A 144179-nucleotide genomic window follows, 5' to 3' on the forward strand; every position below is an offset into this window, starting at 1 on the left:
TAGAATTATACACATAGTTGTGTTTTTCTGCTCATCCACCACTTTTGTTTGAGATAAACATAAATACATCATTACCCCGGTGTAAGGACACTCACTTTAAGTACACCTGCGAGTAAGGACATTTCGTCCAATAGGCAAACGGCAGCTCGCGCATGCGCCTGTCAGCACGTCCTGAACAGCAATACTGGCTCCCTACCTGTACCGAAGCTGTATGCAAGCGGGGAAACTATAGACCCTGTTACAAATGCGTTATTTACATCAGTTATGCACGTATATGACGATTGCAGTACAGTACATGCACCAATAAGTGGAAAAAGGTAGTGCTTCACTTTAAGTACATTTTCACTTTGCATACATGCTCCGGTCCCATTGTGTACGTTAATGCGGGGTATGCCTGTAGCTGATATACATTTTTAACAAGATACAAATAAGTAATTCAGGTATTTACTCAATTCTCCCAGATACAAAACACGGGCAAAACTAGTGGTACACAAAATTGTACAAGAGGCCTTGATATTTCTAGTGCTATTTTTTGCACTTGAGACTTTAGACAGATCCTTTTACTTTAAAGGTGATTAATCTCACTATGTAAAGCAATTGACCTGATAACTTTTTTTTTAAAGAGCAATCCATGCCACATCCAACATGTTTTTGTTTTTAATAAATCATTTCTGTAGTATTAGATAATACTTACTCCATTTTTTATATGTAACTCTTAATGCTATGTTTAATTAGTTTAAATACACTGACCATCCCTTGATTGCTATAGCAGGTTTTAGCACACTTCCCCAGCAGTGCAAGATCTTTGTAACACTTTCCTGTTTGTGGCAATTTATTGCCAATATTCCCAGCAGTTTGAGCTGCAAACTGTAACAATATATAATGTTAGCTTAGTAATATAAGAATACATTGTAGCTGCTGAGTTACAGTACATTGACTGAAGGATTGATTGAAATTGAATGGCTGCCATTTAGTGAAGTGAATATGATGCTGTCTTGCCTTTATTCAAGGTACCCACACTCTCTCTCTCATAGCGTGCTTCCTGGATTTCAAAAGATAATAGTGGAAAAATAGTGGAAAAGGGGAAAAGGCATCCAAGCGCGCTGTGTGCAGCACCCAAGTGTCACCAGAATTCTGGGATCACAGTCATGTGGTTGCTTCGAAAGTGATCACATGGTCAGCCCCCTAGTGCACAAAGTTTAACTTTTTTTTAAAACATTCTGTTGCAGTAGCTCCTATTATATTCTTCCTATTTTGTACAAATTGTGTTTTGGCGGGGAGGGGGGCGCAGTACTTTATTATTTGTCAGAAATGGGAAAAAAATATTTTGTGGGAACCAAATAAATCACTATAAAAATGTTCTAAAAATAACAGCTGTGCTACTCGTGGCCCATACAAGTGGATTGCAAAGAACCGCTTTGAAAATATGGGTGGAAGTATTTTTAATCCTTTATTGCAGTCAACTGGGGTTATTTCTTAAACTGCAATAGTGCCGATCAGTGAATTAGCGCATGGAAACTTCCATCAAAGTAAATTGTAATAACCTGCAATGTCCTCTGTGATGTTATGAAACAAAAAATAAACAGAACAATAACTCACTGGGACTGCTTGATATACACAGATACAAATAGCAGTTGTGACTCACACTGAATGGGAAATCATTTCAGAGAAATGTAATCCACAAGCCTCCCCATCTAATGAATATTCCATCGTATTGTTGGCGTTGGTGAATTTTTCCTTTTTTCCCATTGTCATGTCACCATTTTGCTATCCAAAGGGCCTGTCATGCATTGCGCTGTAACTTTTTGTATCCGCCCTGACAGTGAAAGGGTAAACACACACATTCCCAGCTAGCTCCTCCAGCTAACTCCTTCACTCACCACATCATGAATATATATTTATGTCAAAAAGAGTGCTACTGTGCGTGGCAAATGTATACAACAAAGGACAGGGGTGCCCAATGCTACATCCAATTGACTAAACATATATGGTAATAAGTATAAAGTTTAAATACTTCAATAATAATAAAAATTACTTGGTTATTTAGTTAAACCCTTGGCCAAAGCGTCATGGTTGTATGGAGGTAGGTGGCACCTCCCCCTAGAGCTCCCCCCTCCTCACCTTTTTAACTTGGGAGGTCTTTTCACTTTGCTGCAAGAACAGGATCTACTATGGTTCTTTCCCCTCATACAGAGGTAAAAGGAAGGGTTCACAGTGTAGTGTAGGACCTGCATTCATTTGGTTATACCTTGACGTTGGCATGCAGGCTTATGACACTTTGGCCAACTAAATAACCAATTGATTATTACTATTATTGAAGTATTTAAATGTTATACTTATTACCATATATGTACAGGCATACCCCGCATTAACGTACGCAATGGGACCAGAGCATGTATGTAAAGCGAAAATGTACTTAAAGTGAAGCACTACCTTTTTTCCACTTATCGATACATGTACTATACTGCAATCGTCATATATGTGCATAACTGATGTAAATAACGCATGTGTAACAGGCTCTATAGTCTCCCCGCTTGCGCACAGCTTCGGTACAGGTATGGAGTTGGTATTGCTGTTCAGGATGTGCTAACAGGCGCATGCGTGAGCTGACATTTGCCTATTGGGCAATATGTCCTTACTCGCGAGTGTACTTAAAGTGAGTGTCCTTAAACCGGGGTATGCCTGTATTGTCAATTGGATGTAGCATTGGCACCCCTGTCTTTAAGTGAAAGGGTAAAGACAATATTAATTGTATAATACAATTCTTTTTGTTTTTGTTTCTCTTCAGTAATGTCACACAGTCTGAAAGAACTAACTTAATTTAAAAAAAAGAGTAACACATGACTTTCTCTTTGGATTTTTTTCAAAGATTTACATATATCTTCATAGCTACACAAATGTCATCTAATATTAGAAATTAACAGTAATGTTTCTATTACAATTGGATGCCCCAAACAGAATATGTGATATTTAATGTGCTTAGGCTACTTGACCCTAATTTGCAAGACTATATGTCATAAATGTAGTTCTGTAACGTCATTGCAGTGCTTGATTAAGCAGGAATATGACTAGGGAATCTGTAATACTCATTAACCAAGGAAAATGCATGTTGCATCTAGAGGTGAAAACAGTAACCGTTCTACTTAAGCAAATATATAAATAAACATTGGTAAGTGAACTGTACCTGTAACTTAGCTTTTCCAGTGTGGTATCTGCGATGGAAAGGAGATATCTCAGGGAGAAGGAGTTGCTCAGTGAGTAAAAGACACTGACTGGCACTGAGTTTGAAGCAGGGGAACCTGGTTCAATTTCTGGTGTCAGCTCCCAGTGACTTTGGGCAAGTCAACTTATCTCCCTGTGCCTCAGGCACCAAAAAATAGATTGTAAGCTCCACGGGGCAGGGACCTGTGACTGCAAAATGTCTCTGTAAAGCGTTATGTAAAACTAGCAGCGCTATACAAGAACATATTATTATATTATTTTGGCAAAGGAAAAACTTTACTAGAAAAGTTACTTATGACCTTGAATGCTAATTTAGGGCAGCTCTGATAAGAGACTTGAATGACCTTTCCCATTTCGATTAGATTCAATTGAAAGCTCAGTCTTTATATTTGCAGTTGCAAATCTACCTTAATAATGTAATGATTTACTAAAGCCCGTGCAAGTTTTCCGTTACCAAGCAATTGCATTACATTAGTCTGTTAAGCTCATGCCTTATTGGCAGGATTTACACATGATCTACGATTATGCCTGTGCTTTCATTTTTTAAATGAGATGTCACATAATGCATTTTTAGTGAATGCACCCTGCGAAGTTAATAGACCATAAGACTTTATCTCCTATTGTCTAATATCATTTTTACATTTACTGTACTGACGAGGTGCATCCGGAAAGATATTTATTTAGACCTTTGACAATTAGTGGGGCAGAAATTAGTAGGTATGCGGCGATATAGAGTAGGGGGATACCTTTTTTGTTTGAACTAATAGAATGTATTTCTAAGACAAGCTTTCGAGCGCAATGCTCTCTTCTGCAGATCAAGGAGTTATGGAAGGAAAATAATGCTAATAACATGCTTTAAATATCATTTGTATAACTAACACCTTTGGTTTGGTTACTAAGGGGCTTAACAACATTGTTATGTGAGTGCATCATCTTTTTGGCCCCTTTCACTACCCTTAAGCCTTTGACATCACTGGGAGTAAGGGGTCTGCAGTATGCAATTACTATCCCACCCCTGTCAGTTGTTAAATTCATTGTTCTGAATTACAGTATTAGATTCCACATTCCATGGATTTATGGCTTAAACAGATTTTATTTTCCGGAGCTCAGAGTTATTTTACTTGTCCCTGATTTGCTTTCATGCTATCCTTGGCTGTTACATCTGAAGAAGGGAGAGTCTCAAGAAAATGGAACCCCAGCACCTAGCGAAATGAGCTGCAGAAGCTCAAACATATTCAGGAGCAGGTAAAGTGACTGTGAAGGCCAGCACCTAGTTACAGATGCCAAATCCCTGACTAGACAGTCCAGTTCAGTCTCCATTTCAAAACTGAGGTGAGCTGTGAAGCTGTCGCCCAGACATACAGTATAAGTACACATAGAAAACCCTGGGATTATTTGTAAAGCCGCATCAACAAACAAACTACAATGGGATTGTTTAAGAAAGTAGATCAAAAAGATAAAGAAAAGCTCCCTATACGCCGCACAAGAGATCACCTATACCTGTGTTAAAACTTACTATTTATTAATAAACAATTAAAATGTGTTTATTGCAGCAATAATGTGAACCAAAGTAATTAAAATTATTAAATTAAAAACGGAGAGGTTAACTGTGTACCCAATAGAAACTGACAGTGTAGGTCAAAACCACTATTATCAATTAGAGTGTCCCACAACTATATAATTATACTAGAGGTGGTAGTGATTTTGCTACAATTTAATGTCGTTTGAAAGCTACTCCTAGATGGTGGTGAAGGGTGTAGCCTGAATTGATGTGTACGTTCGAATTGCCAAGTGGATACAGTAATAGATCAGGTATACATACACATTTGTGCCAGATCGTCAGGTTCAAAATTTAGTGAGCCTGTGGGTCTGTCATGGTGAGCAATAGCAGTTGTCGCAAGATCACAAAGTATGTGTCTTGTACTATGTACCATGAACCATGCAAAGATTGAGGAGTAGTCAGAGTGTTGTGCTTCCTAATGAAGTCTCCGAAACACTCTGAAAGGAATTAGGCAACAGACCTCTCCGATATAGCCAGCGTACTAGGTGGTAACGCTTAGCTTGCCCTACATATGTTTCACCTGTAGTGGCTTCATCGGGGGCCTCCGATGAAGCCACTACAGGTGAAACATATGTAGGGCAAGCTAAGCGTTACCACCTAGTACGCTGGCTATATCGGAGAGGTCTGTTGCCTAATTCCTTTCAGAGTGTTTCGGAGACTTCATTAGGAAGCACAACACTCTGACTACTCCTCAATCTTTGCATGGTTCATGGTTCATAGTACAAGACACATACTTTGTGATCTTGCGACAACTGCTATTGCTCACCATGACAGACCCACAGGCTCACTAAATTTTGAACCTGACGGTCTGGCACAAATGTGTATGTATACCTGATCTATTACTGTATCCACTTGGCAATTCGAGCGTACACATCAATTCAGGCTACACCCTTCACCACCATCTAGGAGTAGCTTTCAAACGACATTAAATTGTAGCAAAATCACTACCACCTCTAGTATAATTATATAGTTGTGGGACACTCTAATTGATAATAGTGGTTTTGACCTACACTGTCAGTTTCTATTGGGTACACAGTTAACCTCTCCGTTTTTAATTTAATAATTTTAATTACTTTGGTTCACATTATTGCTGCAATAAACACATTTTAATTGTTTATTAATAAATAGTAAGTTTTAACACAGGTATAGGTGATCTCTTGTGTGGCATATAGGGAGCTTTTCTTTATCTTTTTGATCAACATTAACCTCTTCCTTGCCAGCACCACCTACGTACTTTATTGCAGTTTTTGTTCTTATATCACACAGGTTATAATATTTAGGTCTTCCCTCCTTTCACATTAGTATAGTGCAAGGTGCACACATTATGACCTTTTGGTCATTCCACCCCCCTTTTGTTTAAGAAAGTAACTTAAAGTTTACTCTATTATTTTATTTATGTTTAGTTGTTAAAAAAAATACCAGTTGATTATTATTGTCCTTACAATGCCCAGCTCTTGGACGAACCCTTATACACAATAGGAAGTGAGAATCTGGAGATGTAATTCCTTGAGTATATCCCCCATGGGGCTACATTATTACACCCAATGTGGGGTCTGGCAGGAAAAAGAAGAGAAAAAAAAGAAGGTCTGTTTGAAGCAATTTTATTGTGTTGACATTTTTCCTGGCTTTTGGAAATTTATCCTGCTGAAAGACTCTTTGGATGTTTTCTGCAAGCGCAATGCAAGTATGAACTGGTGTTCTGCACACAGGGTGCACACAGGCCCCGTCTGCAATGCAACAACGTTGTAGAGGACATTCAGATCCACTTCTGATGACTACTCCAGCATTGAAGAGGATACCAACCTACTGTCTCGAAGTGGACAGGACGTGTAAATTATGCCCATGGATAGAAGGGAGACCTTGGATCAGTGGATGGAGACCATGGCTGTCCTCATGAAAGTGGAAGCTGCAGGGGAAGTAGCAGCAGTGCACATGCCAGTCTTTTAGTAGATGTTGCTGACTCTGGGCTAGTATACTCTTGCATCGTTTGACCCTAACCTTCCAAAGCTGATAGGGCATACACATAACCTGGGCTCTGAATAGTGATGACCAAACTATTACACTTCCAGGACAAATCGAACCTTCTGAGATTAAATCAAAAGTTTGCGGGGAAGGGCAAGAAGAGTTTGCGTTTTCTGCATTAATCTGAGAAATGGACTTCAGCATAAACTCGTTATCTCTATTTGCTGGCAAACATAAAGATAATTGTAAAGTTGAAAAGTTTCAAAACTCTTTCCTCAAAGTAAGCTTCTGGCAGCTAACGAACCTGGGAGCATAATCTTGGGTTCCCTGATGAAGTAGTGTAATGCTACAAAACGCGTAGGATTATTCAATTGCCCATGCTCAATAGTGTGTTTTAATATCCTTGCTGTATTTAGCTCTTTATGAGCTGTCTTTAGCTCCATATTTTGGGCTGCTAACTTTGCCCCTGTGACGTCACAGCGCGACGCCCTGCGAAGGAGCGACCGCACTGCCAGCTGAGACACCGCTGTAGAAGTGATTGCTCCCGGCTGCTACTGTGCCGGTTACAGAGCACACTTGAAGTGTTGTGTTGTTCCCTTCTTTACAAACACTCAGGACTAGTGCTGTGCATGCCTTAAGTTACGGACTCTCGATCCTTTGGAGACCATCGGACTGAGGGAGGCTCTCTGCCGAGACGGCTCACCACGACTTGCTGAACTTTCCATAATCTACAGAGAAGGAACCCTAAAGACGTCATATAAATCCCTTACCAGAGGGACCTGTTCCTGGATCCAGCTTTGAATTTGCTGACTGGTAACCTGTGTGCTTTGCACAATCAATGCTCATGTTTTAATCTCTTGATGTACGCAGAATATTTATCCCTAATTTTATGTAATAACACATTGATATACTTCACCATGTGCGTCTTGCGCTGTTTTTTTGTCTCCATTTCTCCAGTGCTTTGGGGTGCGGAGCCACCCCCGCTTTAAAGGCTGCAGACGCTATCACTAGAATTGTGTCACGGTTATGTATGATTCTAATTGTTTTGTCACACTGTGGTAATATGTTGCTCTAATTATTTGGTATAAGTTTCAGAGTTTGTGCAATATGCACTTTATCACTTGATATTTATCACTTGTGGTTGTTTAGTTGCGCACTTTAATCTTTTTTTATCACAGGAATATCAAATACCTGCTGGAATTCTTGGCGGAAAAGCTGGTAATCCGACGTGGTCTCCAGACGCAGCTCCCAGATGGGAGAAGCCCAGGCCAAGGCATCCCCTGTTAAGAGAGAGTAAACATAGGCTACCTTGGTGCATCCATTTGGAAAGAGGCTTGGAGATATTTCAAACGGAATTTCACACTGGTTCAAAAATCCTCGACAGGCCAGAGGGTCACCCGCATATGCTTTAGGCATAGGGATTCTAAAAGGTGCGGCTGCTGCTGGTGGCGGAGTGGGCTGTAGTGAGAGAGTGGATAGCTGTTGAATCAAACAGGTAATCTGCTCTCCACAAGTTTGGATGCATTGTGCAAGGGACGTAATTAGCTCCCCCACCTCAGCCAGGTCTGCATTTGGGCTCTGCATAATGTCACGCTGTGCAGCCCGCAGACCAGACCAGCCCCCTGTACTGAGGTGGGATATAGAGTATACGCACCGACAGCAGAGGGGGCGTGTCCGGGATTTGGCGTAGTAGCATAGCCAGGCCTGGATGTAGATAAAGAATGGTCAAGTACTTGCCGAGTCCGAGGATATAGAAAGTTCCGTAGTCAAAATCCGTAGCAGAGTCCGAGGGTCTTAGAGGTTAGAGTAGTCTGTAGGAAAGCCGAGTTCAGGAGCCAGAGGGGGTATTCAGACGAGCCGGGTCAGTAGCTGTAAGGAATAAACACAAGAGAGCACGACACAGGTTCCAGGCAACACAGGTAGCAAGGAGCTATGCAGAGCAAGGAAGTGAAGGCAAAGCAGGATATTTAAAGCGACAGTGACCAATCCGGACGAGGGGCATGGCGGGGGCGTGTCAAGGAGCTGCTCGTGAGTGGCATAGAGACCAGGAAGTAGTAGAGCACAGCTGAGAGTCTGTAACACCAGTGCCAGAATCCAAGATGGCGACGGAAGAGTTCAAGGTATGCACTGGGCGGTGGCATGGGTAGCGACGGGGGGCAGGGGCAGCAGCCACTGCAGTACTGGTAGTGGGTAAGGAGGGGTCACGCCGCAAGTGACGTGGCCCCTGATTTCTTACAAACAATTAGAGGAGGAGGTGGAGTGCAGGATGGGGAGGGCCAATAAGAGGAGGATTAGGGCAGAATAGAAGAGAGGACAAGAGCAAAGATAGTTTGACTGCAGGTATGGAGAGGTAGACTGATTGAGGCAAGAGGGGCACAGAGGGGGAGAGCAACTGAGACAAGACCAGCACAAAGAGTAAAAGACAACCAGAGATGTGGGCTGAGAGAGTTAGAGACAGACTAAATGCAGCAGTGCCATAGATAGACAACAAAACAGAAGCAAATAAGGAAACAATATACCAATCACAAAAAATTTACTAATGATGCAGATTGCAAAATGTTAATTTTGATCTAGGATGGACTGCCCCATTGAACATACACCTGACGCTAGTTCACTTTGGTCCTAGGAGGGACAACCTTATTAAACACATCTCTGCTACTAATTCATTATCTTCCCCAGTGTGACTGTCCTTTAAAATAGTTTTTAATTACCCAATGTTAGCAGCGGCACAACAGTGCAGTCACTATGAAAGTCCAGTAAATGGTGCTACAGTACCTACTGTCATGTGAAAAAGAAAGTACACTGTGACAGGGTAAATAAAAGTCACCAGCTATATGCCTGGAAAACCCATGTCTAGTCTGCAGTGCAGCACTGACTAGGTTAACTTCAGATGGGAACTTCAGGACAATTAGTTGGATCCCAGCTGCCTAATCAAGGTGTGTTAAAAACCCAGGCTGTAGACACATGGTGCTGGCTGTTGAGGAGAGAGGAGTAAGCTACTGAAAATATTACTGAAACAAGGTCTGTTATCAAAGTACATGAATTATGAACTGTCTGTCTCCTGCATAGAAAAGGGTAGCTGCCTGATTTTAACACTGTCTGCTAGAGAGAAACTGTTTTGTTTTGTCTGCTGAAGAAAAAGCAATTTTTCTTTTTGTTTGCTGATGAAAAGCTATTTTTGTTTTGTGTGCTGTATATCTTTTAAGGCTAAATAAATAAGCCTTGTCAAGAAACCCGCGTGTGTAGTTGCATGTACCCTGCAACATATGGTGTCAAAAATTGGGAAGGATTTTTTTTTCAAAAGGCTCCTGCAGTTAAAGGGCCACACATACACACACAAGAATGGAAGAACTTTTGAAAGACTTTCTGTGCGAGCAGACCAGACAGCAGGGACAGTTAATGCAGGAGCAGACCAAACAGCAGGGACTGTTAATGCAGGAGCAGGCCAGGCTGCAAGCGGAGAGAGATGAAAGTCTACAAACAGCACAGGATGAGCGGATTGCCAAGCTGCTGACCCAATTCCAAGGGTCTGCCAGTGCAGAACTGGCAAGCAGACCCCCAATACTCCTGAGGAAAATAGCTCCGAACAAGGATCCAGAGGCTTTTTTACTGACATTTGAAAGAGTCGCCGAAGCTCAGGGCTGGGCTGCAGATCACTGGGCAACTGCTTTGGCCCCGCTCCTCATAGGAGAAGCCCAGGCCTCATATCAGGGCGTCCCTACAGACCAGGCAATGCACTACCGACAAGTAAAAGCCGCCATACTGGATCGCTTAGGTCTGACCCCAGAGACCTACCGGCAGCAGTTCCAGAACATGAAGTACACCGCTAAGATGAGACCCCGGGTCCTCGCTCAGCGATTATTGGACTTGTGTACACGCTGGATACAACCCGAAGAGTGCACTAAGGAGGCAATTCTTGAGCAGGTGGTTTTGGAACAATTTCTACAAATAATACCTCCTTCCACACGCTCATGGTTAAAACGCCACGCTGCTGAAACCCTACCTTTGGCGGTCCGACTTGTGGAGAACTTCCTTGGGGCTGAGCAGCAGGCGAGTATTGGGCGCACTTGCGGACGCCCAAAGAGGGAGATCGGATCAACGGGGAACCTACGGCCCGTCCATACGCAACCGCCAAATCCAACGGAAGGAGCAGTTGTTCTAGCAAAGACGGAGTCCAAATGCTGGTCCCCGCCAAGACTCTCATCTCCTTCCTGATGTCGGCTCATCGCAAAATGAGAGGAACTTCCGAGGACGTCACCCACAGGACCCACCAGATGCCTGGTCTCCAGTATCCGGTCCAGCGGAGCGCTATCCACAGCCCCCTCCTGTGAGGGAACCCTCTCCATGTTCCGCCTGCGGAGAACAAGGCCACCGGTATGTGGACTGTCCACTGATGGATTGTTCATTCAGCAGGACCGTCGCCTCGGCCTTCACTGGAGAAAATTACAAGCCCTGGCTACTTCCAGCCCTGATTGGGGGAAAAACCATCCAGGCCCTTGTAGATTCGGGCTCTGGGAAAACTCTGGTCCTCCAGGAACTGTTACCGCCTAACGTGTGTTCTTTTGACTCCCCATGGAGTATAGAATGTATACACGGCGATGTAAAACGCTATCCGACGGCCAAAATCCGGCTACAGGTAAAAGGGTAGGAGGCTTACCTCGAAGTAGGAGTCGCTCCTTGGCTCACTGCCCCCTTTGTGCTCGGCCGGGACTGGCCTTTCTTTTCGGACCTAATGGCTCCAGTCTCTCACGAGGAGCCCCCTTCTATGGCTCAGGAGAACCCTGGCAAACTGTTCCCCTTCTTGGCGGACCTTTTTCCCAGTAGACACCGGGTTCAAAAGACTCGGAAGCAAAGACGCTCTGACAAACAGGACTGGTTGCAAAAATCTGGGTCTCAATGTGACCATTCTAGTAGTCAGAGGTCACAAGTGATGGCTGGAGATGGCCAAAGGGAGGGGGATATGGGCCCTGGAGATTTACCAGACCTGTACATCCCTGACTTTCGCCAGAAGCAAAGGGAAGACCCAATCCTTGCTAGACAGTATGACAAGGTGGTGAAAATTGATGAGCAGATTTTAGATGCACCGGGGGTGATAGTATTCCCAAAATTTTGAGCTATCAAATGATATCCTATATAGGGTGAATAGGCAGACACAAACAGGGGAGGTCACCAGACAGATATTGGTTCCCAAGGCGTTTGTTAAATCTGTGTTCACTCTAGCCCATACTGTCCCTTGGGGTGGTCACCTGAGCAGGGATAAAACATTGGACCGTATTTCGTCCCGATTCTATTGGCCAGGGATGCATAGCGATATTGCTAAGTTATGTGCGGCATGTCCGGAGTGCCAGCTAACTAGTCCAAAGGGACAAAAACCAGCCCCTTTGGTTCCTCTACCCTTGGTGTCAGTTCCCTTTGAGAGGATTGGGGTAGACTTGGTAGGACCTCTAGAACCTTCTTCGAAAGGGCACAGGTTTATTTTTGTAATTGTTGATTATGCAACAAGATATCCTGAGGCGTTTCCCCTGAGAACAGCAACGGCGAAGCAAGTAGCCAACAAGTTGTTGGAGCTGTTCTCACGGGTTGGACTTCCCCAGGTTATGTTGACAGACCAAGGTACAAATTTCATGGCTAAACTGATGCAGGATGTCTTAAAGTTACTAGAGGTCAAGTCTGTTCGGACATCGGTCAACCATTCACAGACTGACGGATTGGTGGAAAGATTTAACTGAACTCTAAAAGGGATGCTGAGGAAATTTGTAGATTCAGAGAAGAGAGCCTGGGATGAACTTCTCCCTTTTCTGCTGTTTGCAGTGCGGGAAGTTCCCCAGGCCTCCACGGGATTCTCTCCATTTGAATTGCTCTATGGCCACCAACCCCGGGGTATCCTAGACCTCCTAAAGGAGTCCTGGGAGGAACAGCGGTCCCCTTCTAAGAATACCCTGCAATATGTACTAGACCTTAGGAAGTGCCTAGATGTGGTCGGCCATTTTGCCAGGGAGAATCTTAGATCAGCCCAGGACAGTCAGGAGAGACATTACAATCAGAATGCTTGCATGAGAGTGTTTCACCCAGGTGACCAGGTGATGTTATTGTTACCCAGTTGCGAGAGTAAACTCCTGGCCAAATGGCAGGGCCCATTCGAAGTACTCTGCCGTACGGGTGATGTGGATTACGAGATCGCTCAACCAGGGTCCAGGAAGGGTAAACAAATTTACCATGTGAACTTGCTGAAACCCTGGAAGATGCAGCGGTCTCTATTCATCCACCCGGTGGAGGAGGAAACGGACTTGGGTCCTCAGCCTCCACGGGAGAACATCGTGAGTGATGATAAAATCCCAATAGGTAAACAGTTGTCCTCTGAACATAAAGGGGACTTGTTACCAATAATTACACAATTCCATGAGGTTTTTTCTGACTTACCAGGACAAACTAACTTAATTTCCCATGCAATCGATACAGCACCTGGGGTAAAAGTACGTTCCTGTCCTTATAGGTTGCCTGGAAGTCGCAGGGCTCTGGTAGAGAAGGAGGTAAAGAAATGTTACACTTAGGAGTGATTGAGGAATCATGCAGTGATTGGTGTAGTCCACTAATTATGGTCCCTAAACCCGATGGGAAGGTAAGATTTTGTGTGGAAATCCGAAAGGTCAATGCGGTATCCAAGTTTGACGCTTATCCGATGCCAAGGGTGGACGAATTAATTGACGCCCTTGGTAAGCGGGATATATATCCACGCTGGACTTGACAAAAGGATACTGGCAAATACCCTTAGAGGAAAAGTCCAAATGCAAAACAGCCTTTGCCACTCCCATGGGTTTATGCCAGTTTGTGACAATGCCATTTGGACTGCATGGAGCCCCAGCCACATTTCAGAGACTCATGGATAAGGTACTGAGGCCCCATAGGAATTATGCCGTAGCCTACCTAGATAGGCTGAAAGCAGTCCTCAAATCTCTAAGAGAGGCAGAGCTCACAGCCAACCCTAAGAAATGTGCCCTGGGTAAGGCGGAAACTAAATACTTAGTGTATGCAGTGGGAGGTGGAAAAGTAAGGTCACTAGCCGACAAGGTAGTTGCCCTGAAAGAAGTTCCAACCCCCAAACAAAAACGCAGGTACGCTCTCTGCTGGGTTTAGCAGGGTAATACCGGCGGTTCATCCCCAACTATTCGGAAGTGGCAGCCCCTTTAATGGACCTCACAAAAAAGTGTGCCCCTACAAAAGTGGTATGGTCAAGGGATTGTCAGAGAGCCTTTGAGGACATAAAAAGGTGTCTATCAGATGGTCCCATCCTTAGAAGCCCAGACTTCAACAGCCCTTTTTTAGTGCAAACAGATGCATCAGAGATAGGGCTAGGGGCAGTGTTGTCACAACAGTTTGAGGGAGTTGAACACCCTATCCTTTTCCTGAGTAGGAAATTGTTCCCGAGGGAAAAAAACTACTCAGTGATTGAGAAAGAGTGCCTCACAGTAAAGTGGGCAATCGAGGCTTTGAGGCATTACCTGGCAGAAGTCCATTTTACTTTGGTGACGGATCATGCTCCACTGAAGTGGTTAAATAGTATGAAGGATTCCAATGCTAGGTTGACCAGGTGGTATATTGCCCTCCAACCCTTCTCATTTGAGATTCAGCACAGGCCGGGAAAAGAGAACGCAAATGCTGATTTCTTTTCTAGAGAAGGGGTGGATGGTCGGGCTTCAGCCGTGTGTAGCCCCAGCCACACACTAACAGGGGAGGAATGTGACAGGGTAAATAAAAGTCACCAGCTATATGCCTGGAAAACCTATGTCTAGTCTGCAGTGCAGCACTGACTAGGTTAACTTCAGCTGGGAACCTCAGGACAATTAGTTGGATCCCAGCTGCCTAATCAAGGTGTGTTAAAAACCCAGGTAGAAAAAGGGGGGTCCTCCGGCGCGTTGTTCTGCTTGTGGCTCCACGGCGTTTTAGATATATAGGTAAAGGAGAGAAGAGAGGGGACCACAGTAAGGGACCAACACAGTGATTATACACAACTCTTCGTTTGATTTGTGAGGGGGGGGGGGGATTGGGGGTGGTAGGAGATCAATGGAGAGATGAAAAATACTGCTGAATGAAAGGAGACACACTTACATCAGAGTGTCTAGTATCTTGAATTCTTGTACTCTTTTCTTTATGTAGCTGTATTTGGTTGAGGGTGAGGAAAAGCCTCCTGGTATCCTCCTTAGCAAAAAATATAAAGGGAAAAAATAGTGCAATAAAATTTATTAACAATAGAAAAAAAGAGATTGAACACTTACAAGCGGCCGATAATTTCAGGCATAGAGAGGAGATGCTGCCAGACTCCACAACGGATCCCTTCCTGGGTTGGAGTGGTTTGTCCTGGCTGTTTCCCTGTTGGCAGATGATTGCTGCGTTGATCTTCACTTCGGGTGGCTGGGATTGAAGGTTTCCAAGAGCCCGTGCACAGGCTATGTCCTCCTCAAAAACGGCTTGTCCCTCAGCATACACAGCATACAGATTTCAGCTCCCTGCTCCGGTGTGCGTGCGCATGCGCAGACGGCGGGATCGCCGAGCCAGATAGTACAGGGAAAACAAGTCCTCACTACGGTGGCTTGTAATGGCCAAAAAACGTCAAACGCGTTTCGCCAATGCTTCCTCAGTGACGTCACTGAGGAAGCATTGGCGAAACGCGTTTGACTTTTTTTGGCCATTACAAGCCACCGTAGTGAGGACTTGTTTTCCCTGTACTATCTGGCTCGGCGATCCCGCCGTCTGCGCATGCGCACGCGCACCGGAGCAGGGAGCTGAAATCTGTATGCTGTGTATGCTGAGGGACAGGCTGTTTTTGAGGAGGACATAGCCTGTGCACGGGCTCTTGGAAACCTTCAATCCCAGCCACCCGAAGTGAAGATCAACGCAGCAATCATCTGCCAACAGGGAAACAGCCAGGACAAACCACTCCAACCCAGGAAGGGATCCGTTGTGGAGTCTGGCAGCATCTCCTCTCTATGCCTGAAATTATCGGCCGCTTGTAAGTGTTCAATCTCTTTTTTTCTATTGTTAATAAATTTTATTGCACTATTTTTTCCCTTTATATTTTTTGCTAAGGAGGATACCAGGAGGCTTTTCCTCACCCTCAACCAAATACAGCTACATAAAGAAAAGAGTACAAGAATTCAAGATACTAGACACTCTGATGTAAGTGTGTCTCCTTTCATTCAGCAGTATTTTTCATCTCTCCATTGATCTCCTACCACCCCCAATCCCCCCCCCCCCTCACAAATCAAACGAAGAGTTGTGTATAATCACTGTGTTGGTCCCTTACTGTGGTCCCCTCTCTTCTCTCCTTTACCTATATATCTAAAACGCCGTGGAGCCACAAGCAGAACAACGCGCCGGAGGACCCCCCTTTTTCTACCAGTATTCACACAGAGGTTGGTGAATCACCTCTGAGAGACTCAGGCTGCGGAACTGCATTGTGTCAAGGACAGGAGTCATATACTGAACAGTAGGATAACTCTCTTTTGGCGCAACTTTCCTCTTTTTTTATATTGTGTTAAAAACCCAGGCTGTAGACACATGGTGCTGGCTGTTGAGGAGAGAGGAGTAAGCTACTGAAAAGATTACTGAAACAAGGTCTGTTATCAAAGTACATGAATTATGAACTGTCTGTCTCCTGCATAGAAAAGGGTAGCTGCCTGATTTTAACACTGTCTGCTAGAGAGAAACTGTTTTGTTTTGTCTGCTGAAGAAAAAGCAATTTTTCTTTTTGTTTGCTGATGAAAAGCTATTTTTGTTTTGTGTGCTGTATATCTTTTAAGGCTAAATAAATAAGCCTTGTCAAGAAACCCGCGTGTGTAGTTGCATGTACCCTGCAACATACACCTCTTTGAATTCCATGGTTTTACATATCAGGACATAATAACAATCATCTGTTCCTTAGCAGGTCTTAAAATTAGGTAAATACAACCTCAGATGAACAACAACACATGACATATTACACCGTGTCATGATTTATTTAACAAAAATAAAGCCAAAATGGAGAAGCCATTTGTGAAAAAGTACACCTTATAATTCAATAGTTTGTAGAACCACCTTTTGCAGCAATAACGAAGCAATCATTTTCTGTATGACTTTATCAGTTTCTCACATTGTTGGAGAGGAATTTTGGCCCACTCTTCTTTACAACGTTGCTTCAGTTCATTGAGGTTTGTGGTGATGATGGGCGTAGATAGAGCACAGCCGATGATCTCCTGCTTCTGGTATCCAGAGAAGGAAAAATAGCCAGGCAACTCCAAGCTAACAAAATGATGAATTTATTGCAAGCTAAACATACAGTAAAAATGGACTACATGAACGCACAGGTGCGTTCATATAGTCCGTTTTTACTGTATGTTTAGCTTGCAATAAATTCATCATTTTGTTAGTTTGGAGTTGCCTGGCTATTTTTCCTTCTCTGGATACCAGAAGCAGGAGATCTTCGGCTGTGCTCTATCTACGCCCATCATCACCTTGAATTTACACCGGATGGATTGCACGCCACGGATGATGAGAGTGTCCCATGGAATGTACAGGTAAAGAGACACAGTGCCTTATTATATCCTGTACACAACGGACATTATCCATATATACCTATTATCTGGTTGGGTGTTTATTGAAGTGTACACAGTTGTGGATGTCATGCAGGCTCCACTAGACACTTATCCCTTCCAGCTTCTTTATCTCACTATAAAAGGGGCAATCTATCTTCATCTGGACATTTATTCATGATATAATTATCTTCAATCGAGGGAACTAGTTTCAATTGTTGAGCACCACATTCACCATACTCTCCATTGAGGTTTGTGGGCATTTGTTTATGCACAGCTCTCTTAAGGTCCAGCCACAGTCTGGACTTTGACTGTGCCATTGCAACACTTGATTCTTTTCTTTTTCAGCCATTCTGTTGTAGATTTGCTGGTGTGCTTGGGATCATTGTCCTGGTGCATGACCCAATTTCGGCCAAGCTTTAGCTGTCAGACAGATGGCCTCACATTTGACTCTAGAATACTAGGTACGGATGAGGCGTGGATTCCAGTAACCCACATGTTATAGTTAATAACAAAGAATAAATTGACAGGACTGTAGGCTGATGCACAGACATGAAGCAGAGCTAGAGGTGTAAGGAGACTGATGATTGGTACTGGGGGCCTGTTAAATGAATGGTGTGAACATAAAACCTTCATTAAGACGGCCCGGTGACAGGGTTTTCAATGTGTAGATCCACCTGGCTTCTTTCTTCAAAAGGTCCTCGTCCCAGTTTCCCTTCCTGATGCCCATGGAATTTTGGTCAATCCCTATGAACTTTATGGCATTAGTATCCCCCTCATGGTACGAGTTGATATGTCGGGCCACGTGTGTATCAATCTTGTTTCGAATACTGCCAATGTGTTCCAGAACACAATGTTTAAAAGGCCTTCTTGTCTTCCCGACATATTTTAACCCACAGTTGCAGACTCCTAGAGAGATGACCCCAGCGGTGAGATAGTTGATAAACTTTCGTATCTGATACTCTTTTTAATCATAAAAAGTTGTTAAACTTCTTGGTGACTTTGATATGCCTGCACGCTTTGCACGTGAATGTACCTTTGGGTTTAGGGGTCAGCCAGTTACTGGTTGCAGCCTCTGTGTTGAGGCTATGAACAAGAGTATCCCGTAAGCTCCTTGCTCTCCTACTCACCATAGATGGGTAAGTATGGAGTGCCTGTGTGATGTCATCTGCTTTTAGGATGTACCAATGGCGTTAGAGGATGTCCCGTGCTAGACGCCATTGGCAGTTGAAAGTACCAATAAAACGAATCACACTACTCTCTTGACTCTTTCTTTTTTCTTTCAACAGGTCAAGGCGTGGCATGTGCTTTGCTCATTTGTAGACTGTCTTAATGACTTTGTTGCTGTAGCCCCTGTCACGGAATCGCTGTGACATTATGGCCGCTTGTTGTTCAAATTCCACGTTGTTGCTGCAATTTACGTTTCAAGCGGAGGAATTGACCAACTGGTATGTCCTGTACCAATGGCTTGGGATGATGACTTGTTGCTTGAAGTAAACTGTTCGGGGCTGTGGGCTTCCTATAGATAGTAGTTCCTAAAGAGCCATCAGTGTAACGTGATATTTTAAGATCTAGGAAGCAGATGGTTTGTGCATCAAATTCCAAAGTGAGTTTCAAATTATTCGTGTTTGTATTTAAAATGTTGATAAATTCTTTCAATTTTTCAACTGTCCCTTGACATAGTAGTAGCACATCATCAATGAATCGAACCCACATCTGTCCAGTATGTGGCTGGTGAAGCTCTCAAGATGTTCAGTGAATACCACTTCCGACTCCCACCAGCCTAGATAGAGGTTTGCATATGAGGGCGCGCATTTGGTCTCCATAGCCGTCTCTTGTGTTTGATTGTACTATTTGTTATTGAACAAATTTTTTTTTTTTGTTAGTACAAATTTAAGTAGTTCAAGTACAAAGATGTTGTGCTTAGTATGCCACTGTGCTCTGGTAGACAGGAAGTGCTTCACAGCTTTGAGACCAGACCTATGGTGTATGCTGGTGTAAAGACCTGTCCACACCATACCTCTGTCAACAAAGAGGACACTATGTCTATCCGGCTTACCTCCTGCCTTTCCACACTTGACTCTATATTCACCTTAGTTAACTTTTAGTTATAGAGTATGCTTAGCATCACTTCGTATGCTTCAAGTGTTTAATTATAAGGCATGTCATTTACTTATACTATTTGTGGACATGACTGTATTCAGTGGCATACATAGCCTCCCCTCCCCCCCGCACCTCCCTCCCCCTATTGACACATACCACTGTGCTTTAGAGGGGAAACGTCATAGGCCAATTAATATGCGTTTGTACGCGAAACACGCGCGTCGACTACGGGAGCACGCGCAGGGTCCAATGCTTATAGCACGGAACAGGCTTGCAACATAGTTGCCGGCACCAGCGAACGTGCTACCTAGCTGCCCCTCTATACTAGATTGTCGGTTTAAGGGCACATTCAGGGTTCACTTTATCTGTGCTGACTTATTTTAGCTTTCTTCACTCATTGCATTCGGTTCATTATTTTGACTGGACACACTCTGGTTTGTGGGCACCAGGAAATCCCAGCCATTAAACAACGCTCAGTACCTTTACAGCGGCGATGATATTATCTATCATAGCAGGTTATTTCAGGTCAAGAGGTGTTTACCACAACCATGCCAGCAGTACACTTATCTGACACTATACATTGCTGATTTCTCTGTCAGACATGTACACATCCACCAGAGCAGCTCATCTACATTGTCGATAGTGAGGGACTCGATATATTTGTCAACCTCAGGAGCGGAGGTTTTCTAGTGTGATTACGACAGGCTATCTCTGGCTGACAGAGCTCTTCAGAGCCTGTGTTGCGAGTAAACTTACCTGCTAGTATCACACCATTTACTTCTGTGGTAGACGTGTGTGATATTCACCAGCACAGCTGCAGCTCACATCCATAGTGTTTACATGTGAGTGACTCGAGATACATGTAGACCATCAGAAGTTTGAAATCCTGTGCTGCTGGTAGACTCACCAGACAGCATTCATTGCTAGTTTATGTGACAATAATTGTGCAAAGTATACTAGCACGGTGTTCAGCTACTATCCACAGTGTTCTTTGTTAATGACTCTACATATGGGTCATATAGATATATGCTACGGAGTATCCCGTTACTCAGCTTCATCTCACATATCTATGCCGGCTGCTTTAACTCCGCTGGATGCCACACAGTGCCTCACTTTAATACACAGGGTCTCACCAAGTATTTATCACCTGTGGACTCTATGGCTTCACTGTGTATGTTATAGCTAAGCACCCACATACATTCTGGGGATCTAATTATTAAGACTGCCAGTGGAGTGCACGTAACGTCTCTAGTATTATAGCAAGGCCTTTGTTTACATAAGGACACCAGTTGTCTGGCCCCGAAGCGATCAGATACACACTGCATTACTATGCTATCATTAGGCATATTCAGGGTCTAGATTCTATATGGACAAGGTTATTAGTCCCATGTATGAACACTATCAGCACGATTTACGAACCCTTCGGTCTTGATCTTATTCAAGGAAAGTGGATATTTAGTTCCACACTGCCAAACTGGATTATTCGTTCTACAGCCGGGCAGGTGATAGATTCTGCATTGATCTATCATTTCCTGTTTGGATCCTGGACACACTACTAGTGTTTATACAACAGGATCAACACTTTGTTTAATAATCATTTTAGCCACCAATATTTTAATTGGATATCATTAAAGTTATTATTTTAATTGACTCATCAATCATCCAGGTGATGGAAGGGTGCCCAGACTAGGTTACATTTTCTCTTTACTGTACTTGTTCATTCATTTACCTAGGGAGCACCACCATCACACTAGCTGCTGCAGGGGTTACCTTTCCAGTTTCCATGGTTGCTATATCCTTGTAACAGGGACTTATCACTGTTGGAGAGAAAGTGCCTCTAAATCCAGCAGTGTGCAGGTTAATTGCACAGGCAATCAACCAGACTCCGCCTGGCTGACTAGGACTGTTAGAAAAAGGCTGATCTGAGAAACAGGAAGGAGATTTTCTTAGCCCACAACTGGACTGACCAGAGGAAAGATGTCTTGATGCACACAGAAGGACCGTATGCTGATAGCAAGACAACGGGACAAGACCTCTATACCTGGACACAGACATTTCCATAGCTCACAATGGTGCAGACCCAGGAGCAGAGAGGCCTTCCCCTACCGCTACAAGAACAGATAATAGACTTTCTTGTTGGTCTGTTGTATGTATATATATATATGTATCTGCCCGATCCTAGTGTAATATGAAAATACACATTTAATAACCAGTACTAAGTCCAATAAATTTAAACTAACAAACATATGTGAAAAATAAGCATTTTCGTTTTGTAGATTCACTGGGAGGTTGTTGGTTCCTTGCAGAGAGCAGCCGGTATCCCGATTAGTGGGCCATCATCTATTTTCCTAATATTTACAGGACTATTTCTTTTATATAGTTTTTTATTGATTTTATCATTTTTTATTGATTTTTGTTTGTTTGCAAATTTTAATATGCATACTTTTGGACACTAGGTCATTAGCTCACACTAATTTAGTTATACATTGATTTTATATTATTGTGTGAATTTATATTATTTAGATATTGCCGCTGACATCAAATTGGTCACTTATATATATATATATACGTATATATGTATTAAATTCATTTATTTTACATACCATCTAAGTGTTGGGAGAGACAGTTACCTGAGGGGCGCAGTCTTTTTGTCTGTTTAATTATATATATACATATATTTATATTATATTTATATTATAAATATTATATTATATTATAATTATAAATATACAGTGTTCGACAAATCCATTAAAATACAGGCACGTGGCGACTGGATTTGACCCCGTGCCGACCTCCTCATGGCCGACACCAAGCAGGGCGGGATTGGGAGCGGGACTAGGTGGCAAGTAGATTTTTTGGTTTGGCGAGTCGATTTTTGGGGGATTTGTCAACTAAAATTTATTTATTTATTTAAATAGCACACTGATTATAATGCCATCCAGCCTGCAGCTGTGCAAAGGTGAAAGAGTGCCTTAGTGGAAGGGACCTGTGTAAAGATACACACACTTTTTTTCCTTTTTTTTCTCAACTCTGTCTTATACATGCGGGCTTAGTATGTCCGGGATGTTTTGCTCTTTTCACCTGGTCCCTTAGGGGAAATAACTAATGACTAGGCAGAACTCATTCTGGTGTGCTTTTTGAGCCATGCAGGCACTCTTCCACCTTTGCACAGCTGCAGGCTGGATGGCATTATAATCAGTGTGCTATTTAAATCCTTGGTAGCATGCATTATTTTAAGCACCCTGATGAAGCAAGGGTGAAACACGTGTTGGGGCATTTGTTTTTCCCTGACTCCCCTGCGGATGGACCCCTCATTTGGAAGATCTTTACCCTTTGGATATTTTACTATCACAGTGTGGCATGGATTGTCTCATGGACTATGGTAACTGATGTGAACTGTTAACCATTGTTGATCCCATACTAACAGTCTCTTTTTGGTACTGTGCCTGGTTTGCCTTGATTATACCAACTGCATTTACGGTGTATGTATATAATATATGTATTTGACATCAGCATGTATTAGGCAATTTGGTGCATGTGTTATCTATGCTTGCTATGTGGTTTTATATTTACTAGGGGTGAGGCCGGCCTTGTAGGTACAAGGGGTTATTGTTAACCCCGTGTTCTACATATATTTAGTGCTTATAGGCTTTTTCCCCTTGCCTTGGGTGTTAGGGGTCATCAGTATCTTCATAGGGGATTTCCCCTGTCTGATACATATTCTATCACAGGAGGATTTCAGGGTTTGTTTTAATATTTTTTGTATTTTATGTTTTATTATTTGTGCTGTTAAATAAATCATAATTTTCTTTGATATTTGTTCTGAGTATACTTGAGTGCCGAGTTGGGACGCTTTTAATTTTCTTTTCATTGTTATATATATATATACAGTGTTCGACAAACATATACATTTGCACGCCTCGGGAGAGTGGATTTAACATTGTGGCGATCTCCTATTGGCCCAAGCAGCCCACGTGTGGTACTTGGTGGCGAGTAGATTTTTTTGTTCGGTGAGTAGATTTTTTTGGTGATTTGTCGACCACTGTATGTGTATATATATATATAATTTGGTTATACCTTGACGTTGGTATGCAGGCTTATGACGCCTTTGGCCAAAGGGTTAACTAAATAACCAAGTATTTAATATTATTATTATTGAAGTACTTTACTTTATACTTTTCATCATATATGTTTTGTCAATTGGATGTAGCATTGGGCACCCCCTGTCTCTTGTTGTATACCATTGCCACGCTCAGTAGCTCTCTGGTTGACATAAATATATATTCATCATGTGGTAGGTGTGGGAGTTTGAGCTAGCTGGGAATGTGTGTTAATCAATGTCTGACTGGTAGCAGTCAATTGGAGGCTGCGGCACCTCCCCCCAGAGCTCACTCCTCCTTCTTCACCTTTTTAACTTGGGAGGTCATTTCATTTGCTGCAGAAACAAGATCTATAATGGTTCTTCCCCTCTTACAGAGGTAAAAGGAAGTGTTCACAGTGTAGTGTAGTGTAGGACCTGCATTAATTTGGTTATACCTTGACGTTGGTATGCAGGCTTATGACGCCTTTGGCCAAAGGGTTAACTAAATAACCAAGTATTTAATATTATTATTATTGAAGTATTTTACTTTATACTTTTCATCATATATGTTTTGTCAATTGGATGTAGCATTGGGCACCCCCTGTCTCTTGTTGTATACATTTGTTATGTGTATGGATTGGTTTATCTCCAATGACAAGTATATTCCCTATGAAGTTCTTATTGTCCCAATTGAATTCTCAAGCACTATAGTATAAACCTGGGTGCTTCTTAAAGCTGATAAAGGTTATAGTTTATGTCTCCTACGGTTCTTACTATCTGTGAATACATTTGAATATATGCTCCCAATATGGCCAGGTCTCTTAGGAATATGACGACTAGAATGTATTATATAGGTTATGATTAAATCGATTCTCTTATTATTGGATTGTTGTATAAATAGCGCTTAAATTGGTAAACACTTCTAACTTCTGATGTATATACTGTAGCCCTGTTTCCTTCTGAATACAGTATGCTACCAATGCTGTCTCACCTGTTGGCTCGCAGGGCCTAAGACTCCGCCACGGAGAGCCTGGGGCAATACGTATGTATACCAATAATCTCTTACCACGTGCAGCGCCTCACCCTGTGATGGCTCCCAGCAGAGCAGGAGTGGTCCCTCACAGGACAATAATGCAATACTACGCACACAGCATATAAAAGAAACAGTGACTTTATTAACGGTAATCATAACCATGCATGTCATTCATAAAGTGTCCCTCTTCTAGGAGCCACAATAGCTAAAGTGTCTCGCAGGACGCGACACCTCACCGTGTACCCACACCGTGTCCAATTCCCCCACACCATGACCCCACCCCCAAAGTAAGGAATGTGTGCATGTGTGTGACTGCGCAGCCACTTATGTACTGATTTATAGTTGGTGCACTTATGGATGTTACCTGCCGAGCGCCCTGGTGCTCGGACCTGCAAACAGACTTCGCAAAGGATCCGACGATGAAGATGCGTATGGGGTACCTTCCAGAGCAATCCCACCCAGTTGGCTGCTGCTGTGCTTGAAGAGGTCTGATCCCAAACCTCTGCGATGGTGCCGCAACAGTCTCTGGGTCTTGACACTTCTCTCTTTCTCTAATGTGACAGGTTCCTGTACTAGGGCCTGTCCCTGCATTAACCTCAACTGACTGTGACAGGGTATAACTGGGCCTAGGGTATGAGGCCTAGTGTAGAGGCTACTTGCCTCTCTACACGCAGAGCTCCTTCTCCTTCTCATTCCTGGTCTTTTCCGCCTAACGTGCTCCCCTGCACAACCTCCTTTATCTTCCTACCGCCAAAACCTGTCGCCCTATTGGCTCCCTGGTGTCACTTGGTCTCGCTGAGGCTCCTGGGGCTTGTAGTCCCCTGCCCTACGCCTCCTCTGATTGGCCCATGCTTCGCGGGCTACCGCAAACCCTTCTGCGCATGCGCAACTCCTCTCTGTCTCCGTCGCCCACGGCGCTCACGACGCATGCGCGAATACCAAAATGGCGGCACCCTGAAAACTCAGGCCGCCGCAGAGCCTCTGGTGTACCGGAGTACGCTCTGCAACCTTCCCTTATTCTCCCATTGTAGCAGAGATAATGGTGAGCCTGGGGGACCTGACTACAGCCTCCCCCCCCGTGGAATCCAACGTCCCCGCTTGGAATAACATAACAATAACTGATCATAACTTTGCACACAGGTTATATAATAAAAATGCATGAATTACGTACAACGATACATATCATACTCTATATAAGATTGTACATCTCACTGAACATAACGATAACAGATTTCACTCTATTGCGAGCCCACTGCTGAGCCTCATAATGGGGTGCCCTGAACTGGTCATAGGTCATCCTCATTGGAGGCTGTCCGACTCTCTGACTCCTTCGGGGCTGTTCTTCGGTCACTCCCTCGGGAGAATGACGGCTATAGTCCTGAGGCTCAGCCTCTTCCCTTGAGGGGATTATAGTCTCTGCATAGTCATTGGATGGCACAAAACATGGACTCTGTGGGTCCAAAGATGAATTCTCAGGAGCCAGCATATTAGGCGTTTGGTTACCGAGCCCTTTACCCGTAGCTCCTCCGGGAGATGCTCGTCGAGTTCGAGGGCCCCTTTGAGAGGGTCCCTCTTGGGAATCTTCAGAGGTGGTATCATTATCAGTCTCTAGACCAACCTCACACGGGTTTGGTTCCCCGTCCAATGGAGTAGCTGATATCTCTGGTTCCTCCTCTTCCACTTGTGGGATAGGAAGCAAATGGTTCCTGTGCCATACCTTTACCCGGCCTTCGGAGTCCTTGATACGGTAGACTGGGAGGCCAGGCATCTGAAACTCTACTTCATAGACACCTTCTCGCCACCCATCAGCTAGCTTATGTTTTCCCGGTACTCCCAAGTTGCGGAGTAGTACAGCATCACCAGGCCGAATGTCCCGGTGTTTGACCTTGTGGTCATAGCGTTTTTTATTTCCAGCATTCTGTAGATTTTTCGGCTTGCTGATAGGCCTGTTGCAAATTCTCTTGCAGCCGCTTCACATACTTGAAATGATTGGCGTTGTGAACTCCATCCGTGGAGACCCTCAACCGTATATCCACCGGTAGTCGGGCTTCTCTCCCGAACATCAGGAAGTAGGGAGCGAATCCAGTAGATTCATGTCTAGTGCAATTGTAAGCGTGTACTAACATTTCTACATGTCGGCTCCACTCTGTCATTTGCACACCAGTTAGGGTCCCCAACATGTCTAGTAAAGTACGATTGAACCGTTCGGGCAGGGCATCTCCTTCAGGGTGGTACGGAGTGGTTCGTGACTTAGTGATAATCAAAATCTTTAACAATTCCCGAATTAATTTGCTCTCAAAGTCTCTGCCTTGATCAGAATGTAGTCTGTTGGAAAGGCCGTAGTGTATGAAGTATTTCTCCCAAAGGACCTTGGTTACCGTGATGGCTTTCTGGTTCTTTGTCGCGAAGGCTTGGGCGTATCGGGTGTAATGATCTGTGATGACCAGTACGTTACATATTCCCCGGCTATCCGGCTCAATACACAGGAAGTCCATACACACTAAGTCCATGAGGCCCGAGCTTTTCAGATGTCCCATTGGGGCTGCTCTTGTGGGAAGCGTTTTGCATTGAATACACCGGCTGCATCGTCGACAATGACGTTCCACCGCCTCTCTCATTTTGGGCCAGAAGAATCTATCTCTCATAAGTCCAAAGGTTTTATCGATGCCGAGATGACCATGTTCATCATGTAATGACCTTAGTACCAAGTGTTGTAGCATCATAGGGAGGACCAGTTGTCGCCTACTTGGGTGATTATGATAATCCACGACTCTATACAGTAGATTATCCCGCATCTCGAACTTGTCCGCTTCCCTCATAAGGATGCCCACCACATCACTAGGGGCGTGCTTTAGCAGGTCTGTACGATTTTTCTGGATAGCGTAGCGTATAGTACCAGCTATCGAGTCACGAACCTGGTATCGCACCATATCACTCCAGGATATAATTTTGTCAGGCGTAATGTGCATTTCGCTGGGGTCACAGTATGCAGCCGGGATGGCTTTGGATGCACACCCTAGAGAGTCCGCCACTCTTAGTTCGGAGAACGTCACTTGATCATCAACGATGGCCGCAGTACAGCACATGGCCCGCATCTAGGGTCCGGGAATCTCTTCCCATTGGTCATCGTCGGGAGTGGCGTCCAGCCCCGGTCTTCTGGATAGGGCATCGGCTCCCACATTCAGAGGGCCAGGTTTGTATTTCAGGGTGAAACTATAGCTGAAGAGCGCTGCCAACAAACGATGGCCAGCCACGTCCAGTTTAGCTGAAGTCATACTGTACGTAAACGGATTATTGTCCATCCGCACTTCGCAAAGTAACTCCATAGAGGTAGTCGTGGAGCTTGTCCACTGTAGCCCATTTTAAGGCGAGAAATTCTAACTTATGCACGGATAATTTTGATCACTGGGCGTCTGACTGCGACTGATGTAAGCTACCGGTCGAAGCCCCGCTGGGTGCTTCTGTTGTAACACAGCACCTAGTCCGTTGAGACTAGCGTCCACATGTAGAATATAGGGTTGCTCTGGATCAGCATAGGCTAACACCGGGGCAGCCGTCAAACTCTGTTTTAGGCCCAGGAAGGCCTACTCACACACAGGAGTCCACTTGTCACCGAATGATTTCCGGGCAGAGGTCGCCTTTTATCCAGTGTCCTTCGGATATATTTTAAGGAGACTGTTGAGTGATTTGGCACGACGGGAATACCCCTCCACGAACCTACGATAGTACCCGCAGAACCCCAGGAAAGAGCGCAGTTCTACAACATTATCGGGTCGCGGCCAGTTTACTACAGCTTCTATTTTAGCTGGGTCAGTGGCTATTCCGTCGGCCGACACGATATGCCCCACATGGCTCACTGAGGTTCTACAGAATCGGCATTTGTCTAAGGATAACTTGAGTCCTTCTTTGGCGAGGCGGTCGAGTAGCTGCAGGAGTCTGGTCTCATGTTCCTCCAAAGTTCTTCCAAACATGATGATGTCGTCCAGATACACTAAACATTCTCTTGGATTCATATCTCCCAATGTTTTTTCCATTAGTCTTTGGAAGGTGACTGGTGCCCCACAAATGCCCTGCGGCATGCAGGTGAATTGATAGAAACCCAACTGACAGATGAAGGCATTCTTCTCTTGAGCCTCGGAGCTCATGGGCACTTGATAGTATCCGGATCTTAAATCCAACACACTGAACCATTGACTTCCATTGAGAGCATTCAGGATCTCTTCTATGCGGGAAGGTTATACTGATCAGGGATCGTGCGATTATTCAAAGTCCTATAATCCACACACAGTCTCACAGTCCCATTCTTCTTCCTCACCGCCACAATGGGGGACGCGTAGGGGCTCCGTGACTCCGTGACAATCCCAGCCTCTTCCATCTCATGGATCACAGCCCGCACATCATCAACTTCCCTAGGGGCGATGCACCGGGAGCACTCACGGAAGAGGGTCGTATCATTCAGGCGAATAGTATGCTGGGCACTGTGACTGCACCCCACATCCCTGCACGCTCTGCAACCTTCCCTTATTCTCCCATTGCAGCGGAGATAAGGGTGAGCCTGGGGGACCTGGCTACATGTATAAAAGGCTTTTTCCCTATATCCATTCAACTCCTGGAATGTAGACAATACAATGAATGTATAAGTGGTTGAATTATATGGACCAATAGGACATCCTGGTAACTGACCAATAAAGTTTAACCCCTGAAGAAGCCGTTAAGGTGAAACGCGTAGGGCGACTGCGCAGGAGAAACAGAATACCCGTTATGCAGGAGAAGCTGGTGTTTCCAGCTGAGGGATCCAAATCACGTGACAGGAGAACATCAAAACATGTGAAGTGGAAGGTGACTCTTACTGTGAGCCGTGCATGGTATGCACGCTGGAGCAGCGGGACAGATGCAGAGATGAGTGTGAGAGACTCACCTCTGCAAGCCGGACAAACACTCAGAACCACTCATAATCACCTTTTAATCCATGAGTGTGATGTGTATTTGTTTTATAGAGTTGTTAATTAAAATGGAGTTACACTATGTCTGTTTCCTATAACCTTCCTCCTTATATGAAATCCTAACATTGCGGGAGATGGGGTCCAATACAGAAAAAGTGGAGGTGATCCCTATCCTGTGGCTGATAGTCTCCGGTTTATTCCATGCTACAAAGACAATCAACATTACCTGCAACAGCGACATCAGGAGTAAGTGATCGATTGTGTTATCCTGAGATATCGGTTCCAGTGGTATCAAAGGACCCAGTACTGTTCCTGATCCAATAATTTGGAAAAATGCCTGCTAACGCCATCCAAATGTGAGTGCAATACTTACCTCAATTATTTGTATTATCAGGCATTCTACCCCATGTCCCCCTTTCTCTACTTTTTGCACCTAGGTCAATCTGTTTGTGTGTTTATATCTCTATTTCTATCGCACACTCCTAGTGTGATAACATAAATACCATTTATTAAAAAAGCAAACAGTGAGTCTGCAATGGTAAAACTCACAAATGCTGACAGGTCTCAAGTATGTTTGAGTCAAAAGCTCAAACTCTGTCTCTGCTGTCCAGATGATAGATATCTTTGGTGCTCCAACATCAGCCATAGTCAGACAGCAGAGACGGAGCTCATACATGCTTGAGACCTGTCGGCGTTTGGGAGTTTAACCATTGCAGACTCATTGCTTGTTTTTTAATAACTTGTCTTTATGTTATCACACTACGTGCGTGCGTTTCTCTTTTTTTCCCCTTAAGATTTCATCGTGGTTCACCCCGCAAAGGATGCTGCGGGAAAACTACAAAAGACACGATTCGGTTTTTATATCTTTCACTTTCAACTTTAATTTTATCTCATATATGGACATTTGATTTTCATTTTTTATAGTTGGTATCTGTCCAATACATTTTATCTGCATGGTGTATTAGTGGATATTTAGATATTTAGGTGTGGCGCTCAACACTAATGCAGTGAATAATTTAAATAAATCTTTTAAAGTGATTAAAAATGCATTAATTATAAAACATAAATATATCATGTCTAAAATATAACAAACGTGATAATTGTGACAAATCACTAGAAAATATGTGAATGTATGAACCCCAATGTCAGTAATAGTTAGGTTCAGAAAAAATTATGGTAAATATACTCCTCCACTCAGAACCCTGGAACAGGATACATTTCAAATATCCTCCACAATCAGCATCCAAAAAAATCAGGGGAGCGGGGGACGTATCACCAACAGAGAAAGAGAAAAAAACGCTTGAGTTCTGCTGTACCGCACCACCCACATTTGCCACAGTTTGTAATATGCCCTTGATTTTCCTGCCATTCGTGAGTATAACCATTGGAGGTCATTATTTGACTGAAGGCTTACTGTGTTCTGCAATACTGCTCTGTTTTTTTTTTCTCTTTCCCCATTGTTGCATTTGGGTAGTCACTTAATATTGATATTAATAGACTCTTTTAGAGTCATTGTTAGTGCCCTAGCGCTGTCCTTCTTTTTCTGTTGATATATATATATATATATATATATATATATATATATATATATATATATATATATATATATTCTATCCATAATTCTTTCCCTTGATGTGCCACTCTTGCCTTTTCCCCCTCTTCCCCACCCACATGTTTATTTCCCATCCCTTTTCCCCTCCTCCATTTTCTTTTTCCCTTTTTCCTTATTCTTCCCCTTTTCTCTGCCCTATCTTAGTCTAATTACTCCTATACACATACATATTCACATTCTATATTAGTTAAATATATATTTTTCTCTACGTGGTTTATTTTTATCTGTATAAATGATATATTATATTAACATTTCTAATTTCTGTATATTTCTATATTTATGGTTTATTTAATTTTTATTTCTAGTCTTTATGGTTGCCTAATTATGTTTAATTATCTTGTTTTATTATTTTTAATGCATTTCTGTCCTTTTTCTGTTGACCAACCAGCTCGTTAGGATTTTCTTACATATGTTTCTTCAAAGTGACGGGACAGTGGCAAGAGGTATTCAAAAAGATGTATAATGGCACTTGTGCTAGCAGTTCAACCACGCAATGAAAGCTTAACCAATATACCCAACTAAAGTGGGCCTAAAGGGACTAAAGAGACTAAAAAGACCAGGATTGGGTGTACTAGTGAATTAACTTTCATTTAAAGATCATTCATAAACCAATAATCCTGCACCATTAACCATTTCACTGAGGAACATTAAACATGTTTTCCTTGTGAATACAGACAATATTTGGCTGAAAACTGGCTTACTGACCTATAAGTCCTGGTCCAATATTTTAATAACAATGGGTAGAGGAAACCTTTGGTATGCTGGTGCATAGAGTCAGCAAAGAAAGTGGAAATGAATTTATTTATTTATTAAATGTTTTAGCAGGAAGTAATACATTAACAGTTACCTCTCGTTTTCAAGTATGTCCTGGGCACAGAGTTATGATGACAAATACATGGTTACATTAAGTCAACAGGGTTGTACATTATATATAAAGACTTTGCATGAACAGTTAAAGATAATATATATTGTAGGCGTATGTAACAGTTACAGACCAAATTAAAATGTGAGACCGCTTTAGTTTTGAATGAGACTGCTGCTGTAACATTTCCTCCCAGCACCCCATACCATGCGCAAGGTACAGGGGAGTAGGAGACGTGCAGTTTCCCCCCTCAAGGAAATTGGAGGTGACGGGCGCAGCGGACACACAGCGGATGGGGACCATGGACTCTACAATATGTGAGCAAAATTACCATCAAAGCAAAGAGTTACTACCACACGCTGGGAAGCTATCCAAAAATGCTGTTTTTGATGATACTGGCTGTAAGTGCAATATTGTTCATAATCTAGTCTTTTGTAATAAATTTATTGTGCCATGATCTTTTCTCTCTTCTATTTCCATTGCAGCTCTATATGTATTGGAGACCTAGCCTGTCTAGATTAACCTCTGACAGTCCGGATAGGAAAAGAATTACAACACAAGTTATGCAAAATTGTAAGTGCATGAATTCTAATGTATGAACTTTAAGGGTTAATTAACCTGTATTGACACATTTCTATCTTCTCTTATTTTATTTCGGACTAAAACTAAGATACTTGAGATAACGCGCCGGAGAACATCTTTTCTTCTTTGCTCACATTTGGAGGGACTTGGAACTCTCTCCTGGACTCTGGCTGCTAAATCTAAGTATATCTATATTGGACTCATTACCTTCCTCCGTTAGCACTATTACGTTTGTTATCACTGTATATTTGTAATTAACTCATTTATATTAGATTAGTGTTTAGCGCTGCTTGTTTTCTTTTTGATAACACACAATGAGAATAATACAAAAAGAAAGGATATACTGTAGGGCATATGTATCAAGGTGAAAGTGGAGCAATTATGGGGCACAAACATTGCTCCAGGTTTATCAAAGAAAAAATCCTATTGACAATGAATAGGATTTTTTTATTTGGTACATCTAGTGCAGTTATTTTGCCTACAAATGACATCACTATTGCCTTGATACACATGCAACACAGAATGTAGAATGTTCATCATTCCACCTCAAAGAAAAGTGAAAGGTAAGAATAACGTTAGAGGAATTTACGATGACTTAGAGATATGAAAGTGGCAACTTTAGATTCACACTTTTTGCAGGTAGCTTCCAATCTGCTGCACAGATAATCCACGTAAAGTAGCAACAACATTCTTATTCATTTGCAATATGATCTATCTAAAAAAAATCCAATCCATTTATTGATTGATGTATTAATTATTCTCCACATAAATATACTCATCCTTCGTAAATTGTTTTTACTTGTCTACTATGTCTGAATGTGATCTAGGTATTTATTTAGCAATTTATATATATATAATATATATATATACACATGTATATATATATATATATATATATATATATATATATATATGTATATACATACATATATAAATATATATATATATATATATGATTCTGATTTAGCTGTGGGGCAACCCCATAGCATTACATTACGTTAACTCGAGTGCATTTTAGAGTATTTGTACCTAATCATTTCATCTTTGTTTTCCTTGATACACATCTCTGACCAGTGCATTTGTACCATTTTATATTAACATGCACATTGTTTGAAGGAGTAATGGGGCAGCCCTGCCTGGGAGGAAACGTAACTAAGGATTGTGGCTTCTGGAATAGTTAAAAGGATTCCAAAAAATTAACAAGTGTGTATTTAAAAATATATATTTTTAACAGTGACATGGTAATCAAAGCTTTGGGGAGTTTTCACACTCTTTATCTAATTGGTGATAAGGATTGTTAGTCGGTCTTTCAAACTTGGTTAATTCTTTGAAAAGCATTTTTAAACAATCATTAGTCAAACAGATACACAAAGTAGCTGACATGCTTGAATTCCGTGTAGTGAGACAAATATCAACTATAGCCATTTTTTTTTGCAACCTAACACAAGTAAAGCAAATGTTTTAATGTTGACAAAATATTTCCAGTGACACTGATGAGTTGTTTTCAAAACATGTTTTGGCCCCTTACATTGGAATGCTTCTAGTGGCAGCCCCACGTAGCAGGTTAAACAACAGCAACACCAAGCACATAACATCAAAGTACTCTTAAAAATATACAACATCCTATTATTATTTTTTTCTTTTCAGGCATAGAAATGTTAAAATAAGCATTTATATGTAGAAAAAAAGCAATCATCTTCATTTCAGTCAAAAGTCTACAATTCTGGAGACTAATATTCCTGGATTGCAACATCATAAAAAAAAGAGAAAAGTTCACATTAAAAAGCACATGGAACCCATCATGTACCCCGGACACAAAGGCTGCGGGCAACAGAATACCCCGGTGCACATGTGGTGGACTTGCCCTAAGGTCGCTGTCATGATAATGCCATGAGATATTGGGTATTTTTTAATCCCTCTGGTGCTTAAGGAGTTAATGAGCTACAGTTTGAGTAAAATACAAATATGTGTGGTGTCTTTTCCGAAATCTGCGGGCTTAGTCGTTGTGCTAGATCACAAACTGACTCGCAGGATACTGGACCTTTCTTTCCATCTAGGCCCCTTGGTCCTTGCTACTGAACAGACTGCTATAGGCTATTGACATAGAAACCAACAGGCTCATTTCCCACTGCCACTAGAGGTTCAATAGCTTTGCTTTGAAGGAAACACGACTTACCTGCTGATCTTCTTCTGTATCTCAAATTGAACAATACATTTGGTTCATTTACCAAATGTAGAAACTCACCAGTTTCTTTTAAACAATTTTTGTAAATTTCAAAAGGTGTGTGTCAATCCTGGCTAAACTGCAGTAGTGTTCCTACACGGAATCCTATTTCCATCCATACTTTTCTAATTGGTATTCTTGTATACAGTCTCCCATTGACGCCTGTTGAGAGGCCCATGCAACACCACTTGGATATAAATTGTCTTTTTATAACTCTGAATTATCCACTCTAATTATCTATATTTTGTCCTACCTACTTGACTACTCTCTAATTTAAACCACTCTCTCCCCCTCCTTTCTTTATTTTCTGTTCATCTCCCTTGTTAAAATTCTCAATAAAAATCTGAGTAATAAAAAGAGCACACAGAACTCTGTTAAATGGGTATATTAACAACAAGAGATGTAAAGAAAAAAGTACCCGGCTCTGCACCTTTAACATACAACACTGAGTTCTGACGTGGGCTTAAGCAATAGGAGAATTACATATATATATAATAATATATATATATATATATATATATATATATATATATATATAACACAAACAAACAGTAGCGCTTAATAATTAATTGTGTGAATATTAACGTGCTTAAATCTATACAAATTAGGTATATATATATACATATTATTGCTCCATTAACGCTTCAGTGTTGCACAAATAGCATAATAAATTATGCGCGTGTTAAGGAAATAGTGTGTCACCCTTTGTTTAAGTGGAGCTGCATTAAATCTTGTGTTAATTGTGTGTAAACTGGATCAATGTCTGCTAACTTTAATTCTGCAACATCTGTTCTCTCATATATAAGGAATTACTACTAATCTTATATGAAACGGGACTTCAAGTTCTAACATCCCATGATGCTAAGTAAATCAGTGCAAAGATAATTGTAGGGATTGGCACAAAACAATCAGAAGTGCTAGTCCATGATACAGAGCAGATTGTCTTGCAGGTACAGTAGTTATCAAAGGGCCGCGGACATTTCGCCACAGGACAGTTCACCACAGCAGACCCCCCGGAAAGCCCAAGTGCCATTTTGGGTAATGCCAATAGGTGCAACTTTCATTCCTAACCGCAACGCCTAAATCCTAAAGCTGCGGCCATAGTGCGCGTGCGCGACAAAGGTGACCGGCTGAGGCACGCCTGTCGCCTCAGCGACCTGTGGACTCCCTTGCGCGAGCGGCGGGGAGCCGTGGCCATGACGTCATCTGGCTTGGTTCGCCCTGATTGGCTCAAACAGCAACGTGACAAGCGTGGGGTGCAAGAAAATCCTGTGTTCAGGTCTTATAAATAATTATATTTTATATTTATATCTATGTGTTTCAATATATATATATATATATATAAAATATTATTGTTATGTACACTATGTATATATAAATTATATATATATGTCTCACATTATATCAGTCTCTACTTCATATTCATAATGCACCCATAATGCAGATTCTACAGTACTAGTTACATTTCTAATTCCTTTAAAAAAACAATTTCACCTACTTTCATTCCTTTCCTAGCTCTTCAGAGCCAAAGGGACGAATGAGAGTTCCAGTTGCCTTGGGCTTAAATCCCATGTAATACACATACAAGTGGTTGAAATATTTGTTTTGACTATAAATAAACACGGGGGGGGGGTATTGGGGGCATCTCTTACAATAACTGAGATCCCTGAGCAGCAATGGGTGTACAGATATAACAGCAGTTTCATGAACTGCTATTGATTTTGTTTACAAAATAGACATTACACTTACAAACAGAAGTAGCAGGCGTTATTTCAGCAGAGGTTCAAACTAAGGCCGAGTCCATAGACGGAAAGGCCGTGCTGAGGCGTGCGGACGCTCTGCGCTGAGCCCCTGCATCCTCAATGAGGATGCCTTGAGAGGGGGCTCACGCGAGCGTCCGCAGGCGTGCTGACGAGTTGGAGGTTTCAGCTGAGCGCCAAGCTGCTTTTCAGCGCGCTGTCGGCTGAAAACCTCCAATCAGCCTTAAGCAGCGTCAACGTCACGGTGCCGTGACGTCGGCGCCGTGACATTGACGTCAGTGCGTCGCGGACGATTGGCCCAGCGACGTCACTGCCCCGCCTCCAACCACCTCCCCCCGGCTCCCTTCGCGCACGCTGGCTCGCCTGCAAGTCCGTGCAATCGCGCTGACTGAAGCAGACGAGCCTCAGCGTTAGCGCGCCTCCGCTCTCCCCACACCTCTATGGCCCGGGCCTAAGATGTTCCATGTTTCCAGTGCAGCAAGGTGGGCCACTACATTTTTATACTTTTAAGTATAACATTTTTTATCACATTTTTTTTAGGTTATCAGAACCGCGTAGACTCAAATTGTGACCTGGTGTGCAACAGTTTGCAAATTGTATGTGGATGTATCAAGTACACTGATCTAGCTCTATTTTCTTACTTATATTTTCACCACAAAAAGTCTGCCAAGTTGTAACAATCTCCTTTAGCTTGGCAAAAACGCTTCTTACATGAGGTTCAGCAGTGAGCAAAAAATTGACCAATTGTGCCAAATTGTCTTTGTTTTGCTACAGTACAACTCTCTCATAGAGTCTATTAGGTGGTGGATCGGCTTTTTTTTATTTTGCTGTCAATTAATATGACGTGGGTGATTATAAGTAAATATGTCACATAGGTAAATATTTTATAATTGTAAGGAAAAAAATACAATATTGTAAAAATTTTTACCAGTGCACTAAATTAAGGTCTATTTTTGTTCCTATCATTGGGACAATTATTTTAATATAACTGCTTATTGTTCACCATATTGATTTATGGCCAATGATAACCAGTTTCAGGTAGAACCTCATATGTTGAAATGTGTATATATCAGCCTCATGATGTAACCGTGCTATACAACTGAGAAGTCACAATAAAAAAATCAGGCAACAAATGCAATTACATCTGCACCTAGATTTTGAACTCAAGTATTAAGGTCAATGTTGTAATGTGCAATTCGAATACGTATTTAAGACTTCAGTGCTGCCTGCTGAGAAAATGCCATTCAGGCATTCATGTTCAAATCGAGTCCTTCAGGAAAAGCTTTCTCTTCAGTTCTTTCCCATCTCAGTGCATTTGCTTCCTTTCTTCACATTGTTTTGCCTAGCAGAGGGTGTTGTTTACAAGTGCCACTCAGACTGTACGGTGGTCTCACTGTGATTTAAAGCGCGCTCGCGGAGCCTCACTTCAAGGCATTCCACTGTGGGTGGGTAACTTTTCAATTCAAACTTGTTAGCAAAAATGCTTCTGGATTTCACCAGCCATTGCAAGTCTCCTGTTCCATAGATGCAGATATCCCGTACATAATGACCTAGAGAAGAAGAAAAAAAAATATTAGAGTATATATAGATATTTAAAAAAAAAAATATATATATATATATAATATATATATATATGTATATATACTGTATAAATATATATATGAGATTACAGAGGTTTCTACAATCTAATATTGGTCAATTTCATAGGAATTATCTCTAAAACACAGAGCCATTGAATGCCAACTGACTTGAAGTATTTTGAATGGTTCGGTGGGCTTGCTGTTTGGGACTGCATGTGGACTACAAAAAAATCTGCCCCATGGTTTCACGTGGTTGAAAATACAGGACTTATATGATGCCCACATTTGAGCGTCACCTGTTTGCGATTTGTGACCTTTAAATATAAGGGAAGAATAGACATACCGGTCCATATTAACGTAAGAATCTTCGCCGTAATATAACTTCTTGTTCTGCCAATTTACCTAAATGGGGCTCTAAGGTATCTTCCAGCACAGGAAGGTGCTTTATGGCAGAAGATAATGCTCAGTGAACTCAATATGGGGAGGATGTGTTTCCTGTACTGTTATTCCAAGTGACCTATGTCATGGGCAGAGGGTTTTCCCTTCAGAGGGTATCAGAGCCTAGATAAGCTAGATCTGACATGGATGGTCAGGCCTGCAAGGCTAGTAAAAACAAAAAGTGGAAGAAGTTTCAGAAAGTGCTCAAACATTTCTGCTTTATGTTCTTAAGAGGGACCGGTGCCATTTATGTTTTGCAAATAAATGACATATGCCTATATTATCTTAGCAGCGTTATTTCATAAGACATCTTCAGGTGCTAGAAGACACCATATACCTGTACCCCATTCAAGTAAATGGATTCTAAAGTGTGTTCTGGCAGACACTGGAAGGTGGTTAATGGCAGAGTAACGTTTAGTTAATATACCGCATTAAGTTTATTCATGTGACCTGAACATGTCTCGTGCCTGAAAGAACAGAACCTATCCATTAAAAGTCAAGGATCTGACTTCCGGGAAGTAGAGCTCTAAGATGGATTTAATTTCTAGGAGCTCCTGTTCAGCCTAATAATAATAATCTGCAGACATCGTTGTTCTTATACATTAAGAGCGCATATTAAAAGGTATTGCTGGGGAGCGTACCATAAGCCTGCTTTTCTTAGAATATTTGTGATTTGTTTAATAATTTCTCCTGAAGTTCATACGTAAAAGAAAATGTGTGGCTCCAGAGGAAATATTTGGGCGGCACAGGGCTAAAGGCTTGTTTGTTCCTTATGCTGTCTCTAAATATGCTGTCGTATCTGGTGATCCTTACATCCTCTGTCACATCTACTGTAGGTTGAGGTGTCTGTGCTGTTTGACCTACTAGTAGTGGACAGAGCGTTTGCGAGCCCAAGTAGTAGGGCTGCAGAAGCAATCCTATTGTCAACTGTTGCAAATTAGAGATCCCCTGACATAGTTTCCTAATTCTCCCTCTCTCACAGTTCCTTTATTTGTCCACCGGGTGTGCTGCTGCTTCTGTCTGCTCTGGGGTTTCCTCTGTCTGTCTCCTCTTGATTATCCTGGGGTTCCCTGTCTTCTGTCCCTACCTGCCTTTATAGTTTCCTGTCTTTTGTTTCTCCTTGTTTTATGTTTCCTGGACTTCTCTGCCACAGTCTGTTCCAGATCCCTGATCCTATACTTGTCCAGTTCTTGCTAATAAAGGTCCTTGCCTGTAATTAGGCTTGTCCCAGACTGTTCCTTGCCCTGTCCCTGCCATAGCCCCTGTCTATTTCCTGCTGCTGACCTCTGCCTGTGATCCCGACAACGATTATTGCTCCCTGCCCATGGTCCCTGCCCGTGCCCCCGACTAAGCCTTGCCTGCTCCTTGCTGTTCCGACCACTGTGGTCCAACCAGCACCTGAAGTCCTGACATTATGTTTGTATTTGGCTACAGTATCCTGCAATGTATTGTCAAATGTGTGTAGCCATGCCATCTGTGGCTACTGGTCTGCTTCCCTCCTGGAAGTAAGCCCTGGTACAAGCAGGCCTTGCCAGTAGTTGATATGGGGTTTTCCCCCTCCGAGGAGCTTCATTTGAGTGAATGCGGGAGGCAGTGACATCAGGCCTGGTGCCCTCCTCCTGGCAGTACTTAAGGGCAGTACCACCCCAAATTTAGTGGTGCCTTTCCCCACTTGAGGAAGGCAGGTCACACAGTGGAGAGGCTGATTATTTGGCCTTCTCCAGTCCTCCCCTCCGGGCGGGAGTGAGTGTGGACCATATATCTGCCTCTACGAGAGAGACATGGAAGAGCTAGGATGGCTGCGGGTGCCCTTGGTCTGTAGTGACGGTCCAGGGCCCATCCTTCAGAGGTAGTTGAGAGTTACTTCATTGGGCAGAAGCCTGCTTATTAATGTGCTGTTACAGAAGTGATAATAAACCGTTCCTCTTGTTATACCTCCTGCCTGGTGCGTGACCTTACTGGGGGGAGAGGTAATAGTTCTACCGTGGGAGATCACCTTCAGTTCCTGGAGCCTACGGCAGATGAGGTGCTGACTACAAAACAGATATGTAGGGTATGAACCCCAGAAGCCTAGTTCTGTGTCCCCACTACCACCAGTGGATGACTCAGCCCTCCTGTTACCAGCAGGTATCATGCACCACACAATCCGTAATGGCCACATCTCCCACCGCGTGCGGGAAACACTGTTACATGTGAAAATGTATGTCAGTGTATTGTAGCAAAGCCTTCCAATAAATAAAAACCCAAGGCTCTACCATATTGAAAACTTATCCCACTTATCCTATGAAGTAAAGTAACTTTTGTAGTTCCTTGTTGCCATCTCTCATATATAAGATAGCAAAAAGTCAGTGCTTAATTTGGTGATGGAGATTGGATACAGACATAGCAATAGTTGTAAATGAGCCCAGCACGTGCCAAGCTACTTGACACAATTTACTAAAAGCCTTAATGTTTCCATGGGAAGCTACTAAAAAGCATTGGCACAAATTTTTCAGGTCCATTTAAAGGGAAGAACTTGCTGAAAGTTGTGGACTTCTACTGAAAATGGCTCCAGGTGATATTAGTTTAATTACACACATCTGCTGCAACAATCCCTGACCTTTAATAGCGGTTTGCAACTCATAAAATACTAGAATACTAGATGTCCTTGTGTCTGATGATCAAACTGCTTTTACCTCTAAAGAAGTCAATAGTTTTTCCAAAAATAACCTGATTTGAGCTGTCACCATTGCTCCTTGCTGGACAGTGGAGGAGTAATGATGACAGTAACATGGGCACAGTGGAAGAGTAATTTTGACAGTAACATGGGCACAGTGGAAGAGTAATTTTGACAGTAACATGGGCATAGTGGACAAGTAATGGTGACAGTAACATGGGCACAGTGAAGGAGTAACATGGCACATAGGAGAAGCAAATGGACATCAACACAGTAACTTGCTGAAGAAAGAGAGCTTGTGCCCTGTGATATATATATATATATATATATATATATATATGTATGTATGTATGTATGTATGTATGTATGTATGTATGTATGTATGTATGTATGTATGTATGTATATATATATATATATATATATATATATTATATATATATATATATATTTATATATATATATATGTCTGTGAATGGCTTCTCTGGCTTTGCATCTGATTCCCATACTGTGCTTTAAAGCTGTGTTAACAGCGAGCATTAGCTTATATGGGCTCCATGTAACAATGGTTTTTCAGACAAAAGGTGACGCATTGTGTGCTCATTTGCATGTCATTTCCCATAATACCTTGCTGCAGTGGAAGCACTATATACTGGGTATAATGGTGAACGGCAGGGTTGCAGACTTGTCTAAGACATGAGAATGTGCTCACAAGTAATCATTTTATTTGCTATATGCAATACGGTGAATGTTTCTTGTTGCCCTTTTCACCCACCATAACTTAAAACGCACACACACACACACACACACACACACACACACACACACACACACACACACACACACACACACACACACACACACACACACACACACACACACACACACACACACACACACACACACACACACACACACACACACACACACAATCAGTTTCTGCTTATTAACAAAGAAAACTCTCCCAAAACAAGATATCTCTACCATTACCATATAGCTAAAAGTGACCATGAAGATGGCCCTGCTAGTGTACAGGCGATCGAGTGTGATCCCTGTTTTTAATTCTTGCAGTGAGCAAGAAATAAATGTTTCCCAGTCCAGGCTGTGTGAAGTGAACTATGCAGGTTATTATTCCCCAGATGGCTGCACTATGTAAACACATCAGTAGGGTCTCTCACAAAGCAGTGCTCGACTACAATACTTCCTTCATGTCTAAACTGTTATGGAGATAAAGCTGAGGAATCACAGGTCATGAAGCTGTAACCTTTTTGTTACTTTACTGGAAAATGATCATTTATAAAAAATGTTCTACTGGTATTGTGGAAGCAATATTTACAATAACCTGCAATAACTTGTGAATGCTTTATTTAAACAAACCTACAGTACATAAAGTTTTTATGCTTCCTGTCTGTTATCCTTTTGTATAATATCTGTTCAGTCACAGGAGAGAGTGAGAGTTTACAGATTTGCATTACTTGCTGAATGTAAGAAGTCCCATTGTTTTTTTCCCAGTGAGGGACCTTTACTCATAGCTGCAGGTATTTAATAACTTGGACTGACTTTGTATCATTTCTGTGCAAGCACGGTAAAAAATCTCAATTATTTCTTTATTTTCCTGCTAGTTTGGACTTTAGGTAATGTCTATACAAGTTATTTCTATATATGCAGTGACACTTTTACTTATGGCCCGTGGAAGTCAGAAAATAAATAAATACAGCTTATTTGTGTACTTTTTTTGGCTGGTATGTGTAACGGTGTTTCTGGCCCGGCCTGACCCACCCAATCTCACATTGGCCCCTGTGGTCTAACCGGACCCCATTACAGTGTGAATATGCCTGATGGTGCACCTGCTGGCTACAGGACTCCTGAGTCTCCCGCATGATGGTGTGTGGGGAGGACCCGTCAGACAGGCAGCTGAGGTAGTGTGCTGAGTCTCACCTAGTTCCAGTGCAGCGCCTCCACCTCACCAGGGTCCCTGCGTCCGCAAGGGGATGATCCTGGCGAGGAACTCCTCCGTGGTGCTCCTCTCTGTACACTCATTCTTGATAGATACACGAGAGGGTTTCTGGCTGAACTCATCTTTATTGACACGGCAGGGCAACTGCCCTCCACAAGGAGTATCTTCAGCCGCTCATCTCGCCAGTGCTCCCTTTAGTTAGGTATGTCACCCAGATCAGGGATTCACTTATTCCCGCAGGAATCACTGTCCTGTGCCAGGTCCCTGGACACAGCCTCCCATGGAGTTACTATAACATAACTGACACTCTGATAAAACTTGAACTCCTTCCTCAGCTCTGACAAGAGCTGGAACTCCTTGCTCAGCAGAACAACTAACTAGACAGCAACAGCAACTTTCCAGCAACTCACTTTTAGACACAGTGCTGTGCCTTATGTAAGCTTCTGAGGCTGACACATCTCTGACATCACTAACCATGGAGTCAGAGCATGTGACCAGTCCCAGCCATACACAGAGCACCCCACCAGGGTGTGAGGGGAAACCTCCATAATTACTGCTGGCATGCCCACACTTACCAGGCCTTACTGCCAACAGGAGAGATGACTGTAGGCATTTTACATGACCGCTACATTCTCCCCCTGGTGAATCCCATCGTCCTCGCTGGGACCTAAATTTGTATACCTCTTTCCAGGAAGCACTGTAACGGAAAACATAATTAACATCACACAAATTTCCTCATAATACAGTACACATGAATACAGTCATCCGCCAAGCCCGCCCCGACCAGCAGCCACGAACCCGCGTAATGTCTCAGTACCCCCTTAATAATAGTGATCTGGGTCAGGTTTCCTCACTTCCCGGTTACCCATATCCAGGACCGTAACATCATAATGCCTAGGTGATCCTCTCTCTGGCACATAGGTCACCCTATGTTTGTGAACATTTCTCCCTATGCTCCACACTCGCATCAGGGTGTCTATTCTTTCTTCCGCCTTTTTACCTACAATGTCGCTCCCCCTATTGGCTAAATACAGCTCTATAGTTTCTTGGAGCCACGTTTCCCTATTGTCCTCAATTTCATCCATCAGGGGCTCCGGAACATAGGGATACTCCAACCCATGGGATTTTTTATATTTGGCTATTATAGCCCTCTCTGCCCTACTGACCCTGGTCAGATCAGCATTACCTGCCCTCCCAGGTAACACCCATGATAGGGGCTCATCAGGATCTACTGGATCTGATAGTGTGTCGGGACCCATGGGCGCTATGTCTCTACGCTCCAGCTGGAACCACCTCTCCTGTAATTCCCTGTCCCTCTGCTCGGGTGTAAACTCTCCCTCTCTCCACCAGAAATCTACTACGTCCTCCCGCCGGATGAGGAACCGAGTACGGTCCATCCATGCGGAGTACCCCTCAAATAGTGGAGCCCACCACCGGGTCTCCTTAAAGGGATTAGGCCCTGGTTCCCTGTCGTCATCAAACGAAAATACCCCTGACGACCTTGTGGATCGCGGTTTGGACCACCTTGATGACCCCGGAGCCCTTACTGCCGGTTGGGGTGCTGTATCCGCCACCCTCAATTCTCCCCCTCCCCGTAAATCGCCTTCCGTAGCTCCACTGAGCTGCCTCTCCCCAGTCCGTTTTTCCTCCCCCCCCAAAGGTATGTCCACAAGTTCCAAGCTGGGCGGTGAACCCGGTGACCGTGTGATAGGGGTAGGGGCATTAGCTAGGGCATGGGGTTGGGTATAGGGGCAGGGAACGGGACCCCACGGGGTTACGACCCGCTCCTGGCTGTCCGTAGACTGGTCCAAGGATGACGTCTCACCCTCCTCAGTCCTGAGATCGTCTCTCCGATTTCTGGGCAATACGAGCGGTCGGGGACCTTCCCCCAATCGCCGAAGCGTCGCTGCTTCCCCTTCCTGGGTTCCGCCGTCGCCACCGGAAGTGACGTCCTCCCCGGAACCGGAAGCGTCGCCATCTCGCGTTGGACCCCCATGCGGGATCTCTTCTCCCACGACATCCGGTTGCTCCGCCGTCGCCACCGGAAGTGATGCCGTCCCTCCACGTGCGCGTTGGGCCTGGCGCGGCCCTTCCAGCGCTTCGCCGTCTGTTGTGACCAGGTAAGAGATAGGGCTTTTTGGCTTACCCATCCGCAGGGGTGTAGGCGTCTCTCTCCCATCTCCGCCAGGTCCTGGGATGGCGGGACTCCGTCGGTCGGATCGCCGATCTGCGGGGGACGTCCGGTCACTCACCCCACGGGGCGTCGTTCTCCCCGTCTGTCTTTTCCGCTCCGTTCTTGCTACCGCCAGCTCACGGAGGTCCTCATCAGAGTAGTCCCCTCGCCCCGACCTAGGGGTCTCGGGGCGGGGTGAAAGTCTCTTTGCCCCTGTCGCGGGGTTTAATCCAGCCGCCTCAATGGCCAGTGACCCAGCCGACTTGACCGGCTCCAGTCCCTTGTCTCCGGGACTCGCGCGGTTGATCCATAGCGCGCCCGGGGACTCAGCAGAGCGCCGTGTCCCATCCACCGGGGGGTCAGCAGGCTGTATTGGGACGAACGTGGGCATAGGCCACAGATACAAAGTCCCGCAATGAGGACAACGTGCCATCGTATTCACAGTACCTCCGGGCAGCCCGCATTGTAGGCAGAGCCCGACTACCGTCTCTGTATTGGCCACCCTCACCACCAGCACCCCGCCGGGCACTGAGTAGGGCTGGGTGGAGACCATAGTGCCCACAGTGGAGGAGCAGGCCATTCTTGGTACAGGAGTCACTTCCTGTACAGGTCTCTCCTTCTCTGTGGTTCCTCGCAACTGACTGGTGGAAGTTGCTGGATCCGCCACTCCCTGCTTCGGCTCCTCCCTTCTCTGACAGAGTTGGAACCCGCCCCCAGGGGTTGCAATAATGGGCGGGTCCCACAGGGGAATATCATGCCCCTTAATTAAGGCCGCACCTCTCTCAGTCCTGGTGGGCGCGGTCTGCGTTTTCGCGCCAATTTCCTCCTCAGAGCTGGAGTCTTTTCCCGCGGCTAGTTCCCGCCTTCTCCTTGCAGCAGCTTTTTGCACAAGGTACCTTTGCTTGCAAATCACCTCCACGGCCGGAACTACTTTTTGTAGTGGCGCCGTCTGGATATCAGTCCCTGGGCCCAGTGGGTGCATCCCCACAGGCCATAATTGAAAGTCACTCCCCCTGGTAGAAATCAGGGGAGGGTCCCATAAACTCAACGGTTGACTCAGCACAGGGGCTGAATTAGTCACTGTCCATCCCGGCGCAGCCATAGCTTTCGCGCCATGCCCCCCTTCAGGGCGGGGCTCTGCTGTTCGCGCCATTCCCGGCCAGCTCTGTGCAAGTCCTGCAGCAGCCATTTTTTCTGCGCCTGGCCCATGCGGTTTCCCTAGCAAGCGGGAACCGCCATTTTGGTTGGTTTTTGCGCCCAAAAAGTCCATTCGTTCGCTCTCCTCACGGGGTTCTCCCCCAATTATAACAATTTCTTCACACTCTTCAAGGGTGGCCCCTCGCTGTCCCATACAGGATAAAAACGGGGCAGCCATAGCCTTCGCTCCGCTCCAGAGCAGCCTGGTCAATGACAATTCAGCGACAGTCTGCTCTTCAGTGGGTTGCACGCCACGGGTGCCCTCCCCATCAGCCTCTGTCCGCCATTTTACGTTCTCCGCGCCACGCGGCTCCTCCACTCTCTCATAACAGTTGTCGTACATGAGGCTCCACTCTGCGGGGCAGCCACCACACCGGTACAATAAAGATTAGCTCAGATGCACCACCACATGTGTACCTTATCTAGGTGTGACTCAGTGTTGCACTACCTCAGGCTAGGCTCACTCTCTCAGTGTCTGCTGTGACTCCTTCCTCCCAGTCTGTGCTCCCTACGGTGAGTGTCTGGAATGGCTAGGTACTCTGGCTGGCTCTGGCATGCAGTACTTGGGGCGTCTACCTGTCTTGGTCAGCCTAGCGCAGACCCTCTCCAGGACTCCTGACCAAGTTAACAGGCTGTCCCTTCTGGCATCCTACCAACTAGCACTGCCTCAAGGTGACTCGGTCAGCTATAGCCCGCTCCAGACCCCTCACTCCCTTCAGGCCCCTAGGTTGTCCCTGCGAACTGACAATATCCCGTCAGCCCCCTGACCACCCCTAGGTCCGTCCCTACGCAGCACAAAGTGGCAGCAGACACTCTCCCTGTTTCCCAGTGACCTAGCTAAAAGCCTGTCCTGTTGACGGATCTGATCTCAGCAGCTCGCCTCCAAATGTAACGGTGTTTCTGGCCCGGCCTGACCCACCCAATCTCACATTGGCCCCTGTGGTCTAACCGGACCCCATTACAGTGTGAATATGCCTGATGGTGCACCTGCTGGCTACAGGACTCCTGAGTCTCCCGCATGATGGTGTGTGGGGAGGACCCGTCAGACAGGCAGCTGAGGTAGTGTGCTGAGTCTCACCTAGTTCCAGTGCAGCGCCTCCACCTCACCAGGGTCCCTGCGTCCGCAAGGGGATGATCCTGGCGAGGAACTCCTCCGTGGTGCTCCTCTCTGTACACTCATTCTTGATAGATACACGAGAGGGTTTCTGGCTGAACTCATCTTTATTGACACGGCAGGGCAACTGCCCTCCACAAGGAGTATCTTCAGCCGCTCATCTCGCCAGTGCTCCCTTTAGTTAGGTATGTCACCCAGATCAGGGATTCACTTATTCCCGCAGGAATCACTGTCCTGTGCCAGGTCCCTGGACACAGCCTCCCATGGAGTTACTATAACATAACTGACACTCTGATAAAACTTGAACTCCTTCCTCAGCTCTGACAAGAGCTGGAACTCCTTGCTCAGCAGAACAACTCACTAGACAGCAACAGCAACTTTCCAGCAACTCACTTTTAGACACAGTGCTGTGCCTTATGTAAGCTTCTGAGGCTGACACATCTCTGACATCACTAACCATGGAGTCAGAGCATGTGACCAGTCCCAGCCATACACAGAGCACCCCACCAGGGTGTGAGGGGAAACCTCCATAATTACTGCTGGCATGCCCACACTTACCAGGCCTTACTGCCAACAGGAGAGATGACTGTAGGCATTTTACATGACCGCTACATATGTAATAGAGTTAAAGTCCATAACAGCTTTTACATACAAATGGCTTTTTCATTTACAGACTTCAAACAGGAAAACAAATGAATAATTAAACAAGTAATATTAATAATTGTTTGTGTATAGCACTGCTAATATTATGTAGTGCTTTACAGGGATATTTTACAGACACTGTATCTGCCCTGTGGAGCTTACAATCTATGTTTTTGGTGCCTGAGGCACAAGTAGATAAAGTGACTTGCCCAAGGTCACAAGGAGCCAACACCAAGAATTGAACCAGGCTCCCCTGCTCCAAACTCAGTGCTAGTCAGTGTTGTTACTCACTGAGCCACTCCTCGTTAAGTAGTCTTTTTATATTTATTTGCGTCCTTGTGCATGCACACATTGGGCAATGTACAGGCTTCACCATACCCACAGTGATGCAACTGGTAATACAAAACTTGTACCAACTCTCAGTAAAATAAAAGCATCTTCCTGGCTCCATGACATTGCCGTGTTCCTGCACTTTATGCTAGAAGTAGAGGAGCATGTTATTTGTACTGAACCTTTCTCTGCTGAATGGGACAAAAATAAATTGTCTCTCGGTTCTCCAGCGACAATGGGTTTAAACACTCCTCGCTAATGTCTGCCAAGTGTTCTAATATTTGTTCTATCATTATAGTCTAACAATCATTATCTTGGCTGGGTAGGCAGCCATTAGCAGCAGACATAACTTTGGCTTGACTAGTGTCCTGGAACCTGTCTGTTTATTTCCCCTGTTCTAAGGCTACTATCACTCCTCAGTGTTATAATGTTACAAATATAACTATTTCCCTTGGCTTCTCGGCCAGTTGCCTTTGCAATGCCCCTTTTTCTCAGTACGTTGGGATGCTCAATCTTCCCCCTGCTGGTTGGCACAGCCTGACTCTATTTCCTGCTTGTCCAGGCTAGCATACTTCCTCTTTTAGCCAGCAGCCATCTTGAGCAGTCACCTCACTTATCTCCTCTGGTAAAGTGATTGTAATTTACCTACCTCTATACCTTGCATTATCCTATTTGCCTTTCTATTCCCCCTCTTCCCACCATTGCTCCCATGCCACAGTGTTTACCCCAGTATCTTTCCCCCTTTTTATTTGTATTGTTGTGTCCAATAAACAGTTCAGCAATTAAGAAGCGTCTCTTTGCTTAGTATATGGGATTGAGTAGAGCTGCCTGACCCTACTCACTTGCCACAGTGAGCCTGGGACAGAACAACTAGCACTTCTGGAATACTGTAGTTTATACGTTCTCCCAAAATGTTACATTATTTAAAACATAATGTGGTGTTGATAAAAACCTCTTAGAAATAGACAATAAATTAGATCCACCAAACAAAATTAGTTTGTATTATATGTTTTATTTGGTTGTAAGAATGTTAACGTTTTATGATTGTCACTTTTTAAGTATGTGTTTAAAGTAAAGCCATTTTTTGGCAATGCTTTACCAACCGCTATGAAAGGTAAGGGGGTTAACACTTAACACCCTTCCAAATGGGTCCCTAACCACCCATCAGAGAGCACCTAAACTATCACACAACCACAACAAACTTAACCCTAATAGTGTTATGCTGTTACCCAGATTTTATATACTTTGAAGTAACTTAATGTTGATATATGGAAATATCAAATGGAAGTGACATAGAGATCAAAGTAACATTTTATTTTAGAGAGAAACATTTCTCGGGTTTACTTGTCCGGCTTGAGAAAGCAGGCACATGCGTGCAATGGACTGATGAAATAAGGTTCCTTGAGTTCATTCTGGTCATTACATTTTTAAAAGCTACAAATAATTAGTTACTTATTTGCAATAAAAGAAATCAAGATAATTTCCTGGTGAAGCAGCCACCAGCTACCCTGTATGCCAATTTCCTCTTGCACAGAAAACGGGCTGTACAATAAGCGTACAAAACAGCCTTTTGCAATTATATTCATTTTAAAAATGCATTTAAAATCTGTTTCTTATGTAACGGTGTTTCCCTGGGCCCTTCTGATCCTGACAACATATGTGAGAAACTGCCCCCGTTACATGTCAGTGTAGTGTGGTGCACCTGCTGGCTCACAAGACTCCTGAGTCTCCCGCTCGTTGGAAGTGGGGATTTCACCATGACAGGCGTCTGAGGTAGTGTGCTGAGTCCTACTCACATTTGGTACAGTGCCTCCATCCCATCCGGATCCCCATGATACCACGGCAAGAGTTTCTGGAAGGGAACTCCTGGGTGCACCTTCTCCCTGAGTAACTCCACTCCCAGGCAAGAAGGGTCTTTTCATGGGCATCTTTATTAGCATGTCTTGTGGCAGACTGCCCATCACAGCGGCCGACACTTAGCCGCACATCTTGTAGTGACACTCCATTCAGAAGGTTCCTCCTGACTCTTTAATCAAGTTGTCTTTCCACCTCTCCCCTAAGGGAGACCACCAGCTGTGCCAGAGCCCTGGACACAGTGTGTAATCAGATTGTCCCTTTGCCATTCGGACAGACAAACTTGAACTGCTGCAGACATTAGGATGAACACCTTGAACTGAACCTTGACTCAGCAGCAACAACAACAACTTTTGGGAGTGCTGTGCAATATATAGGTTCCAGAAAGACCCACCTCTGTGTCACTAACAGTGGACACAGAGCATGCTGTAACTTCCTTTGCTACTATCTTACACATCACAGGGGTTGAGGGCAAACCTCCATGATGACTACTGGCAACCCTGCCCTTTTAACAGGAGTTACTGCTCAGTATGAGAGAGATCTGTACACCAATTTTACACGTGACTACAATCTCCCCCTGGTGGAATCCAACGTCTCCGCTTGGACCTAAATTTATGGAACCTTCCTGCAGGTGGCACTGCAACACATAAACAATATACATTAGGACACATTATTACAGCACGCATCTTCCCATCATGAACATAATCACATAGACCAGTTTGGCCACAGCAGTACATTTGAACTACTCCATAGGAGAATTAAGCTTCAGTAGTAATGCCTGAGATCAGGCTTTTTAACCTCCCTCCCATTAGCATCCTGCACTGAAATACTGTAACATCTAGGCTGCCCACTCTCTGGCCTGTACTCCATTTTGTGCATGTATATGTTGCGCCCAACACTCCATATCCTCATGAGGTAGCAGATCCTTTCCTCTGTCCTGTACTCAATATGATCAGACTTAGACTTGATGTAGTCCTCTATAGTCTCCCTCAACCATGCATCCCTATTGTCCTCTATCTCCTGCATGAGAGGTTCTGGCACATACGGGTATTCTAGACCATGGGACCGTTTGTAGCATGCAACTATGGCCCTCTCAGCCCTCCTGATACGAATTAACTTTTTATTGCCTGCCCTGCCTGGCAGTACCCATGACAATGGCTCTTCAGGAGCAATAACATCATATAAAATAGAGGACCCCTGTGGAGTAACTAGGCCCCTTTGAATTTCGTACCACCGCCTCCTTAACTCTTCCAGGCGTTCCTCCTCGGAGTATTCGCCCACATCCCACCAGTGGTCAACTACATCTCCTCTTATCAGTATAAAGCTAGTACGATCCAACCAGGCTTCATACCCCTCAAACATGGGCGCCCACCATCTGGTTTCCTGCTCTACAGCCTGCTCCCTCACTGAAACAGCTATTTCACTTTCCTCCGGCTCTCCCCCAGAAGAAACACCTAATGTCCCCGTGGATCTAGAACCGATCCAATATGTTTAGGCCTACCCCTCACCTTTGCATTATAATCAGTAGAATTCACTCTTGAAGACATCCCAGACGGAATCATTTCCCTCCCCAATCCCTCATCGGAGGTAAAACATTCCCCCCAGTCCAGAGCTGACCCAGTCCGTTCCTCCGATGTGTCCCGGGACTCCCCAGACCACCCTTGGCTAGATAGGACCCGGATGACGAGGTGACAGGGGCAGGGGTTTGGGCAAGGGCCGGGGGCAGGGCAAAAAGGGAAGTGGGCTGGCGATGCAGTACTACGATCCGCAGTTTGGCAATACCCCGGCCGGTGCCAGCGTTGGGCAGGTAAGGCTCACCCTTCTCCTGGTTCCCCGGATTCTTCATGGCCTGCCGACACTTGCCCATCTCATTTCCGGACAACCGGGTGCAACACGGCGGTCGCGATGATGCTGGTTGCTTCCAGCCTGCTCCGCTGTATCCGATGGAAGTGACGTCATCGATCTCGCGGGACGAGGCTCCATCTTGGGTGGGGTCTCCCACCAGAACTTCTTCCTTCAGTTCGACGTCCAGCGCCGGATGTGATGGTTCGCTCCGCTTGGGCCTTGGCTGGGTCTTCCTTCTCCGTCACCTCCATCGGAGCCTGTGGGAGGTAAGAGGGTGTCTCACCACTCTGCTGGCTTGCGATGAGGTTCTCTTCTCCTTTCACGCTGGGAGTCGCCACGGCCGTGGGACTCATCCGCTCCGGTCGCATCAGCTCAGGTGATCGCAAACTCTCGGGACTCGGCTCCTCCACATCACAGGTAAGTGCTGGCTCTTTTTCAGCACCGCTGTAGTGGCCCGCCGGTTGGTGCATCCCGACCGATGTCAGGCTTGCTTGCTCGTCGTTCGACGAGGCAGACTCGGATGTCGGCAAGGGTACCTCTGCAGGGGACCGACAGCGAGGTTCCGGGTTCTCGCTGCGGTTGCAGGCCCCAGTTTCATGCTTTCCAGGTGATATCATCAGCAACGATCCCCATTCTCCGGGATCGGCCTTCTCTGTTTTCACTTTGGGCGAGGCTCCAGCCGTCAGCTTGGCTGTCTCTCCTCCCGCCTCTGCTGTGTGCCCAGGCACAAACGACTCCACAGCCCACAGATAGTGTATGCCACACTGGGGGCATCTTGCAGTGGTGCTGGCTTCTCCGCCGGGTAACCTGCATTGCATGCACAGGCACCGCAAAGTCTCTTTGTCACCCGCCTTCACTACCAGGAAGCCTCCTGGCAATAGGTAGGGGTGTACAGCAATGTCCATTGCACTCTTAGTCACATTGGTTAAGGGAGACACTCGGCACAGCAATCTCTCCTGTTCACCAGCTCCTCGCAACTGAGGGGCAAGAAGCGCACCTATAGCTCCTCCCTCAGTCAGCTCCATTCTCAATTGGCAGATACAAGGACCCCTCCCCCTGGTAGAGATTAGAGGAGGGTCCCACAGATTCACTTGGTGACACAGAATTGGCTCTGAGCCTGTCACAGTCCAGGAGGGTGCGGCCACAGCTTTCGCGCCACTTCCCCCATCAGGGTGGGTTTCTTTCTTTCGCGCCTCTCCCGGCCAACTTCTTGTAACTTCATGGTTTGCAAAATTTTCAGCACACGGCCCACGCAGTCTCCCAGGCAAGCGGAACCCGCCATTTTGGATTACACGGCCATTCACATTAGCAGCAGGGTTTACTTGTCTGGTGATCACCGTCTGGCAATCAGATGCTCCATTATTTTCACACACAATAGCAATGTCCTCAACACTTTCCTCCAGGGTAGCACCCCGGGCTCCTAGGCAGGACAAAAACAGCGCAGCCACTGCTTTAGCACTACTCCACAGTAGACTAGCAAAAGTCCCTTCTGTATGTGGTACTTCCGTGGTACACACTCCATGTGCGCTCTCTCCATCAGGCGCGAGCCGCCATCTTGGACTCTCTGCACCGCACAGAACATCATTACTTTCGGTCGCCATTTTTACACTTTGCTTGTGATCGCACATGGTGCTCCTCTCTGCTGGGCAGCTGCCATTTCGATGCAATAAAGAATGCCAGTGCACCTCTCCATGTATCTCATGTGTGTTTTACTCATGTATGCACTACCTCAGGCTAGGCTCACTCTTTCTCTGCATGCTGTATCTGCTTTCCTCCAGTATGTGCTCTGTGGTAAGTGATCTGGTTACTGGCTAGAGTACTCTGGCTTCTCCCCTGCAGTACTTGGGGCGTCAACCTACTGTTGGCTACACCTAGTGCAGACTCTCTCAGGAATTCCTGACCCATGTTAACCAGGCTATCCCCTCAGGCATCCTACGACTAGCTGCCTGAAGGTGACTATAACAGCTATAGCCCTGTCTCCAGACCCACTTTACTCCCTTCAAGGCGCTAGGGTGTACTTTGCGAGCGGACCGTCACACTCCTGACTACCCCTAGGCTCCCGTCCCTTCCACAGCACTACCTGGCAGCATACATTCTCCTGTTTCCCAGTGTGCCTAGCAAAAGCCTGTCCTGATGATAGGTATCTCAGCAGCTCCTCCAATTGTAATGTTGTTTCCCTGGGCCCTTCTGATCCTGACAACATATGTGAGAAACTGCCCCCGTTACATGTCAGTGTAGTGTGGTGCACCTGCTGGCTCACAGGACTCCTGAGTCTCCCGCTCGTTGGTAGTGGGGATTTCACCATGACAGGCGTCTGAGGTAGTGTGCTGAGTCCTATTCACATTTGGTACAGTGCCTCCATCCCATCCGGATCCCCACGATAGCAGGGAGGGGTTTCTGGAAGGGAACTCCTGGGTGCACCTTCTCCCTGAGTAACTCCACTCCCAGGCAAGAAGGGTCTTTTCATGGGCATCTTTATTAGCATGTCGTGTGGCAGACTGCCCATCACAGCGGCCGACACTTAGCCGCACATCTTGTAGTGACACTCCATTCAGAAGGTTCCTCCTGACTCTTTAATCAAGTTGTCTTTCCACCTCTCCCCTAAGGGAGACTACCAGCTGTGCCAGAGTCCTGACCTTGAACTGAACTGAACCTTGACTCAGCAGCAGCAGCAACAACAACTTTTGGGAGTGCTGTGCAATGTATAGGTTCCAGAAAGACCCACCTCTGTGTCACTAACAGTGGACACAGAGCATGCTGTCACTTCCTTTGCTACTATCTTACACATTACAGGGGTTGAGGACAAACCTCCATGATGACTACTGGCAACCCTGCCCTTTTAACAGGAGTTACTGCTCAGTATGAGAGAGATCTGTACACCAATTTTACACATGGCTACACTTAATATCATTATATATCGGTTTTAACCCTTACCTGATAGTGCCCTTATGATTATTCAGGATGTAATAGGGGCTGAGAATGTAATAGGGGCCGCAGAACACTGGAGTGAACCAGGTTATCAGTCTCTGCTTCCCCGTGTTTTCCGGGGTCCATGAGTGGTAACAGCTGTCATTGTTACATTCAATGCCCGTTTTTCTTCTATCTGATGTACGCAGAACCTTGAATCATTTTTAACATATAAATTGTTTATACTTATTTCACGATGAGCGTTGTGCGCTGTTTTCTGTTTTACTTCATCTAAATGATTGCATTTTCTCTCTCTTCATATTCTAATAGAGATTAAATAAAACACATCTTTTCAGACACACACAAGGTGAAGTGCAGTAAATAAAGCAGATGCAGAGAGAAAGTGAGCTTGTGACTTGATTTCGTACGTCTAATCTTATAAAGGATAGACAGTGGGCCGCCTGGATTGTATTAATAAACACAATCCCAGCAAGCTCAGAACCCCAAAACCTACCACATCATACATATATATTAGTCTCAAAAGGAGTGCTACTGAGTGTGGCTAAATGTATACAACAAAAGACAGAAAATGCTACATCCAATGTGACCAAAATACTGTAAGGGATTGGGGGACACGCGCCTTACAGCGGGTCACCGTCACCCCGGCTCCCAGTACTGCCGCTCGTCCCAGGCCCCCTCCCCGTCAGCTCCTTACCTGCTCCGGTCGGATGCCACTCCGCTCCTCCGCGGCACACGCCGCCTTCGCCCACACGCTGCAGGGGCACGCGTGCTGCAGTGTTACAGAGCGCGCGCGCACCCGTCCTCTTCTACACTCCTCCTGCAGCCTTGGCTCCACCTCCCAGCAGCTGGAGGCTATTCCCACTAGGGAACACCACATCAGGCATCCTAACCTATCCCTGGGACCACTCAGTCAAGCCCCCACTCCGCCTCTTGCTCCATTGGTTCTCCGGCATTTATAGTTCCTGTCTGCCCTCTCCTTCCTCGCTCTGCATAGTTTCCCGTGGCTCTTCTTGTACGGAGGTCTATGCCTGGCTCTCTTTTGTGTTACAGCTCTCGCTCCAGTCCCTGCCCTCGTTTGATACCCTTGGATTTGATCTCGGCTCTCGTTAGACTTCGTGTACCTCGCTACTCCCTGGACTCGGTTTTGGACCCCACTACACTGCTCTCTCCTGCCCCTTACCTACGGCTTACGGATTTTTACCCTCGGACCTCTGGCACCCGGACGCGGCAAGTATCAGGCTAACCCTTTCTCACCAGGCCCGGCGGCAACGCATCATACCACACTCTGGGCACGCCCTCACTGCTGTGGATGCGTGTTATACCCTTACCCACCTCAGTATTGGGGACTGGCCAGGTCTGCGGGCAGTCAAGTGTTACAAATACACAGTGAAATACTTATATATTCTCTTGAATAAGGGTAATTTAGTTAAACCCTTTGGCCAAAGCACTATATTCAAGAGAATATATAAGTATTTCACTGTGTATTTTTGTCACATTGGATGTAGCATTGGGCTTTTCTGTCTTTTGTCTGGATTGTATGCAATGACAAATTTGAATGAATACGTACAGATTTTTAAGTATGCATTCCGTATGTGAATTTTAGTGTGCCGGAAGTATTTTGTCAAAATGACCCGCAGGATTCTGGGGGAATGGATTTTGACAGTTTTGCCCATCCCTACTAAGGGCTTTTGTGTTGTTTTGCAGACGTATGCTATTTACTTTGAATCGTTCGTTCTATTCCTTTGACAGTCTATTGCTTTCCTCTTTGAGGGAAATAGAAACTTTCATTGCAGGAAGGTAATGTGTGAGTTCATTTCTAACCCTACTTACAGGCTGCTCCACCACACCTATGCTATTAAAAACCTCATTAGAACAAAGCAGGGCATTATTGGCCAGTAATGCACTGTTGTGGTGATTCTATTACGTAAATAAAACACATTTCAGCATTGACTTAAAGATGTATAAACCTTCACAGAAAACAATGTAAGAAAAATGAAAACATTACCATGGCAGCCTCCGTGGTCCTTCATGTCTTGCCACTTAATAGCTCTGAGGTCACCTTCCCACGTTGCATCCGGCATGGCTCCTGGGAAATCTGCAGTTTAACAAAGCAAAATAGGCTTGTCATTGCTGAAGTAGTTGTTCATAAGAACTGTCTCCTGGACAGTTGAGGTTTCCTGAGCTCTTATCCCTCCTCACGGTGACGGAACAACCATATGTGCAGCTAGTTTGGCTCACCACCTATAGGTGCCCATCCTCCATGCGCTGGAATGCTGTTCCAGTACTTAGTTTAGCTGCCAGAATATCGTTCGGCATTTCTAAAGGAGTCCCCTCTCTGTACAATTCCTCCCCGGGCCCTACCTGTGGTGTGGGTCCTTACCAGGCAGTGCAGGGAGCCCACCCAGGTGATCCTAACACGGAAGGTAGGTCCAACTGGAAGTCAGACCAACTTCTGCATTCACCGCCTGGATGGGCTCCCTCTATCGCCACCACCGCACCCACTCCACAGGTAGTGCCCCGAGGTGAGAGGGCGGCCTTTTTTTTTAATAAACTTGCATCAGGACCCACCGGTGCTACGTTCCTCCCCTTGCCTCCCGCTCCCTGCCGCCTTTGCAAAAAAGTACTCAAGTTTATTATTTTACAAACATATGTTAATACGAGATGGGTGAATTTACGAAAGCCATTTAAAGCATTATGTATTAAAGACGTGCAAACTTGCCCAAATTAACTTAAAAGTTTGAAAATTCCCGACAGCGTTCAGATTAAATTGAGAAGTTAAATGAAATTTCGGGAGAAATTGACAAATCTCACTAGAGAAAAATATAGTATACTATGGGGAACCCCCGCTCAGCTAACAATGATATCGAGAAGTGGGGGAGGTGCACCTCTGGAGTCTAAGTTATTTAACAGGGCTGTGGATGAGAGTAGGTCAACAGTATCCTCAGACAAATGCAACAAAATATTGATAAAAGCGGCCATCATATACTCAATTGGGAATAGCAGAGGAAATTACTAACTGAATGTAGGTGCATCTGTATGCCTATATCCCACTGCTTTTAAATACACAGCAAGGAAGCAATGTGGTAACTTCATAAGCTAGTGTTCAATCTTGTAGTACGTTAATATCATTATATGCCAAGAGAATGTATATGCCCCACTAGAGAGGCTATACCTAGGTAGATTGTACATTTGTCTGAAGATTCTGTTGACCTACTCTCAGTCCACAGCCCCCTTAAATTAGTTAGACCCCAGCATTTACCATAGTTCTTGGTCGATTTTCATTTTTAACACCATTTCTTTTAATCATTTTGCCAATAAAGTTTTTGAAACTAATATCAGTTATCATTCCAGCGGAGAGGCTGAGTGCCCGTAACTGGGTTAACCGTTTCTAGTTTCGTTATAGAGAAAAATATACCCGGAAATATAGCTTTAGTTTTGCTCATGTAGCCCTCTTTCCCCCCCCCTTAAGTGAGATTGAGGTGGGTAGGTGTGTCTGACTACTTATCAGTGTGGTGCTATACCTGTTTGGCAACCAGGAGAGCTGAGCTTCCGCCACGGGGAACCTGGGGTATGTACTTACACTCGGTGCAGCGCCTCCACTGATGAGGGATCTCAACGGGGTGAGAGTGTGCCCTCACCAGAACAACCATACAGTAAATACACACCGTGTGAATAAACAGTATTTACTGAGCATAACCTGTAACTCCAATAACACCTCTTTGCATAACATCAAAACAATATATCAATAACAGTGCATCACTCTGAATGCATACCATTCCCCCCACCCACATGTCCATCATCACATTCCCCGCAGTCTCTTGAGTGTCCCCAACAATAAAGACCAGTGTGAGTGTGAGGGATAGCGCTTCCCTGTGTTGGGGCCCGGTGGTGCACTTAATATATACTACCTCCCTGACCAGTCCTGGTCAGGAAAATCCTTGGAACTCAGCAGCACCGCACAGTGATCCCACGGCGTGCTGCGCTGCTCTCTGCAGGAATGGATGCCCACGCTGCATTCACAGGAAAGGAATCTCCAGCCGGGATGCTTCTTTAACACAGTCTCTGAACACGCTGTCAGACAGTCAGAGGCCGTCAGACAGCAACCCTCTTGCTGCTTTGAATAGGGTGAAGGAGTCCCTGTCCTAAGGCCAACACTATGCCATACAGCTTCCTCTGGTGTCATAGGGGACTAACTGGGCCCTGGGGTATACCTCTACCCTAGTCCCTGCATGCAGAATAACTCTCCCTGTAACTTCGGTCGGATCCCAGACTCTGGCAGCTCACCACGTGCAACTGGCACTGGTGATATACACACACTGAACAACTAGCTCCTAACTCACTTATCCTAACGCGCCTGCAGCCGACACACAGCTCTCAGTCAGCCGGCAGACAGTAACACACGCTGCACACACACTGCACTCAGTACAGGCAGCGTCACATGCAACACTCCACACAGCAACCTGGAACCCTAACACTAACACTAACAGCTACGCACTGCAAACTTCTGGAACGCGTACAGCAACTTGCTGCACACTAGCACTATGCCTTCTTGTCAGGCCTCACAGCACTGCCAGCCGTGATCCTGACAAGACAGCACACAGACACGCACTAAGGGCAGCGTCCCTATCTGGGCCGTCCCTCAGCACTTACCCACTAACCTGGTGGGGAGTTGGGGCCTTACTTGGGATGTGGGGACCTTACTCGATGCAGGAGCTGCATATGCTCTCTGCACCCTTCCTTCCCTCACAGCTCCCCAGCTCCAACTGACAAACGTGCTGCAGTCCAAACAATGTATCCACTTTCCTTGCCTGGCCTTCCTAAGCCCTATTGGCTCCCTGGTGTCACATGGGGCATACAGAGACTCATGAGACTCGTAGTCCCTGCTCAGAGCCTTCCCTGATAGGCTAGGGGTTCGCGGGCTTTCCTTACCCTCCACTGCGCGTGTGCAATCTTTCCCGGGCTTTCTCTCTTCTCCCTGAGCTGTCTCTATGCTCGCGCGAGCTATCCCTAGCTCTGGGGCTTTCCCTGCGCCTACGCGTCCACTGCGCATGCGCGAGACGGTCCTCAATGGCGGCGCCCTGCTCTGCGGCCGCTGGGACCTTAGAGACGCGATCGCGGCCTTAGCAACGGCCCGATCGCGTCCCCGGCAACCGGCCGCAGGCAGGGGAAGCCGTGCTGCTCCCTGCTCCAGCCCCCACCCCTTGAAGCAGCCGTCGGGTCTTTCGGCACCCGCGATCGAGCTGCCCAAGGGGAGGGGGGTCTCAAGGAGCTGCGGGAGCTCCAGGCTACACTCACACTCCCCAGCAAAACTCAGACATGTATGTTAGGCTGCAACATTTTTTAATTATTGCATTACATTTGAAACCTGTTGTCCAAATTGTAGCAGATAGGGCTGAAATAGAGCAGGAGTGGCTCAGTGTGAAAAGGCGTTGACTTTGTAAACAATGAAGTTGAATCTGGAGAATCTGGTTCATTTCCTACTGTCAACCCCCTGTGACCTTGGGCAAGTTGCAAGTCGCAAGTCGCTTGATCTCCCTGTGCCCCAGGCACCAAAATACATACATTATAAGTTCATCAGAGGATCTGTGTCTGTAAAAAAAATGTACTGTATATGCCATGTACCATACACTATATTGTTATTGCTAAGTGCTTTGCATCCCCTTGGGATAAAAGCATGACATCAAGTTATTATTATTAAATAGCCAGTGGACTGGCCAGACAATAATTATGCCAATCAATGCAAAGTTAGTGAATGAACATTTAAGGAAATGCTAAATGAACCCAATAAATATTTTTTCAATTAAATAATATTAAACACGTAAAAGAAGTTCAACTGGTCACATCTTTAGCTTATCTTTGTAACATCATCTGATGAGAACAGGTGACCTGTTTAGTTACCCATCAAAATCCATCATCAATTCAAATAACACACAGAAACAAGGACAAGAAACAAACTCCCAATTTACAAAGCTAATAAGCAAATGTTGAAGTGCAATTCCACATAGTTTGGTAAACAATGTAACAATATAATTGACCGCCTTAAATTAATCTAACAATCCTGAAGGCAAAGATTTGGGTTATTTATTTTTTTCTGAAAATTTATTACAAGTGTCATTTCTTACAGGGCTCTCAATAGGGAAATGTTTTTAAACGCATTTTCTTTACCCTTATCCCACCCTAAGGCTAATGCCCCGCTCCCAGAGTCAGCGCGCCCGCACTGCAGACAGGCGGTGCGTTGACATACACAGACCGCGATATGCGGTCTGTAGGGAGCCGGAGCGGGAGGTGGGCGGGAGTGGGAGGCTTGACAGGGAGGGGGGGCGTGGCTTGAGCGGAGGGACCCGCTACTCTCCCCCCCCTCCCTCCACGGACTCGGGCTGGAGCTGCTGATTTAAGATTAGTAAGCAACACACACACTCAGGCACACACACGCAGGCACACACATACACACACGCAGGCACTCATACACACACACGCGCACACACACAGACAGAGGCAGGCACTCACGCACTCAGGCACACACATACACACACACAGACAGGCACGCACGCACGCACGCACTCAGACACACACAGAGGCAGGCACTCACGCACTCAGACACACAGCCAGGCACTCACGCACTCAGGCACACTCATACACTCCTCCCCGCTCCCCGAAGCCTCTCCTCCTCCCGAAGCCTCCCCTCCCCATTGGCTCACAGCCACACCACGTGACGCGTCAACACTAGAGAACACCATTCTCTTGTGTTCCATAGCGGCTGACGCGCCACAGCGTGTAGTGCGCTGTGCCGCCAGGGGGGACCGGGACCGGATCGGAAGGATTCCTCTGCTGGTGGGGAACTCGCGTGTGGCCGCCCGCGCCAACGAGCGCAGCGGGACCGAGGCCTAAGGAGAGAGGAGGCTGACGGTGCAAACTCTTGTTGAACACAGTGACATTAGATCAAACGGAGCAGCCAGTCTCAAGTCTGCTCACTATGTTTCTATACTAACTTTACATACTAACTTATTTTTTTTTTTTATTTAAAAATATTTCGAAGAAGAGTTGGTAATGGTGATACAAATGACATCTGTTGATAACTGATACTGTGTATGTAATTAATCATATTATGTTGGTATTGGATTACTTTGTGTTTGTGTTTGTTTTCTTTTCCTCACTGTTACAGTGATTTTTCTTTGATATATCTAGTTGTCATCAAACATGGCTAATAAGCAACAAATGAAAAATTTATTTTTTTCAACTTCAATTTTTATTGTTTTTTTTGTTCACCGGGCACAGCATTACGTTGTACATATTGCCACTGAACTTCCCCTGTGCATCTGCAATACCGATACCCTGTGTCATGCAAATCCAAACACACACAACATAAAACTCACAAAGGAAGGGAGAGAAGAGGGGGGAGGGGTGGGGGCGAGGTGGAGGCTTCATCTTGTCCAGTTCTTTGGTCCTGGTTCCTTGCGGCACTCAGTGTTTGTTGAATGGAAGTGCTCCTCTTGACATCCTTTGGGGGCCTAGTCTAGTCCTACTATCCTAAACCTCTACCTATTGCGTCTCAGCCAAAGAGAACTAATTTTTTCTTATCAAAGCCATATGTGGCATTGCTCACCCCCTGAATATCTGTCTGTGCCAATCAAGGAGGCCAGACCTTTTGGAAATTTGGGCCTGTGTCGTTAATCAAACTCGTTAACTTCTCCATCTGGCAAACAAACCAAATTCTGTTCCGAGTCTTTTCAATGGATGGAATTGTAGTCTGGTTCCATAATGCTGCGGTCTCGCACCTCATAGCGGTTGCTAAGTGAGCTATTAATTTGTTTCCCGCTCTGGATAACTCCTGTGTTGGTTTATTTAGTAAGATAAACCACGGGTCCAACCGAATTTCAAAGCCCAAAATCCTCTGTAACCAATTTCTGATTTGTACTCATAAGGGTGCTATGTAAGGACAGGACCAAAGCATGTGCAACAAATCTTCTGGTTCCCCGCACTGCTTGGGGCATAGAGGGGAATAGCCCGGGACATATTTAGATAATTTGACTGGGGTGAGATACCACCTCATTAATATGAGTTCTCCTTTAATGTCGAGCATATGGAGCTTCTGGCAGCTGGGTTAAATATCTCTGTCCAGTCCTCGTCCTCTAGGGTCTTATCTAGGTCTGACTCCCATTGAGTCATAAAGCTGAGTTTCTGTGCGTAGTCTTTGCCTGAACCAATCACTTCTCTGTAAAGCCTAGATCTTAGTCCCCGTGTGTTGGATCCCCGCACACAGAGCTTTTCTAAATTTGTCAATGGCGGCCGCTTTGTGTGTTTGATATAAAATGCCCGGACCTGGAGGTATCTAAAAAATTCTGTGTTGGGAATGTCCTTTTCCGCCTTAATCTGATCAAATGTCTTGATAATGTTTCTACCCTTCAAGTCTTTTAGTCTCATGTACCCCTCTTGTCTCCAAATTCGGAAACTTTTACTGTCTAGCCCTGGAGCCAAATCTGAGTTACCAAATAGAGGGGCCATCAAGGAATATCTTGAAGTCATTGAGCATCTAAATTTAGAGGCCTCCCAGACTGCTAGTGAGTTAAGCATTGAAGACAGTGGCTTGTTTAGCGGTTTTTTTTGCCTAGATTTAGGGAACCAAATTATGTTGCGAAGCTCTAACGGTGCGCACATTTCGCTTTCTTAGGCTACCCACCTTTGCATGTTTGGGTATACGTGCCATTGTATAATTTGGCATAATTGAGCCGCCTTATAATATGAGAGCAAGCAAGGTACCGCTAAGCCACCGGTCTCCCTAGGTCTCTGCAAAATCCTTGCTTTAATACGTGGTTTCTTTTTTTTCCAAATAAATTTTGAGATCTGAGCTTGCATGGACAGTATGTCCGATTTTACCACGGTATCGGAAGAGTCTGAAACAAATATAGTAAATGGGGTAGAAGGTTCATCTTAATGCTATACATTCTTCCAATCCATGTGTAAGGATGTGCATATATATTAAAGGTTCCGCGCTGTCAATTACATAGGCAGCGCCATATTGTCCCTGTTTGCCAGCGAAGTTACTGCGTACCAGTTGGGCTGCGCATGCGCGAGGGAAGCGCGCGAAGGGTAATATTAAGTAGAGACTTGGAGGGGGTTGAACTATGAACTCTGACTGTGAGAAGGTCAGCTGAGGCTGAGGACCAATGGGATGCGAGACTGTGTATGCAGGAACCGGATGCGTGTGGGCGGTGGGAGAGAGCAGCGAGGGAGGTGAAGGAGGAGGTTGGCGGAACCTCGTGTGCGAGAGCAGAGGGTCAGTGACCCGTCTGCTTAGGTAGGGTATGCCCACAGCCCCAGGAGCCTTTCCCCTGCCATCGTAGGGTGCTGTATTTGTAAGGACGCCCATAGTCGTCAGGGACGTTCCCCTTTAGTGAGGGTCATAAGCGGAGCTGCGGCCGCCATCTTGGATTTTCCCATCTGACGGTGCTGCAGAAGGGAGAGACGGCGCAAGGCTGGATTAACACCAGGGCCCCCCTGTGGAGTGTCAAGGTCATCGTAGTGACCGGAAGGTATCCTTATCTACAAGTGCACCTACACCGGTCACCAGGCGCTGATCCCGCCTCTCACTAACTAATTGGGTTTCCTGAGAGAATGCATATGGTACCATACTTTACTGGTTATGAGACATACTCCTAAGGAGAGTGGCAGAGCCGCTTATGTACAGGACATTATCCCAATAAGGTGTGGCCGAGCCACGTTGTGTGTGTGTATGTAAATGTTATATGATAAGTCTGCATATCATTTGTTATTCATGTGTGATATAAAAAGGTTGCTGTTGCATACTGCTGTTGTTAGGTTCTTGCTCAGGGTATAATCTCTATAATGGGGATCCTGGGTGAGTGGAGGCGCTGCACCACAAGTGATAAAGGTATACCCCCAGGCTCACAATATGCGGAGGCTCAGAGCTCCTGAAGCCACAGGTTTATGCACCGTAGTCCCTTAGTTCAGGTGTTCACAAAAAGGGCTACATTTGGAGGCGCTGCTGAGATCTTAGACCTGGGGTGCCCCCACATTTTTTTGTCTCTATTGTGCAACCAACCCACATCATGTCGGTGCCCTCGGCGCTCGAGGTGCGCAAGTGGGCCCAACGGCGCGGGATTCCCTTGAACCGTGTTTTCGCGCTGGGCCATGTCCCCGCCATGATCTCGTTAGGCACAGTGACCGAGCAGGTCCGAAAGCTTCCTCTCCTGGACAATGCCCAAGTACAAGACCATTTTTATGACCGCGACCAGACCTGGCGCCGGATCTTGTATGCCACTGAACAAGATATATGCCCCGAGGCTTTGCCCCGTATACTGCTGCTGCCCGAGGCTCCGGGGGTGCGCTGTCCCATCGTCCAGGCGGACACCCCTGCGCCCCTGGCCACTTCCACCCCCCGGAGAGAGTATACCCCCTCCGCTGGCGCCGCGACGGGAGGCCCCGACCACTCCCCTGACCGTGGCCTGCACCCTCACTGGCCCGCAGCCCTGAGCTTAGGCTCCTCCTCTACCCCGTCCGGCCTGCGGGCTAGCCTCAACCGACCTAGCCTATCAAGATTGGACGCTTACCCCGCTGTCGGGGATAGCTTACCGGGAGACACCTCTTTGCCCGCCTTAGCTGCCGTTATCCACAATACCACCCAGTCGCTCCAGTACAGGAAGTTAAAGGCCTTCTCCGGGGAGAAACCCACGCCCCAAGGGGAAGTAGGGATAGAGGACTGGCTGGATCATACCGAACAGGTACTACCTGAATGGACCTGCACGGACGCGGTCCGTAGACAGCGCATCGTCGAGTGCTTACGGCCCCCCGCGTCCCACATGGTGCACTACTACCGCGACGACAACCCGGAAGCTGATGCGGCAGACCTCATCTACTGCCTAACCAAGGCGTATGGAGCTCCGGTGGACATGTATACTTTGATGTCGAAATTTCATGCGTTAGCCCAGAAGGAAGGGGAGATGGTATCCGATTTTCTCAGGCGACTACACCTGGATCTCTGGAATATGGTCAGGAAAGGCGTGTTGCCACGGAAAGAAGCCAACGGAATACGTACCACTCAGTTGCTGAGGGGCCTCCTACCCCTACACCCCGTGTCGGTGCGGGTCAGTAGCTGCATAACGCCCGGGCAAGCCCTGTCGTTTCACGACTTAATGGATCGGGTCCAAGCGCACGAGATGGTGTTGTTAGGGCGTGACTTAGCCACCGGGAAGAAGCCACCGCCCGGGGGTAAAGAAGCCAAGAAAGTGGACCCAAAGCCCGACGTGCCTGAACCTGGGGATCTCGATCCCGAGGATGTCCCCACCCCAGTGACACCCAGACCTCGTCCCCCGACTGGGCGAAGTCCCCCAACCAGGAGAGACGAGGCTTACCTCAGCCAAATGCAGTGTTACGCATGCGGAAAGATGGGACATTTACGGGCCCACTGCCCCACCTCGCGGAGGACGTCGTCCCGATCGGCGCAGTCGATGCCGTGCCGGCCCCTGGAGGATGAAAAGGTGTTGCCATCCTCTCCGAGCCCCCGAATTGGCCCCGCCTCCCTTATTCGAGTGGTTATTGAGGGCATCTACGCCGCCGCATTATTGGATACGGGATCTCAAGTGACCATCGTGTATCGGCCCTTCTACGACCAACACTTACACCAACTACCGTTGCTATCTGCGGATGCCTTGCGACTACGGGGACTGAGTCATGAAGATTACCCCATAGACGGAGTAGTAAAGGTGCAGTTAGATATTCTCCAGCTGAATACTGGTAAACATCACCCCATGGAAGTGGAGGCCTTAGTGTGCCCCGAGCCGCAGGACCACCCCAGCGCCCCAATCATCTTGGGGACCAACGCTGACATTGTGCGCGCGGTATTCCGCCAGTTTTTGCAGGAAGCAGGAGAAGCCCCACTGCTGGCCCTAGCGGCCTGTCCCGCCCTCCAAGAGGTCTGCGGTAAAATTGCGACTGAGGAAGAGCATGGCGTCCTCTACAGCCAAGAATGGGGACTGACCCAGATTCCCCCGGGGGAAGGACGAATGATGGTCGCCGCTTGCCATTACCCCCGTCGACGGTCGGAGGATCAGCTCTTCACCTTGGAGAGTGTGGCCCAGGACGAACAACGTTTGGGCTACAAAGTACTAACCTCGGTCAAGGAATGGCCCAGGAAGATCCCGAAGCGCACCTGGGTGTATGTGCAGAATATATCCCCGTACCCGATGACTATTGACCGGCGGCAGACGCTAGGAAGGATATACCCGGTAACTTCCGAGGAGGAGGCCTCGACGGGACTAGCTAGGAGCTCGCCTACTACCATAGCGCCGGCATTGGAATTTGACTTTGGCGACTCGCCCCTCCCGGATGAGTGGAGGAAGAGGCTGCAGGATGAGCTACACGACCGAAGGGGTGTGTTCTCCACTGGTGACATGGATGTGGGGTGCAGTCGCAGTGCCCACCATACCATCCGAATGAGCGACGCCACCCCCTTCCGGGAGCGCTCCCGCCGGCTTGCCTCAAGGGATGTTGACGAAGTGAGGGGATTAATCGACGAGATGGAAACGGCTGGCATCGTGCGGGAATCTCGGAGCCCTTACGCCTCACCCATTGTGGTAGTCCGCAAGAAGAACGGGACGGTCCGTCTATGTGTGGATTACAGAACGCTGAATAACCGTACTATCCCCGACCAGTATACACTGCCCCGAATCGAGGACCTCCTGAATGCGTTGACCGGGAGTAAATGGTTCAGTGTGCTCGACCTCCGGTCCGGGTATTATCAAGTGCCCATGGGCCAGGAAGACCAAGAAAAAACAGCCTTCATCTGTCCCTTAGGGTTTTACCAGTTTACCCGCATGCCTCAAGGGATCTGCGGTGCCCCGGCCACGTTCCAGAGACTAATGGAAAAAACCCTCGGAGACCTTAACCCGCGAGAGTGCTTAGTGTACCTGGACGACATTATCGTGTTCGGGCGGACTCTAGAGGAGCATTCCGAGAGACTGATGAAGGTGCTGGATAGGCTTGAGGGGGAGGGCCTAAAACTGTCGCTAGACAAGTGCAAATTCTGTCGGACCTCTGTAACGTATGTGGGCCACATTGTGTCAGCTGATGGGGTGTCCACCGACCCAGGGAAGATCGAGGCGGTGATGAACTGGCCCAGACCTCAAAATGTTCAAGAGCTGCGGTCTTTCTTGGGGTTTTGTGGCTATTATCGGCGGTTCGTGGAGGGGTATTCCAGCAAGGCCAAGAGACTGAATGACCTTCTCAAGGTGTATCCGGGAGAAACCGGGAGAAAGGGGAGCTCGGCGCAGACACCCTTTGGGAAGACATGGACTCCAGAATGTGAACAGGCCTTCAAACACTTAAAGACCAGCCTCACTCAGGCCCCCGTCTTGGTCTACGCGGATCCTGAGCGAGACTATGTCCTACATGTCGATGCTAGCCTCAGCGGGCTAGGAGCGGTTTTGCATCAGAAGTATGAGACCGGGCTACGTCCAGTGGCCTACGCGAGCCGAAGTTTAACCCCTAGCGAGCAGAATTACCCGGTCCATAAGTTGGAATTTTTGGCGCTAAAATGGGCGGTGGTGGACAAGCTGCACGATTATCTATATGGAGTACCGTTCGAAGTACGCACGGACAACAATCCCATGACCTATATCAATACGTCTGCCAAATTGGACGCCACCGGACACCGTTGGTTAGCTGCTCTAGCCAATTACCGGTTCAACCTTAAATACAAACCCGGACCCACCAACATAGGTGCCGACGCTCTGTCTCGTCGACCTGGTCTGCAATCCACCCCTGATGAGGAAGTCTGGGAGGAGATACCGGGCCCCGGGATTCGTGCTCTCTGTTCAGTAGCGGCGATAATCGATGACAACGTAGCATTCTCGGAATTACGGGTGGTTGACTCGTTGGGATGTCATTCGCAGGCTGTTCCTCGGGCCTATCAAGGTCGAGACGGGATGAATATCAATGAAGATAATATCATAGCGTGGAAGGATCTAGTGCATTATCAGACACAAGACCCCATAGTGGAGCTAGCCCGTCAAGCTGTATAGCAAGATAATCCGTCTATACTGAAGCGGGCCCCCAAAGACTTGGTGAAGCTCCTGTTAAATGAGTTTGGGAAGTTTGAAATGGACAATTGTTTGTTATATCGGGTGATCTCCTATCATAACCATCCCGATCGGCGTCAGTTGTTTTTACCGGAACGTTTGAGAACACTAGTCCTCCGGGCCCTTCACGATGACCATGGTCACCTGGGCATTGACAAGACCTTTGGACTACTGCAGGATAGGTTCTATTGGCCGAGAATGAGGGAGTCAGTGGAGCAACATTGTAGGAAGTGTAATCGTTGTTTACAAAGGAAGACACTGCCTACCAGGGCGGCTCCTATGGCACACTTGAAAAGTTCGGGTCCCATGGATTTGGTGTGTATGGATTTTCTTTGTATCGAACCCGACAGTCGGGGAGTTAGTAATGTTCTGGTGATCACTGACCACTACACTAGGTACGCCCAAGCGTTCCCTACGAAAGACCAGAAGGCCGTAACGGTAGCCCGAGTACTATGGGAAAAATATTTCATTCACTATGGGTTACCAAATCGTCTCCACTCCGATCAGGGCCGGGATTTTGAAAGTACACTGATACGGGAGTTGCTCACCCTACTGAACGTTGCCAAGTCACGTACTACCCCGTACCACCCCGAAGGGGATGCCTTGCCCGAACGGTTCAATCGCACCTTGTTGGATATGTTGGGTACATTGACGAGCCCGCAAAAGACGGAGTGGAGTAAACACGTCGAAGCATTGGTACATGCGTATAATTGTACCCGACATGAGTCCACTGGGTATACCCCGTATTTCTTGATGTTCGGAAGGGAAGCCCGGTTACCGGTGGATGTGCGCCTACGGATATCTACCGATGGGGTATCCAATAGGACGCATTTCCGATACGTTCAGCGACTAAAGGACAGTTTACAGTTGGCCTACAAATTGGCTGAGCGGACGACCGCACAATTGAATGCGGGGAATAAAAGGCGTTATGACCACAAAGTACGTTACAAGGAAATTCACCCCGGAGATGCGGTCCTTTTACGCAACTTAGGTGTTCCTGGGAAGCATAAATTGGCAGACCGGTGGCGGGAGGGTGTGTATGAGGTGGAGTCACAGATGCCGGGTCTTCCTGTGTACCGGATCAAGGATTCTGAAGGCCGCGTAAAAGTGTGGCATAGGAATCATCTGCTTCTCATACCTCAAGTAGGGACGGATGAATTGGAAGCCCCAGCCACTGCCCTAGATGGAGCAGTTGAATACACAGAGGATGGCTCAGAGACTATAAAAATTGCCACCTCTGAGGATACAATGGAGGGAACCTCTCAAAGGGGCCTTCCGGCCGTGGAGGCATCTCCCGAAGGAGCCACGGGTAAAGAGCCTTTTGGCCCGAACATTGATCATTTGACTCCCGTGAGTCAGCCTCTAGACCCACAAAGTCCATGTTTTACACCCCAAAGAGACTGTGCTAATGCTGAACACCCCTCAAGGGTAGAGATGGAAATACCAGTTGAGACTGAGCACTCTGCAGAAGAAGCAGAGGAGGATCAACCCCGCCGAAGTCAAAGAAACAGTCAACCTCCCATGCGAATGGCATATGATCAGTTTGGGGCACCCCATTATGAGGCTCAGCAGTGGGCTCGGCATAGGATGCAAGCTATGATGGTACTGTTTAATGAGATGTGTAACCTAATCTAGGAAGAGAGGGTTGTGTACATAGTTAATATATATGTGGTTAGGTAGTCCAGCGGGGACGCTGGATTCTGGAGGGGGGAGAATGTAAGGATGTGCATATATATTAAAGGTTCTGCGCTGTCAATTACATAGGCAGCGCCATATTGTCCCTGTTTGCCAGCGAAGTTACTGCGTACCAGTTGGGCTGCGCATGCGCGAGGGAAGCGCGCGAAGGGTAATATTAAGTAGAGACTTGGAGGGGGTTGAACTATGAACTCTGACTGTGAGAAGGTCAGCTGAGGCTGAGGACCAATGGGATGCGAGACTGTGTATGCAGGAACCGGATGCGTGTGGGCGGTGGGAGAGAGCAGCGAGGGAGGTGAAGGAGGAGGTTGGCGGAACCTCGTGTGCGAGAGCAGAGGGTCAGTGACCCGTCTGCTTAGGTAGGGTATGCCCACAGCCCCAGGAGCCTTTCCCCTGCCATCGTAGGGTGCTGTATTTGTAAGGACGCCCATAGTCGACAGGGACGTTCCCCTTTAGTGAGGGTCATATGCGGAGCTGCGGAGCTGCGGCCGCCATCTTGGATTTTCCCATCTGACGGTGCTGCAGAAGGGAGAGACGGCGCAAGGCTGGATTAACACCAGGGCCCCCCTGTGGAGTTTCAAGGTCATCGTAGTGACCGGAAGGTATCCTTATCTACAAGTGCACCTACACCGGTCACCAGGCGCTGATCCCGCCTCTCACTAACTAATTGGGTTTCCTGAGAGAATGCATATGGTACCATACTTTACTGGTTATGAGACATACTCCTAAGGAGAGTGGCAGAGCCGCTTATGTACAGGACATTATCCCAATAAGGTGTGGCCGAGCCACGTTGTGTGTGTGTATGTAAATGTTATATGATAAGTCTGCATATCATTTGTTATTCATGTGTGATATAAAAAGGTTGCTGTTGCATACTGCTGTTGTTAGGTTCTTGCTCAGGGTATAATCTCTATAATGGGGATCCTGGGTGAGTGGAGGCGCTGCACCACAAGTGATAAAGGTATACCCCCAGGCTCACAATATGCGGAGGCTCAGAGCTCCTGAAGCCACAGGTTTATGCACCGTAGTCCCTTAGTTCAGGTGTTCACAAAAAGGGCTACACATGAGATTCCATATGAGGACCATTCCCTCAATTCTCCTCCCAAGGACTGAAAGAGCCTAGGATAATTTGCTTGGTATAGAAACTTAACATTCTTTGTGATATTTACCCCTAGATATTTTATAGCTTTAGGCTGCCAATTGAATTCAAAATTAATCTCTATTAATTTTTCGGTCTCTTTTGGGATATTTAAGCTAAGGGTTTCAGATTTGGACTGATTCATTTTGAATCCTGATACTCTATTACATTTCCCTAGGAGGTCAAAAAGGTTGGGTAGCAAGGTGAGGGGCTGTGGCAATGTCAAGATGACATAATCCGCGTATAACGCCACAGTAGCCCTGGTAAGAAATGGGGCTGTAGTTCTATCCTCCTCCTGGTATAATTCCTGCTAAGGGCAGGTTGTCAGGAGTTATCATGGGTTTCCCCCACTTCAAGCACTTGCCCTGAATGGTGGAGGTAGGTCACCTGACCCTGTGTCCAATCAAGAGACACAGGGGCGGTGCCTGCTGATATCATAAAGAGCAGTGCATTTCCTATTTAGTGTGGGTCTGACAGTCAGTCAGTGAGTGTGTGAGAGTTAGTGTTAGGGAGGAGAGGAGTGAGCAGCTTATGAGTAGAGCTGATAGAATATAGTGAGGTGGACCAAATACCTCTCACCTTGCTTAGGGGGTGAGGGAAGAGCTAGCCCCACTCTGGATGACCCTTGGGTCCAGAGTGGAGGCAGGGACCATCACTAAGGAGAACAGCTGGTGGCATTGTAAATCAACTGTACCTGTCTGCTGCTGCGGGAGACTGAATAAAGGAGTCTGCTGTTTAAAGAGAACCTTGTGTGAGACTGGAATCTCTCATCCCTGGGAGGGGGATTTCTGTGGTAGGGATTCCACCCCTTATTCCTGGGGCTTACTACAGATGGAGGCGCTGCACCATTGAAGGAGAACGAAGGCACCCACCCCAGTAACCTGTCCTGTTGTCCCCCATGTCATCGTGGGAGACTCAGGCCCTCCTGTTGCCAGCAGGTATGCACCACACAGATGAACAAAGGAACATAGGGCACAACGGGTTTAGCAAATCAAACTCATTTATTGAGCCAACACGGTGTTGGCTCAATAAATGAGTTTGATTTGCTAAACCCGTTGTGCCCTATGTTCCTTTGTTCATCTGTTCAGGACTGATTGCAGGCTTTCGTGCAAACACTGGAGCACCGGTAACTGTATCATTATTTTTCTTTTTGAGGTGTGCAGCATTTCTCTTATATTGTCTGGATGCACCACACAGAGACATGTAGGCAGACCCCAAAACACCTTAGGGGGCCCGATCTGCGACCGGGTGGGGGTACATGGGTTATAGTTGGAGGTGCTGCTGAGAAAATCAGGACAGGTTTTCAGCAAAGCAGAGCTGAGCTGAAAGTTGTATGTACACTTTCAAAGCAAGTGCTGCAGAAGGATGGGCATTTTTGAAGACTAGGGGTAGTCAGGAGAGACAGTCCTCTCGCACAGTACACCCTAGGTGCCCTAGGAGGGTGATGTAAATTTGGATACACTAGGCTATAGCTGTTCTAGTCGCCTTGAGGCAGATAGTGTAGGATTCCTGTGGGGGTTAGCCTGTTAACAGAGGTCAGGGACTTCAGCATAGGGTCTGCACTATGAGTGGCCAAAAGTAGGTTGACGCCAAGTACTTAGGAATGCCAAGTACTCTAGTCAGTATCCAGAAAACACACCACAGAGTGCTTTTAATGAACCGTCAGTGAATGCGGTGTACAAGGAGAGAGTTCTGCTTAGCCTGGGGTATGCCATGCGTTATATTCACTGGTTAGAGCACCATAGAGAGTAGTAAGTGTCTAGGAACGAGTTGCACCATAGGCACTGAGAGTAGCGCTATCTTGGGCTTAGAGGGCTCACTAAAGATGGCGACGAGAGATACATGTGCTCTGCGGGGCATGGAGGAGGTTAAAATGAAGACTGCTGCGCCATTCACTGCAACGCGTGTTGCAGCCGATCCAAAATGGCTACTCCCGCCAAGCCTAGATCGCGCACGTGCTGCATGCAAGCAGGCTGCACGAGAAATGTGGTGAGAGATGTGCAAGGGTTTGGCGCCAAAACCAGAACCCCATCCAAAAGAAGGGAGCGGCGCGAAAGCTGTAGCCGCACCCACCTGTGCAGTGACTGGCCAAAGGACGAAGCCACGTCACACAAAGAGAGAGAGTGCCCCTCCTCTACTTTCCACCACAGGGAGGGGGCACGCCGAGAACCAATCCCAACAGTCCTCCCCAGCGGAAGGAAGGACAGGAAGTGAGGCTGAGGAACTTCACTTCTGCTTGACTGGTGATGGAGAAGGAGCTAAGTGTGAAACCAGTAAGCTGAGCGAATCAACCCATGAGCAAAAGATGGCTGACTTAAGCGTAATGACTTAGCTTCCAGGAGGCCTCCTGGTTGTCAAGGTTGATGGCCGCGAATATCTGCGGTGCCTGTGCGTTCAATGTAGGTCACCCGGATCGGCCCCAAGTACTACGGCACGGTGCCAACAGTGTGGCACGTTCTACCTCTGGCCTATCGAGCCATGTGGCCCCGCGAGATGCCTCTCCAGCGACGCTGATCGAAATGGAGGAGGTGGATGCGAAGGCTGCCCTGGTCCCATATATTACCCCTGCGGTAGGGACCCAGGCCCAGCCACCAAGAGATGCCCCGACGGAGGAGAGAGCGACTGCAGTGGAGGTACCGGAGCGGGCCCGTTTCGTACCTATACCCACTGGCGGTGCCGCAAAGACCCGAGGTGACTCCCCAGCGGAGGTGCCGTTGCAGTCCTCGTCAGATGATGAGAGAGACAGCCTATCATCGGTTGTGATGCGCCGGCCGGCGGACCACCCCAGCTGTAAAGAAGAGGTTCCACTTACCTCTGAGATGGAGCAGACGAGTCCGGAGTCCCCCGATGGCGAGCGCTGGTGCGGCCTGAACTGCGTAGAAGTCCCACGGATGTGTCGACTCCAGTGCGGCGGAGATGGGACCCGAGACGGCTCCGGAGGAACCGCAGAGCATCGCAAGACAGCGGAGTAGTAAGAGGACACGACCACCCCCTTATTCCCGCCAGGTGAAGGAGGAACCTGTGGAGAGAGGCTTGAGGCCTACCTGCCCGTCCGCGACCCTGATGGTCCACCACTGCCCCTTCCGTTCCTCGACGCACTTCCGGTGCGGGACCAAGGAGCAGATGGAGATTCCGCGACAACCAACGAAATCTTGTTGGTATTGATAAAGTCAATTATATCTATAATTATTCTGGTGTTGTCGGCCGCCTGTCTATTTCTAATAAAACCAACTTGATCTGGGTGAATCAACCTGGGCAGAATAGCACTCAGTCTGTTGGCCAATAATTTGGAGTATATTTTAATATCCGAATTTATTAAAGAGATCGGCCTATAACTTTGGCAATTTGTGGGGTCTTTACCTTTTTTATGAATTAATGAGATTGACGCCTGGAGCATCTGGTCCGGGAATGGCGCCCCAGCCAGGACTGCGTTAAACAACCTCAGCATGTGCGGGGCCAGGATCCCGATAATTTTTTGTAATATAGATTAGAAAACCCGTTAGGGCCTGGTGCTTTAGATTTTTTCCACCTCTTTTAACTCCTCCAGTGTAAAATCTACTTGAAGTGCCTCGAGCTCCAACTCACTCAAAATCAGTAAAGCCGAGTCTGCCAAAAAACTCTCTAGCGCGCTACTCGTCCTTACACTGTGATTTACCTTCTCCCCGTTATACAATTTTTCGTAATATATCTTGAACTCTGCCACTATACATTTGGGGTTGGAGGTCATTTCTCCTTTCTGAGTCCGAATTGTGTGTATATTATAGTTTGGTTGTCTGTTCCGAATCCTGATGGCTAGCATAGCATCTGGCCTATTTGCCTTTTCAAAAAATTTCCTCTTTGTCCAACTCGGCTTTTTCTCAGCCTGGGAGGCGAGGAACAAGTTAAGTTCAATTCTTACATCTTTTGAAAAATTTATTTTTATATGGACAGGGTTATGTGATGAACTAAGTAAAACTTGTGTGCACTTATCGCATTAAAGAAGCAATTTTATTTATAAACAACCAAAAAAAGAAAACTTGTAGGTGTCAGGTGTCATTAACCCTGATATAACCCCTTAAAAATGTCATTGCCATTTAATGCCCTCTGGTACTAAGAGGGATTGCTCCCTTAAATGTGTGCTCTCTCAGTCACCCATACAGCCAGTGAGAGCTAACATTTCATAGGAAAGCTTAGGGGGATATTCTAGTAGCTGAGAGTTTGTGGATGTCCAAACCGCACGATTTGGACATGTGAGAAGGGCTTACAGAATAGCAAAACATGCAAATCCCATCGGAAAGGACTCTTTCCACACAGATTTGCACAATTCGTAGCTACTAGAATATCCCCCTGTGTCTTTCATTAGAAAATATCTGAGTCTTCAGATTTTATATTCTGATGTCCCCTAAAAAAAAAAACCTTTTTTTATTGCATCATTATACAGTATGTGCACGCTTCCTTTTTTGTTTATTTGGTGAAAATAATATGACAAAAATTGAGGCTAATTTTATGTTCAAGCACAGAATTGGGTTTTGGTTTGAGGTTATTTGAAGGTTCTTTGAATTAAACTGAAACTAACATGAGTGGACATTTTTCAGCTCTTTGGTAAGATCACATGATTATGAAGAATGAAGAATGGTCACATTTTCTCTTTTCTGAGCTTGTTCTGTTCTACCCGCCCCCAAATCCTTCTGTCTCTTTTCTTACGCTTATGTAAAGATACAAATACATATAAGTACTGTATGCACATCATACACAGACATCTGTGAAGGTTGCTTGACTAACGTGGGCGAAATTTACAGATATGGACAAACCAATGATACCTATTTTAAGGCACGCAACACTATTTTTGAAATGTAGTCGGAAGCACTCCACAGTTGATCAATTTTGGCCTCTCTGGGACCATAAAATGACTGTTCATAACTTCTCATCATGGTGACTGATTTCAAATTTATTCTATAGCGAGTGCTACTAAGTTCTCTTGAATGGACCCCAAGGTGTCTTCTAGCATCAGGACTTAGGCAGGCTTGTCTCAAGCGTCAAATGACACCGCGGGTTCATGTGATGTCACCTGTGGCCTCATTTGATGCTGCGTCTCCCGCAGCCATCTGAGTCAAGGTAAGGGAACTTACAGAGGCCTTGCGAGGTCCCCAGGCATTTAATTTAAATGCTTTGGGGAAGTGTGCAGGGCCTCTGTAAGCGCCCCCCTCCCAAAAAAATCTTATGCCCCCCATTTTGCGCACCCCTGACTTATGGCATAGCACCACTTAGCAAATATGGGCTTAAATGTCTAATACAGGGCAAAAAGCTTTGGTCCAATTAGGCCTCGGGCATGGTCGGCGCATAAGGCGCGCTGCTGCTCGGCACTGAGCCCCTGCAGCCGCAATGAGAGCGGCTTTAGCAGGGGCTCGTGCACGCTTCCGCACGCTTGCAGAAGCGTGTGTCTCACCGAGTCTTGAGATTTCCCTGCTTGACGGAGCGCAGGGCCGGTCACGTGAGCGGTTCGCCCAATGAGGGCGAATCAGCTCCATGACGTCACTGGCCCGCCCCTGGCCCGTCCCGCCCCCTGACGGCGCGCTGTGTAAGGCCAGGGAAAGAACCGCTTTCCCTGAGCCTCAGCGCGCCTCAGCACTGTTAAAGGCACTATGTCCCAGGCCTTAGATGCACAGGATGTGGGTGGGAGATGCACTGCTTAGATCACTTCCTTCCCAAAGCAAAGCTTCCTAAACAATAGCACACATAGAAAGTACCAAGACATTATCAATGTATTTGTTAAAAAGAATCTGAAGTTTGTTGATTGATACTAAAGATTAAAGCAACTAATCATATTTTAGCAATTGATCTTTTTCTGATCTTTAGCACAGAGAAGCTAAGCAACTTAAGCCTTTAAAATCTGGTGCTAGCCTAAATTAACGCATGTTAAAATTAACACAGTATTTTCCCTGTAGCAAATAACAAGATGTTACTTTACTTTTACGCTTGTTAAAAATTATTTTCTACTCACGTTATTTTACATTAGAAGCAAATCGGCTAATTATCGCATAAATCATATTTTTATTAACTCTCCCCTCCCCCCCACCCCCTTCTTGTATACTAATCGGAAGCAGTGCGTCCCCGGAACTGACTTAATTTCAACTACAGGGAAGCACTGGTTCCAGAGATATTTACTGGGAAATGTGTCGCTGGTGGCGTCTCCTCCAAGGGAAACAGACTGGCAGTTTAAATGCCCACAATCCTTTTTCACTACACACCTTTTCTCTCCTTTGTTTTGAGTATCCCCCCTTGCTGGAGACAGACATTGTGTCAAAACAGGGGGTGCCTGCACTTGAAGTACAGACAGTCCTCATTTTACAACGTTTCGCTTTACAACGAATGGCTTATCCAACGCTATGCAATGCATACCTATATTCATTTTTACAACGCCAAAACTGCTTATCCAACGCTCTTACGACGCTTTGCAAAGTTGTTTATGTGTATATAATATATATATCATATAATATTATATTATACTATATAATATATTATATTATTAAATTACATGATGTATTATAATGTATGTGTGTGCTGCATATCGTATTGCCTGAGTAAAATATTTTGTGTATTTTAGCATTAAAAATGCCTTCAGGAACGGAACCTTTCATTTAAACAGTGTTCCAATGGGAAAACGTGTTTCGCTTTAAGACGTTTCGCTATCCAACGCCATTTTGAGTAACGCATTGCGTTGGATAACCGAGGACTGCCTGTATTGCACTTTTTCTATGGTGACCATATGCTGTGAAGGTTTTCTGAACCTTTTAGTTAAGTCATGATAAGAATGTCTGTGAACCACAGCACTTGCAGGTAGCCAGTGGATTTGTATTGCTTCTTTTTTGTCACTGTAAAGCAATTATGATGCCATCACCAGCCACACATAAAAGTGAAAAAAAACAAATATCTGCAAAATATGAATTTATTAGGAGCCAGCAACAGAACAACAACATTTCCACAGGACACAAATAGGTGACATTAAAATCTTTAAATAAAATATTTATAATAAAGCTAAGACTGAAATATTCATAAACTGTTTAATTTATTTGTCTCCTGCAGTATGCAGGACGATGCCTTTGAACATGTTTATAGTTAACAAGCAAAAAGCACAAATTTGCGAAAAAATTTCACTATTTCTGTCTTGTTTGCTTCCATGAGAATCTGCACCTTAAACTAAAATGTAGTAATGGTAAAAGGAGATGTTGTAATCTGTGTGGTCAAAAGCAGGCCTCGCCACTAAATCTGTGTAAGCAGTGATATTTCTCAGAAGTTAAACAATGTGTGCAAGTGTTAGGACCCATGTATAGCAGCACAAGGCTATCATATGCCCTTACACGCAGGACTGCTGGCTCTATGTAGGACTAAAACTCTCCATAAAAAACAGCTAATGTCAGTGCCAGATTAGAGGGGGCTGGCCGGGCACGTGACCGGGGCGCAAGCTGAAAAGGGGCACCGCCGCCACCATTTGTGAGCGTGTGCCTAATAGGACACTCAGTTTGGCTGCCAGCAGTCAGGATACATTTTTACATTTCCAACACACCGTATATCCCGGCTGCTGGCGGCCAAGCTGAGTGTCCTGCTGGAAGCACGCACGGGCGCGCTCACAAATGGCGCCGGCAAGGTGCCCTGTGGAGATCCGAGCAGTAAGGAAACTTCAAGAAGACGGTGAGGTGACCTGCGGCGATGTTGACGAGGTGACCTGCGGCGAAGGGGTGACGGGGTGAGCAGTAAGGATGCCAAATGTTTTGTCTGTCCGGGGTGCAATAATGTCTTGGACTGTTCCTGACTAAAGTAGATATGTAATAAAAGTGTTGCTTGTCGATAAAAAGCACTGTGTCTTGCTTTGCAGCAACAATAACACCCCTGATGAAAAACAAAATCAAAGTTTATCTCTGCAAGATGGTTAGTGCCTGAATGCACAAAGTTTAAGTGTACATTGAAATCTATATGTACATTTCTTTGTTTATACCCAGAGGGGCCAGCAATGCAGCATATGCGTAAGTCCATGCTAGATCTGGGTCTATTAAAGGTATACTGTATGTGTCTGGATTTTTAAACAAAACATTTGATTTTTCTTTGACTACATTTCCCAGTAACAGATGGGATGTGTGGGATGACATTTCTAGTGACCCCGACACTTTCTAGAGGAAACACTGCTCTGACTAATAAATGAGCTTGATAAGGGAAGATCTTTAGGAGGGAGACCTATTGTTCAATCCTGACCCTACAATAAGATCTCTCTCTATCTCTGGTAAACCTACAGTTTGACAACCTCTCTCTCTGGGACAGATTGAACAAGCAGAGTGTTAATACGGTGTTAACTCCTATTAAATTCAGAGGGAGTTATCACCGATGACACCTCTACTGACTGCCAGGTCAACACTGTTAACTCTGCAATCTATCACCTTTCTAACATTCCTGCTTTATATCTTCAGACCCCTACAATATATTCTGCTTTAAAGGTTTATTCCCTCATATTCTGTCAGTTGAATTTATTGGGGGCCTCTGCATGATGAAGTCATGATGAAGTCATGATGAAGTTTGTCAATCAAGTGTTTTTTTAACCTTATCCTACCCGCTCCTTAACAGAGAGCCAATAAAGATAAGGGCAGACTGTGACTGTACAAGCGCTTTTTGATCGCACAGTGATATCACACAAAAGGGAGCCTGCGGAAATTAAACCCCTGACACGTGTAGCCCCGGTCTTATTTTGCCTCCAGAGAGCCCCTCTGTAGCGTGCTGAGCGATCGCGGGTGCCGCCGGAGGCAGCGACGGACCCGCCGACACAACGCAAAGGTGGGGGCCGGAGCAGGGAGTCCCCGGAGTCTCTGCGGCGTGCCCGGCTAGCGGGGACCGCCATGACAGGTTGCGCGAGCGTGCGCATTAGGCAGCCAGCCAGCAAATAGGGTTTTGCAGCTTCTCCTGTGGAGGAAGGATACAATGTTGCGGGGACCACGTTTGGCAGTTGAAGCTGGGAGCAGGAAGGGGAAGGAAGGGTGTAGGGAGCAAGTGGCTCCTACACCAGGTAAGATAGATCCCCAGATCCCAGGCAGGCCCCAATCCCTCCAGGGTATGTATGTATGTATGTATGTCTGTCTTTATTTGTATAGCGCCATAAAATGTACATAGCGCTTCACAGTAGTAATACATGTCATATAAATAACAAATATAAATAACAGATCATGGGAATAAGTGCTTCAGACATACTGTAAAAGTAACATTAAGGAAGGAGTCCCTGCTCCGAGGAGCTTACAATCTAATTGGTAGGTAGGGAGAACGTACAGAGACAGTAGGAGGGAATACTAGTAAGTGCGTCTGCAGGGGGCCAAGCTTTGTGTCATGTGTCCATGATTATCCAGTGCTACTCATATGCTTCTTTAAGCAGATGTGTCTTAAGGTGGGTCTTAAAGGTGGATAGCGAGGGGGCTAGTCGGGTATTGAGGGGAAGGGCATTCCAGAGGTGTGGGGCAGAAAGTGAGAAAGGTTTAAGGCGGGAGAGAGCTTTAGATACAAAGGGGGTAGAAAGAAGACATCCTTGAGAAGAACGCAAGAGTCGTGATGGTGCATAGCGAGAAATTAGGGCTGAGATGTAATGAGGGGCAGAAGAATGTAAAGCTTTAAAAGTGAGCAGTAGAATTGAGTGTGAGATACGCGATTTAATCGGAAGCCAGGAGAGGGATTTCAGCAGGGGAGACGCTGAGACAGATTTAGGAAAGAGTAGAGTGATTCTGGCAGCAGTGTTTAGGATAGATTGTAGGGGAGACAGGTGAGAGGTAGGAAGGCCGGACAGCAGGAGGTTGCAGTAATCGAGACGTGAGAGAATGAGGGCCTGAGTCAGAGTTTTGGCAGTTGAGTAACAGAGGAAAGGGCGTATCTTTGTGATATTGCGGAGGAAAAAGCGACAAGTTTTAGAAACGTTTTGAATATGAGAGGAGAATGAGAGAGAGGAATCAAGTGTGACCCCTAGGCAGCGTGCTTGGGCTACTGGGTGAATGATCGTATTTCCAATAGCAATGTGGAAGGATGTAGTAGGGCCAGGTTTGGGAGGTAGTATAAGGAGCTCTGTTTTTGCCATGTTAAGTTTCAGTCGGCGGATGGCCATCCAGGATGATATTCCAGAGAGGCATTCAGAAACTTTGGTCTGTATAGCAGGTGTAAGGTCAGGGGTTGAAAGGTAAATTTGTGTGTCGTCAGCATAGAGGTGATATTTAAACCCAAAAGATGTGATTAGGTCACCTAGAGAGAGTGTGTAGAGAGAAAAGAGAAGGGGTCCCAGGACAGAACCCTGGGGTACCCCCACAGAGAGATCAATAGAGGAGGAGGAGGTGTTAGCAAAAGAGACACTGAAGGTACGATGGGAGAGGTAAGAGGAGATCCAGGATAAAGCTTTGTTCCGAATACCAAGAGTATGGAGAATGTGAAGGAGAAGAGGGTGGTCCACGGTGTCGAATGCTGCAGAGAGGTCGAGTAATATGAGCAGAGTGTAATGACCTCTGTCTTTGGCAGCGTGGAGGTCGTCAGTTATTTTAGTGAGGGCTGTTTCAGTAGAGTGAGCAGTGCGGAAGCCAGATTGTAGAGGGTCTAGTACAGAATAGGTGTTGAGAAAGTGTAGCAATCGAGAGAATACAAGACGTTCAAGGAGTTTGGAGGCAAAAGGCAGGAGGGAGACAGGTCGATAGTTAGAAGGACAGGTAGGGTCAAGCTTGCTGTTTTTGAGTAATGGTATAACGGTTGCATGCTTGAAGGATGAAGGAAAGGTACCAGAGTAGAGGGAAGAGTTAAAGATCTGTGTGAGCATAGGGATTATAGAAGGAGCAAGAGGTTTTAGGAGATGGGAGGGAATGGGATCAAGAGGGCAAGTGGTAGAGGGAGAAGAGGAGATCAGCAGTGATACATCCTCCTCCGAGATAGCAGAAAAAGAGTCAAGAAAGACAGGAGGAGAGTTGGGAAGCATTGTGGGATGGGAGGAGGCAACAGATGGGATGTTCTGCCGTATGGACTCCACCTTTTTCTTAAAAAAGTCAGCAAAGTCCTGAGGTGAGATGGAGGAAGAAGAGGAGGCAGCTGAGGGTGGTCTGAGTAGAGAGTCAAAGACAGAAAAGAGACGGCGTGGGTTAGACTTGTGTGTGTTGATTAGTGATGAAAAGTAGGTTTGTTTAGCCTGAAAGAGGGCAGAGTTGAAACAGGATAACATAAATTTGTAGTGAATGAAGTCTGCGAGCGTATGAGATTTCCTCCAGAGGCGTTCAGAGGAACGAGTGGAGGAACGCAGCATGCGTGTGTGGGAGTTTAGCCAGGGTCTGGGGTTAGAAGGGCGAGGACGGCAGAGAGAAAGTGGGGCATGAAGATCAAGAGAGGAGAGGAAGATAAGGCAGAGTTGTAGTTCCTGACCAGGTTGTCAGGGTCTGAAGCAGAACTGAGAGAGGAGAGGGAGGAGCGTAAAGTGGAATCAAGAGCTGGTAGGTTAATAGAGCGCAGGTTTCTGCAAAAACGAGGGCGAGATGGAGATGGAGATGGAGAGAAGCGAGAGAGAGAAAATGAGATGAGGTGATGGTCAGAGAGAGGAAAAGGGGAAATGGAGAAATCAGAGAGAGAGAAGTTTTTAGTGAAAACCAGGTCTAAGTAGTGGCCATCCTTGTGGGTGCTGGCTGCAGTCCACTGTTGAAGGCCAAAAGAAGAGGTTAGATAAAGAAAGCGGGAAGCCCAAGGGAGAGAGGGGTCATCAATGTGGCAGTTGAAGTCCCCAAGGAGAAGAACAGGGGAGTCTGAGGAGAGAAAGAAAGAGAGCCAGGATTCAAAGTGAGAGAGAAAGGCAGAAGGGGGATGAGTAGAGGAAGGTGGGCGATAGATGACCGCCACATGGACCGGGAGAGGAGAGAAGATCTGGACTGTGTGAGCCTCGAAGGAGGGAAAAGCAAGAGAGGGGGGAATAGAAACTGTTCTGTAACGGCAGAGAGAGGAGAGCAGGAGCCCCACGCCTCCACCCCTGCCACCAGGGCGTGGAGTGTGGGAGAAGGAAAGGCCACCATAGGAGAGGGCAGCTTCCAGAGCAGAGTCAGACTGAGTGAGCCAGGTCTCAGTTATAGCAAAGAGAAGCAGGGAGTGAGAGAGAAAGAAGTCATGCACAGAGAGGAACTTGTTAGAGAGGGAGCGAGCATTCCAAAGGGCACAGGAGAAAGGGAGAGAGGAGGGAGCGTGGCAGGGGATGGGTATGAGGTTGGAGGGGTTTACACCAGAAGGAGTAGAAGTTGCATGTGGAAGGCGAGGACGAGAGCAAGTAGAAATAAGGCAGGGACCAGGATTGGGAGAGATATCCCCAGAAGCAAGGAGGAGAAGCATGGATAGAAAGAGGATGTGTGAGGATGATTTGTAGGGGTGTGTTTTAGTGCAGGCGGCATAACTGTGTGGTGACAGAGGGCGCAGGTAAGAGAGGAGTTCATGTGAACTGAGAAGTGGTGAAGTAAGGAGAGATGGTGAAATATGAATAGAGTTAGAGACATGATGAGGCTGGTGGAAGGAAGTGCAGAATTTGATAATAAGTGAGGTTACAGCAAATATAAAAAGTAAAGGCGGCATCACAGCAATAGTAATGTGTTGAGATGTGCAGTGTGGGATGATATCCTCCTTTCCAGCGTAGTTCAAATGCAGGAATCAGAAGCAGTAGATTGTGTCCACTTTTTCCACTTCTTTTTGAACTTCCTTTTTAAACTTCCATACTACTTGAAAGATTTCTACTTAAAAGCATTTCTGCTTAAGAGCAAAGGCTGCAAGCGGGGGTAAGTACTGAGGGACGGCCCCTAGGTTAGGGACCCTGCCCTTAAGTGTGAGTGTGCAGTCTTCTCAGTGTCATGGCTGTCAGTGCTGTGTGCGCTGACAAGTAGGCACAGTGTGTGTGTGCAGTGTTGCTGCAGGTTCAGTGTGAGTGCAGTGGGTTGCTGCAGGTGCCGAGTGAGTGCAGTGGGTTGCTGCAGGTTCAGTGTGAGTGCAGTGCGTTTGCTGCAGAGGTTAGGGTGAGTAGTCAGAGGGGATCCGGGTGGTGAAGGGAGAGGTAGAGTGGGTGCACGGGGTCAGTGACCCCCCTGCATAGGACAGGCTACCCCGTAGGCCCCTAGGAGTGTTCCATGAAGTCACTGAAGGTTGCTGTGCTGCAGGGACGGCCTATAGTAATAGCGAGAATCACCCTTACTGAGTACCAGCTAGGGACAAAGGGACAAGCGTGCGGAGCAGGTTTGCTGGCGAGTCGTCTGGGACCAGACGGCTGGATATTGAGACCCAGGAGGCAGACCGCTGATTCCTCTGACCCTTTGCGAAGAGGTACCGGTCCCCGCCGTGACCGGAAGGTACTATAACATCAAGTGCACCAACACCGGTCAACAGGCGCTGATCCCGCCTTAGGCTAAACTCTTTAGGAACACTGAGCGAGTGGTTAAAGAACTGAGCCTATACCATCACTTTAATATATATGGACACGGTGTGTGGGGAGCGCAGTGAGAGGATGGAGACGTTGCTCCTGATGAGAGTGGCCGAGCCACTAAGGTTACACGTTAAGGTTATATTGCTATAATATAGAGTGATAAGGTTACGTGCATTATCATATAGTAAAACTGGTTGCATCATATGTGTGTTGTTGTATTTCTTGCCCAGGGGAATCTCACATCACGGGGATCCTGGGTAAGTGGAGGCGCTGCGCTAAGTAAGTGTATGAGTGTTACTCCAGGCTCCCAGCTAGCGGAGGCTCAGATCTCCTGGAGCCGCAGGTGTTGTACAGTGACCAGTAGTTCCTTTGGGAGGGTTCAGAAAAAGGGCTACACACGTGTTCAACTTTGAAAAATAAATGAATAATTCTTAATAGGTATCACTGGAATTAGTTCACTTTGGTCCTAGGAGGGATTGCCTCTTCAAAGGAGAAGAAGTTCTTTATAATACCATGCACTGGATTGCATGCCAACTTGAGAAATGTTACAGATGTAGCCAGTCCTACCCCGCTGCCAGTGAAAGCGACTACAGCTTCTCCTGGCATCGAGGATTAACGCCAGGGCCACCGACAGTGGGGAGAGCTGGGACAAGTGTCTCAGGCCTGTGGTTCTGGGAGGCACGGCCAGTTTAGATTTCTGTAACTTCCCTCTGGCATGTGGGTGAGACAGCACCCCTCCCCCCCCCCCGGGAACCTGCGTGAGTCCACCTCTCTCCATCTACCCTACGGGGCCCCCACTGTTGAATGCTGTTTCCTGCCGCAGCTGCCAACCCACCCACCCAGATTAAGTACCTGCGGACCCACTCCCCTGCTTAATTACCTGCGGACCCCCCCTCCCTCTTCAACCTTAGGCCAGGTCCATTGTAGGTGACCAAGCGCGTGATGTCACACGTGCCTGTACTTGCCGAGATCTGTGTTCTGCAGGGTTGTGCAATGGGGGCGTGGTGAGGGTGTGCCGGGGGCTCACATGAGCGGTTCACCCTCATTGGCTGAACCGCGCACGTCACCCGGCCGTCGCATGGCAAACTCAAACCAGTTTGTCTTGCCATGCATCGGTCGCTTCGGTGCTCACGTGCATGCACGAACTATGGACACGTGCATTGGCCTCCATCGGTTTGTATTTGGCGCAAGCGACATTGGATCCACTATGGGTGCAGCCTTAGTCAGCACTCTGTCCTGAGCCCCATAAGTCCAGTCAGCAGCACTGATTAATGCTGGGGGGGGGGGGAGGGTGATACGGAAGAATGGTTCCAGCGCTTTCAGCTGCGGTTTTTCCTGGAGCAGGGGCATTTTGATTTTTCCACCAGGGCTCCAGTGAAGGTAAGTCTGGCTACATCTGTTTAATGGGACCCAACATACTATACATTTGCACACATCTTGCCTGGAGGAAAGCTATAAGACATTAAGCACTCAAGTGGGTGAATTTGTCTTTTAAGGGACTTTATGTTTTGATTGGTTAAAGTATTTAAAGTCATCCGTGATTAAGGCAGTAAAACATTCAAACTCCTATGTGTTTTTATATATATATATATATATATATATATATATATATATATATATATATATATATATATATATATATATATATATATATATATATATATAAATCAGTTCTGTAGTATTATTTAATACTTTTTTAATGATTTTTAATGTACTGAGAATCCTTTTGGTGCTATAGCAGGCTCTGACACAACTCTTCTTGAGCTGTGCTCTCTTCCCAGCAGGGGAAGAGCATTTAGAAATAATCACAAATAGGAAAGTATCGCAGTGTTCACAGCAGGAGACTGTATCTGAGTTGAAAACTGTAACAATAGACAATGTTACCCATAGTAATATAAGGCTACATTGTAGCTGTTGCATTTCATGACAGAAGGATTGATTCAGCTGCAGCCATTTATTTAGTCCCAAGAGCAGTATATTCACCGATCGACCACAGGAAAAACAGATCGATCAGCATCATAGGTAATTAGTTTTCATTAAAGGTAATCAAACGCTGCATAGATTAAAACAAAAACAAAAGATTATTATTTTTTTTTAAAGTGCTGCGTTGAATGGAAACTGGGTTACACAGAGCAGGCTGTTTCAGCTTTCAGCTTATTTCCTAATACTATATTTCTGCTTAGAAGCAAAGGGCTACAGTTAATATTACCGTGCACAATACATCAGCCTGTTGCTAGGCAACTTAGTGTTACATTTTGCGAATTTAATTTCACAAACAGAAGTGTCATCAATGGTAACCTCAGAAACTAGAGATTAAGAAAATCCTGGTTTTAACATTAGAAAGCTTTTACTAAATGAGCAGCACATGCTTACAGAGCAATATACAGCTTAACCCCCTTATAACACTGTGCTTGGGGTCCAAAGAATCACATTGTGGTATAAGCGGATCGCGTTAGAAATAATATACAATTGTATGCATTGTACAATAAAGTATTTAAGATACCAATAATCGAATTGTAAAGTATATAAATACGAAAATTGGGAGCCATGCTTGCAACGGATCGCGTTATAACGGGGTTGAGCTGTACTAATATTATATGAGTTAAAAGTAGCCTAAATTTAACTCACATATAATGCTAGTATCTTGGCCCATGAGCATTCCCAGATTATTTTTTGACACATTTGTTTAGTGCTGAAAACATGTTTGTTCCAAATCTCTAACATGCGAGGTTACCACGGTGACCTGCCAAATATTTAACATTTCAACTGCTCATACCTCCTGGACAAAGCACGGGATTTTATCAATACAAAACATCCAATGATGGGGCAAGAGTAAATATAAAGTATATGAGGTTTGTTGCTTTAACTTTTTAGAGTTCAAACTCCCTTTTGCTCCTGCAAATAAATGTTTGAACCCTATTCTCCCTTTGTGGCTATTAGTATTGTTGCAAGGTACTCTGTTTATATGTATTGTTATTCCAACAGGACAAGCTGGCCTCCCTCTCAGGTGACCCCTGGCCCCTATGTGAAAGCACTGACAATTAGACGATTGATATCACACTCCGCTAAATATTTTGAATCGATCTTTTACACTGGTAATACAGGAACTTCGTCCCAGGTTCCCCATTTATAGGAAGACAAACTCAGAACTCTCGTGTAATACCAAGCACTACAAAAGGACTTAGTCCAATGTTACAGGTGGGCTACAGTACATCGGTTTAATAAACAAGTGGTAAGGCGATTAGTAGGTAATTGAAGAAAAACTTTACACAGCTTAATTAACCAGAACTACAGAAGTGTGAAGTTTTTTTTTAGTTCATTTTGGAAAACTTTAAGTAAATTCTTCCAGATATTCACTCAAATGTTTAGTGAACTGTTCTTTTTTTTTTTAAGCTCACAAGCAAACAAATTGTATTTTTTAAATGTATTATTGTATATATGTATTGCCGCCTGTGCGAGTTTCACTAAGAGGGAAGGGGATGTGGCTTTCACAGCAATTATGTTTTTGTTGTAATTGCTTATGAACATTTTGCCTCGTCGTCGCTGCCAAAATGGCCAAATTTCCCCATTTGAGAACATTTAAGCAATTTTTGGTGAACTTTCACAAATGTTCAAAAGTTTCATGAGCAGCATATTATTTAAAAGATCTGCCATTTGATAGCTTGCACAGGGTTACGCCAATTTCTAATCACAACATGGGGATGACAAATTTGACAACTGTATTTGAGCCCAGTGAACACACAGCGATGACATGGGATTTTCTCACAATGTCCCCATACATCAAGCAGTGGTAAGCAAAACCGGAGACGCTATCTCCAAAAATTAATACATTTGTGGTCAACCTGCATGCATTTACTCATTTTCCGAGATAACATCTCCAGTTTTCCTTACCATTGCTTGATAATTGGATCTTAAAAAGTTGATACAGTGAAATCTTTTAGATGCAAGCATGGCTGCTGACCAAATACATGCTTTTACTTACGGGTGATTTAAATGAAATATTGCCCATCTTTTTCAAATGGAAAATGGCAATATTAGGAAAGATGATACAGAACCAATTACCACCAACTACAATTTTAATACATGGGTTAATACAGATTATTGCAAAATTATCCATTCTTTATTATCAAGCATTTGAAGATGATGTTTCAAGATACTGTAGTAGTGGATATTTCCCATTTGATCCAATAAGCAACTGCATGATAAAATCATATAAAATGCAAACCAAAATCTCAGATATTACTAAGCAAGATAAGGCACAGCAAGAAGTCACTTGATCATGGTCAAGAACTGATACTGGGATTTGAAACAGACTCCCACCAGTTTCAGCCTCCTGTCGGTGTAAGGGGTCAGCAATAAAGGTGTTTCAGACACTTGAAAAGAAAACAAAATCATTTTTTTGTGTGCATGTGTATGTATGTATGTATGTATGTATGTATGTCATTATTTATATATCACCATTAATGTACATAGTGCTTCACAGTGCTATTGATCGCACAGTCATTCTAGCCAAGATATAAGTAGAAAGAACAGGGGATGGGCACTGCGAAAAAAGTGAGGCTGGCAGCAGGTATGAAAGTGAAAAGCTAATCTTCTTTATTGGGCATAATAGCCAACATTTAAAAATGCAAAGAGAACCTCTGACGCGTTTCCCGCCTCCTGGGCGCTTTAGCCAAGATATAAAAGCTTATATCAGGGAGATTTGGGATGAAAATGCTGGAGATTTCTAAAACTTTCATTAACTTGCTTTGGGATAAATGCATTTTGTTCATGGAGACAGAAGAACATTAGGGAGTCTCACATAAATAAGGAGAGTTGGACAAGTACACTCATAGTGGCTGCCAATTTGTTACCTGTTGGCAGCGCACCTTTTCGCTACATGGTTTATTAGCTTGCCTTTTTTCCTAGTATTTAATAAAAGGAGGTTGAAGTCTTGAAATAACTACAGTACTAAGCCACTGTTTTTGGAAAAAATAATAAACTTGAAAGCTGCAGTATGAAGCACTGCTTAAATAGCACTAAGATCTAAAAACATAATACAGTGAATCATTTAAAGAGATTTTAAATAACACAAGTGATATCCCTATTCTTAATAACATCACATCTTCTTGTAGTGTTTTCCACAGAACTTCCTTAATAATATATTCTTTATTCCATAAGAGCAGTCCATGTGTGAAAAAGGGGATACAAAGAAAACTAGTGAAAAATATACATTATAGTAAATGTGTGCTCCCTTAGTGACACCATGAAAAGTTCTAGTACTGCACTCACATTGTACTACTACTAGTGCTGTAAGAGCCCATTAGGGCTGCCAGGTAGCTTGTCCAAAAACACTGGACACAATGGTAAAAGATGCAACCCCCATGCCCCCCAAATACATATAAAAAATACCCCCACGCCCCCGAATACATATAAAAAATACCCCCCCCCACCGAATACATATAAAAAATACCCCCACCCCCGAATACATATAAAAAATACCCCCACCCCCCGAATACATATAAAAAATACCCCCACGCCCCCCGAATACATATAAAAAATACCCCCACGCCCCCGAATACATATAAAAAATACCCCCACGCCCCCGAATACATATAAAAAATAGCCCCATGCCCCCGAATACATATATAAAAAATACCCCCACATCCCCAAATACATATAAAAATACCCCCACGCCCCCGAATACATATAAAAATACCCCCAATACATATACAAAATACCCCCACCTCCCCAATACATACACAAAATACCCCCACCTCCCCAATACATACACAAAATACCCCCACCTGCACAATACATATACAAAATACCCCCACCTCCCCAATAAAATGCAGATTTACCTTGGGGATGGTGTCAGGTCGGGCCCGGTGGCTGCGGGGGGCTATTGGCTGTGGAAGGGCAGAGGGAGGGGGCAGTGGCTAAAGAGAGGATGGGGCAGTGGCTGCGGAGGGGGGGAAAGTGGATGAGGGGGGGGGCAACAGCTGGTCAGAGCAGTTGCCGCCATGCCCGGCTCTCCTCCAGCTACAGGCTTTTCTCTCCCTGTCTGCCCCACGCCAAGGTGCCTGAGGCTGCCGCGCGCCGGGCCTCCCTCTCACGCCGGAAGCCCAGCTGACTTCCGGAGCTGACGTCAGGGGACCCGGTGCGCGGCAGACTCCTCGGCGTGGGACAGACAGGGTGAGAGAAGCCTGCAGCAGGGGATAGCCGGGCATGGCGGCAACTGCTCTGACCGGCCGCTGACCCTCCCTCATCCACCCTGCGTTGGGAGAGAGGTAATACCGGACACATACATGTCCGGTATTACCTTTCATTTTATACCGGACGCAGGGGCAAAATACCGGGCTGTCCGGTTGAAAACCGGACACCTGGCAACCCTAGAGCCCATAGTGCCATAAAATCAGATGAATCACACTGTCTGAGGTTTCCAAGAAAACAGAAATAAAATATAGTGCAAACTCAAGGAATATTTTCAGTCTTATTTATTGCTCTCACAATATTGCATGATAAACATCTGTAACACCTCCACCCCCGGGCCAATAGAAGGGGGGGCCACACCAAACTGTTTCACTATCTCCTAAAGTGAGATCTCTTGTGTGTGCAGGTGCTGCTCAGCGGGTACCTCGTATCTGAGGGTGCTGGAACCTCGTGCAGGGCTGGGGTGTTGAGTAAGAAAAGAGAAAAGGGCACCAGGAGCTTTCTTTAACTTTATTAACAATCCTAATTGGGGATAGCAACGGAACCGGTTTTCAGGTTACAAAGATCTCTTCTTGTTACATGCAGACACATACACTCAGGTTTCCTCGACCACGAGGCTTGAAGGCAGAGTAGTTCTTTGTTAAGCCTTTACCCTGCTGCCAAACACAGAGCTGGAACCTTTTGCGGCAATTCCTCAGCATCTCTCCCAGGTCTCCTCAATGAGCCCGTGTGAAGAACCCACTCCCTACTGTGGCAGGATCGTGATTTGGTGTAGTGTCTTTAGGGCCTCTATACAGTACTGTGACACTTGCCCTAACTTAGAAAACAAGAAATGTTGCTCACCCCTATTACAGGTCTAGGAGCCCTGGAGATCTCCTCAACGCGGGTCCAGTTAAGATCTGAAGAAACTTGTCCGGGATGGGAAGGGAGCGAAGATAGCAGGGATACACCATGAAAAATAAAAAATAAATGCATACAATAGTGTAATAAGTTCTTTTCAATCTGGATAAAACATGTATGTCTTGGCTCTATAGCAATGCCTACTTACAGCAGGTCAAAAGGTAAAAAGCATTGATCTACACAGCAGGTAGAAAGGTGTCAGGATCTTCAGGAACAACAGCCCAGGTTTACAGCATAAGAAATCTGTAAACCTGGGCTGTTGTTCCTGAAGATCCTGACACCTTTCTACCTGCTGTGTAGATCAATGCTTTTTACCTTTTGACCTGCTGTAAGTAGGCATTGCTATAGAGCCAAGACATACATGTTTTATCCAGATTGAAAAGAACTTATTACACTATTGTATGCATTTATTTTTTATTTTTCATGGTGTATCCCTGCTATCTTCGCTCCCTTCCCATCCCGGACAAGCTACTATTGAAAGGAATCTGTACACATTCCTGGAAGGTTGAGAATTTGATCAGTGATCACCTTGACACATTTTATTTTGAATTTTAATTTTGTGCACTATTTTATCACAGATTGGGTGTGGTTAGCGCCGGTAACAAATCACTTTAAGTTCACTAAGATCTGAAGAAAGACATCCAGATTCCAGATATTTATATCCTTTCCCATACCCCTATTGCTAGGCAGGAAAAGAGGAGGACTTACTGCTAAGTCATCCCCTAAAGGGCTGACCTTCCCAGTACCTTCTGGAAAGCATGAATTAGCCAATCACCAGCTAGATGTTTTGCAACATGAAAAAAGTAACATGGAATAAACTACTTGGAATACGTTACTTAACTAAGGTCTGTAAGAGGACGAACCCCTTACCTCTCTGTAGGGTCCAGGATTTACTAAGAAAAGTCTAGCATACACCAAGGGTGCTACACATGCATAGGAAAAATGTATATACTGTAACATGTTAGCATCCTCAGTCGTTACCACCACTGCTGCTCTTAGCAAGTGAAATCATTTTGGGTCTTGGTCCATGTGTTTCTGGTCCAGTGAATCCTTTTTTGCCCCCTTCCAACGCCTTTCATACACTGCTTCTACTTCCTCATGGGTATCCTTTCCAGCAGTGATAATGTGGTAATCAGATACGGTATAAAATCAGTCTACTTTAATTATATAACTTTATTATTTTATTATTTCACCCAGGTCAGTAATAGGAAGACTTAAAACAAGGGACAAGAATGATAATAGAATAAGAAACTTAAGTATACCATAGAAACAAAATAAAGCAAAAACAAAGAAGGAGAGAATTTAAATGCTGTAAAAATCCAAATGGTAAAAATATTAATAAAATAAAATACAGAAGTTTTAAGGGATGCTTAGAGTAAAACCACAACCTAAATAATCTCCACATTTAGACCCATAGCTGTCTTCAATTTTAAGCGATAGATCCAGAATGTTTCTCTTTTTGAAAGTTTATTTAGTCTGGTTCCTGTTCTCTAATTAGAGTTCATCCCATCTATCTAACCATTAAAGATTTGGGATTTTGATCATATTTATCTTTGAAATGGTTGTAATGTTAAATCTTTCTCCTATCTCCTATATTGTTAATTTCTACTCTCATGAAATCCCTTAATTGTTTGCAGGTTCTACCTACATAGTGTATGTCACAGGTGCCTTCCAAAAGATACACCACGTACTTCTTGATTTATTATTCATAAAACAATTCATATCGAAATGTAAGTATAATCCTCTTCTCTATTAAGTGCATTTAATCTCAATTGTGCTTCACTTGCCAACTGTATTTTCTTTCAAAAATGATTTCAGCTCATTTAATTGTTTAAACAGTTCCACTTAATTCTTTTAAAATATTTTCAATCCACTGTGGATTATGACATCTAGAATCCAGTAGATAGTTAATTACTATCCACAAGCTTCTGAAATGTCTTAGTTTGTAATCAGCCTCAATGAATATCTCCAGATCTACTTGGGAGGTAGGCACCTGCAAAATGAGCCTTGTGAATAACATATGTAGTTAAGGGTTTTATATAAAAAAAATAAGGTAAAATATGAGGTCAAATTGCCGCTATTGAACTGCTTACTTGGTCACTTTGGGAACATCACTGCTTTAAAAGAGCTGTACTCAGCTACATAGTCAGAAGCGTTAAAGCTTGCATGCAAATATCTATCAAATGAACATGCATGCTCATTCAATATTCACATGACTGGTAGTTTCTTGTACACTTCTCTGAATATAGCCAATAGATGTGCCTGTGCCTGTATATTTTTTGTCAACACATCATGCAGTAACGTTAAATGACATCAAGAGTCAGGTGCACAGCTGCTGCGGAAGCACATACTACAATAAAAAGTAAGAGGTCTCAGCTTGGGGCCGTCGCCTCCATAAGGCCAGGCAGAGTAGTTCTTTGTTACGCCCAAAGTGTTTTGATTGAATGAGGCACCCACACGCCCTGGTCTGACTATGTGTGGGAGGCCCAGTTAATCTCAAGGGGCCTGCTGCACGTAGCCAGGTGTAGAAAGGAGCCGGGAACCAACAAGGCATGGGGAATAAAATCTGGGAACAGAAACAAAGGCAGAAATATTTTTTGAGAACGTGGCTCTGCTACATGATACATGTTTAACGGACATTGTTTAATTTCTGTCAATATAGGTTGTATTATCACAGCAGCAGCAGAACTGCCATGTCAACCAGCTTAAGGATGCTGGGGAAATACAAAGAATTAGGCGCTGACTGTATGGTCCCAAAAAGAGATTAGTAGGCTAGAGGTGCCGACTGTGCGGTTGGGCAGGCTCTGCCCAAATCAATAGGTGGAAAATGCTGGGTGCCAGCGGTACGTTTGGGCCTAAACAGCAAAAGGGGGCCAGTTAGTGAAGCATGCTGAGCGGGGGAGTGAGGTCAGCTGAAAAAAGCTGGTGAGGATCTCAACCATGGTTGGAACAGAACTTATGGGTTTTCTGTATTCGTGTTTTATTGGCTGGTGGGCAGTTTTAGGAAGATTGTTCAATAAAGCCTTGACCTTTTCTCTCCACTTAAACCTGTGTGTCTCATTTATTTTAAAGGAGATTTGAACAAGGGATCGGCACAATAAGCCTTTATAGATGGGGCAACAAGCACTGATGCAACAGAATGTTAACGGTATGTTAAACTAACACGACTCAAATCACTGAGGCTTGGAAGTTCCAGATAAAAAAAAATCTCATAAAAATGATAGTGATTGCAAGGAATAGGTCAAGTTTAAAATATATGTTTTAGATGTATTTACATATGCTGCAGTACTGTGCCTGATTAGCAAAAACTCTGTGGATCTCATTTGAAAGTTGCAAAATATAGTAGCGGTACTTTGGTTTTTAAATAAGAAAGTCGTGTTAGTGCATACGCCCAAAAACATTGCACTTTGACCACTTGTATTGAATAGTCATCACCGAACATTTTAGTATTCTAGTATTGGAATTTAATTTCCTAAAGTTACCATACAGTACCGCAGGATGGAAGGGCACAAGCAGAGTTACAAATTGCTGTGAACAATCAATTAGCATATACAGAATACAGATTCTTTCCTACAAGGCAGGCACAAAGGAACAGATGGGCAGACTGGTCCGAAACCCTTTCCTGGATTTGTTAGACAAAATCCGACTCCAAACCAAAATCCATCTGCGGATACAAAATCCGAGTGGATACATCCCAATCCGCAATTAAATCCATTCCATGCAGATTTTTTTCTATCACTGAAAATATGTCCTAGGGATTCTGTATTTTAACATATCGGTGGAACAGATTCACAATCCGTGGTCTGATTTTTAACACCACACTGCTAGAGCTGATGTACAGAGTAGCAGTGGTTATGGGTTCTAGTTCTGTTTGGTTTGACACCAGTACAGTCATTAGGGACATTATGCTTGTCAACTAAGTATAGTTATTATGTACAGCCTTTTAGGAAGTGTGGAATGTGACTAATTAAAATATACTTTACATAACCATTAGCTAATCTCCCTGCCAGGTGCTCCTTTTCCAGCAAAGGCCTGTCACCCTAATTTATTTGGAGGGAGGTTTGAGGGGATATATATACAACTGGAGACACTACTAAAATGGAAAACCTCCTTCTCAGAATTCCACAGCTAAAAGGAACTGGCCTATCCAGGCCAGATCCAAATTTGAAGAAAAAAATTGCCATTCACTGATTGTAGGTAAAAAACACCAAAAAGATTGTTAGTTGTGCTCCGCTCTGGGGAGCTTCATCATCAATGAAGGACCCACTGACACTCACTAGTAGTGATATGTTGAGGAAATAAATATGCTTTCAAGAATTTCAACAAGGCCTACAATAAGCGAGTGCCAACAATATTGCACTTATTATTTATGGTGCCCTATCAAAAAGAGCGATAACAATGTTCTAGTAGAGCAATACACGTTCAGAAATTTGATTACATATATTACATATATTACATGCAGTTTTGTAATCTTTTCCTTTTATCATGCTCTACAGCCTAAAATAGCCTACTGTGCAGTGCACTTATTTACCAGTTTAAACCATAGCTTTGCTAAAATATATCACTTGTGCAGCATGGTATTAAATGGATGGAGAACCATGACACAATAGCAGCAATTGTGGAAGAAAATAGATTTTTTTTTTATACATATGTAGCACATGTCCCCCCTCTGGGAGGTTCTGGCTAGATTCTGGCTATGCGACTGCTTTGTGTAGTGCTGGTTACCTGCGAGGGAACAGGAGAGATGAGTTTCCCGTGATGGTGTGGGGGTACAGGGCAGACTTTTAGCGATCCTTCTGGTTCTTTTCCTTCTTGGTGTCAGCGCCTCAGACATAGGGGGCTTAAGCAAAGCTGAAGGGGGTCCCCGCTATGACAGTCTTTAATATCACTACCTCTCTCCACACAGACTGCAGCGGAGCCAGAAGTACCAATGAGGATGTTCTTTATTACAGCAGCCACTGCTAGTGTTGTTGCAGCGTATGCTCAAATTGATAGGATAGATCCCTGGCTTCTGGATGGTACTGGCCTGTGGGTAATGATGAGGCCTAATTGGATTAGGTTATGTATTCAGCCCATGAGGGGCTGATCACGTCTCACTCCTGGCTGGGAGGAGACGTTTCCAACACATCGTACCCATTCAGGGGCAGGCTGGAACCAACTGAAGGTCTCACCCCCTAAGGGTCTGAACTTCAATCTCTAATTTAGGGATTTCCTTCCTGCAGCTCAAAGAGGAAGGGCCCAGTATCTGTACCACCATTGACTATCACAGATCCCTGTGTCATCTCCACTCCTGTCACTCATGAATTCAGCATGAGGAGGGGGAAAACCCCATAGGATAGCCTCTCACTGTCTACATCTTATTAGAACTTACATGACAGGGGAAGGTAGAGAGATAGCTGGACCAGCCACCGCTATACATAATAGGGAAAATATGGCCCCTGGAACTGAACCGTGCTACTTTCAATTCAGACAACGCTCCATCCTCCCCTGCACCCCCCCAGTCACCAAGACAATTAACATGTTAGTTGTTGGTGTCACTCATGTTGAATCTAAATGGCCATATCATTTTCGGTAACCAGGAAGTCCCCTTAGCTGAAAAGGCATGGTTCAGCCCTTGGGCCTCCCTGGTTCCAATGATGTGAAAAAAATCTATATAAAAAAGCCCAGTAGGGATTTTTGGTTTGAAACAAATTGTGTCGTCTCCACATATCTTACTAATAAAAAAATCTATGTCTCGTTTCCTTGGTGACTGCGGGGTAGCTGGGTGAGAGGTAGCTCTGCTCTTCTCCCCCCAATTGTGATACACTCTGGCAACATAGCTAAGGCTGCGTCCATGCTGCCGCTGTGCGCGCTTGGCGCGTTTACTTCAGTGAATGTGAATCTGCACGAGCACGCTCACGCGGCGCGCTCCTGTACGGGCACGTATGCTCTCCCAAGCTCGGTGATTGGGGAGACAAAGAAAATTGATTTGGAAGCGCGCTCAGCAGCAGTCAATGCACAGAGCACACAGCACACAGCCACACACACACACAGCCACACACACACATTACACACATTACACACAGAAATAGCCCTGATCCACGCCCCCCTGCTCACGCTTGCAAAATTATGCAGGAAAGACTGCGCTCATGCTTGGAGAGTTGGTGACGTCACCGCTCTCAAGCATGAGCGCAGTCAGCGGCAGCGTCCCAATCAGCACTGTAGCATGCGTGCCCGGCGGGGGGCCGGCACGTGCACAGCGCTTCACCGCGATCTGCGGTCTTGGGAGAGAGGGAGAGATTGCGACGGGAGGGGGTGGGTCGGGGGCGTGGCCATGACCTCACGCGGCTGGTTCTGTATTTGTGAAAACTTGCAGTACGGCGCGGCTGCCAAATGCGCGCCGAGGCATGTTGGGCCCGATCTGATTGGGGGGCGTGCTTGTGCGCACGCGCTGTAGAATGCACTGGGACCGCAGCCTAAGGCTGGGACAAACTTGCTCATACTACTTAACACGTTTCACTGCTGCTGCAGTTTCATCAGATGTTTAACACTGATAAGTACTTTCCGGTAAGAAGAAGGGGGGTGGTTGGAAAGAGAATGAGAGAGAGAGAGAGAAGGGGCAGGCAGAAGAGGGGGTGGAAAGTGGGGGGGAAAGAGAATAAGGAGGAGAGAGGGAAAGAGAAAGGAGAGGGAATGTGAGAATATTATGGAAATGAAAGAGGGGGGGGGAGAAAGTGTGAGAAGAAAGAATGACAATGACATCTGTCTCTTATTTTATGTTAAATAATTAATAAATACATCTTCTAATAATTATTTCTTCACAGCCAAGAAGACCTGCAAAATGATGTAGTCCAATACTTTCCAACCCTCTACAGTAGTTAAAGGGTTGATAAACTCATTTCTCAATGAATAAGCCAAGTTATATAGTTACAAGTTATAAAATGCTACACACTTCCTCTTAGGGTTGCCAGGTGCCCGGGTTTGAACCAGACTGCCCGGTATTTTGCCCCTGCATCCAGTATAAAAGGAAAGGTAATACCAGACATGTATGTGTCCGGTATAACCTCTCTCCGAACGCAGGGTGGCTGCTGGGGTCAGTGGCCGGTCAGAGCAGTTGCCGCCGGCCCCGGCTCTCCCCCAGCTGCAGGCTTCTCCCTCACTGTCTGTCCCACACCGGATCACTTAATGGGGATTTCGGGTAAGATTACGCGGAACAGCGATCTCGGAGCTTCGAGAATATTCTGCGCTGAATTTGTTCTACTGCCACTGTCATGCCTCCTCTACTATTTATATTTGCTCGAAACTCGCTTCTTTTTAAACGACACTTTTCATTCTATGCTTCATTACATACACTTTTCATTGTGCCTCTAACTCCATGTATACTGTATATCTGCCTCTCCTTCCTTCTCTACTCCACAGCTCACCTTAGCTTCTTTCTTATCTGCTCCCTTTAACACTACTCTACAATACACCCTACACTAAAACACACCGCTTCATACCCTCCTCACACATTCGCTTTCTTTCCATGCTTCTCCTCCTTGCTTCTAGGGATATCTCACCCAATCCTGGTCCCTGCTTTACTTTTATATGCTCTCGTCCTCGCCTCCCACAATCAACTTTACTCCTTTGTGGTGTAAACCCCTCTAACCTCATACCAATCCCTGCCAACCTCCCTCCCCTCTCCCTTTCTCCTGTGCCCTTTGGAATGCTCGCTCCCTCTCTAACAAGTTCTTCTCTGTGCATGACTTCTTTCTCTCTCACTCCCTGCTCCTCTTTGCTATAACTGAGACCTGGCTCACTCAGTCTGACTCTGCTCTGGAAGCTGCCCTCTCTTATGGTGGCCTTTCCTTCTCCCACACTCCACACGCTGATGGCAGGGGTGGAGGCGTGGGGCTCCAGCACTCCTCAATCTGCTGCTACTGAACCCTTCCTATTCCTCCCTCTTTTTCTTTACCTTTTTTTGAGGCTCCACTGTCCAGATTTTTTCTCCTCTCCCTTTTCACATGGCAGTCATCTATCTATCACCGACCTACTTCTACTCATCCCACTTCTGTCTTTCCCTCTCACTTTGAATCCTGGCTCTCCTTCTTTCTCTCTTCTTTTGTCCTTCACCAATAGACTGCAGCCAGCACCCACAACGACGGCCACTACCTGAACTTGGTTTTCCCAAAAACTTTTCTCTCTCTGATTTCTCCTTTTCACCCTTTCCTCTCTCTCTCTCAGTTCTCCCCTTCACAACCTCTATCTACCTCGCGTTTCTGCAGAGACCTGCGCTCTATTAATATGCCGGCTCTTGATTTCACTTTGCGCTCCTCCCTCTTCTCCACTACAGACTTTGATAACTTGCTGATGAAATACGTCTGCCATATCCTCCTCTCTTGATATACATGCCCCTCTTTGTCTCTGCCGTTTATGCCCTCCTAAGCCCAGCCCCTGGCTAAACTGCCACACACGCATGATGCTCCTCTGAACGCCGCTGGAGAAAATCTCATACTCTCACTACAAATGTACCCTATCCTGTTTAAACTCTGCCCTCTCCCAGACTAAACAAACCCACTTTTCGGCACTAATCAACACTCAAAAGTCTAACCCAAGCCGATTCTTCTCTGTCTGACTCATTACTCACACCACCATCTGTTACATGTTTTTCTTCCTCCATTTCACCTCAGGACTTTGCTGACTATTTCAAGACAAAGGTGGATTCCATTTGTCAAGGCATCCCCTTTGTATCCTCCTCCTCTTCCTAACCCACCTTCTGCCTTCCATGACTCTTTTTCCTCTGTCATATAGGAGGAAGTATCACTGCTGATCTCCTCTTCCCCCTCTACCACTTGCCCTCTTGACCCCATTCCCTCCCATCTCCTAAAATCTCCTACTCTAATCCCTACACACACATATTTTCAGCTCCTTCCTCTTTGCTACAGTTATACCCTTAGGCTGAGTCCACGCTGCCGCTGAGCTCGCTCATGCTTGGAGAGCGGTGATGTCACCAGCTCTCCAAGCATGAGCGATCACTGTCCTGCAACATTTTTAGAACAGGAGCGGGGGGCGTGCCTACTATGGGAGGGTATGTGTCATTGGCTGTATAGGGGCTGCCTGTGTTTCTGTGTATATCTCTCTCTCCCCCCCCCTCATCTCTCTCCCCCCCCTCATCTCTCTCCCCCCCTCATCGCTCTCTCTCCCCCATTGCTCTCTCTCTCTCCCCCCCCCATTGCTCTCTCCCCCCCATTCCTTTCTCCCCCCCATTGCTCTCTCTCCCCCCCGCGCTCTCTCCCTCATCCCCCCTGCGCGCTCTCTCCCCGCCCCCCCCCTGCACTCTCATCTCCCCCCTGCGCTCTCTCCCCTGCCCCCCCCCGTGCTCTCTCTCCCCTGCCCCCACCCTGCGCTCTCTCTCCCGGCCATCCCCCCTCTCTCCCACCCCCCTGCGCTCTCTCCCCCATCCCCCCTGCGCTCTCTCTCCCCGCCCCCCCCCCTGCATTCTCTCCCCGTTTGCTCTCTCTCTCTCCCCCATTGCTCTCTCTCTATCTCCCCCCCATTGTTCTCTCTTTCTCTCTCCCCCCTGCTCTCTCTCGCACTCCCCCCCCCTGGCACCCTCTCCCTCATCACCCCTATGCTCTATCTCCCCGCCCCCCCCTGCACTCTCTCTTCCCCCCTGCGCTCTCTCTTGCCCCCCCCCACGCTCTCTCTTTTGGCCCCCCTCTGCGCTCTCTCTCCCCCTTGCTTTCTCTCCCCTCTCTCTCACCCTTCTCTCTCTCTCTCCCTTCTCCCCCCTCTCTCTCCCTTCTCCCCCCTCTTTCTCTCTCCCCTCTCCCTCTTTCTCTCTCCCTTCTCCCCCTCTCTCTCCCTTTCCCCTCTCTCCCTTCTTCCCCCCTCTCTCTCTCCTCTCTCTCTCTCCCTTCTCCCCCTCTCTTCTTTCTCTCTTCCTTCTCCCCCCACACCACTCCGTTTGCCCCCCCACCACCACACAGCAGCACTCAGTTTGCCCCCCCACACCACATAGCAGCACTCCGTTTGCCCCCCCTCTCCGCTTGCCCCCCTGTTGTCCATTTGCCCCCCATCCGTTTTCCCTCCCTGTCTGTTTGCCCCCCCTTAGTCCGTTTGCCCCCTCTCAGTCCGTTTGCCCCCTCTCAGTCCGTTTGCCCCCCCCCTCTCAGTCCGTTTGCCCCTCCCCTCCTTTCCACTTCTCTCTGCTGAATTCAGTGTCAGTGTGTGTGTGACAGGAGAGTAGAACACGCCCTCTCACTTCCCATTTGTCAGAGCAGGGTCATGTGACCCTGCTCTCAGCACCAAAGTATCTCTCCCTTGTCTCCCCAAGCACAACGCTTGGGAGAGCGTGTGTGCACGCGCATGAGCACGCGAGCACAGCGGGAGAGGGGATGTGCTGATCCACATTGCAGAAGGTAAGCGCGCCAAGCGCATAGCGAGCTCAGCGCCAGCGGGGACTCAGCCTAAGGCTGTGCTTATAGTGCTGGTGACGCCGATGCGATGTCGCGGCAAAACAAATGTATTGCAACCGCTGCGTGCGCTTATAGTAAGCGCGACACGACAAAGCGACGGGAGTGACGCTGGCGGCGCAAATTTTTGATGCTGATCAAATTTGATTTTTCAGAGGCCGTCGTCACATGTGACAGCCTCTGAACCAATCAAAGACCTGGTCGCCTGCAACATCGCCGGAAAGCGAATTACAGCTTTTGCTAGCAGCGACGACGACGGGTGAGTTCATCCGTCGCATCGCAGTCACGCTCACTATAAGCGCGGCCTTACTTCAAAACAGCAAGCTTGACTCTATCTGTCTCTCTAATTATTGCCCTGTATCCCCCTTTATTTTGCCTGTAAGCTCATCGAACGCCTTGTATTCTCTTGCGTGCTCCATTTTCTCATCCACTATTCTCTCCTAGATCCTCTACAATCTGGTATCCGAACTTCTCATTCCTCAGACACAGCCCTCGGTTGCTCTACTGCTAAAACTCTAACGCAGGCCCTCATTCTCTCCCCATTCCCTCCCATCTCCTAAAATCTCCTACTCTAATCCCTACACACACATATTTTCAGCTCCTTCCTCTTTGCTACAGTTATATCCTTAGGCTGAGTCCACGCTGCCGCTGAGCTCGCTCATGCTTGGAGAGCGGTGATGTCACCAGCTCTCCAAGCATGAGCGATCACTGTCCTGCAACATTTTTAGAGCAGGAGCGGGGGGCGTGCCTACTATGGGAGGGTATGTGTCATTGGCTGTATAGGGGCTGCCTGTGTTTCTGTGTATATCTCTCTCTCCCCCCCCCCTCATCGCTCTCTCTCCCCCATTGCTCTCTCTCTCTCTCTCCCCCCCCCCATTGCTCTCTCCCCCCCCATTGCTCTCTCTCCCCCCCGCGCTCTCTCCCTCATCCCCCCTGCGCGCTCTCTCCCCGCCCCCCCCCTGCACTCTCTCTCCCCCCTGCGCTCTCTCCCCTGCCCCCCCGCGCTCTCTCTCCCCTGCCCCCACCCTGCGCTCTCTCTCCCGGCCATCCCCCCTCTCTCCCACCCCCCTGCGCTCTCTCCCCCATCCCCCCTGCGCTCTCTCTCCCCGCCCCCCCCCTGCATTCTCTCCCCGTTTACTCTCTCTCTCTCCCCCATTGCTCTCTCTCTATCTCCCCCCCATTGTTCTCTCTTTCTCTCTCCCCCCTGCTCTCTCTCGCACTCCCCCCCCCTGGCACCCTCTCCCTCATCACCCCTATGCTCTATCTCCCCGCCCCCCCCTGCACTCTCTCTTCCCCCCTGCGCTCTCTCTTGCCCCCCCCCCCCCCACGCTCTCTCTTTTGGCCCCCCTCTGCGCTCTCTCTCCCAGCCCCCCTCTCTCTCTCCCCCTTGCTTTCTCTCCCCTCTCTCTCACCCTTCTCTCTCTCTCTCCCTTCTCCCCCCTCTCTCTCCCTTCTCCCCCCTCTTTCTCTCTCCCCTCTCCCTCTTTCTCTCTCCCTTCTCCCCCTCTCTCTCCCTTTCCCCTCTCTCCCTTCTTCCCCCCTCTCTCTCTCCTCTCTCTCTCTCCCTTCTCCCCTCTCTTCTTTCTCTCTTCCTTCTCCCCCCACACCACTCCGTTTGCCCCCCCACCACCACACAGCAGCACTCAGTTTGCCCCCCCACACCACATAGCAGCACTCCGTTTGCCCCCCCTCTCCGTTTGCCCCCCTGTTGTCCATTTGCCCCCCATCCGTTTTCCCTCCCTGTCTGTTTGCCCCCCCTTAGTCCGTTTGCCCCCTCTCAGTCCGTTTGCCCCCTCTCAGTCCGTTTGCCCCCCCCCCCCTCTCAGTCCGTTTGCCCCTCCCCTCCTTTCCACTTCTCTCTGCTGAATTCAGTGTCAGTGTGTGTGTGACAGGAGAGTAGAACACGCCCTCTCACTTCCCATTTGTCAGAGCAGGGTCATGTGACCCTGCTCTCAGCACCAAAGTATCTCTCCCTTGTCTCCCCAAGCACAACGCTTGGGAGAGCGTGTGTGCACGCGCATGAGCACGCGAGCACAGCGGGAGAGGGGATGTGCTGATCCACATTGCAGAAGGTAAGCGCGCCAAGCGCATAGCGAGCTCAGCGCCAGCGGGGACTCAGCCTAAGGCTGTGCTTATAGTGCTGGTGACGCCGATGCGATGTCGCGGCAAAACAAATGTATTGCAACCGCTGCGTGCGCTTATAGTAAGCGCGACACGACAAAGCGACGGGAGTGACGCTGGCGGCGCAAATTTTTGATGCTGATCAAATTTGATTTTTCAGAGGCCGTCGTCACATGTGACAGCCTCTGAACCAATCAAAGACCTGGTCGCCTGCAACATCGCCGGAAAGCGAATTACAGCTTTTGCTAGCAGCGACGACGACGGGTGAGTTCATCCGTCGCGTCGCAGTCACGCTCACTATAAGCGCGGCCTTACTTCAAAACAGCAAGCTTGACTCTATCTGTCTCTCTAATTATTGCCCTGTATCCCCCTTTATTTTGCCTGTAAGCTCATCGAACGCCTTGTATTCTCTTGCGTGCTCCATTTTCTCATCCACTATTCTCTCCTAGATCCTCTACAATCTGGTATTCGAACTTCTCATTCCTCAGACACAGCCCTCGGTTGCTCTACTGCTAAAACTCTAACGCAGGCCCTCATTCTCTCCCGTCTCGACTATTGTAACCTTCTACTATCCGGCCTTTCTGCCTTTCACCTGTCTCCCCTACAATCTATCCTAAACGCTGCTGCTAGAATAACTTTACTCTTGCCTAAATCTCTCAGCTTCTATCCTGCTGAAATCCCTCTCCTGGCTTCCTATAAAATTCTGTATCACTTACAAAATTCTCCTCCTCTTTTTTAAGGATATACACTCTTCCCCTCCCCCTCCCTTACATCTCAGCCCTAATTTCTCACTATAAACCTGCCCGACTATTGCGACTCTAGCTCGATGGCTGATACTATACATCTCAGATACACTGACCCTGGCAACTGGCAGACGCACTTACCAGAACACCCTCCTTTTGTCTCTGTAAATTCTCCCCACTTACCACATAGATTGTAAGCTCTTCAGGGCAGGGACTCCTTTTCCTATTGTTTTATGTCTAATCCACTTATTCCTATTATGTGTTTTAATATTATGTCACATGTATTGTAAAGCTCTGTACCAGGATGGTGCTATAGAATTAAAGATATACATATATATATATATATATATATATATATATATATATATATATATATATATATATATGACAAACAGAAAAAGAAAGCAGCGCCTCTAATTATATATATATATATATATAGTGCAGAATAAATGAGTTCTTCAGGTATCACCTAATACTGAAGAACTCATTTATTCTGCACTATCACAACTGGACTAACACGGCTATTTTCTGATATATATATATAGTGGTTGACAAATCACCAAAAAATCTACTCGCCGCACAAAAAAATCTACTCGCCACCTAGTACCAAACGTGTGCTGCTTGGGCCAATATTTACTCGCCCTGGGGTTAAATCCACTCGCCCGGGGCGAGCAAATGTATAGGTTTGTCGAACACTGTATATATATATATATATATATATATATATATATATATATATGACTAAAAAGGAGGGAGAGTAGGGTCAAAAAGGTGCACTCAAATGCTGAATGCTGAATTATGAAAAATAGAAATGGACTTTATTAACAAAGAGTATAAAAAACACAAAAGACAGACCCACACAAATCACATGTCAGATCGCTATGCGACACAACGTAAAAACATCAAAGAGGTACAATTGGTCTGATAAGAGCCAAAGCAGGGTAACAATATATCATTACAAATATAACATAACAGAACTAGGGGAAAAATATTTCTCCCCAAGTAATGTTTACTGAGATCGGCCGATCCAGAACAAGAGTAGCAATGAATATAAATGGTAATTAGATACAGACCACAAGAAAAGATTGGATATATATTGTAGTAAATATACATAAACCTCTTAATGATGATGAGAGATAGTTAGGCACATAGCTAGAAATACATAAAGTTGTGACCCTTAAATGTGCTGTAAATCAGCTGAATAAAGTGATGCCCAAATTGAGCTGCACATGTAAGATAAGTAGCAGCAGCGGTAGATCTATAAAGTGCACTGGCAGCGCTCATATAAAGTAGGGGACTTTATATGAGCGCTGCCAGTGCACTTTATAGATCTACCACTGCTGCTACTTATCTTACATGTGCAGCTCAATTTGGGCATCACTTTATTCAGCTGATTTACAGCACATTTAAGGGTCACAACTTTATGTATTTCTAGCTATGTGCCTAACTATCTCTCATCATCATTAAGAGGTTTATGTATATTTACTACAATATATATCCAATCTTTTCTTGTGGTCTGTATCTACTTACCATTTATATTCATTGCTACTCTTGTTCTGGATCGGCCGATCTCAGTAAACATTACTTGGGGAGAAATATTTTTCCCCTAGTTCTGTTATGTTATATTTGTAATGATATATTGTTACCCTGTTTTGGCTCTTATCAGACCAATTGTACCTCTTTGATGTTTTTACGTTGTGTCGCATAGCGATCTGACATGTGATTTGTGTGGGTCTGTCTTTTGTGTTTTTTATACTCTTTGTTAATAAAGTCCATTTCTATTTTTCATAATTCAGCATTTGAGTGCACCTTTTTGACCCTACTCTCCCTCCTTTTTAGTCATATTATTCCTTTGGGTCGGTAGCACCACCAGAGGGTTACCTTTTACCTTGACCTCTGGTTAACTGATTATTTAATCACACAAGGGTGATTTGATTGCGGCATCTATTGTGTGTTCCATATATATATATATATATATATATATATATATATATATATATATATATATATATATATATATATATATATATATATATATATATATATATATATATATATATATATATATACATACATACAGTACATAACTGCATACATGAAATATGACCCTTGAATTTCAACCATCAGTGGGGGGTGGTGGAGGGGGGGTTTGGTGTTGGTGAGTTGCAGTTAATGGAAAATTCCACAGGTGCAAAAATACCTAGTTCTGCCTCTGGGTTAGGGTGGGCATCTTTCCTCTCAAAGCTAAGGATAGAACAGTAGTAAAGGGGCTGGATTTCTTCTATTTTCTCCAAGCTTTTTGCAGCTCCTATTATAGTGTCCCCCATCACCTTGAATCACCTGCTGCCAGCTACAAAGTGAGCAAACACTTTAATTACTGTATCTCACAAGAGGCAGTAACCATTCTTAATTTCTGAAGCCCACATGTTCAACAGCAACGGTAGACTTTTTCTTGACATACATTTTCCTGGCATGTGAAGCTGAGAGAGTATTTTCTTCCCAAACCTAACTGAGAAAGACAAACTTTTTCTTTACGGCCGATGTTTCTTTATGGCTACACGATACACTGTGTATTAGGATGAGAACTTTTTTCCTGATACATAATACGTGATGTGTGAGATGGCTAAGTTTTGACTGATAATTGATGCTTGCTGAATTATAATGTCTTCCTGCGGAAACTGCACCCACACCGATTGCCCCCCAGCCACGGCATAAGACACACATACACAGTGTTCCGATAAAACGGGACCCCTTTTATTTTTTCTCATATCTTGCAGAAAAATCGCAAAATCTTCATCAAATTGTTAGCAATGTTATGCCTGTCACAGCAGATTATCACATGTAAGAACTATTTGATTATTTAAAAGATATTCTTTGGAATTGGTGACGGCATGATGACCTCATCAAGTGCATCTTTACAAAAGGGTGTTTAGCAAAGAAGATAAACTCATTATAAAGTGCTTGGGACAGGGCAAGAATTATAGTCCAAGTCGCTCACATAAAATGTTTCCTGATAAAGGATGGTCCCTGGGAGGACTGAAAAACAAATTAGTATTGTTCAGTAGAAGGATCAGCTGGATCAATGCGCTATCGATCCTGCAGACAGTGGCGTTCTCGTCTTCGGGCGTGTGTTTCAGCAGGAGGACATTTTGAACACACACTTTGAACTCAAACTTTATAGTAATCTTAGTGTTTTCAATTAGATTACAACAGTGTAACACATTTACAAGCTACGAAGGCAAAACTCCTATTTCTGTTTTATAAGCATGAACCTACCGCAGTGTATCTGGTACTTGTTCACATAATACAGTGACATCAATTTAGTTAGCATCAAGTGATTGTCTAAATTCTGCTTCAAAATATAGTGTTAATGTACCCAGCAGACCTACAACTGTGCATATTTTCATGTGGTTTGAGCAAGACATAATAATGATATGATGAAAAACTAAAGGGGTCCCTTTTCTTCCTGAGCACGTTGTACATTGCTTCATTATTTAAATGAATCATTTAATAAACTTTCAGGAAGAGCTTAAAAAAATAACTCAGTACTTCCTACTTCCTACTACGTGGGCAAACTTGCTTTCAATCTCAGTGTGATGGGCTACTTGTGACCTTGAGCAAGTAACTCTATTTCTATGTGTTAGTCACCCAAATAGTAGCTTCTCAGGTGCGAGATTAATTGTGCTTGCAAAATTCTATGTAAATTGTCAGCGCTACAGTACTGTACATAAGCAAATATATTAATATTATTAAACCATTTAAAAAGTGGTTGGTGACTTAAAAATATACAGAAGTTATGACATTTAAAGATTTGATGACAATATTTATACATAAATGTGTTATGGTCTACAAAGAGCTAATAAGTAATAGACAGCACTCACACAAAGTAGATAAATATACACAAAGCGGGGTGCCACAGACTAGAGAGGGCCCAATCCCTCTCAAACACAATAAAGTACTGAAGAAAATCCAGCACACCCTAATAATAGATACAAAGTCACTGGTATATAACCAATTTGAAAATGTAATCAGTGCATAGAAATTTTATAGAATAGCTTTTTGAACTCCAGTCCCAGATCGAGTCTGACTTTGGATAACGGCAGTTCGTGTGATTCACGCGCTCTGTATGTCTTGTTCTCCTAGTGTGCCGTTGTCAGTTGTTTGACTTATTTGTGCACTGATTAAATTTTCAAATTGATATACCAGTGACTTTGTATCTATTATTAGGGTGTGCTGGATTTTCTTCAGTACTTTTTTCTGAACACTTGTTTGCTCTAAATTTGCAATCACGCACATTTTGTTAGGAGGCTTACACCTACACAAAGTCGGAGGTAGCTACTCAGAATTTGGATTGCATAACAAAAAGGTGAATGTATCCCAGTACACCACCTTGCAAAACAAAGCTATTTTTAAGTTCTGCTCTGCCCTTGGGAGTGTCAAGCACAGGGAACCACCTGCTCCGTGTGAGAGTGCCAGAAACGAGATAAGAAGCATGACATACCTGGTATCCTATTCAGTGTCACCCAGTAATGCTCATCTGGGCTGTAGGTGTCTTTGGACCATTCCAACAGATCAATGGCTCTCTGGTCTTCAAGAATAAACCGGGTAAACTCCCTTGTGAGCGCAATGTATGCAGAGCCAAAGTAAATGGTGATATTATGAGGAGGATGAGGCTTTACAATGTTTGTCTTAAGCACAGAGGAATGAACTATATCCTCCCGGTGAACATATTTGGTCCTAGGTATTGCATGGCCGGGGGGCAGCACCCCAGGGGTGATATTTTTACCACGAAATTTTTTCACATGCTGTATTATTTCCATGTTGGTCTTCAAAGGGAAATCCTGCCCACACGTATTGATAACATATTTCCACTGTACCTGTGATTCAACAAGGTCTTTCATGCAGTGCACATCCGCCAGAAGTCTTGAGATGCCACCATACACCACGGGCTCCATTTTCGAGGCAAGGAAAGCATTGGGGAAACATGCCACTAAGCTCTCCACAGCCTGCAAGAAGTCAGCGCCCACCTTCTCATCAATGTGGACACAATAAATATTTTGGGGCATGTAAATAGCTCTAAAAAGTCTCTCGAATGTATCAAATTCCTTGTGCAGTGTCATTATGTAGGCTAGAGGGAAACCGGCTTCTTCTTTAGAGAGAGGGGAGGTGATGTAGTGGTTTTGTGTCAAGTACTCCGGGCAATCGGACCTTTTGAAGGAGCGGGTCAGCAGCGTGCGCTCCCATGAAAAGGTTTTCTCCCCATTGATAAATGCATCACAGGCTTCAGCTAAGACGGGTTTCTCTTCCGTTATGTTGTGCCTGCGGGCACCTTTCCAGTGCAACAGGCTGTTGTTATAATATATCAGCAGAAGAGTGACACCTAGGAAAGGGATAGGGAACATAAGACGCAGCCATGAACTCATTATCAAAGCAGAATAATTTAAAAAAATAAAATAATAAGCCTTGACTGGAAGGATATGCCCGCAGATGATGGTGTCTCCCAGGCTGGGTCAGCGTTGTGCGGTCTTCTTCTTTGCGGAGACTGGGGGGACGATGACACAGCCGCCTCCCGGGCAGCGCATTGCAGGGCTCCGCTCTCCGCCGCCGCCGCTGCTCACTGCCTCTCTCTCTCTGCCGCCCGCTGGGTATCTGCACGCTGCATGCAGCTCCGGCGACCTTGTGTTCACTCGCTATTTGCATAAGAAAGGCTTTGTTGTGCACTGATTGGATATGGCATTGCCTGCCAGTGGCATGTCACTGGCTGATCATAATCTGTTCTCTGCAGGTTTCCTTTTCACATGCTTTCTCAGCCAATTCAGTTAGCTTTCTGCTTTCATCTTTCTATAACGCATAACACAGTGGTTTTATTTTGTTTGTTGGTTTTTCTTCTCCCCAAATATAAATCTGTGAATGTGTATTACAAGTAGTAGCTACAGTGAGAATGTATGCATCAAATGTAAGAAATATTTATATATATATATATATATCTTTTTATCAAACTAGATTTGAAACTAATACCTTAGACAGACAGGAACAAATGATTAAATGACAAGTGACACGTGTCCCCCAGCCCCCGAAACCTCACGTAGAGACCAGTGTGTGGAAGTGGGCGCATTACCTGCTGTTGTGGTGCTCTACCTGTTTGTTCGCAGGAGGTCTGAGTGGTCTGCTTGATGTTATGAGACATGACAGGACTGGCTCGCACTGGACTCTTGGTTCTTCACAATGGTGTCAGCGCCTCCAGCAATGATGGATCCCACGAAGCGTAGGCGTCAGCCCCCATTACTACACACATACCTCCCTCCAACCCAGGAACTGACACCTGAGGCAGAGGTATCTTTGAAGGGTCTTTATGACAGGCATCTTTCATCAACTCTGTTAGCAGCATGTCTTACTCCACTCGTAGAAAGTGCATTTTCTTCTCTATTACTCTGCTCCAGGTGGTCATTAGGCTAGCTAGTCCAATATGAGCACCCTTACCCCGCCATGGTGAAGACTCACAGCTCCGACATTGTTCATCCTCCTTCACCCTAGGCAGGGCTCAGTAAGGAATACCCATGGGAATGACTGAACTTGGCTCGTATAGCCCGGTCAGCTCTGCTTAGCTTAACAATTTTTCTGCCCCTTCCCTTGCCTGGTAGCACCCAAAACCCTGGGTCTTTTGGATTAGCTTTCCTATCCAGACTGGGGTGAACCTTAGGGAGGCGAATTCCCATCTTAATCCCATTCTCTCGTCTAAAGAGAATTTCGGCTTTCTCATCAATGTTGAACGCTCCTTCCTCCCACCAATGATTTACGATGGGACCACTGCGTAGTATGAACCGGGTGTATCTCAGTTCAGGGGCATAACCCAGGAATAAGGGGTACCACCAAGGACATGGTTCAGGAGAGGTGGATTCAGATCCAGTATTAATAGATCTGGCTGGTACAGGGGACAAGACACTAGCTGACCACGAAGGTGATAACACTTGGGATGCCTCTGAGAGGGACCCTGAGGACCTCCTAAATGACTGGAAGGAGCCTCTACTTCCTGGCCTTTTAATATACCTGGAAACAGATCTATCCCCATCCGAGTCTGAACTCTCGCTTAACCACCTATTAATATCTACGTCTTCAGGGAATTTGGTTAGTACAAACCCCTGCACAGCAGGATCAATGGATTTCTCACCCTGAGAACTGCACGTGGATGACGGTGTAGTGGCAGGGGCTGAGTGAACCTGGGCAAAGTCCTATAAGTCCAGTACTGGGGGAATAGCAGATGGGGTACGTAAAGCTAGGGCCATGGACTGGGACTAAAATACATCTTTATTAGGGGATACAGTCCTCGGCTTCACTTCCCATTTAACTGGGAGTGATACCTTGGCTGCTGCCAAGCGATGTCCTCTACCTAGTCCAGCAGGGGGTGGCACCAGGGCAGGAACAATCTTCTTTCCCTTTGCAGAGGGACTCTTCTCTCGGTGGGCGACATATGGTGGGGCCAGGTCCACACACACACCGCTTCAGGGCCCAGCTGTGGTGTGACCGGCTCTGTGGGCACCATCTTGGTGACGTCACTCCCAGCCGCCATTCTTGTGAGACTTCCAGGGCAACCACCGCCCGGCACCATTGATGACATCACTTCCGGTGAGACCGGAAGCTCATCACCAGGCTGTGCACCAGACGAGGCCGCAACCGGTACTACCAGCGAGAAGGCCGCAACCGGCTCCGCTGCAACAGAAGAACGGGACGGCTAACCCACGTCAAGGTAGGGGACATCCAGCGTTGTCTCCGCAGGTGGTAGACGGACTCCTCTGACGTCGTCTGAAGCTGTGGATCGCTCTGAAGCTCCAGAACCTCTGCATCCAGTGGAACGGGTACTTCTGCACCGGAACTCGTCTGGGCTGTACAGGTAAGTGGGGTTTTTTCTTCCACAGGTCCCGCAGCATATAAATCTTTCTCTAGGGGGACACCTCCGCCAGGACACGATGACAGGGCGAACCAATCGCCCGGGCGACCAGACTTAAGGAACCACCATGCTCTGCGGTCACCCAAGGGCCCACACCCGACACCCCTGGGACAGTCCACTTACCCCTCTCATTGGTCGGTACTGGTCCTAAGCCTGGGACAGACGGTACCATCATCGTAGGCCGCAACGGCCACAGTAGGGCTCACAGGCCCACCATACTCCGCCGCTGAGGTAGGGTAGATATAAGGTGGCACTGGACCACCGGCGCCTCCGGCTGCACTCACAAGGGCATACGGGCCCACAGCATCCGTGTTAGAGGGAAACTGGAATGAGGCCGCACCAGTTGGGGTAGCGGCTCGCGCTGGCGATAGGCACGTCTCTGCTGGCACTGGGGTAGCCGGCTGCAGATAATAAGTGCCACAGTGTTGGCACCGTGCTCCTAGGCTGAAGGGCCCTCCAGGCAGGTGACAATGAGCAAATATACAGCGGAGGTGGTAGCTTCCTCCTACTCTTATCACAAGGCAGCCGCCAGGGAGAGAGTAGTTGGTTACTTCTAATTCATCATTTCCAGTAGAGAGAGACATTTTAGTACAGTGAAGCCTTACTTGTATGCAGTAGCTCCTCTCTTCCTCTGCTCTTTGTGGAATGGCTCTGGGGTCCGCTCTGCAAACTCCTCGTATCCCTCACAACAGCTTCGATTGGCTGCTCCGCACCAGCTCCTCCCCTGGGTGAATCTCAGAGGTGGCGTTACTATCACTAGCTGGGCTTGGCTTTGTCCTTGGCCAATCAGCTCGCTGGGCGGTACCTTCGCTTGGCACCGAAAGCTTGCAACTTTCTCGTGCAAATTTCTGCACCTTTGCACTGCAGCCCACGCGGTCCTGTTTTTCTTGGCGGGAGCACCAATTTGGACTGAAGTACATGCGCCCTTACACCCACTTACGTGGTGGACGCCATCTTAGAATCTGGAGCAAGCACTAACCCCAGGCTAGCGCTCTGCCCCTGGAACATGTACCAACCCCAGGCTATTACACTGTCCCACAAATGTGTACACAAACTGATTAAGAAGGGTATCCACATTCCCTGGTGTAGCCTCAGGGTACGCCCCCACTATAGGACTATGTGTGCTAGTGAAGGGTATCCATGTGCCCTGGTGTCTTGCCCACAGTCTCTTTTCGGCAAGGGTCTGGGCTGATCCCCTCTCGGTGTTGCTTCAGAGAGAGACTCCCCCCTTCCTTAACTCGACTGAGTGCCCAAGGTCCCTAGTGTAGTGTCAGGGGCATGGCCCCTTGCTGCTGCGTGCTGCTGCTTGCTAAAATCCTGTCCTGCCATCCTGCCTCCAAATGTAACACGTGTCCCCCCCCCAACCTCACTTAGGGACCATTGTGTGGAAGTGGGTGCATTACCTCGCTGTTGTGGTGCTCTACCTGTTGGTTCTCAGGAGGTCTGAGTGGTCTGCTTGATGTTATGAGACATGACATGACTGGCTCGCACAGGACTCTGGGTTCTTCACAATGGTGTCAGCGCCTCCAGCAGTGATGGATCCCACAAAGTGTAGGCGTAAGCCCCCGTCAATACACACATACCTCCCTCCAGCCCAGGAACTGACACCTTAGGTAGAGGTATCTTTGAAGGGTCTTTATGACAGGCATCTTTCATCAGCTCTGTTAGCAGCATATTCCACTTCACTCGTCCCAGGACTTCTTGACGGTGCATTCTCTTCTCTATTACTCTGCTCCATGTGGTCATTAGGCTAGTCAGCCCAATATGAGCATGCTTCCCCCACCATGGGGAAGACTGACAGCTCCCACCTTGTTCATTTTCCTTCACTCTAGCCAGGGCTCAGGAAGGGACACTCTCACCTACATCCTCTCTCTCCAAGGTGGAGAGGAAGACTCCCTGCTTCCTTTTCTCAAGGCTGCCAGAGAAAGACTTCTCTAACCCTCCTCACTTCATGAGGAGCTCAGAGGAACTGAACACTAACTTAGGCTACTCCCCCTAGAAACTTCTGGAAGGGGCGGGCTCATGGGCTGTACCCACCTACAAGGGGCTGTACACAAGCCATGAGGCACCACCTACCTTCCTTCGCTTTCTGGGGAAGCAGAAAGGGGGGTCAGGGGCCCACAGATTAACCTGCTAATGCCTGGATCTTAACAGGGCTTACATAGCAGATACACTATGTGGGGAGAAACAGGTACAGCTGGGCATACCCTGTTACATACAGTTATTTTTTTTTTAAAAGCTGATACACCGTTGTAATTAGTGTGTCAACTGCTTATGTCTCTACGTAAAACCACCATCTATGTGTCAGATTAAATATACTCTAGAGCTGTATATTTCATTCAAAAAAATGCTTTCATCTATTGACTAAAATGAATATAAAACTGCAACCACCATTCAAGTTAAAAAACCTGGGATATATTCCCACACTTATTAGAATTAGCATCTCTTCACCAGGATACCTACCTACCTACAATTCCTATTACCCAACCTATACAACCCAGAGCCCCCTCATCTCCTTGTCCAGGAGATGAATATTAGACAGCCATGGCACTTGTTAAAATATACCGTATTGTAACATATTACTGCAAAACAGAAATAAGCAATGCCACCAGTCACAAAGACAAATACCAGCAACTCAATCTATTTGCAATTAATGTCCAAATTCATATTATTAATGTAAAGTGACACAGAGACAGAGTGAAGGCACAGGCACAGAGACACAGGGAAAGTGACACAGACACGGGCACAGAGAAACAGAGAAAGTGACACAGAGACAGAGTGAAGGCACAGGGCACATTGATACAGAGAAAGTGACACAGAGTAAGGGCACTGGGCACAGAGACACAGAGGAAGTGACACAGAGTGAGGGCACAGAGCACAAAGACAGAGCGAGGCAAGGGGTACAGAGACAGAGGGAGGGCACGGGGCACAGAGACACAGAGAAAGTGATACAGAAACAGAGTGAGGGCACGGGGCACAGAGACACAGAGAAAGTGACACAGGCAGAGTAAGGGCATGGGGCACAGAGACACAGAGCAAGTGACACAGAGTGAGGGCACGGGGTACAGAGCAATAGTGAGGGAACAGGGCACAGAGACACCGTGTTAGGGTACAGGGCACAAAGACACAGAGACAGAGTGAGGGCATGGGCACAGAGACACAGAGAAAGTGACACAGACAGAGTCAAGGCACAGCATAGAGACAGAGCAAACACGGGGTACAGTACCAGAGTGAGGGCACAGAGACACAGAGACAGAGTAAGGGTACAGGGCACAGAGACACAGAGAAAGAGTGAGGGCATTGGGTACAGAGACACAGAGACAGAGTTAGGGTACAGGGCAATGAGATACAGAGACAGAGTGAAGGTACGGGCACAAAGAGACATAGTGATGGTGCGGGGCGCAGAGACACAGAGAAAGTGACACAGAGTGAGGGCATGGGGCACAGAGACACAGAGAAAGTGACACAGACAGAGTGAGGGCATGGGACACAGGGGCCCTATGTATGTTAAATGTTAATTTTCTATGGAAGATTATGTTCAGCTCTTGGAACAAAGTGTAGCATCATCCATTTCAGCTCGCGTCCTTCGGGGGCCTGTCTGCAGTCCCGTGATCGCTACACCATGCAATCACAGTGGTTGAGTACAGGAAGTCCGGTGGCACTCAGGTACCGCTGATTTTCCGGTACTCAAAGGTTAAGAGTTATGTCTGAAAATGCCTTTAGAAAAATCACATACACACAAGCTACCAGACATGGGAGTGCTGCACATCACTGTGAAATGTGTTTCCTTTTCGTCTACATGCATCATTTCCTACCATGACTATATACATTGGAGATTCTAAATAACATTTAAATATATGTTATATATGTAGCCATGGCTGGGAGTAGCTACTATTCTGCCCTGTCCTGACATATCAGTCCTGTAACAGCAGGCAGTGTTGGGATGAATCATGGGTTTCCTCCACTCAAGGCAGTACCTTTGAGTGACAGGGGAGGAGGTGGGGTCAGGTATGTGTTCTCAATCCTGGGTTCAGACCTGGTACCCTCCCCCCACTGTACTCAAGGGGGTTACATTTCTAAATTGTTAGTTGGTCTCTACGCTTGAGAGAGACAAGGTATCATACCCAGGCTGCTGTGCACTGGCAGGCCCAGGTTAACTTCCCTTCAGGGGAGTGAGTGATGACCTATACCCCTGGTCTTGCTAGAGGATCAGGGAAGAGCTAGGACTGCTGCGGGAGCCCTTGACCCGTAGTGAAGGTCCAGGGACCATCCAAAATTTGAGACCCAAGCTGTGACTGCATTGGGCAGAGTTGCCAAGTGACTGAATTGGGAGCAGAAGAGAATAAACCAGTTCTGTTATTATACCTCCTGCCTGGTGTGTAATCTCTCCGGGGGGAAAGGAGTTGTTTCTACTGTGGGAGATTACCTTTATACATCTGGAGCCTACAGCAGATGAAGGCGCTGAGTACCATGGAGTAAATGTTGGGTATGTACCCCAACAGCTTGTTCTGCAGTCACCCCAACCATCGGCAGACTCCTCAGTCTCTCGTGAGCCTACAGGTAGCATGCACCATACACCTGATAACAGGGGAATCTACTATAGTGTGGTGGAAATATCGTTACATATACAGGAGTGCCTGGCATGAGGCTGGTTCCGTTTTAATGGCCCGCCGCAAAGCAAAAAGTGGAACCGGCGATTTCTGGCTTGTGCGCGTGCGCAGACCTGAAATTCCCTGGTTTCCGCACAACCTCTGTTGTGCGCATGCGCGACCTCCGTTGTGCGCATGCGCGACCTGTGACTTATCCGTTTTGTGCATGCGCACACATGGTGGCCCACTTCTCGGTACCGCCGTATCAGCGGATCGACGAAAAGCGGGGTGCCGAGAAGCGGGGCCCTGCTGTATGTAAATGAAAACTACACCAATGCAGAGAATTATGTTGATCCGTCATTATTAAGATCCAATGGAGTTGAATTATCCAATAACGATATCTTGTTACCCACTTGGCATATATTTAATCAACATTCTCCAGTCAAAACAGTTTTAAATCTGGTAAACTGCAGATTTTTCACTGACCCCATATTAAAATCTCAAAGGGTTTAGCTACACTGCATTTTTCATCACTGTTTAACATATCATTAACATACTCTAATATACTTCTTCTAAATTCAGTTTAAGATTTTCCTCTATACATTTTTTGGCATGAGATTTTCAACAGGTAATCCAAATTGTCTTGCAATAAATTTGCGGTATAATTTTAAATTATATTAATATTACATACTACCAGTGCGATGTGCTACCCCAAAGACAGTCAGAGATTTGGGAGGTTAATGCATGGCAAAGGAAGTAGTCTAGGAAGGAGGGTTTGTTGTTTTTAGAGCACTGGGACTCCTTTTCTGGGAGGTGCTATATTTATGATAGGGATGGATTGCACCTCAATGAAGAGGAATCTTCTGTGCTAGGGGGGGGAGAACGTTAAAAAAGTTGGAGGAGATTTTAAACTAGGACGGAGGGGGAGGGACAAGAAACAGATAGCAAACTAAATAGAATAGATAGGGATGAGGAAATTGCAAGGGGTCATGGAGGTTAAATGGGGGAAGTGGGAGATTGGCAAGCAGCAAAACATCCGTATTAAATACACATAATACTAGAAAAAATCTACAGACTAAATCCAATTGGAGCAGAAAATCAGGAGCAGATAAAATAATAGTACAGACTGAAAAAAACCTTTTATGCATGCTTGCGAGAAGCCTGACAGTTCAAATAGAGGAGCTTGAATTAATAGCTACAAGGGAGCAGTATGATATCATAGGCATTACTGAAACATGGTGGGATGAAACTCATGACAGGGCAGTTAATTTAGAGGGTTATTCCCTTTTTCGGAAGGATCGAGCAAATAGAACAGGAGGTTGAGTAGGCTTATGTTAAACCAGATCTAAAACCTTTTATTAGAGAAAATGTTTAAGTAGGACATGATGAATATGTAGAGACCTTGTGGATAGAAATTAGCAGTGGGTGTAAAAGTTCAAAGAAAATGTTTGTAGGGATATACTATAAACCACCAAATATCTTTGCGATTGAGGAAGCCAAAATACTTTTGCAAATGGAGAAGGCATCAAAACTAGGTCATGTTTGCATAATGGCTGGCATGCCTATCAAAGACCTCATGATGATAGTCCCCAGGTTGGTATTTGTGTAATTTCAGCCTTCTTCTCTTGCTTGCTTGCAGGCATCACAGGGATGCAGTCATCCACAACAGGAACCACCTCCTTGGTGTGGGAATTCTTCCTCTAAGACCTTAAATTCAACAGAAAATTATTTAATTAATAAAGGACTTGGATTTGTGCCTGTCTATTCTGGCAATTACTTTGAATTTAAGATGGACTTTTTAAACTATATGTAACAGTGTTTCCCCCACCCGATCGAAGATAGAGGCCATTACAGCGTGTGTGGTGCATATACTTGCTGGCAACAGGAGGGCTGAGTCATCCGCCGATGGTAGTGCGGACACAGGAACAGGCTTCTGGGGTTCATACCCCACATATCTCTTTAGCAGTGCAGCGCCTCCATCTGCCATAGACTCCAGGAACTGAAGGTGATATTCCATGGTAGAACTTATTCTCTCCCCAGTAAGGTCACGCACCAGGCAGGAGGTATATAAGAACAGGAACAGTTTATTCACCCTGTACAGCACAGTTACATGACAGTCTTCTGCCGGATGCAGTACTCTCAGCTTTCACTGAATGATGGTCCCTGGACCGTCTACAGGCCGAGGGCACCCGCAGCTGTCCTAGCTCTTCCCATCTTCCTTGCAGAGGCAGAGGTATGGTCCACACTCACTCTTCCCCGGAGGGAAGAGCACAAGGGAAGGCCCCAATCTCACGCTCCCAGTTGTGTGACCTGCCTTCCTCAGAGGGAAGGACACTACTAACTTTAGGGCGGTCCTGCTCTTAAGTACAGCCAGGAGCAGGCACCCCGTCGTCCCAACTACATGTAACACTTGCGCTGCCCACGAGCAAGGCAGGACCCCGATACTGAGGTGGGGAAGTAGTTAACCACGCACCCACAACAGCAGAAGCGTGACTGGCAGGCGGATTGTCAAACGTAGCCTGGTCTGGGTTGGAGAGAGTAGGTTAGTTGATACCTGCCAAGGTCTTGGGATGGAGAGATCAGGATAGTCAAAGTCCGTTAACCGTGGTCTGGGGTTGGAGAGGTTAGAATCGTGGAAGTCCATATAGCCGTGGTCTGGGATTGGAGAGGTTAGAATTGTGGAGGTCCGTATAGCCGTAGTCTGGGTTGGAGAGGTCCGCAGAGTCGAGGGTAAGCCGGGGTCAATATCCACAGGAGTTCCAAGGTCAAGCCGGGTTGGTACACGAAGAGTCAAACTGCAAAAGAACACAGGACAAGAAGCAAGGCACAACAGACTCAGGAGCTCAAGGCTACAACAAGTTATGCTCAGCAAGGTATGAAAGTAACTGCAGGATATTTATAGCAAACATAGGAAATGATACCACCGCTCAACCTTAATATTCAGAAGTAAAATTATAAATATGGCGGTGCATTGGAAACAAAATACATATATGTAGCGGTCATGTAAAATGCCTACAGTCATCTCTCCTGCTGGCAGCAAGGCCTGGTAAGTGTGGGCATGCCAGCAGTAATCATGGAGGTTTTCCCTCACACCTTGGTGGGGTGCCCTGTGTATGGATGGGACTGGTCACATGCTCTGACTCCATGGTTAGTGATGTCAGAGGTGTGTCAGCCTCAGAAGTTACATAAGGCACAGCACTGTGTCAAAGAGTTAGTTCTGTCAGCGTTCAAGGCGAGTACAGTTGCTGGAAAGTTCTTGCAAGGTTCAGAAAGGAGTTCAAGTTCTGCAGAGTGTTAGTTACTGTATGTTCTAGTAACTCCATGGGAGACTGTGTCCAGGGACCTGGCACAGGGCAGTGATTCCTGCGGGAATAGTGAATCCCTCATCTAGGTGACATACCTATCAAAGGGGAGCACAGGCGAGATGATCGGCTAAATACACCCATTGTGGAGGGCAGCTATGCCCACCGTGACAATAAAGATGGAGCTGATCAGAGAAACCCCTGTGTGTGAGAGTCCAATGATTACACAGGAGGTTGCACCACCGAGGAGTTCCTCACCAGGATCATCCCCATGCGGACGCAGGGACCCTGATGAGGTGGAGGCGCTGCACTGGAACTAGGTGAGACTCAGCACACTACCTCAGCTGCCTGTCTGACGGGTCCTCCCCACACCATCATGCGGGAGACTCAGGAGTCCTGTAGCCAACAGGTGCACCATCAGGCATATCTACACTGTAATGGGGTCCGGTTAGACCACAGGGGCCAATGTGAGATTTGGTGGGTCAGGCCGGGCCAGAAACACCGTTACATTTGGAGGCGAGCTGCTGAGATCAGATCTGTCATCAGGACAGGCTCTAGCTAGGCACACTGGGAAACAGGGAGAGAGTCTGCTGCCACTCTGTGCTGCGTAGGGACGGACCTAGGGGTGGTCAGGGGGCTGACGGGATATTGTCAGTTCGCAGGGACAACCTAGGGGCCTGAAAGGAGTGAGGGGTTTGGAGCCGGGCTATAGCTGACCGAGTCACCTTGAGGCAGTGCTAGTTGGTAGGATGCCAGAAGGGATAGCCTGTTAACATGGTCAGGAGTCCTGGAGAGGGTCTACGCTAGGCTGACCAAGACAGGTAGACGCCCCAAGTACTGCATGGCAGAGCCAGAGTACCTAGCCCATTCCAGACACTCACCGTAGGAAGCACAGACTGGGAGGAAGGAGTCACAGCAGACACTGAGAGAGTGAGCCTAGCCTGAGGTAGTGCAACACTGGGTCACACCTAGATAAGGTACACATGTGGTGGTGCATCTGAAGCTAATCTTTATTGTACCGGTGTGGTGGCTGCCCCGCAGAGTGGAGCCCCATGTATGATAACTGTTACGAGAGAGTGGAGGATCCGCGTGGGGCGGAGAACATGAAATGGCGGACTGAGGCTGATGGGGAGGGCACCCGTGGCGTGCAACCCACTGAAGAGCAGACTGTCGCCGAGTTATCATTGACCAATCTGCTCTGGAGTGGAGCGAAGGCCGTGGCTGCCCCGTTTTTATCCTGTCTGGGACAGCGAGGGGCCACCCTTGAAGAGTGTGAGGAAATTGTAATAATTGGGGGAGAACCCCGTGAGGAGAGCAAACAAATGGACTTTTTGGGCGTAAAAGTCAATCAAAATGGCGGTTCCCGCTTGCTAGGGAAACCGCATGGGCCAGTCTCAGAAAAAATGGCTGATGCAGGACTTGCAAGGAGCTGGCCGGGAATGGCGCGAACAGCAGAGTCCCGCCCTGATGGGGGGCATGGCGCGAAAGCTATGGCTGCGCCGGGATGGACAGTGACTAACTCAGCCCCTGTGCTGAGTCAACCGCTTAGTCTATGGGACCCTCCCCTAATTTCTACCAGGGGGAGTGACTTTCAACTATGGCCTGTGGGAATGCACCCACTGGGCCCAGGGACTGATATCCAGACGGCGCCACTACAAAAAGTAGTTCCGGCCGTGGAAGAGCCGTGCAAAAAGGATGGTTATCTTGCACAGAGGGCGGCTGCCAGGAAAAGGCGGGAACTAGCCGCGGGAAAAGACCCCCACCCTTGTGGGGAAATTGGCGCGAAAACGCTAACCGAGCCCACCAGGACTGAGAGAGGTGCGGCCTTAATTAAGGGGCATGATGTTCCCCTGTGGGATCCGCCCATTATTGCAACCCCTGGGGGCGGGTCCCAGCTCTGTCAGAGAAGGGAGGAGCCGAAGCAGGGAGTGGCGGATCCAGCAATTTCCATCAGTCAGTTGCGAGGAACCACTGAGAAGGAGAGACCTGTACAGGAAGTGGCTCCTGTACAAAGAATGGCCTGCTCCTCCACTGTGGGCACGATGGTCTCTACACAGCCCTACTCAGTGCCCGGCGGGGTGCTAGTAGTGAGGGTGGCCAACACCGAGACGGTGGTCGGGCTCTGCCTACAATGCGGGCTGCCCGGAGGAACGGTCAATACGGCGGCACGTTGCCCTCATTGCGGGACTTTATACCTGTGGCCTATGCCCACATTTATTCCTATACAGCCTGCTGACCCCCCAGTGGACGTGACAAGGCGCTCCGCCGAGTCCCCGGGCGCGCTATGGATCAACCGCGCGAGTCCCGGAGACAAGGGACTGGAGCCGGTCAAGTCGGCTGGGTCAGTGGCGATCGAGGCGGCTGAATCAACCCCCGCGTTCGGGGAAAAGAGACTGTCACCCCGTCCGGAGACCCCTAAGTCAGGAAAAGGGGATTACTCAGACGAGGACCTCCGTGAGCTGGCGGTGGTAAAAGCGGAGCTGAAAAGGCAGACCGGAAGGACGACACCCCGTGGGGTGAGTGGCAGGACGTCCCTCGCAGATCGGTGACCCGACCGACGGAGTCCCGCCATCCCAGGACCTGGCGGAGACGGGAGAGAGACGCCTACACCCCTGCGGACGGGTAAGCCAAGCAGCCCTATTACTTACCTGGTTACAGCGGACGGCGAAGTGCTGGAGGGGCCGCGCCAGGCCCAAAGAGCACTTGGAGGGACGGCATCACTTCCGGCAATGACGGCGGAGCAACCGGATGTCGTCATAGAGGAAGAGATCCCGCATGGGGGTCCCACGCAAGATGGTGACGTTTCCGGTTCCGGGGAGGACGTCACTTCCGGTGGCGACGGCGGAACCCATGAAGAAAAAGCAGCGACGCTTCGGCGATCGGGGGAAGGTCCCCGATCACTTACAAGGCCCAGAAATTGGAGAGACGATCTCAGGACTGAGGAGGGTGAGACATCATCCTTGGACCAGTCTACGGACAGCCAGGAGCGGGTCGTAACCCCGTGGGGTCCCGTTCTGTGCCCCTATGCCCAATCCCCCGCCATAGTTAACACCCCTACCCCCATCCCACGGTCACCGGGTTCACCGCCTAGCCTGGAGTACGTGGACAATTCACAAGGGGGAGAGGGAAGACGGACTGGGGAAAGGCAGCGCAGTGGCGCTACGGAGGGCGATTCAAGGGGAGGGGGAGAATTGAGAGTGGCAACTACAGCACCCCAACCCGTAGTAAAGGCCTCGGGGTCATTTAGGTGGTCCGTACCGCGATCTGAGAGGTCATCAGGGGTATTTTCCATGGACGATGACAGGGACTCAGGAGGGTCAAACAGATTCCGGGAGAACCGGTGGTGGGCCCCATTATTTGAAGGGTACTCGGCCTGGATGGACCGCACTCGGTTCCTCATCCGGCGAGAGGATGTAGTGGACTATTGGTGGGCGGTGGGAGAGTTTACCCCAGAACAGAGGGACAGAGAGCTGCAGGAGCGATGGCTGCAGATTGAGAGTAGGGAAATAGAGCCTATGGGTCCCAGTATTTTGTCAGACCCCGTTGACCCTGATGAACCCCTATCATGGGTGCTGCCTGGAAGGGGAGGTAAGGCTGACCTGACTAGAATTAGTAGGGCCGAGAGAACCATAATGGCTCGTTATAAATCTTCCCACGGGTTGGAGTACCCGTATGTCCCTGAGCCTCTCATGGATGAGATAGAGGACAACCGGGATAGGTGGCTTAGGGAGGCCATAGAAATGCACCTAGTGGGGAGAGGGAGTTCCGTGATAGGAAAGAAGGCCGAGGAACGGATAGAACATTTAATCCGCATATGGGCCATTGGGAGAAATATCTATAAACACAGAGTAACATATAGACCAGAGAGGGGATTGCCCAGGCATTTCTCAGTAACAGTTCTGGATATGGGGGGTAGAGAAGTAAAGAAACCGGACCCCTATCACTATTTTTAGGTGGTACTGTGCATCACGCGGGTCTGTGGCTGCTGGTCGGGGCGGGCTTGGCGGATGACTGTATTCATGTGTACTGCATTATGAGGAAATTTGTGTGATGTTAATTATGTTTTCGTTACAGTGCTTCCTGGAAAGAGGTATACAAATTTAGGTCCCAGCGAGGACGATGGGATTCACCAGGGGGAGAATGTAGCGATCATGTAAAATGCCTACAGTCATCTCTCCTGCTGGCAGCAAGGCCTGGTAAGTGTGGGCATGCCAGCAGTAATCATGGAGGTTTTCCCTCACACCCTGGTGGGGTGCCCTGTGTATGGATGGGATTGGTCACATGCTCTGACTCCATGGTTAGTGATGTCAGAGGTGTGTCAGCCTCAGAAGTTACATAAGGCACAGCACTGTGTCAAAGAGTTAGTTCTGTCAGCGTTCAAGGCGAGTACAGTTGCTGGAAAGTTCTTGCAAGGTTCAGAAAGGAGTTCAAGTTCTGCAGAGTGTTAGTTACTGTATGTTCTAGTAACTCCATGGGAGACTGTGTCCAGGGACCTGGCACAGGGCAGTGATTCCTGCGGGAATAGTGAATCCCTCATCTAGGTGACATACCTATCAAAGGGGAGCACAGGCGAGATGATCGGCTAAATACACCCATTGTGGAGGGCAGCTATGCCCACCGTGACAATAAAGATGGAGCTGATCAGAGAAACCCCTGTGTGTGAGAGTCCAATGATTACACAGGAGGTTGCACCACCGAGGAGTTCCTCACCAGGATCATCCCCATGCGGACGCAGGGACCCTGATGAGGTGGAGGCGCTGCACTGGAACTAGGTGAGACTCAGCACACTACCTCAGCTGCCTGTCTGACGGGTCCTCCCCACACACCATCATGCGGGAGACTCAGGAGTCCTGTAGCCAACAGGTGCACCATCAGGCATATCTACACTGTAATGGGGTCCGGTTAGACCACAGGGGCCAATGTGAGATTGGGTGGGTCAGGCCGGGCCAGAAACACCGTTACATTTGGAGGCGAGCTGCTGAGATCAGATCTGTCATCAGGACAGGCTCTAGCTAGGCACACTGGGAAACAGGGAGAGAGTCTGCTGCCACTCTGTGCTGCGTAGGGACGGACCTAGGGGTGGTCAGGGGGCTGACGGGATATTGTCAGTTCGCAGGGACAACCTAGGGGCCTGAAAGGAGTGAGGGGTTTGGAGCCGGGCTATAGCTGACCGAGTCACCTTGAGGCAGTGCTAGTTGGTAGGATGCCAGAAGGGATAGCCTGTTAACATGGTCAGGAGTCCTGGAGAGGGTCTGCGCTAGGCTGACCAAGACAGGTAGACGCCCCAAGTACTGCATGGCAGAGCCAGAGTACCTAGCCCATTCCAGACACTCACCGTAGGAAGCACAGACTGGGAGGAAGGAGTCACAGCAGACACTGAGAGAGTGAGCCTAGCCTGAGGTAGTGCAACACTGGGTCACACCTAGATAAGGTACACATGTGGTGATGCATCTGAAGCTAATCTTTATTGTACCGGTGTGGTGGCTGCCCCGCAGAGTGGAGCCCCATGTATGATAACTGTTACGAGAGAGTGGAGGATCCGCGTGGGGCGGAAAACATGAAATGGCGGACTGAGGCTGATGGGGAGGGCACCCGTGGCGTGCAACCCACTGAAGAGCAGACTGTCGCCGAGTTATCATTGACCAATCTGCTCTGGAGCGGAGCGAAGGCCGTGGCTGCCCCGTTTTTATCCTGTCTGGGACAGCGAGGGGCCACCCTTGAAGAGTGTGAGGAAATTGTAATAATTGGGGGAGAACCCCGTGAGGAGAGCAAACAAATGGACTTTTTGGGCGTAAAAGTCAATCAAAATGGCGGTTCCCGCTTGCTAGGGAAACCGCATGGGCCAGTCTCAGAAAAAATGGCTGATGCAGGACTTGCAAGGAGCTGGCCGGGAATGGCGCGAACAGCAGAGCCCCGCCCTGATGGGGGGCATGGCGCGAAAGCTATGGCTGCGCCGGGATGGACAGTGACTAACTCAGCCCCTGTGCTGAGTCAACCGCTTAGTCTATGGGACCACTCAGGAGTCCTGTAGCCAACAGGTGCACCATCAGGCATATCTACACTGTAATGGGGTCCGGTTAGACCACAGGGGCCAATGTGAGATTGGGTGGGTCAGGCCGGGCCAGAAACACCGTTACATATATATAGGCAAGTGGTCAAGAGGGACCACAAAAAGAATTCCCACTTAGTTGCACTCAAGCCAAATCTCTGAACAAATTTAAGGGGAAAAGTTCCCAAAATCCATATTGGACACCAGAGGGTTAAAATCACAAAAAACAAAAAATTATTTATTATTATATACTAACTCTTCTAGGTGAAACAAAAATCTTTTTGACTTTTATGTATACATAAAACCAATTAAAAGAGAAAGCGCTGGAGAATGCACAATTGCTGTGTGTTCATTCACACCTTATTAAGCAGAGTAAACATATAGAGCTTCAAGGTCTATCCTCAATAACCTCTTTCAACGTTTGGTTAATCTGTCTAGTATGTCCCATACATCAATTGTATATATATATACCAGACCCATAGTATAATGGATAGACCAACGGTGGTTATAGCTATCAACCCCCCAAAAAACCATATAGTCACAGGTATGTAGATAATATCCACATGTGGCTAGTAGTACTCTGTGAGGATTCAAAACACCTTATCCTGTGGTCTATTAAGTATAAGACACGTAATGGGGCTTGCTATATAATCGATACAACCGTTCAGCTTTCATGTCTCTGCTTGCAAGTCAATCTTGCCCGGCATTCTCCCTCTCAACTCCGAAACCGAAACTGGCTGACGTCATCAGTGTGCGCGTCGCCTGAGACCCGACTATCGTTTCGCGCCGTAACTCGACGCTTCTTCAAGGGGGGAGGAGTGTACAGTCACTCCCAAAGTACAAGGTATTTATACCCTCCAGGGGCGGGGTTAAGGGCGTGTACATCACGCAAGACAATCCCTTGTGCGTCAGTTCCCGCGATCGAAAGTATATAGCAATCTAGTGCATTGCTATTTTGGTATGTATGTGAATAGTATATACCCAGGGATACAGACTCAAAAATACCCTCAAGAATAAAGGGCTAACACATCTAGTTATAAGTAGAATGAGTGTCACCAATGTACTTCCAAGTGTACCTGGTAAGGTGGGGTAAGTAGTCAATATGCACAGCAAGTACAGTAGTATGGTACTTACATGTTTATAATGTAGGAGTGTGGGCTTACTAGGTAGATCGCCCCTAGGGTCAATACGATCCAGCTAAGCATTTAACATATACTATCTGTCTAGATGGAAGATGACCATAGAACCTGTAATTTTAAATAAATGGTGAATATATAAATCCCTCAATCAACCCCGCAGGGCTCAAGGTTTTAAGAGTAAAAATCCATTTGCATTCTTTTTGGAGTAATAACTTATTCCAATCCCCTTTGCGGGGTCCTAGAGGTATTTTCTCAATGCCTACAAAATGTAGGTTTTTACAGTCACCGCGGTGAACACCATTTACATGTCTGGCCACCGGTGTATCGTGGCTATTGCGTACAGATCCCAGGTGTTCTTGGATGCGCACTTTTAGCTGGCGGTAAGTTTTTCCCACATATAATTTGTCACATGTACATAGGATAAGGTAAATAATCCCTCTACTCGTACAATTGATGAAATCATTCATTTTAAATTTGTTCTCTTTTTTGGTGTCTGTAAATGTTTTGGTTGGAGGCATGTATGCACAAGCCTTGCACCTACCGCAGGGGAAGTACACCGAGAGACACACTACTGACTCAAAATAAAACAAGAGGAGACACCAAAGAGGTAATACGTTTTATTAGCACATACAACACACAATGGAAGGATTTGAAACGTATCTTTACCAAACACTGGCACTTACTTGTTGAAGACGAAGATCTGGTGGAGGTACTGAATCCTTTACCTACATTTACAAGCAGAAGATCAAGGAACATCAAAGATAGAGTGGTTCATAGTCACTATCAACCCGTCCCTAACAGGACTTGGCTTGATCACAAACCACAGGGGTCCTTCCCCTGCGGTAGGTGCAAGGCTTGTGCATACATGCCTCCAACCAAAACATTTACAGACACCAAAAAAGAGAACAAATTTAAAATTAATGATTTCATCAATTGTACGAGTAGAGGGATTATTTACCTTATCCTATGTACATGTGACAAATTATATGTGGGAAAATCTTACCGCCAGCTAAAAGTGCGCATCCTAGAACACCTGGGATCTGTACGCAATAGCCACGATACACCGGTGGCCAGACATGTAAATGGTGTTCACCGCGGTGACTGTAAAAACCTACATTTTGTAGGCATTGAGCAAATACCTCTAGGACCCCGCAAAGAGGATTGGAATAAGTTATTACTCCAAAATGAATGCAAATGGATTTTTACTCTTAAAACCTTGAGCCCTGCGGGGTTGAATGAGGGATTTATATACTCACCATTTATTAAAAATTACAGGTTCTATGGTCATCTTCCATCTAGACAGATAGTATATGTTAAATGCTTAGCTGGATCGTATTGACCCTAGGGGCGATCTACCTAGTGAGCCCACACTCCTACATTATAAACATCTAAGTACCATACTACTGTACTTGCTGTGCATATTGACTACTTACCCCACCTTGCCAGGTACACTTGGAAGTACATTGGTGACACTCATTCTACTTATAACTAGATGTGTTAGCCCTTTATTCTTGAGGGTATTTTTGAGTCTGTATCCCTGGGTATATACTATTCACATACGTACCAAAATAGCATTGCACTAGATTGCTATATACTTTCGATCGCGGGAACTGACGCACAAGGGATTGTCTTGCGTGATGTACACGCCCTTAACCCCGCCCATGGAGGGTATAAATACCTTGTACTTTGGGAGTGACTGTACACTCCTCCCCCCTTGAAGAAGCGCCTGAGTTACGGCGCGAAACGATCGTCGGGTCTCAGGCGACGCGCACACTGATGACGTCAGCCGGTTTCGGTTTCGGAGTTGAGTGGGAGAATGCTGGGCAAGATTGACTTGCAAGCAGAGACATGAAAGCTGAACGGTTGTATCGATTATATAGCAAGCCCCATTACGTGTCTTATACTTAATAGACCACAGGATAAGGTGTTTTGAATCCTCACAGAGTACTACTAGCCACATGTGGATATTATCTACATACCTGTGACTATATGGTTTTTTGGGGGGTTGATAGCTATAACCACCGTTGGTCTATCCATTATACTATGGGTCTGGTATATATATACAATTGATGTATGGGACATACTAGACAGATTAACCAAACGTTGAAAGAGGTTATTGAGGATAGACCTTGAAGCTCTATATGTTTACTCTGCTTAATAAGGTGTGAATGAACACACAGCAATTGTGCATACTCCAGCGCTTTCTCTTTTAATTGGTTTTATTTATACATAAAAGTCAAAAAGATTTTTGTTTCACCTAGAAGAGTTAGTATATATTAATAAATAATTTTTTGTTTTTTGTGATTTTACCCCTCTGGTGTCCAATATGGATTTTGGGAACTTTTCCCCTTAAATTTGTTTAGAGATTTGGCTTGAGTGCAACTAAGTGGGAATTCTTTTTGTGGTCCCTCTTGACCACTTGCCTATATATATGGATATTTATAGCACACGAACCAGTAGAGGTTCTGTGTAGCGTGAAACGTTGGTGGGGCTTTCTGGCCCTCTTTTTTCTACATGACCATTAAATAATAATTTTTTATGGGACACACACTCTCCTGATCATTTATTTGCTGGATACTTGTTGTAGTGCGCTGCCTCTTCTCCTCCTTTTTGTCACAGGAACCAGTAGCATGAGAGGCGAAGAGGAGATGCGGAGGCAAGGATTGGCTGCAGGACACAAGTGGGCTAAACGGGTACTTGCCACGCAGCTGGGGAGCGCTGCGTCGTCACGTGTGTGCGCCGCGCATGAGACTTGCAAGGCGCCTCCGAGGGGATGGACCTAAGCTCAGTGGCACTCAAAAAGAGCTGCACGTGCACGCGCACTCTGTAAGCAGAGCAGGGGTGCGCGCACGCGCTGGTGCCAGAGTGGAGGTCTGAGAGTTGACCGGTAAGGAGGAAACACGTCACAAAGACGTGTTCCCCGATTCCTTACAGTACCCCCCTTGATGATCAGCCTCAGGACAATTCCCATAAGGCTTGTGCGGGAACCTGGCGTGGAACTGCTTTAACAAGCCGGGAGCGTGAATCTGACGAGGTATCCATGAGGGTTCCTCTGGTCTAAAACCTTTCCAGTGTACGAGGAATTGGACACCTCTTCTGGAGTATCTGGAATCGATTATGGATTAAATTTCAAATTCTTCTTGACCCTGTACGATGACAGGTGGAGGTTTTGGTGAGATGTCAGTAAACTGAGAACTTTGAACCACAGGTTTTAACAAAGAGTCGTGAAAGACTGAAGGATTCTCATAGATTGAGGCAGTTGTAATTGGTACGCCACAGGATTGACCTGTTTGAGAAGGGTGAATGGCCCCAGGGATCTTGGAGTCAGTTTCAGTGTAGGAGTCTTCAATCTTATGTTCTTAGAGGAAAGCCACACTTTGTCTCCTGGCCTAAATTTGGGTGCCTCACGGTGATGGCGATCCGCCTGTGTCTTTTGTCTGATTACTGCTTCCTGAAGAGTCTTTTGAATCCTCTTCCAAGAATTTGGGAGCGAGTTCACTCTGGAATCTGCTGCTGGCACTCCAGAAGGATTGGAAGAGATGGGAAGGCGCACTGGATGGAACCCGTAATTTATAAAAAAAACTGTGATTCTTGAGTGGACTAATTTCTGAGTGAGTTATGGGTGAATTCGGCCCATGGGAGTAGTTCCACCCAGTTATCCTGTGCATCAGAAATAAAGAATTGCAGGTATTGCTCTAGTGACTGGTTTGTTCTTTCGGTTTGTCTGTTGGTTTGGGGATGATACCCAGAAGAAAAAAGAAGAGTGATCTCCAACCTTTGAGCGAAGGCACGCCAACATTTCAAGACGAACTGTGACCCCTGATCAGACACTATAGAGAGTGGGGCTCCATGACTGCGAAATATTTCTTTGATATAAATATCTGCCAACGTGGCAGAATTAGGGAGACCCTTGAGAGGAATAAAATGGGCCTGTTTGGAAAACCTATCAACAATAACGAGAATAGTATTCATCCCACAAGAAACAGGAAGCTCAACAATAAAGTCCATTGAGAGGTGGGTCCACGGTCAGTCCGGAATGGGTAAGGGATGAAGCAGACCAGACGGCTTATTGCGGGCGGACTTATTTAGAGCACAGATGGAACATGAGTTGATGAATTCCTTGATATCCTTAAACATATTAGGCCACCAGAAGGTGCGTCTGATCAAATCAGAAATTCTCTTTGTTCCCGGGTGACCGGAAGACTTAGAGGAGTGACCCCACTCAAGGATCATCTGCTGAAATTGAGGTGCAGCATACAAACAACCCTCCTGTACCTCCATACCCTTGTGGATGAGTGTCTGAGTCTCCAAGATCTTGTCCAGGACTTCAATAGAGTTAGCCGAAATTACATATTTGGCAGGAAGGATGGTCTCAGGAATGTCTTCGGATTTGCCTTCACAAACGATTTGACGGGAGAAGGTGTCAGCTTTTAAATTCTTAGTACCAGGTATATAGGAAATTATATAGTTAAACCTGGAAAAGAACAATACCCAGCGAGCCTGACGGGAGCCGATCCGACAGGCACCCTCGATATATAATAGATTTTTATGGTCCGTAAGAATTGAAATTGGATTTTCAGTACCCTCCAGGAGATGTCTCCATTCTTGCAGAGCAAGTTTGATGGCCAAAAGTTCCCTGTTGCCAACATCGTATTTTTGTTCTGCGGGGGAGAATTTTTTTGAGAAGAACCCACAAAGGTGTAGCTTATCTTGAGGCGACTGTCTCTGTGAGAGTACGACTCCTGCTCCAATATCCGAGGCATCTACTTCCAACGTGAAAGGAAGTTTAGGGTCCGGATGGCGTAAGATAGGAGCAGAGATGAACGCTTTCTTAAGGGTTTCAAAGGCCTGGCATGCTTCAGGAGACAAGGAGGAAGTGTCCGCGTCTTTCTTCGTCAGGGCGGTGATGGGAGCCACTGTAGCAGGAAAATTACAGATACATTTACGATAATAATTGGCAAAGCCAAGAAACCGCTGAATCGCCTTAAGAGTAGTCGGTTGAGGCCAATATATCACTGCCTTAAGTTTATCAGGATCCATAGAGAAACCCTTATCAGAGATAATTTTATTCTTTTGGGATTTTAGTGATAGATTCATTTTATTGATGTGTTGTTTCGGCTTTTTAGGTCTTTTATTCTACTAGTGTTTAATTGTGTGGGTATTTCTTTTATTGTTGTGTCTTTTTGGCACTGTTGTTTTGTTTAGGTTGCCCATTGACTGCTATAGTGGCTTATCTTGACCATATTATATGGGCATGATGTACCAGTGTGCCAATCAATGGGTAGAGGGTGGGGATATTTGCCCTGGGATGGGTGGTTAGGCCACCCGGGTGGGTAGCAGGGGATTGTATTTTTTATTGTTCTGTTCCTGCCAATGGAGGACATGGGTGCAGAGGATGGTGATGAGGATGTCCTTCATCCTGGCAGGGGTAAGTAGAAGTTGTATTTACTTTATGATGGCTGGCTAAAGTTTTATTTTGAATAACAAATGCATTATTATCCATATCTGCATAATAGTAATTTTTCCCATTATTGTACTATAAAGTAATGATAGTTGGTGGTAGAGGAGTTGCCCATTCCTTGCCATTGAGGTTATCTTTGCTCCCATACATTGCTCCAATACAATGAATGGTTGTATTGTTTAGTATTGTGTTTTTATGTTTATTGTGGGTAGCGGGGGTGGATGAAGGTGGTATTTGGCCCACGGTGTGTGTTTATACCTACCGGGTGGGTTGCAGGAGGGGATAACCCCTTCATTACTTAGCTGTATTAACCGCTAAGGTAATGAAGGGGTTAACTCCTCTGGCAACCCCCGCAAAGTCTAAACACCCACCATGGGCTAAATACCACCTTCACTCATCCCCACTACCCACAATAGACATGGCACTGGTAGTTAACCCTTTCATTGCCTTAGTGGTTAGCCGCTAAGTTAATGAAGCTGCCTGTAAATGCATTTTTCCTGCATCGGATTGATACCTGGGGTCTCTGGTGCTGGTATTAATGTGTATCAGCTCCTGAGACCCCCGGCATCAATCCGATGCAGGAAAAATGCATTTTTTTTCTATGTCCCTCTCTCACATCTCTTTTGGCGAGAAGATTCTTTGATAGAATCGCAATTCTAGAGCCCCAATGAGATTATTGAGGCTACTAGAACTACACGAATTTATCAAAATTGCGAGTTTGAGCTTCTCGCCAGCTCCCACACAATGTGTTTGGCCAGGATCCAGAAACCACAAGAAAATGCCTTCCCCTCACAATTTAACCAACTCATCGAGGCTTTCTGAATAGTTACCCAGCAAAATGTTGCGATGGCTCAAAATCCTCGATGAGTTGGTTATCAAAGTTTATAGAATAGGCCCCTTGGTATTATCTCTTGGTATACTCTTACATAAACACCCACTGTTCACATCGATTTGTCATCTCCTTAGCTGTAAGTTCACAGAGTTAATCTAAAAGAAATGTATTTGGGGGTGAAAGACTTCTCCTTTCGTAATGGCTTTTATTAGGTACAGTATGTTGCATATTGATTATTAGCATAGAGGATACTACTAGTAGCTGCTTTTTCTGATGCATGTTTGTACTGATATACAGCCTGGTTCATAATAAGCAGATCTAAAAAGACCACTTTTTCCTTGCTGGCATGAAAAGTACATTTTACATTTACATTATTAGTATTCAATATGTTAACAAATCTATTTAAAGGTTCAAGATCTTTCTTTTAATTGAACAATATGTCATCTATGAAGCTACAGTAAAGCCGGAGTGATGTGCACCATCTATTCTTCTATCTTCTTGGTGTATGATTTCTCATCTGAACTCATTTCTAGTCTGTGTGAACTAAATCAACAATTATATTTACATTTGTACAGTGGGAAAGGGGAAGCATGTATTGTACAGTAAATTATTAATTATTCTGTAACTAATTACTATATCAGTGAATCCCACAGCACTGGTATTCATCTAGAAAGATTCTAGTCAGCCTCTTTTAACTGCTCAACAGTTGATACATTTATTTTATCTAATGAAACATTCTCCGATCTGCTCCATAGGATTTCTACATCAATAGTTATAGTCCTGTCATGCTTAGTGAGTTCCGTTTTTTCCTGTCAGAATTATAGACCTTTATTGCATATTATAGATGGGCTTCTGAAAGTGATATAGATTATAGTAGATTTTACAGCATTTTTCCATTTCATTTGGATTTCTTTCTCGCCCTTTTGACTATTTTTCATACTCCCATTTACCGCTTTTATCCTTTTTTCCCCTCTTTCACGTTTTCCCTTCTTCCTTGATCTGATACATTCATATCTTCCAAGAAAATAGCAAGAATTATTTCTATAGATTTTAAATGTGGAGGAAAAAAGTACCTGAACTATCATACTGAGTTGATTACAATCGGAGGCAATTGAAGGAAAAAAAAAAATATATATATATATATATATAAAACACACAAGAAAAGACTAAGACAAACCCCTAAAATAGCATTCTAAAATATACCACAAAAATAATCAAATTGAATATAGCAAAAAGACCTGGATGCTCTGTCAAAGCAGAAAACGAACAAGGTTTTATTAATGGAGCAGCAAGAAACACTAACTTAAAAACATTAACACACTAATGGCAGCTAGGAATATACAGGCAGTGACTCTCTAAAAATATACATCAAATAAATGCTGATAAATGAACCAATAACTAGAATGTGTCTAAAATAATAAATACAATATAAACTGATACAAAAAAGCCAAATGGGACAAAGAAAAAACCCTTAAAGAAAAAAACCCTGCTACAAAATAAGAAGTGTAACTAGAGGCATATGGAAAGTATGACATTAATAACCTATATAATCAAAATGTGTATAAGACAAAAATATAACTTCAACCAAGGGAAAAACACAGGGGAGAAAAAAGGGAAATAACCAAACTCATACCCTGTCAGCAAATACAAAAAATGATTAATAATCAGACAGCATGAATGCATAAAGTGTCTATGGTCATAGCACGTAAGCAAAAAATTGTTTTACAAAAAGTGTAAAATGCCAATGCTAGAAAATAGTTCAAACACACATCAGTACAAATCCCACGAGGACTAATGACACCAGGCAGCAGGGGAATAATACTCAGCTGTCACAGAATAGCAGGAAGGGTCAGTCCCTGATGGTTAGGCTCCAATGTGTGCTCGTAATGATTCAGAAAAGTCCAAAGACACAGCATCATGCAATAGGAATCATGCCAAGAGAGTCATATACAGCTGCCAATAGCGGACACGGTCTGGTTTATCCACCTATATATAGTGTGAGCCACATCTCCTTTTTGTGTGTTTGATATATATTTTGGAAAAGTGCATACTAATGATCATGACGTTATGTTTTTTGTTTTTCTAATCATAATTCTATTCCCTCAAACATCTAATAATTATTCTTCCCTTTTTTTATTGAAACATTCCCACATGTGTAAAGTGCTGAAATCAGTTTGATCCTTAAGCCCTACAGTTTATTCAAATGGCCAAATATGCCTCTGAACTGATTAAAGTATATCACATCTTGTTTTGATTTGGTTATCATTCAAATGTTTGTTGGATGGCAAAGTGAAGACTTCAACTAGACTTTGTGGCCACTTTGGGTGTGTCTGTTTTTTTGTTGAACTTTTCTCTCTCCACATGTCAAACAACTTTATCGATTCTAATGAAAGTTTTAGGGTACCTATATGCCATCTGAACTTAGGTCTGCCAGACGATTCAACCAAATTGGTTCAGCCGCTATCTTGGTGTAACGCCTGTATGCCCGCAGACCTGGCCAGTCCCCAGTACTGAGGTGGGCAGGGTTAAAACACGCACCCACAGCAGTGAGGGCGTGCCCAAAGTGTGGTAGTGCGTTGCCGGGCCTGTAGAAAGATGGTTAGAGTATACTTGCAACGCCTTGGGATATAGAGTTCGGAAAGTGATGTCCGTGTGCCAGAGTCTAGGGCAATAGAGAGCAGGATCGTGATGTCCTTAAGCCAGAGTCCAGGGATAACAGAAGTCAGCAAGGTCATGTCCGTAACATGGTTCAAGTGCAGGAGAGAGCAGGGTAATCCAGTACAAAGCAGAGGTCAAGCCAGGGAGATCCAAAGGTAAGCAGGAGCAGGAACAAACGCTGAAAGACACAGGAGAGCCAAGCATAGGACTGCACACACAGAGGTTACAAGAAGCTATGCAGAGCAATGAGCTAGAGGACAGACTGGGGTTATAAAGGAGGGAACACCAATGGGAGAGAGAGGAAGAGTAGAGGGTGGAGTGAGAGGCACTCCACTCCAGGTGAGAAGGAGAGAGGGAGGAGACAGGTGAACCAGAGAGGGAGATAGCTTGTACAGCATGGGAGGAGGAGCCAGAGGTCTGGGAAGACTTACAAGAGGAGTGTGTGCACGTGCCCTCTGTAAGGTTAGAGTGCGCGCGCACAGACAGTGTCAAGAGGCGCGCGGAGTGCCGCGGGGGCACCCGCCGTGGGCGGGGAGAGAACCGGAGGTGAGTTTGCAGGAGGTAAGGGGACCAGAGCGGGAGCTGAGGGAGTCTGTGAGTGGGGGTACTGCAGAGGGAATCGGGAGTTTGAGAAGACGCGCGTGCCCTGCAGGAAACGCACGCAGACGCTGGGAGAGCGTCAGGGGCTGCCGCAGAGGGACGGATGCGGGAGGAGGAAGGGAGAACAGAACAGGGAGGCAAGGAAGGGGTATCAGAGGCAGGAGGGAGCGCAGTGCCAGGGACACATGGAGGGGAAGGAATCCCCTGAACCGTCACACTTGGAATGAGTTTTTGAGTTTTGAAGGTCATTAATTCTCTCTGCACAAGCCAAGTAGCATGACAGATTCTGATGAAACTTTGAGGGTACCTTTATGCCACGCTAATTTAGATCTGCCATAAGTTTTAACCAAAGCGGTGAAGCTGCTCTCAGATTCATTGTTTTGTTTATTGAAGTGCTAAAAATAATTCAACGGTACATCTCATCGACCGGATTCTTGATACAAAACATTCAATGTATAATTTTGCAATTTTGTACAAATATGACCGACAATTTACTTGAACCGTTTCAGAGAAATTAAATATTTAAAATGAAAATAATTTGGCAACCACAGTAACAAACAACACTGTACAACAACAACCTGTCGCTTTGCTTTGACATCTTGGTGCCAGTGATAATTATTCACTGCACCATAGGTTTTTGATTGTTTTTTCGCAATATCAGGAAAGCAGAAGGGGCACACAAATGTATGTGCTCCAAACAGAAAATTCACTTATGTGCACACTATGTGGATTTAAAATGTAACTTTTAATAAGTGTACTAAAAACATATATTACCGTAACACAAAATGTAGTAAACTTTAAAAATAAATTAAACAGTGTAAACACGTGCAACAGAGTTGGCCTAACGTATATGTAACTTCCAGTAAAAAATAGTAACTGGAACCTGTTTGGCCAAACAGAGTGCAACCAGGCAAGGTGATTCAAAGTAGATCAACTTCCAACCAGAGAGCTGGAGGAGGGGGGTGAAAGTTTGATCCCAGCACCCACAGGAGGGAGAGTCGCGGGGCTCAAGGTGGCCGCCTTGCCATAATGCCAGCCCTGCATGGTTGACTAATGCCTTTTTTTTTTTATCCAAACCTAACAACTAAGAATATTTAAAAATATGTTTTCAATGTTAGACTGTAAACATGGTGAGTTAAGACTCGGGATGGGTTTGATTTCCTATGGCTTCTTCATTTTGTGTTACAGGCATACCCCGCATTAACGTACGCAATGGAACCGGAGCATGTATGTAAAGTGAAAATGTACTTAAAGTGAAGCACTACCTTTTTTTCCACTTATCGATGCATGTACTGTACTGCAATCATCATATACGTGCATAACTGATGTAAATAAAGCATGTGTAACAGGCTCTATAGTCTCCCCGCTTGCACACAGCACCGGTACTGGGAGACTCCAGGAATCCCTGCTTCACTAGATACCTCCATTGGAAGTGGCTGTGGCAACTCCAGCTGGGCTATGTGTATCGAAACTGAAGATTTAAAGCTCCTCATGCAAAACACGGGCCAATAGGAAGCCGTGATTTTATTCCTTGTGGCTTCCTATGGGCCCGTGTGACCAGGACATTTACACCTGTGGAGCGGCTATCGGCATCCCCTACGTAGGTAAGTATCTCTGGAAGCAGATGGTCTCCGGAGCTGAAATCCATGCGGTTCATCAAGGGGAATTTTTTTGGGGGAGGAGCATTTTCTCCTTGAAATGACTAATACAAAAGTTTATACATTGCTGTCCAGTGGCTGCCTTGGCAAGCAATGTGCAAACACTATTTAATGTAATGATAACGGACCAGTTTGATAGTACCTGCTCTGAATCATCCGTAACATGAATTAGTTGTTTATGGTCTGATTAAGAAATGTAGTTAGGGTTTGGAGTAGAGACTCATAAGGAACAAAATAAATGACAAATTGATGTACAAGAGCGCATAATACGGATCTCACAATCAAATAAGCAGATGTAATTATGAGTTCCCAGTGCCATTATGCTTACTGTAATTATGGTCATTCTCATTTATGAATGGAACAGATGTGACAAGATGTCTACTGACTCATCTGTTGTTCATACGGTATCTAAAGTAATAGCACAGCTGTGCAACAACTAACTTCTAATATTCATCTAATTGTTCAAAGTCTAATAAGGAGACACAAAATAAAACAGGGGCACTGTAGTGAGCACCTGTGTCTGCCTGGGAAGCTAAAATGCAGGGGCGGATTATAATTAGACACTCGTAGAAATACAGATATAGCAAATATTATTTACCCATTAATGTTGCGTTAATGCCTGTGCGTTATTTAACAGCAGTGCTATTGAAAACAATATTTAAGGCGATAACACACGTTATTTAACAAATTATTTTGTGTGTTAAATCATGTGAACAGGGATAATAACTTCGACATCTGTAGGTAAGGACTAATAGCCTGGATACAAAGGGGATTGACATTTGCAATAAATTGACAGAAGTAGTCAGTCAATCTATTCAGACAAATGTCACATACTGTAATCTTAAGCATTAAATTAATTAAGTATCGTCCTGTCCTAACATATTCCTAGTGGTGTTTGCAGATCTTGAAGGGTTCATAAAAACATGATAGATCCTAAGTAACTTGTTCAGAAAGGAATAAATAATGCTCAGACTGGTTTTGTGACTCAGAGGCACAATGAACACCTGATAGGTCTGGTTCTTCCTTAAAGAAAGCTGCTTATGTCAGCTGTTTGTATCTATGATATCTGAGATACTGTATGTACAGTAGCACCTAGTGTGGAATGTTGCACTTTGTATATGCCCTTATAAGCCCCTAAACTGTATTTTCTTACCAAACTAAATGACACAACCTCGCAAAGATGATCCATTTTCAAAGCTTATATTTGTTTGGCACCATGTGAGAAACAACAACACTAATAAATGACCCCACCTATGGTATGTCTCACACATAGTTCATTTGCCATAACACTTGAGGAAGTTTTACTTATTTGCATCAGTATCTGGGAAAGACTACTCATGACTGGCAGAGTCTTCAAATGCTCCATCGACTTGTGACCATACCACCACACCTACGTTCCTGTGTTTCACTCTTACCCACAAAAGGCACGCTCTTACACACAAAATGTGTGTGAAAATGGTCATTTTATTCATATTTGAAGCCCTCCCTGCCAGACTACATAGACAGTTTTTCTGCTGTGCCCACTGAGGGATGTCTGCATTCCTGTTATTGGGACATGCTCTTCTCATGTGGCCATACTATGGGATCCTAACAGATGGGGCACTGTCCGTAACTAAAACAATAAAGGGGGGCCTGATCTATAACTATACTTTGGGGAACATCTCTCCACTCCTTCAACCATGCTGGAAACGTACTCCCAGAATCTCTGCTTCCTCCTTTATACCTTCTGGGACACAGTACGTCTGTGGAGCTTAGCATCTACAGCTTACCATTTACCTCTTGTATTGTATTGTATGTCTTTATATATATAGCGCCATTAATGTACATAGCGCTTCACAGCAGTAATACATGTGGTAATCAAATAAATAACAGATAATATAAATAACAGATCATGGGAATAAGTGCTTTAGACATTAACAAAGAGGAGTCCCTGCCCCGAGGAGCTTACAGTCTAATTGGTAGGTAGGGAGAACGAACAGAGTCAGTAGGAGGGAGTTCTGGTAAGTGCGTCTGCAGGGGGCCAAGCTTTATGTATCATGTGTTCAGAATATCCACAGTGCTATTCATATGCTTCTTTAAGCAAGTGTGTCTTAAGTTGGGTCTTAAAGGTGGATAGAGAGAGTGCTAGTCGGGTACTGAGGGGAAGGGCATTCCAGAGGTGTGGGGCAGTCAGTGAAAAAGGTTTAAGGCGGGAGAGGGCTTTAGATACAAAGCGGGTAGAAAGAAGACATCCTTGAGAAGAACGCAAGAGTCTGGATGGTGCATAACGAGAAATTAGGGCTGAGATGTAAGGAGGGGCAAAAGAGTCTAACGCTTTAAAAGTGAGGAGAAGAATGGAGTGTGAGATGTGGGATTTGATCGGAAGCCAGGAGAGGGATTTCATGAGGGGAGATGCTGAGACAGATCTCGGAAAGAGTAGAGTGATTCTGGCAGCAGTGTTTAGGATAGATTGTAGGGGAGACAAGTGAGAGGCAGGAAGGCCAGACAGCAGGCGGTTACAGTAATCAAGACGGGACAGAAGGAGGGCCTGAGTCAGAGTTTTAGCAGTCGAGCAACAGAGGAAAGGGCGTATCTATGTTATATTGCGGAGGAAAAAGCGACAGGTTTTAGAAATGTTTTGAATGTGAGGGGCGAATATGAGAGAGGAGTCGAGTGTGACCCCTAGGCAGCATGCTTGGGCTACTGGGTGAATGATTGTAGTTCCAACAGTAATGTGGAAGGAGGTAGTAGGGCCAGGTTTGGGAGGAAGTATGAGGAGCTCTGTTTTAGCCATGTTGAGTTTAAGGCGGGGGAGGGCCATCCAGGATGATATAGCAGAGAAACATTCAGAAACTTTGGTTTGTACAGCAGGTGTAAGGTCGGGTGTTGAAAAGTATATTTGTGGGTCGTCAGCATAAAGGTGATAATTAAACCCAAAAGATTTTATTAGGTCACCTACAGAGAGTGTATACAGAGAAAAGAGAAGAGGTCCCAGGACAGAGCCCTGGGGTACCCCCACAGAGAGATCAATAGAGGAGGAGGAGGTGTTAGCAGAAGAGACACCTGAATGGGAGAGGTAGGATGAGATCCAGGATAGTGCTTTGTTCCAAATACCAAGAGTATGGAGAATGTGAAGGAGAAGAGGGTGGTCCACGGTGTCAAATGCTGCAGAGAGGTCGAGTAATATGAGCAGAGTGTAATGACCTCTGTCTTTGGCAGCATGGAGGTCGTCAGTTATTTTAGTGAGGGCTGTTTCCGTGGAGTGAGCAGTGCGGAAGCCAGATTGTAGAGGGTCTAGGAGAGAATAGGTGTTGAGAAAATGGAGCAAGCGAGAGAATACAAGACGTTCAAGGAGTTTAGAGGCAATAGGCAGGAGGGAGACATGTCGATAGTTAGAAAGACAGGTAGGGTCAAGCTTGCTGTTTTTTTTTCAACTTATATTTTTTTATTGTTTTGTTCATAATATGCATACAGTAAAAAGGCTCATAAGAACAAACAGTATCAGCTTACTGCATGTGACATTCAACTTTGTAATTGGGTAGAGGGTTTTGGACATACGGGATAGACGGACAGACAGACAAGGGGGGGACTCCGGCCTGCAGTCGGAGGGGAGAGACAGACAAGAAGAGGGGGAGAAGAAAGAGAGGGAAGGAGGGGGGGGTTCGGGGGGTCTCCCTCCATGATTCCGCCTCTGCCTCTCTCATGCTGGTTCTCTGCGTCTGAGGACTTTGTGCATACCCCGTAGGACCTCTAACTTTTGACTAGTTTGTCTCTCTCATTTTCCTTTAGGTCCCTCTTGGGGCCGGCGGGGTTTGAAGTGTGGGGGGAGGGGGGGGGGGGCGGGGGGGGGGGGGGGGGCGCTGCGTGCGTCTAAGTGTGGTACGGGTTCTACCGTTGAGCCCTTCCTCACGGGAGAACGCATTTGTCCCTATCAAGGCCAAATTGAGGTCCTCTCCACTCCCTGGATTTCTCTCTGGGCTAACCATGGTGCCCAGACCTTTTCAAAATTTTCG

The 144179-nt window shown here is 46.0% G+C and overlaps 1 protein-coding gene across 1 annotated transcript; it reads right to left on the reverse strand.

Moving 5' to 3' along the window:
* Positions 1-31869: 31869 nt before the first annotated feature.
* Positions 31870-111609, reverse strand: LOC142487049 (N-acetyllactosaminide beta-1,6-N-acetylglucosaminyl-transferase-like). The gene is made up of 3 exons (XM_075585726.1): positions 110456-111609; positions 57228-57317; positions 31870-38060 (listed from the first exon to the last, which is right to left on the reverse strand). Exons 1-3 carry the CDS (start codon positions 111375-111377, stop codon positions 37870-37872), a joined length of 1203 nt encoding a protein of 400 aa, XP_075441841.1. The 5' UTR covers positions 111378-111609; the 3' UTR covers positions 31870-37869.
* Between the last annotated feature and the right edge of the window lie 32570 nt (positions 111610-144179).

Source organism: Ascaphus truei, chromosome 2, assembly GCF_040206685.1.
Source record: "Ascaphus truei isolate aAscTru1 chromosome 2, aAscTru1.hap1, whole genome shotgun sequence".
NCBI lineage: Eukaryota > Metazoa > Chordata > Amphibia > Anura > Ascaphidae > Ascaphus > Ascaphus truei.

What these genes read in the sequence shown, in the direction of transcription:
- LOC142487049 (XM_075585726.1), bottom strand. Translation starts at nt 111,377, where the DNA reads ATGAGTTCATGGCTGCGTCTTATGTTCCCTATCCCTTTCCTAGGTGTC. An exon ending in GACACTGAATAGGATACCAG is followed by an intron (nt 57,318 to 110,455) that starts GTATGTCATGCT and finishes GTTAAACTGCAG; the next exon opens with ATTTCCCAGGAGCCATGCCG. An exon ending in GGACCACGGAGGCTGCCATG is followed by an intron (nt 38,061 to 57,227) that starts GTAATGTTTTCA and finishes CTTCTTCTCTAG; the next exon opens with GTCATTATGTACGGGATATC.